Below are 138,914 nucleotides of genomic sequence, written 5' to 3'. Positions count from 1 at the left end.
GCCCCTCACAGTCTGCATGACTAGCGAAGGCCAACCCTGGGTGTCGTCCGTGGTACACAAGACCCGAATGCAGATCGCCCAGGATCCCTCCCTGAACTATGAGTACACGCCAGTGACGGGCATGAAATCATTCATCCAGGCCTCCCTGAACCTCCTCTTTGGAAAGAACAGCCAAGTCATTGTGGAGAACAGGGTGAGAAGCAGGGCCCTTCCCTTACCCACGGAGACACAAGGAAGAGAAATCGGGGATTGGGGATTGTACAATCGTAAACCTGAAAGAAATCTTGGAGGGCCCCTTTGAGGCTCAGAGAGTCCCAAGCTTGGTCACTGGAGGGCAGAGACAGGATCAGGACCCAAAGCCAGGGCTCTCCCCACCAGCCCACATGCTGATGGGCAAGCTCTTCAGGAAGGGGATGATCTGAATCTGAAGTTGTGAAGGTATCACCATCACTCTTTTTTTTTAATGGTTTTATGTTTTTTAATGGTTGAAAATCAAAAGAGGGATAACATTTTGGGACACATGAAAACTATATGAAATTCAAATTTCAGTGTCCAGAAAATGTTGTTGGAACACAGCCACGATATTTGTTTGTCTTGTCGAGAGCTGCCTTCTGCTCTAAAGGCAGAGTTGAGTAGTTATGTGGCCTGAGAGCCTAAAATATTGACTACTTGGCCCTTTGTAGACAAAGGCTGCCCATGCCTGGTATGGACGTGAGCACCATGAGGGTGGAGGGTGCTCTTTTTGCTCCCAAGGCATCCCAAATGCATAGTATGTGCCTGGTTGAATCAGTCAATGGAAGTGTATGTGTTGGAGCACATTGCCTTGACCTTCTAGAGAAAGTGATCCTCCTTCCCCAAATTTGTCTGGGAAACATCAGTGCCCGCAGGTGCTACTTTTGCTTATTTTTTTGCTGGCAGGCAGGGGGTGTGCACACTGTGGGTGACAGCGGTGCTTTCCAGCTTGGGGCCCAGTTCCTCAAAACTTGGCGTCAGGATTCTCCAATAGTTTACATCATTTCTTCTCAAAAAGGTGAGTGTTAGGCACATCAGGGCGACAGCAGACCCCTGTCCCCTGTTCCCGACTCCCACCCCATTTGCAACCTTCACTGTTGTCCTCCGCACTCTCTGTCATGAAAGAAATGGTGGACAAGCCAAGGTATGCTTGTCCTTTTCCTGTCATTGTCCTATCTTCAGCCACTGACCACCCCCCAGCCCTAGGCTCATTCTCTGGTGAGTCTGCCTCCATCTCTCTACTTGCCATATACTAGCTGGTGGGGGCTGTTTTCCCACAGAACCGCATGGACCCATCTTCCAGGACATGGGCTTTACCGTTTATGAACACACCTTCTGGGACTCCATGCAGCTGTGCTTGGACCCCAACATGCTCCTCAATGTGGTGGAGGTAGAGGTGCCCCGCTCAGAAACTCCTCCCCAGAACCAATTTACAATTTTCCCTTCCTCCCCTCCCCACCCCATTCATCCAAGGCCTTTTCTAGGCTTGGATTTGTAGCCCTTTAGTAGGAACCAACATGGAGGACCACGCCTCCTCCCAATGTCCCGGTGCCACGACCTACGTGGTAGGGGAAGCGCCTGACCAGACAGTCTCTACCTGCAGCAGGCCCCGCACGGCTCTATCTTTGTGATTGGGAACATTGGCAACTGCACGCTAACACAGAGTCACTGGACACAGTTGATGATCCTGATGAAGGTGAGCCCGCCCTTCTGCTTGGCTCTCCACCCTCTCACCACCTCCCGTGCCTCCACCAGTCCCTTCCTTTTGTCACTCTCCTTTCTTCTACAGAGCAAGCAGATATTTCCATTTTTTGACATTCCCTATCAAGGTTTATCCACCGGTGACCTGGAAGAAGATGCTGGATTCTTACAACACTTTGTGTCTCAAGGCTTTGAGTTCTTCTGCAGCCAGTCTCTGTCCAAGAATTTTGGCATTTATGGTACAACATGGGCAGAAGAGAAAGGAGGGCATGGTGGTGCCCCACCTGGGCACAAGTGACGTGTTTGACATCTCCTACCCTCTGGAGAGAACCAGGGCCTCCAGAGAGGGCACCATAGGCAGAAGGGAAGGGCACTGAGCTACGAGTCAGATTCTGTGGTACCATCTCTGCTCAGCTGCTAAAACTGACTGCAGTTAAATGATCTCACCCCCCTTAGGATTCTGTTTCTTCAACTGTAAGATGAGGGGATGGGACTTTGTGATCTTTCAAGCCCCTTCCACCTTTAAGGCTCTTACTTGTGGCTACTTTTTTCTACAAGAGGAGCCTGTGGCAACTTCCTGGGGCCTGGATGCCAGCTTGGCTGGACTGGGTGGAGGGCCCTGAAGTCCAGCCGTCTCCTCTGCAAGGCTGGAGGCAGAGACTGAGGGCATGGCCCGGGAATGGTGGGGGAGGCTGAGATAGGCTGTCTGTCTCAATGCTGCAGATGAAGGAGTGGGGATCCTCGTGGTGGTGGCACTCAACAACCAGCTCCTGCTGCACGTCCTCTCCCAGCTGATGAACTTTGCGCAGGCCCTGTGGCTAAACCCTCCTACCACGGGTGCTCGCATTATCACCTCTGTCCTCTGTAACCCTGCTATGCAGGCAGAATGGTAAGGGGGAGGTAGGGGGCAGGCTGGGTGGGCAGAGCCTCTGGATACTCGCTGACCCACAGGGTGCAGTGGCTGCTTCTCTTCCTGCCCATGTTGCCTCTTTGCTCTTTACTGAGGAGCCACTGTGTACCAGTGGCAGTGGCTATGCCAAGCGTTGCCCAGCCTTGGGTGGGGGGGGCGGTGGTAATAGGATGCTCTTTTTGGACACAGGTCAAATTATTATTGAATCGTTTGAACGTTTCCAGATTGCAGGAGGGTATGAGGAAGCACCAAGGGCCTGCTGCTCTGGCAAAGTCTGCCTGAGAGTCTATTTTGCTTGCTTACTTTAATACGGGCTGAAACCCCCTCCCACTTATAATCATCCCAGGTGGATGCCTGGCTCCATCACTTTTGAAAGGAGAAGAGGAGAAAGGGAGGAGGTTGAGGGCTCGGGGAGACCTTATACTCTTAATTTCTTGCTGTCCTTCCCTTGGCAGGAAACAGAGTCTGGAAGGGGTTGTAGAGAACATCATGATGACCAAGGAAAAGGTGAAGGAGAAGCTCCGGCTCCTGGGAACCCCAGGCTCCTGGGATCACATTACTGAGCAGAAGGGGTCCCATAGCTACCTTGGACTCAACTGTAAGTGTCTAGGAAGAGACAGCTTCCCCCTTTCTGACCCTGCATTTGGGCTTGTATTTGAGCATAAGCTTCATGGACTAGGTGACCAATCCCTAGCTTCACCCCAGGTTTTGATTCTTTCCTGAGGAAAGTAGAACTGCTTTAAAGAATCTTCTGGATCCCCAGAAATGCTGACACTCCCTAGCCTCCATCATTCACCCTGGGTCAGAGGGGAGCTAGAGGTGGCTACCCCAGGATCTGAGACCCTATTGTTCTCACCAGCCCAACAGGTGGAATACCTGGTCAGGAAAAAGCATATCTATATCCCCAAGAATGGTCGGATCAACTTCACCTGTATCAATTCCTACAACATAGATTACATCACTAAGAGCATCAATGAGGCTGTCCTCTTTGCAAAGGACTCAGAGGAATAGCTTCTGAAAGTAAATGACTCCTGATTGAAATAAAAGCTTTAGTCTTTACAAAACTCCTGTGCTGATTTCTCACTGCTACAATTCATTTATCTGCAAAGCACTCCCTCTCTCTCTCTCCATCTATTTATGAAGCATTGGTCTGGCCTCAGCAAAGAGGGGGGAAAAACCCAGAGAAGAAGGGAATATTTCTGTTCATTGATCATCTCATATTTGTTGAGCACCTATCATATTAAGGCCCTGATCTGGTGTCTTAGTCCATTTGGGCTCCTATAACAAAATATTAGAGACTGGGTGGCTTATGAACAACAGAAATTCATTAAGATTCTTGGAGTTCTGGAAGCTGGGAAGTCCAAGATCAAGTCACCAACAGATTCAGTGCCTAGTGAAAGCCCACCTCCTAGTTCATAAACTGCATCTCGGCTGTAACCTCACATGGTGGAAGGAGTGAGGAATCTCTGGGGAATCTTTTAAAAGGGCACTAATCCCATCCATGAGGGCTCCACCTTCATGACCTAATGACATGCCAATACCATCACATTGGGGATTAGGTTCCAACATATGTATTTTGAGGGACACAAACATTCAAACCATAGCATCTGGGCATCAAAAGGTATACAAAAACCAGGCACAGTCCAGTTCTTTTTCTCAGGAAGTTTACAGTCTAGTTGGAAGATGAGCCTTAATCACATGAAACAGAAGTGACTATAGGGTGTCTGTTAATACATGGGACTCTGCAAACTCCCAAGATACTGAAAGGTATAAGAAGACACTGTTGCTGCTCTTATGATGCCCTCCACACCAGCTGGGGAAGTACAACTCACATGGTAAAAATGGAGTTAATCATAAAAGGTGACATGCAATAAATGCTAAGTAAGTTTCAGAAAAAGGTTAACACAGCAGGACTTAGTTGCCCAAACTCCATACCTTCCAAGGGGCTTCAGGACTGACCCTTGGCCAGTTCCTGGGAAATGAAATCTGAGCCCTTGGAGTTCCCTGCCTGATGAGAGTGGTTTTGTATGATGAAGCCCTTGAGTCACGCTGTGTCAGTTTGATGTCCGGGAGCTGGAGACTGAGTAGTTAGGGTCAGTTATGCAGGCACTACATGCCCAGGTGATTGACCCCCAATAAAAACTTTGGATATCAAAGTCTTGGTGTGCCTCCCTGGCAACACCTCACACATGTTGCCCCACATTGGTGCTGAGAATGTCTGCGCAATTGGAATGGGACAACTGGACTGGAAACTGGAAGCTTGTGCTTGGTATCTCCTGGACTGTACCTTATCTGCCTTTTTTCTTCACTGATTTCAGTCTGTATCCTTTCACTGTAATAAACTGTAACCGTGAATGTAACAGTTTTACTGAGTCCTGTGAGTCTTTCTAACGAATCATTGAACTTTGGAGACTCCTAAAACACGCATTAAATTAGGTGCAGAAGTGTGTTTAGCCCAAGGATTTAAGCAAGTCCACACTCATCTTCCTTGCTTTCCCTGAAGATTGTTCTTACAGGAAGTGCAGACAGGTGAGTAGCCTCATGGGGTTGGGCTTAAGATCTCCAAACCTGTCTGTCAAGGCTGGTGGGCTCCTTCCTGGAAAAGAAATAGCACCTTTACCATAAACTGTAATTCTTATGAGATGAAGCAGAGATTCTGTCTACAGCTCTCATAATTGAGGAGGATTGCAAGTAAGTTCATGGCGCAAGTGGGGCCATCTCCTTTGGTTTCCTGATGCTTAGAGATGAATTTATCTTGAGTTCCCGTGTTTATCCACAGATGAAGATTCTTCTTTCAGGTCTTCTGAAGATTCGCTTGTCCCCAGATTCTAAGGGCTTCTAGCCTCAATGTCAGAAGATCTCTAGAGGAACCCTCAGTGCCTTGGGGTAGCATTTTTAACCATTCTCAAAGCATGAAGATAGAATTTATTCATCCAGTTTCTCCCAACCTCCTGAGCCTAATAAAATAATTCTAGTGACTTTTAGCTTATGTAGATAAGAAAGCTTTGAACAAACGAAGCTTGGAACTGCCCATGAACTCTCCTAATAGCTTACATGAGATATGGGGATTTTGGTATCCCCAGCCCAGAAACCTGGCAGGATTTGGGAAGAGAATACCTTTTCACACTTCGTTCCTAGTTGGCTTCAGGTGTGCACTTTAAATCTCTCATATTCATTTAAGACTTCCTTGAAACTAGTTTCTGCCTTGATCACCTCTTTTTTTAATAGAAATAAATTTCATTTTTAATTTTCCAAAGTAAAAGAAGCTGTTGACAAGACTTAGTTGATACCTAGTTACCTCATACAGCTTTTTTTTTCTTGAAAATACTAAAATACACTTGCATTGTATTCTTTAGAAATTAGACTAGAAGATACTTGCATTTAACAAGTTCTGTGAAAAACATTCTATCACATTCATGTTTTTCATGATACTGGAAATACTGAGTGATATATGAGGGTGAGTCAAAAATTATCCTCACTGTGGCTGTAGAATTTATTTTAATTAACTTTTAGAAAATACATCATTTTTTGACATAATCTCCTTGCTTTTCAATACACTTTGTCCCAAGCAATATACTCTGTCAGCAAGCTTTCATATTCCCTCATTAAAAAACGTTTTAGGGAGGAAGAATCAAGATGGCGGAGTAGGAGGACGTGCACTCACTCCTTCTTGCAAGAGCACCGGAATCACAACTACTTTCTGAACAACCATCCACAGAAAGACACTGGAACTCACGAAAAAAAACCACCCCACATCCAGAGACAAAGGAGAAGCTGCAATGAGACGGTAGGAGGGGTGCAATCGCATTAAAATCAAATCCCATAAATGCTGGGTGGGTGACTCACAAGCTGGAGAACAGTTATATTGCAGAAATCCTGAGGGTTCTGAGCCCCACGTCAGGCTTCCTAACCTGGGGGTCCAGCAACAGGAGGAGGAATCTCCAGAGAATCAGACTTTGAAAGCCATAGGGATTTGATTGCAGGACCTCCACAGGACTGGAGGAAACAGAGACGCCACTCTTGGAGGGCACACAAAACAGTGTGCTCACCAGGACCCAGGGGGAAGGAGCAGTGACCCCATAGGAGACTGAACCAGACCTACCTGCTGGTGTTGGAGGGTTGCCTGCAGAGGTGGGGGGCAGCTGTGGCTCACTGAGGAGACAGGGGCACTGGCAGCAGGGGTTCTGAGGAGTGTTTATTGGTGTGAGCCCTTCCAGAATCCACCATTAGCTCCACCAAAGAGCCTGTAAGCTCCAGTGCTGGGTCACCTAATGCCAAACAACCACCAGGGTGGGAACACAGCCCCACCCATTGGCAGACAAGTAGATTAAAGTGACACTGAGCTCCACCCACCAAATCAGATTAAAGTTTTACTGAGTTCCACCCACCCAGCCCAACCCACCATCAGTCCCTCCCATCAGGAAGCACCCACGAGCCTCCTAGACAGCTTCCTCCACAAGAGGGCAGACAGCAGAATCAAGCAGTATCAGCAGTATTTCAACTTGTGAAACTGAAAATCACAGCCACAGAAAGACAGAGAAAATGAAAAGGCAAAAGACTTTGTACCAGATGAAGGGACAAGATAAAACACCAGAAAAACAACAAAATGAAGAGGAGATAGGCACCCTTCCAGAAAAAGAATTCAGAATAATGATGGTGAAGATGATCCAGGACTTTGAAAAAAGATAGGATGCAAAGACCGAAAAGTTGCAAGAAAAGTTTACCAAAGACCTAGAAGAATTAAAGAACAAACAGAGATATGCAACACAATTCCTGAAATGAAAAATACACTAGAAGGAACCAATAGCAGATTAACTGAGGCAGAAGGATGAATAAGTGACCTGGAAGACAGAATGGTGATCATCACAGATGCAGAAAAGAATAAAGAAAAAAGAATGAAAAGAACTGAAGACAGCCTAAGAGACCTCTGGGACAATGTTAAACGCACCAACATTCGCATTATAGGAGTCCCAGAAGGAGAAGAGAGAGAGAAAGGACCTGAGAAAATATTGAAAGAGATTATAGTTGAAAACTTCCCTAACATGGGAAAGGAGATAGCTACCCAAGTGCAGGAAGCGCAGAGAGTCCCAGGCAGGATAAACCTGAGGAGAAACACACCAAGACACATAGTAGTCAAACTGACAAAAATTAAAGACAGAGAAAAGTTATTAAAAGCAACAAGGGGAAAAATGGCAAATAACATACAAGCGAACTCCCATCAGGTTAACAGCTGATTTCTCAGCAGAAACTCTACAAGCCAGAAGGGAGTGGCACAAAATATTTAAAGTGATGACAGGGAAGAACCTACAACCTAGAATACTCTACCCAGCAAGGATCTCATTCAAATTCGATGGCAAAATCAAAAGCTTTACAGACAAGCAACAGCTAATAGAATTCAGCACCACCAAACCAGCCTCACAACAAATGCTAAAGGAACTTCTCTAAGCAGGAAACATAAGAGAAGAAAAGGACCTACAGAAACAAAAACAAAACAATTAAGAAAATGGTAACAGGAACATACATCTCAATAATTACCTTGAATGTAAATGGACTCAATGCACCAACCAAAAGACACAGACTGGCTGAATGGATAAAAAACAAGACCCATATATATGCTGTCTACAAGAGACCCACTTCAGACCTAGAGACACATACAGACTGAAAGTGAGGGGATGGAAAAAGATATTCCATGCAAATGGAAATCAAAAAACTTTTTAGGCTGAGCTGTGAGCTATGAAGGCACTGCTGTCTTCACTTCAACAGAAGTGAATCTTCGTCCTCATAGGGCTGCTTTCAGAGGACCAAACAGGTAAAAGTCCAATGGAGCAAGATCAGGACTCTAGGGACGATGCTTTAACACCTCAAAATGAAGTTTTTGCAGAGCGTTGACCATGTGGGCAGAAGTGTGTGGACATGCACACCTAGACCACAAAAAACGAAGCACTGCACCCTGCTCTTCTTTCATGCAAATCACAAGTGGGGCATCTATTTTTGCTCACACCTCAGTTACAAATGAACTGATGTAACACGTTCACACCTGCACAGCAGTGACTGGGGGAACAGTAGCCTTGAATGGAAAGCACTGATAAGACAGTGTGGTCAACAGAAGTTTCAATATAACTCGTCTGAATGGCAAATAAAGCATATGAAACGCTGTTCAACATCAGTAGTCAGAAAGGAAATACATAGTATAAGACGGACCATACTAAGTGTTGGTGAGGATGTAGAGGAACTGAAACTCTCATACACTGCAGATGGAAACATAATTATTATATCGTTCAGCTATTCCTTTGCTAGGTATTTACCCAAGAGCAAAGAAATACATGTCTCCACAGAATCTTGTACATGAATGCTCATAGCAGTTTTACTGTAATAGCTAATAACTAGAAACAACCTAGATGTTCATAAACAGGTGAATGGATTTGAATGGGTTAACAAATTGTGGTATATTTATACCACGGAGCACTACTCAACACTAAAAATGAAAGAACTACAGACATACATGACATGAATGAATCTCAAAATAATTATGCTGGGTAAAAGAAGCTAGACAAAACAGTACATACTCTGTGCTTCCATTTCTTTACTATCCTAGAAAATGGAAACTAATCTATAGCGACAAAAAGATCAGTGGTTGCTTGAGAGGGAGGGATTACCAAGGGTCGCAAGGAAACTTTTGGAGGTGGTAAATATGTTCACCATCTTGAAGGCAGTGATGATTTCACAGGTGAATACAGATGTCAAAGCTTATCAAATTGCACATTTTAATTAGTTAATTAATTAATCAATTTGGCTGCATTGGGTCTTCATTGCTGCACTTGGGCTTTCTCTAGTTGTGGTGAGTGGGGGCTACTCTTCATTGCGGTGCATGGGCTTCTCACTGCCATGGCTTCTCTTGTTGTAGAGCACGGGCTCTAGGCACGAGTACGGGCTTCAGTAATTGCAGCACGTGGGCTCAGTAGCTGTGGCTACGCTGCATGTGGGATCTTCCCGGACCAGGGGTCGAATCTGTGTCCCCTGCATTGGCAGGCAGATTCTTAACCACTGTGCCACCAGGGAAGTCCCAAATTGCATATTTGTAAAATGTGCAGTTTCTTGTTACGTCAATTATACCTCAATTAAAAAAAATACATGAAAGGAGTGATAAAGAGTGAAAAACTCATGGGAGCCAGTAAATTAGAGGTCTTGAAATCAGAAAAGTGTAGAGATGATGGTCTGCAGGCAGGAAGTATGAAGTCAGTATTTCAGTCATGGTACATTTTCTGATGATACAATGATTTGGGTGGGCCCATGTGAGTGGGTGGCTGGGTGAAATGAGGCTACTGGTGTACAGGAGGACCATCGGCTCATTTCTTGAGCAGAAGTCTTGCTTTATGTTCTGAAAGAAGGAAGTTTTTCTTGCTACCCTGCCTAAATAGATTACTCTTTGATCCAGCAATTCCATTTCTCAGAGTTTATTTTAAGGGAATAAAGAAATGCCCAAGAATGTGTATGTCAATATGTTTATTATCAAAGTTTTATATGATCAAAAATTGATATCTGACTAAATGTGAAACGAGAGGATTGGTTAAATAAATTGTATATATGCTTCTGAATACTGTATCCTCGTTAAGAATGAGAAGATAAATGCCATTTTAGTGACCGGTAAAGTGAGGCAGAAGCATACAGTAAGGTTAAGTACGTGGACCCTGCCACTTCTTACATGTGTGGCCTTTGGCGAGTCACTTAACTTTTCTAGGACTGAGCTTCCTGTGAGATGGGTTATCAGTCAGCAGCTGCCTCATTGAGCTTTAATGAGGATTAAATGAATTAATATGCGTAAAACACTTTAGAATAGGGCTTGGTACACGGTGAGCACCATATTAAGAGTTAGCTATTATTATAATACTCATGATGCCTTAAGTGAAAATTAGGCTACAAAACAGAATGTACCATAGAGCTCCATTTTTGCAGGCACATTATATTAAAAATTAATATATATTTATATTCAGAAAAGTCTAGAAGGATATGCTTCCAAGACATCTCTGGGTGATGCAATGATGAACAACATTCCTTTTTTTTTTTTTTTGTAGATTGTAACTTTTGTTACTTTCCTATAAAAACTACTTTTATTGGAAGAATATGTATTCAGTGATTCTCAGTGATTGGATTTGCATAGCTTTTGGAGAAATAAACTTTAAAACAAAAATACTGAAATAAATTGTTAACTTTTATTTTAAAAGTTTTATGAACAGAGATTTTATAGATTTATCTAATGAAAATTTGTGAACATCTTAAGAGTCCAACAGTAAGGGTATAGTGAAGCAATCATGTCAGTTTAGTGGAATATTATGCTCCCTTAAAATGATCACTATTAATAGCAGGTAATATACTCATGCCATCAGGGAAATACTTATATAATAAGTGATCAAAGAAGAATACAAAATGCTAGGACTTCCCTGGTGGCGCAGTGGTTAAGAATCCGCCCTGCCATTACAGGGGACACGGTTCAATCCCCGGTCCAGGAAGATCCCACATGCCCGTGGAGCAACTAAGCCCATGCGCCACAACTACTGAGCCCGCGCTCTAGAGCTCACGAGCTACAACTATTGGGCCCACACGCCGCAACTACTGAAGCCCGCGGGCCTAGAGCCCGTGCTCCACAACAAGAGAAGCCCCCCGCAATGACAAGCCCCCGCACCAGAATGAAGAGCAGCCCCCGCGCACCGCAGCTAGAGAAAGCCAGCACAGAAATGAAGACCCAACACAGCCAATTAAAAAAAAAAATCCATGCATGTAAGCCAGGGATAATATGAAAAACTGAAAACAGTGATTTGTTGGAATGGTAGATGGTGGGTAATTTTTCCATTTCGATTTCTTCATCCAGAGGTGGGATGGAATACCTTTTCCCTTCTTGTTCCTAGGAGCCTGTCTTCCTTTGCAACGCAGCCTAAGACACTGGAGGCGTGGAGATCTCGGGTGAGTAAATTGTCAGTAAACACGTCCGGCTCTTCCAAGGAGTCCGGACTGTGACAGTGACCATTTCCATCATAGCTAATGGTTGTGGAACGCTACCTGGAGAGGAACAATTCTAAGCGGTTTACGGCCATCTTCTCATTTAATCCTCGTGACAATTCAGGCAGGTAGATTCCTGTTATGACTATTGTTATTGTTATTGTCAGCTTCGTTTACATCTCGGTGAGCATCAGTAACTTGCCCAGCCCAGGTCACAACGCTGATGAGGGCTGCAGGGGCCCATGCGCTTGGTGCCTTGACCCCTGCTCCAGCTGCTGTCTTCCCCCATGCAGGCTCCTCCCACCAGCCCTTCCTTCTCGCCCCCCAAGGGCTCTGGTCCCCAACCTCCAGGAGGTAGTAAATACCCAGAGCAGGAGGCCCAGAGGGAGGCTGCTCCGGCCGAGAGGAGCCTCCAGGGTCCGCGCGCCCGGAGCCAACGGTACAGCCTGCGCCTTGCGGAGAATCGAGAGCTGCAGGACTGCGGCTCCTCGGAGCAGACAGTCCTCGGAGCAGAGGGGAAAGCTTGCTCACGGTGGGGCTGATGCGAACAAAGAGACGAAGGAGCGGGTAGGAGGGAGGGACCGGTCCACAGGATTTCTTAGGACGGGAAAGCCCAGCGCGAGGACGCGGGCACCACTAGCCGCTCAAGAGCAGTCGCTGCCGGCGAGGCTGCAGGGAGGCCGGGTTCCAGACACTGCGGCCCCGGGCACCGCTGACGCCGCCGGGGACCTGGCTGTCCCAGGATTCTTCAAATATCAGATGTGTGCGTGATGGGGAGAAGCGCGCCGGGGAGGAAGTATTCCAAAATGCGGTCATCTCCGCCCGGTCCCCGAGCTGCCGTCTGGGATCTTGGCCTTCAAGGGAATCCGCCTCTGTCGGTGCCCGGCGACTCCAAGGTTATCCCCGCCTGGGCAAGCTGGGATTCCAGAGGGTTCCAGAGGGTTCCGGGGACGGGTGTCTCCGTGTTTCTACTCAAGCTTGCGGGCGCCGAGGCCAGCAGTTGGTAAATGCGCGCGCTGAGCTTTCCCGGCATTTTCAAAACTGCCTTCTTCCTTTTTCCATCGGTTGTGGGCCCGCAGCAAGACCTAGCAGTAAAAGAAAACCCGTGGGGTTGTTCCCGATTTTCACTGGTCGACAAGCGGCTGTGGACGCACCAGGAGAAGCCTGAGCCCTGGGCACATCTTCCAGGAAATCCCCTGCTCCGCAGGCAGAAGTGGCCCTAGGCGCGGCTCCAAATCCCGGGGCGCGCGCGCGTGTGGTGTGTGTTGGGGGGCCCAGGGTGGGGAGGACGCCCATATTGGGTCCAGGAAAGTCGAGGAAGGGGTTTTATGGTGGGGCAAGGGCGCAGCCTACCCGACGGAGCTGACCTAGGAGACCTGGGCGATACCCGGGGCCGAGCATCCGACGGCGGGCTGTGGGGTTACCGGGCCAACCACCAGCCAGTGGATAGAGGGGAGCCTAGGGGTGGGAGAAGGGCATTCTCTACCTAGGAATCGGCCTGGGACCCTGGACTAAGGCTGGGGCTCCCGTCCCTGGACAAGGCCTGGAGGGCTGACCCGCGGTGGGATGCGCGGTAGGGGCGGTGGTGGAGGATGGCCTCGGACGGAGCTGCACCTGACCGCCCCCAGCAGGCCTTCGTCTTGCCTCTCGATTCCCCTCCTCCCTGGGCTCTAGGGTCTTCCCGCGGAAGCCAAATTCGTGTGCTCGCCTACTCCCCTCTGTGGACGTGTAACAGGGACCCGCATCCCACTCGGTGATTTGGGATCTAAGCGCCATTCTGTCACTTGCTCACCACACTCTAGCCACGCCGGTCTTCTTCCAGTTCCTCTGACACAAAAATGTTTTCATGTCTCAGGGCCTTTGCACAGTCTCTCCTGCCAGTAATGCTGTCTCTGCTTTTTGCAAGGTCAGTTCTTTCTCATCGTGTGGGTCCCAGCTCTCAGCTTAAATGTCGTCCCCCTCACCAAAGGCTTTTATGTAATCATCCTACAAAGTAAGTTCACCCCTCCCCCCAATATATTTTATTTCCTTTCCTGCTTGTTTCCTTTATACGTCTTGCCACACTTTGTATGTATTTTGCTTTATTCTCTGACTTTGCCAATGTAATGTAAAAAAGCACAAGGAACATGTTTGTCTGGTCAAGCCTGTGACTGGCACAGAATAATATCACAAATATTAGTGATAGCATTTTTATTAACTAATTGCCTCCTTTCCGCATAGAACATTAGAACCAGAATATGTCTCCTGGGATAGGGCAGTTCTGCAGAAATCTGTGCTATATGCAGCAGTCCCAATCTGTCAAGGTGGAGGGTTGGCACCTAAATGTGATCTTCGTTCCCTGAATCCAACCTCAGAGACAAAGTCAGCTACCTCTTCGGGGCAGGATTACCAGGCCCTCACACTGGGATTCATGGTACTGATGAAAAAGATGTGTATGGCAATCAAGAAGAACTTGAGCTATGAGACAGAGAATAGAAGGTTAGAACTGGGGGGAGAATGGTTGTTGAAATTGGTACCAGGGTAAAGATGAAAAGAGTTCTGGAGTTTGGTTGCACAAGAATGTGAATGTCCTGCTACGGGACCGTACAGCTTAAAACATGTACATTTTATACTTTATAGCACAGGGAACTCTTCTCAATACCCTGTAACAACCTATATGGGAAAAGAATCTAAAAACGAGTAGAAATATGTGTATGCATAACTGATTCACTTTCCTGTACAGCAGAAACTAACACATTTGTAAATCAACTATCCTCCAATAAAAATTTTTTAAAAACATGTAAATTTTATAACGTGTGTTTTATCACTACTGAAAAAAAAGTTACTGGACAACAACACATCCTCCATGAGAACTTTTAGGGGGTCTACCCTGTCGGACCCTGAGCTGCTAACTTCCCTTCCTACCAGGAAGTACAGAAGCTCAATTACAGAATTTGGGTTTAGGACCAGTCTTATCAATGGTATGTTGGTGTTGGAGGGGTCATTGATGCGGTGCTGGGGACGGAATTAGCATCAAGCTAAGGGATGTTGGTAGGTTTTGGTGGAGTGGAGGTTGGAATGGGGTAGGCAGGGGCCACAAAAGAGAGGGTGTAAGGCCGGCCTGCGGGAATGTTCTGCTTTGCCTCTGCTTCCCTGCCCCCCGCCACCCCCCCCCCCACAAGAGTCTCACAGGCGCAGTGGGAAGGAAACTCATTCCACTCTAAGTGGGACTCTGCAAGGTTCACCCACATGGACTCTCTCCCATTTCCTGACATTTGAGACAGTAGGTGGTGCTGTTTAATAAACTTGGGAACCAGGAAAAAAAACGAACCCTGAATTTTACACTTGAGAAGTGGGGCAGCTCTAGCCTGGTAACTCTCTCCTTCCATCTGCCAGTGCAGAGGAGGGTGGGGGAAATGGAAATCTTCTTCCTTTTCAACTTCTAAAGAACTCCTCAGCTAGGGAGGCCCCAGGGAGGAGGCCAGCTGGGATCTGCTCTCAGGTGTACTTCCCACATGTGCTGGCATCCCAGATGTGTTTGGAATGTGGTTCAGGTGAAGTCCTGGGTGGTGGCCACCTGCAGCTCGTCTGGGAGGGGTAAGGAAATTCAGAGGCGTTCTCACACACCCCTCCATCAGTCAGGCTGACTCAACCCCTACCCAGCTTGGGGGTGGCCTCGATCGATGGCTTTGCCTACGCCCTCTGATCCTAGGAGACCCCCTTTTCGTAGGAAGCTCAAACTGCTCTGAGGATTCTGCAACGCCACGGTAAAACAGAGCAAACACTTGAAAGCCATCTCCTTAAATGTATTTTTAAATGTGGGGCTTTGGTCCGGTGAGTGCAGGTTCCGGGAAGCATGCGTGGGCACTTGGTGGTGAACTGCGGTGCTTTCCCCCTGGGTCAGGGCATTGGATGAGGTAGGAGGTCTCCTTCTGTCCTGGGAATCCGGATCCATTGTTTCCCTGGGCTTTGTCCCCAACAATGACAGGATTCTGGGGAATGAAAACAACACTGGTTTGACAGCTTCAGCAAGTTTTAAAAAGCCACAGGACAGAGCCCTGCGTGCCTTTGGGGCTCCACGGGCTATCAGCTCACTCTTAGCACACTTTCACGCCCCCTACCCTCATTTTCCCTCTGCCTCGCCTTTCCCATGCTGTTCTAATTTACGTTCTTTAACTTCATTATGTGGTTTCGCAAGCAGCCTTACATCCTTTTTGAAACAGGGCAGGGTACAAATAAATAGAAAGAAAAACACATCTCTAAAAGGTTAGATGTTCTGATTTTGGCTGAACCTTGTGCTAATATAAGAAAATGACTCCATCCCTTCGTCACCATAACATCCAGAATCTTCTCTGATTGACAGCAGAGAGAGGATCTCCTTATGAAAAAAGGTGATAGAACTGCCCAGCCTTGACTTTGGCCCCTGGCTTTCCCGAGGCCTCCCCCTGGCATCTTTCTAGGGTGGCTGTTGTTACCACCAAGCTTTAGGGTAGGGTGGGGGCTGGGGATGCTGTGTCCCTTTAACCATTTTGCTGTTGTGGACTCATGACCTTTCCCTTAGAAGTCCCTGCAGAGCTTCTAAAGCTCTAAACCCAGAAGGTCAGGACATTTGAAATGACTTCTTAAAAAACTATGAGATAAGCAAAATGGAAGCAGAAAATTACATGAAACTACGTCATCCAAGTGATGGCTACAGATTTTTGTTTCATTTTCCATTAGAGGGGCCCCTCTCCCCTAACCTCTAGCGTGCCTCTAGTAGTGCTACCATCTTAGGAGGTGCACACACACACCTCTTCCAAGTCTAGAGCTAAGGGAGCAAGGCCTAGACAGAAAGAGGGAATGTCCTTGTCTGCAAACCCTCTCCTGTTTCTATTTTCTATCTGAGCATCTGCTTCTCTCTCTCTTTTTTTTTAATAAATGTATTTATTTATTTATTGGCTGCTTTGGGTCTTTGTTGCTGCAAACGGGCTTTCTCTAGTTGTGGCGAGTGGGGACTACTTTTTGTTGTGGTGGGCAGTCTTCTCATTGTAGTGGCTTCTCTTCTTGGGGAGCATGGGCTCTAGGCTCGTGGGCTTCAGTGGTTGAGGTGCACGGGCTTAGTTGCTCCGTGGCATGTGGGACCTTCCTGGACCAGGTATGGAACCTGTGTCCCCTGCATTGGCAGGTGGATTCTTAACCAACTGTACCACAAGGGAAGTCCCAGGAAAGTTTTCTTAAACAGGACACAAAAGCACTAACCATAAAAGATTGATAACTCAGATTTCATTAAATGTAAGAATTTCTTTTCACCCAAAAACACCACTAAGAGAGTGAAGAGGCAAGCCACAGAGGGGTAGAGAATATTTGCATGAGTTTTTTTGGACAAAGGTATAATACATACACATATATTATACGTATCTTATGAATCAACAAGACAGACAACTGAAAAGAAAAATGGACAAGAGAAATGAATAGGCATATCACAAAAGGGCAAATCCAAATGGCCCCCCTTTGTCATCAGGGAAATACAAATTAAAGGCACTTCACAGCCACCAGAAGGACTAAATACGAAAGGTTGACAATACCAAGGTTGACAAAGATGTGGAGAAACTGGGTCTCTCAGACACTGTGGATGGAAGTATAAGCTGGTGTCAAGGCTTTGAAAAATGACTTGGAGCTCTCTCTTAGCGCTAAACATATAGCCACCCTGGGACCCAGTGATTCCACTCTTAGGTGTGTGTGTACCCTTATGCGTAGGTACCAAAAGACATGAGAATGTGCAGCAAATTTATTCCCAATAGGCCCCAGTTTCCAGTGGCTGCCGCACCTGGTGGCTTAAAGCAACAGTAATTTATTCTCTTGCTGTCAGTTCTGGAGGCCAGAAGTTCAACTGTAGAATGAAAAATAAACTGTGGTAGAGTCACACCATGGAATACTACAAAACAATCAAGATGAACTCATGACCGCTACGTGAACACCATTGGTGAATTTCCTAAACATAATACTGAGTGAAAGAAGCCAGACCCTGGGGTCTGGACCCTGGCAGTCCAGTGGTTAGGACTCCACGCTTCCCCTGCAGGGCACACGGGTTTGATCCCTGGTCAGGGAACTAAGATCCCGCATGTTGTGCAGCATGGACGAGGGAGAAAAAAAATAAAGGTCAGACCCCAAATAAATATGTAATGTATGATTCATTTACATAATGTTTTTAAAAATAGCAAGACATCTGTGGGGATAAAAGTCAGGGTAGTGGTTACCTTGGAAAAGAGGGGGCCTAGTGACTGGAGGTGAACCAAAGGGAAACTTCTGCAGGTGCTGACTCTGTTCTATTTCTTGATCTGGTTGGCGAAATTTCACCAGGCTGGAAACTTCTGTGCACTTTTCTGCATATAATGTTTACAGTATATTTTCCTTTCCTCTTCTTTCCTTGACTATAGCCATGCTGTAATGCTATAATAAAGTTTGTTTTAAAAAACCTGTTCCTATGTGAAACATTTTTCTTCCATTTGCATCTTTTTTTTTTTTTCCTTTCTTTTTTTGGCCTTAGTTCCCCAACCAGGGATCGAACCCATCCCCCCTTGCAGTGGAAGCACGGAGTCCTAACCATTGGATCACCAGGGAAGTCCCTCTTCTATCTTTTGAATACACTAGATTTCAATACATTTGTTTATTAAAATTGTGGATGATGACAGTGTTTTCTTTCTCTTTATGGGTTTAGGTGGTACCCTCTCTCAGGAATGTTTGTTTAAAGGACATATATATATATTTTTGGTCCAAAACATTTTGAAGAAAACTTGAATTGGAGGACCCATTCCTGCCACAGAAAGGGCTCTTTTGCAATTCATTTCCCCAGCTGTTCTATAAGACTTTAGTGTCACTGTTCTTCCTTCCTGAAAGCAACCCCCAAACTTGGAGTGTGGATGGTTGGGATGGGGGTGGGGAATGTTACTCCCGGGTGAATGATTCAGACTTAGGAGTGGTGTTATTCATCTTAGGATGGGTAAGGGATAGGATTTCCCAAAGATGCTCAGAGAGTCATAAGAGGTACGATGGGGGCAGGTAGGAAGAGGGCACTTAAGGAGAGAAGCTGGTTGAAACCTGGTGCTGTCCTCAGAGGGAAGCCCTGGGTAAAGGGCTTTATTCTGGTGCTTGGACCTCACAAAGCATCAAGCGCTGGGCTTAGCTGTAAGCTTCCAGGTCTGTATGATAATTCCTTAGGGGGTCAAAAGTCCACGAAGCCATCAGCCTTGTGCCATGTGTTGTGGCATCAAAAGGGAAGAGGAGTGAAGGGATGATGGGGCTGCTCACATCCTCCTCTTAGCCGGCTCTCCTGTGGTGGGGCCCCAGTGGTCCAGGGGGCCCGGTGGTTGAGGAAGTGGAGGCTCATGGCTTTTCTGAGAGATGCCAGAAAGAGAACAAGACCCTGAGGGGCAGCTTCCAATGGGAGAATTCAAGGAGGAGAAAATACTCAAAACTTCTTTCCCCCATGTGCCGTGAATTTGATTCTCAAAAGGTGGAAAATGGCTCCTTTCTATCATGGACGTGTATTTTTTTTTAATTAGTTTATTTTTATTTGGTTGCACTGGGTCTTAGTTACAGCTTGCCAGCTCCTTAGTTGTGGCATGTGGACTCCTTAATTGTGGCATGCGAACTCTTGCAGCATGCCTGTGGGATCTAGTTCCCTGACCAGGGATTGAACCTGGGCCCCCTGCATTGGGAGCATGGAGTCTTAACCACTGTGCCACCAGGGAAGTCCTGAACATGTATTTTTTTTATACTCAGAAAGTGTAAGGACTTCCTAGGTGGTGCAGTGGTTAAGAATCCATCTGCCAATACAGGGGACACGAGTTCGAGCCCTGCTCTGGGAAGATTCCACATGCTGCGGAGTAACTAAGCCATGCGCCACAACTATTGAACCTGTGCTCTAGAGCCCATGAGCCACAATTATTGAGTACATGTGCCACAACTATTGAAGCCCACGCATCTAAAGCCCATGCTCCGCAACAAGAGAAGCCACTACAATGAGGAGCCCACACACCACAATGAAGAGTAGTCCCCGCTCACATCAACTAGAGAAAGCCCGTGTGCAGCAACGAAGACCCAACAGAGCCAATAAATAAAATAAATTAATTAAAAAAAAGAAGAAAAAGAAAGTGTAAACCTTTTATTTTAAAAAGATAGTTATAGGACTTCCTAGGTGGCGCAGTGGGTAAGAATCCGCCTGCCAATGCAAGGGACACAGGTTCGATCCCTGCCCTAGGAAGATACCACATACCACAGAGCAACTAAGTGCCTGTGCCACAACTATTGAGCCTGTGCTCTAGAGCCCGTGAGCCACAAATACTGAGCCCGTGTGCCTCAACTACTGAAGCCTATGCGCCTAGAGCCCGTGCTCGGCAACAAGAGAGGCCACCACAATGAGGAGCCCATGCACTGCAACAAAGAGCAACCCCCACTTGCCGCAACTAGAGAAAGCCCGTGTGCAGCAACAAAGACCCAACACAACCAATAAAATAAATAAATAAATAAATTTATTTAAAAAAAAAAGATAGTTATATAGGGCAGTGCGGGAGGTGGCAGTAACAGGGATTAAATGGACTAATGCGAAAGTTCAAGAGTGCTTTACATCTCTCCTACTTAACTTGTGCTGCTTTCTGTTGGCAAGGAATTGGGAGATGGTTAAGGCAAAGGCGAGGATCACATTTTTCCTTCCTCTGAGATGCTGGAAAGTGAGGAAAACCAGTGCTGACTCCAAGTACAAGAAATAAGCCAGGGGGACTTCCCTGGCAGACCAGCGGTTAAGACTCCGCACTTCCACTGCACCGGGCATGGGTTCGATCCCCGGTGGAGGATCTCACATGTGACCTCCCCTGCCGCCCCGCCCGCCGCCCCCCTCCCCCTGAAAGCTAGGAGAAGGCAGCAGTTCTTTTTTTCCTTTTTCTTTTTTTCTTTTTTTTAGATTTCTTTTAAGAACTTTGAGATATAATTGACATACAATAAACTGCATATATTTAAAGTGTACAATTTGATATTTTTTCCTTATTAGTAATGTATATATGGCAATCCCAATCTCCCAATTCATCCCCCAACAGCCCCCAACCCCCCCCACCCCCTGCCAATCCCTGCTTTCCCCCTTCGGTGTCCGTATGTTTTGTTCTCTATGTCTGTGAAGGGCAGCAGTTGTGAATGTGAGCGGCAGGAGCGAAAGCTTTGAGCAGGAGCTGGGAAGGTGAGGGCTGCACATTCCCTACAGCCTTTCAGTTGTGGGACTTGGGGGCCTTCTCTGAAGGCCCCTGACAGGTTGGAAAGGCCATACGTTTGCGTTCAGCCATGAGGCAAGCTTCCTTAAACAAAGTAATACCATCAACAGGATTGCAGGGAGATAGCTGAGCCATTTTCTTGTTGAGAAGAGACCCTCCTCTGTCTGCTAGGCTATGGTGTCAGCCTCCTCACTGGCCCGGGGGGAGCCTGAGGGCTGTTTAGGCAGCGCCCCAGTGAATGAGTCACGTGTGTAGACAACTGTCGCCACACCCCAGAGACTGGGGCGAAGAAGGACAGGTGGCCCTAACAGCCCCTTTCTGGTCCTCCCACCGGCCCCTCTGGAGTCGCCAGGATGACTTCTGAGATGGTGGTCCTGCAGCTGGGGGATGCTAAGGGGCCGTGGGGAGGCTGCAGTTAGCAGGGTGGTGACGTCTCCTCCACAGGCCCTGCCTCCTGCCTAGCCTGGCTCTACCGCATGTCTTAGAGAGGAAGCCTCCCCAGATGAGCCTAAGAGCAGATCTGTGCGGGAGACCCCACCTCAAAGCCCGGCGCCGCCCCGGAGAGGCGGGGGGGCCCAGGCGCTCTCCGCTCTGCTGCTTTGGGAGCAGGCCAGGAGGCAGACCCGTCCAGTTGAACCTGCCAGGCACCTTGTTGGCTGAAACTCCTTCCTCTCCCAGTCACAGCCCGAGGCGGGGCAGGGTGAGCAGGTGAGAGGGAAGAGCCTTCATCCCTCCCACCGTGGGAGGTGTTTACAAACACTCCTGGAATTCAGGGAGCCGGCCAGGGGTCAGTGGGCCCAGGTGGATTCAGGGGCCCGGGCCCAGTGCCAGCCTGTTGGGCCCGTGCCCCCTCTACATGGACTGTGGGTCTACAAAGCTGGAAGAAGATCGCCTCTTAGACCCTGGGTGGTCAGTAGGTGGGCCTTGAGAGACAACGTGCTCGGGCTGGCGGTGGGGGGAGAAAGCCATCCCGAGGTGTGTGGGGGGCAGTCCGCCAGCTCTCAAGCATGCCCTGTGCTGGACCTGCTGGCATCTCTCTACTGACACGTTTCCAATTCCTGCCTCCAGTGAGCCCCTCTCCCCTGAGTTAACCCCTGCCCGTGTGCAGTGTCCAGAGAGAAAGATCTGGGTGGGGATTTCTCTGGGTTGGTGAGGCTGCCCTGTTCTCCCCCAACCTCCCACTTCTGCTTTAACCACAGAGTCTATTTGTGTCAGACAGAAACCCAAACACATGAGGTCACCAGGAGCTCCTGGTTTCTCCTCCCCTCCCCCACCCCTCCCACTCTGTCCTCGAATCCTTTCCACGAGTGGAAGGGATGCTCTGTGTTATACTCAGCCTGTGGGGCTGTCCTGCTGGGTTTCATTCCCGACTCTCTCCTGTGGAGGCTGCACTAATCATGTGAGTGTGGGGGAGGAGGGGAGGTCAAAGATGAGAAACTTTACTTCCAGGGTCAGTTTTGATGCCAAATCTCTGACTTTGTCCGGCTGGGATGCAGTGGAGCAGAAATTAAGAGGGGAGTATGGAACAGGCTTATTTATTGTAGTATCAGCTTAGAATAGTCACGATGGGTCAGGGGTGGGGAGGAACAGGCTGGAGGCAGACAGTCCCCAGGTGAAAATGAAAGCGGGTATCTGGCTTGTGACCTGCCGTGCTATTGGCTGCTGCGCTGTTTCTGCTCATACCTGCCTTACAACCTAATCACACCACTGCTCAAAGTCCTCTGGAGGCCGGCTCACCTGGTCTAGCATTCTCTATACACTCCTCAGCCTGGTGTCCATGGTCTGCGTGGTCTGGGCCGGCCTACCTGGGCTGTCCTATCTCCACCACCCACCCCCAACGCCCTCTTGAAGTTTCCCGTAGTCCAGCCCCAGTCGGGTGGTCTGGCTCCCACACTTGTGCTTTGGCTGGTCTGTTCTCTCCTGAAAGGCTCTTCCTCCACACCCCCTTGTCTGCCTTTCAGATCTGGCCTATCCTTTAGGGCCCAGCTCAGTGCCACTTCCATCATAAAAATCCACCTGCTTAAGATGTTAGCTATTATATGGAGAATGGATAGACAACAAGGTCCTACTGTAGAGCACAGAGAACTATATACAATATCCTATGATAAACCACAATGGAAAAGAGTGCTAAAAGATAGTGTATATATATACATATAATATACATATACAAATAACTGAATCACTTTGCTGTACAGCAGTTATGAACACAACATTGTAAAACAACTATGCCTCAGTTTAAAAAATGAAAAAATAAAATCCACCAGCTTAGAGAAATCGCTCTCTCCTCAAAACACCCAAAGCATTTTATAGATACAGGACTCCCTTTACAGCATTTGTCAGGGTGTGCCTTGGGACTGGGTCTCATTCAAAGGGCTTTGTGCCCTGGTTCTTAGCACTTAGCGCATGCGGGGCACCAAGTAAGTTCTCAATACATCTTTACAGTGATGCATAGAGCACAGGCTGAATGAGGTTAACAGATCATCAAACAGGGGAAGTGGCACCAAAACAACACAGTTCTGCTGGGCCTTTCCTGGCACTTACATCTCTGATACCTCCTTTCCTTTCCCCTTCTGATCACGGTTAAACATTTCAGCGTGATAAATAGGCCTTTCCCACACTGCAGCCACCTCCGGTTGTAAACCTGAGGCATAATGTTTTTCTTCTAATTTCTTATATGGTAAAAGGAAACGCTATGTACTCAGGGTTGGCTGGGATAACCTGTCGATTCTTTGATTTCATGGCACTTCCTGAGTACTACTGGGTGCCCAGATTTCTGCTGCGGGCTGCGGAGAAGATGAGTCATCACCTGGTCCTGCCGTGAAGAGGGCAACCGGAAGCCAAACCTTGGAGAAATCTGAGTGAAGCCTTGCGGTGGACAGGATGTGGGTTGGCAGAGAGGTGGGCAGGGCAGCCACGGGCCAGCCAAGTGAGTAAATGCCTGAGGTGGGGAGATTACCTGGGCTCCAGTTTGTTCAGGAGATAGAGGAGAGTGAGTCAGGGTGGGGCCCAGGCAGGAATGCCTTGGAATCCCGGTGAAGTCTGAAGTTAACGCATGGCTGGGGGTGGCAACACTGTAGGATTCCGAGCAGCCAACATGCAGTGTGGCTTGGAGGGAGGGGGAGCCTACAGATCAGGTGGGAAACGAACAGCCATCCAAGATTGCGGTTCTGGGGATCTGGAAGAAGCAAGGGACGCAGCAGAAACACGGGATAGGAGTCAGGACACCTGGCTTCTAGTCCCGCCTCTGTTGTAGGGCCTTGAACGAATCACTCTTCTGCTTCTCCAGGCCTTGCCTTAACTCTAAACCTAAAAACCTTCAAAGTGACCTTTGCAATCTGATGATCAGTAGATAGTTGAGTCTTTAAAGTAAGATGTTGGGAATGAAGGGAATCGGCCAATCTAATGGAAACTGGGAACAAGGCAGTGTCTGACTGGGAGCCCAGAGATAAAGAGCGAGGAGAGACTGCGGCAGTCCAGCCGAGGAGAAATGGGGAACTGCGGGGGGCGTGGGGGGGGCCTCTGCTCCCGGGTCCGTTTGGCAATCCCATTTTCAGTTCCTCCTTGCGTCCCCTTCCCTGACGTAGCCTCCTGGCCTCACCTTATTTGGTGAGGGCGGGGCAAAGCGGAACACTCCCACGCCACCTGGGGCCCCCTTCCTTTACCTCCCCCTTTTCAGGGCCTCAAAATATCCTCCTTGCTCGACACCCACCTGGCACCTTCCGCGAACCCACTTTCCTCCAGAGTAACGCGCCCAGCGGCCAAAGTAGGAAGAGCAGCGAATCTGGGATGGCGTTCAGTATCCCCTTCACAGCTATCGTCTATGAAGACCTCATCCCGTGCCAGGAAACATTATTTTTTTACGGCAATTCTATGGGGTGATTGTTACCTCATTTTACAGATAAAGAAACTGAGACCCAAAGATATTAAGTAATCCGTGCAAAGCCACACACCTGCCAGTTGGCAAGGCCTGACTCCCGCAGTCGCTGCTCTGGCCAGATCCGGTTGGACCGGGTGACCTTTGGCAGTTGGGGACCGTTGCCCTCACCTACCACCACCTTTCAGACCGGAATTCTCCAAGCCCCGCCCCCGTCGCGCCAGCCCCGCCCTCGGCGCGCGGGAGCCCCGCTCGGCCGCTGCGGAGGCGGGCCCTGCACCCGCAGGTGGGGTGGGGGCGGGGCGGGGCCGCGAGGGCGTGGCACCGAGGGGGCGGGGCCGGAAGCCTTAAACAGGCCGGGGGCGGAGCGGCGGTTGGTAGAGGCCGCAGGTCGCGGCGATCTCCTGCTCGCTTTCACTCGGACCGCGACTCCGCCGCCATGTCCCTGGCGGCCTCGGCGGGCAGGGGCCCGGGGGCCGTGTGGTCCCCGACACACGTGCAGGTGACGGTGCTGCAGGCGCGGGGCCTGCGGGCCAAGGGCCCCGGGGGCAGGAGCGACGCGTACGCGGTGATCCAGGTGGGCAAGGAGAAGTACGCCACCTCCGTGTCGGAGCGCAGCCTGGGCGCGCCCGTGTGGCGGGAGGAGGCCACCTTCGAGCTGCCGCCGCTGCTGCCGGCCGAGGCCGCGCCCGCCGCCACCCTGCAGCTCACCGTGCTGCACCGCGCGCTGCTCGGCCTCGACAAGTTCCTGGGCCGCGCCGAGGTGGATCTGCGGGAGCTGCACCGCGACCAGGGCCGCAAGAAGACCCAGTGAGTGCGGGCCGGGGGCGAGGACGCGTGGCCTGGGCGCCCAGACCCTTTTAGAGTGTGTGTCCCCTACCCCCCCAGGGGACGGACGGAGCGAGGCCTTTCGAGAGGGATCCCCTCGGCCTGTCCTAGTATGCTCACCTAGCTTCACCTACTTGGGCTCTCCCCAGGGTGTGGGGTCGGGTACCTGGGGCGTTTTCGAATCTGCAGGACGGCGCTCGGCGTCTGGCACTTAGTAATCACTTAATACATTTTTGATGCATTGAAACTACATGTGGGCGGGCGAATTGCTTATTAGTTGAGTGGCGTGGGTATTTGATATACGCCTTAGCTTCCGTGGAGAGCCTCCTGGGTGTTTCATTGTACTGGATGCTGAGCTGAGAATGGCCGGGCCGGGGCGCAGGGAGGACTAGCTGGAGCAGTGAAACCCACGGACACGAAGCCCTAGAGGCGCGTCCGTTGGCGGAGCCGGGGAGTTGTGGGGGCTGGGGAACCGGGAATGCGGGCAGCCGGGTGAGAGCTACCCCCCCACCCCCACCTCGCCACCGCCTCAGCGGCTGGTCGAGAGAATTTGCCCCTCCCTCCTCTCCTCTCCTCCCCCGAGAACGCTAGAACAGTTTGGTCTTAACTTTCTGACCCAAAGATACTAACCGTGTTTGCCCTGGGCCCCAAATTAGTAAGGATTTCCCAGTGATGGCTGGAAAATACCAGGCCTGCCCTCGGCCGAGCTGAACTGAAAAGTAGGCATTGTTTCTCCCTGGAGTTTGTCGAGTTCTCTCTGGTCCTACTCCGGGGGGGGCGGGGGGGTGGGGTGGGGAGAGGACTGCTCACCTGTAGCTCCCCCATCAAGACTTCTGTGTTAGTATATCACAGTCCTGCAGGGAAAGCAGGGCAAAACCCTGTGCACCGATTCGCAGGTGTTTGGAGTGGAACATTTGATTATAGTCATCTAGTATGTGGAAAGCTAGTCTCACTGAGCTTAATTGGTAACTTTGCTGGACCTTAAATATGCAAGGCAGTCAGTCATGTTATCACCTAACTCCTGTGGTTTGTGAAGCACTCTGATTCACGTTGTGTGTTTTAGATATAAATGGTATTTCAACTTTCCCTTGTGAAGGAGACAGGAAGAGCCAGAGGATTTGAAGTTACCAGACTCCCTTCTCGGTAGGGTGCTTGCAGATGTAATATCTGCTTCCCTTATCTGGCCAAAAATGAACAGGCATTTCTGAGCTCAAATCTGATAAAAAGAGAGATCCTTGAGGTGGGGATGGATGGGGTATCTTTGTGGCATCAACTTACAAGCCATAAGGTGAGCAGCAGCGCCTTCGCTGAGCAGGGCCTGAAGCGAAGCTAATTTTCTGTTTGATTAAGTGACGTTTGGGGCCTTGGGTTGGCTCCCTTTCCGGCTTCAACTAGGCACTGTTGGCCATCCTTTGTCTAGTCCCATCCCATGTTCTGTGGATGTTATCGTCTGTCTCTGCCATCTGTTTCTTCTGTGAACGTTTTATTCCCTTGGAAGACAGATCACATCTCCCCGCCAGAGATGGGGATTCCAGATTCCTGGGTCTGGTGCCCAGTCTCGCCCTGACTCATTGTTGGGCTTCAGGCTGCTCGGTCTCTAAACACCCAGGTTTCCCTGTGTGTAAATGGAGCTTGTGGCCTGTCTGAATTGATGTTTCTGGATTAGTGGAGCCCTGTGTACAGAAGGTTCTGTTACTGCTTTGGGAGGAATGAGAACCTCCTCAAGTTCCCTATTTCAGGAAGGGTTCAGTCTCTGTGTCTTCATTTTTCTCATCTGATGTAATTCTAAACCTAGATGCTTACTCGTGTCTCTGTTACATGGGCTTGTGACCACTTAGTCACAGTATTAACTTATAGGAAAATGGTGCTTAGTTGATGGATTTTTAATAACTGCAAAGGAAGCCGTCTTTGCTCCGCTAGCAGTAGGTGAAGTTGCAAGCTTTCCACCTGTCACTTCCTGGGACTTTCCAAGGTGCTGGGGGAACCCAGTTACACTAAGCCTGTCTGATGTCCTGGTACATCACTTGGATGCTCAAGAAAGCTGCAATGTGAAGCATGAGCTGTACGCTGAGAGGTGGAAGTTTAACACAAAGATGCTGGTTGGGCTGGGAAGATCATTTGAACTAGTTATTAATGGTTTGACTCCACCTTAGACATTGAAACCAAAACAAAACCAAAACAAAAGCTCAAATCTTGGTTTACAGTTGTGTATGCATGTATTCATCTCTACAGAGAACAGTTGCTCCTCTAGAGTATGACTTTTCCCTCATGGGTCCAGAAGCTGACACTCAAGGCATTAAGAGCTAACTGTGCTGATATTTTGATTTGTTCTCTTAATAAGCCCCCACGTATCATATATTTGGAGTCCAGAGAATATGCTTTTTGTAACGACTCAGATGTTGCAGACCTCAAGTTTAGTGTGATGATGCAGTATCTTTAAAACACTGAACAGAGGCTGACATATAGATAGGATCCATGTAATAGGGAAGAATGTTGGCCCCCTTTAGTTAAGAAGAAATTGAAATGAATTAATTTTGCCCTTAGACAACCGTCCCTCGTACCTGAGGGTGATTGGTTCCAGAACCACCCGCTCCCTCCCACCCCGGGATGCCAAAATCTGTGGATGCTGAAGTCCTTTATATAAAATGGCTGAATATTTGCATGTAACCTCTGCACATCCTCCTGTATACTTTAAATCATCTCTAGATTAATTATAATACCTAATACGATGTAAATGCTGGGTAAATAGTTGTAAACACAGTGTAAATGCTATATAAATAGTTGCCAGTGCATGAGTCCAAGTTTTGCTTTTTGGAACTTTCTGGAATTTTAATTTTTTTCCAAATATTTTCGATCCGAGTTTGGTTGAATCTGGGGATGCGGAACCTGTGGTTATGGGGGGGCCGGCTCATGCAGGCTTATCTGGGGTCTCAGCTGGGCCCTGGTTAAATGGGAATCAGTTACGTCCGGTGATCACAAAACAGACATGAGTCTGAGAGGCAGGATCAGGTGACCCGCATGTGGGATTCTCTGCTGTCTGGTCTTGAGTAGTTTGGGGTCTTACATGGAAAAAAAAAAAGTGAAAAAAACCCCACAAAACCCTAACACCTTTTTAGGATACTAAGAGCAGTAAGAATGGAGTCAATAATCTCTTAAAGACATTGAAATAAATACTCAGGCTGGTGCCTGGAAGGCCACTGTGTAACTAAATAGGATGAAACTTGATATTGTGATACCCTTCCAGATATGAAGAGAGCCTGAGTGATAGAGGGTCATTTTCTCATATTTCTTAAAGATTCAAGAGAGAATTTGGTTGCATGTGAAAAGATCTGGATACTGATAAAGGTTAAACATTTTGAAGAACTGTAAGTGTAGTAAGATGGTGTAATAAATTCTCAAAGGAAATTCAGGTGATTAAGAAGACGGGCTAGACAGTTGTTTTTCTGGGAGAGTTGGAGGCAGAGAAGTGACAGAAGAGCACAGAGATCTCGAATTCACAAATTTGAGCCATCAGTGTTTGTGTTTATATGGGTTTCCTAAGCACGTTTCAGCTTTTTGTAACAGACTGGAACATTCGAGCAATGCTGTTACTGGTTAAGTTTTTCTTGGGATTCCCCCTAAAGATGACATTGGGCCTTACTGGAAACCCTCCCACCTCTGACCCAGCAGAGTCCCCTCCCCTCAGTGTAGGAAACTGATAGCTGGCATCCAGGAGAGGATCTGCGGGTTCTGGGACAAATAATGCCAATCTGCTTTCCGCGGGGGTGGGGCGGTGACTAAGGAGGAAGGAGGGTGCTTCAGAGTCAGGCTTCCCGTGATGTGAAAGATGCTCCCTCCTGCTTTTCTTGATATGATTTGATGATGGTTTCATTTATAAGCCATTCAGTGAGCATGGGGGAAGTTCTAACTGCCTTTTCTTACCTCTTGTTGTTAAAGTTCATCCATACTTTTAGTAATTATTTTTTTCATGCCGACTGTGTGCGAGGCACCGGGTACACAGTGTAAACAACGATGAACTGGGAGGGGAGGTAGCCAGTAAACACGGGAACACATGCATGGACAATCCTGTGTTGTGATGACTGCGGTGGAGGAAGAGAACAGGGCGTCATAAGAGAAAAGAGCAGGAAACTGCAGATAGCCTCTCTGGGGCAGAGACCTGAAGGATAAAGAGGATTTTCCCAGTGAAAAGTAGAGGAAGGGAGAGCAGCCTGTGCAAAGGCCCCGAGGCAGGAACACCTGGGAAGCCGGAGAGGTTGCGTAGAATGAGGCTGAAGAGGAAGGCAGGGCTTCACTGAAGAGCAGTGGAAGCCACTGAGTGTTGAAAGCAGAGGGGTGATGCGATCCCGTTTGTGAAAGATCACTGTGGCTGTTGGGTGGAGAACAGATTTGGAGCAGGCGAAATGGGAGGCTGTGCTGGGAGTCTAGGTGACCGATTATGGTGCTTGGACTAGAGTGACTGGCGTGGTCATGGACAGAGGTGGGTGGATTTCAGAAATATTTCCGAGGTTCAGTTGGCCTGACTGGTGATGGATTGAATGTGGGTGGGGGTGAGTGAGAGGAAGCAATAAGAATGGACAGATAAAATAAGGAGAACTTGCTGCTGAAAATGAACCAGGAAGCGATGGCTGCTTTCTTTCCTAGCAGCCATCACTGTGATACAAGAGTGAGGTCATCATTACAGAGACAACACGGGCAGTGATACCTGGGCGTCGAGTGAGTGAGCAGGAAACACCTCTGAAACCAGGGTGTGTATCTGTGTGCCTCCAAGTGTTTATAGTTTTAGCACAGGCCAAGTCTTTGTTTTGTAATAGCGTAACCGCCGTGACCTCACTGCTTGCTCCAGCATGGCTGGTGGAGTCACTGCTGCAAGGAATGCAGGACTAAGAAAAGGAAAAATAATACGCAACACAAGAGAAAATAAACCTGTACATGAAAAATACAATTCTGGAGGCAAGTCGGTCAACAATGTAGAGGTTTTTCACATCAGGGAAGGTGAGCGTACAAAAGAGCCTTGTTTTGCTTAACTTCCTTTTGGTTACAAAGACTTCTGTTGTATTTCCACAACCGCCAGCAGAGGAAGGTTTTTTATAAATAGTATCTCTGTCGTTTTAATTGTAGTTATTAACTAAAAAATGTTATGATTACGTTGAAAACGATACACGTGCTTATTAAAATGTCTCCAACTCCAACTCTATTGGCTGACATCCCTCTTCCTCCCCCTGGACAGGAATCTTAGGTATCCATTTAGCTGCTTCAACTTTAATTGCCATACATGCTGGAAAACTGTGCTTCTTACCCTATACTTTTGGAGGGACGCTCGCTCTGGCTTAGCTCCAGAGGATTAAGATGCCCTCACCCAAAAGGAAGGAGCGATTGTAGGGCACTTCAGGCCTTATCTCCATCACAGAGCCACGCCCTGGGTCCTTCTGGGCCTGGTGTGAATCTCTAAACCTCCTGGGCCTGGTCGGACCAACCAGGGATTGAACCCGTGCCACCCCCACCCCCACCCCCCACCCCCGCCCCGTATTGGAAGCTCAAAGTCTAAACCACTGGATGGCCGGGGAAGTCCCCCCTCAGGGCCTTTGAATTCCAACAAAACTAACACCTAGACCCTTGTCTCAGCCTTTGAAGAAAACCAACATCCCAACATCGATTGTGTGGATAAAACTTGGTGAGGTATTGTGCTCGCCCGAAGGTGTCTTAGGTCAGATCTCATGCTGCCGCTGGCCCGGGAGGCGACCAGGCCAGTTCGCCTGCTTTCCCTGTGGCCAGGGACCACTTCTGTCTAGTTGTTTGCTGTGTGACCCAGTCCAGGTGCGCAGACATCTCTGAGTGGGCGAGTGGCTGTGGTCCCTGTAGACACAGGGCAGGCGGTCGTTTGCCCTTGTGGGTGTGGAGAAGTGTTTAATCTGACATTTAGCCAGTGGATTAAAGACTCGGGGTGGCCTCGACGTGAGCTTGGGGTCCGGCCTGCTTTTCAGCGCCCCCTGCTCAGCACCAGAGAAGCAGGTCACCTGCAGCTCGGGGCGGGGGCGGGGGTGGGGGGGGGCTTGAAGTGCCTTTGGCGAAGGAGCCGCTTTCAGCCACTAGTGAGACGAGAAATTCCTTTCCTTCAGGGAGAGGTCTGTAGATTATCTGTTAAAGAAAAATCAAGGGGTTTCGTCTCCAGGGTGTCCCTGAGGGACACATTTAGGAATGTGCCCGTGGGGAGAAAAAAGGCAGCTGTAATTAAGTGTCTTTTCCAGGATGCTGGCCTCTGAGTGGAGCAGAGGGAAGGCATTTATAGGAAATCCCAGAAAAACCTGTTTCTAGAGGTATGACCACTACACACTTCCCTTTTAAAATTCTCATTTATTGAAAAGGACAGGGCTAACCTAGGGAGGACAGCCACGGCTTCCAGAAAGCCTGGGCTGAAAAGGCCTCTTGTGATCCTGAAAAATCGGTGTCCTGTGTGAGGGACACAGCGGCAGGTGGCCCCGAGCTGTTTCTCCAAGGGTGACACCGCCTACAGCACCAGTCCTGTGGGGTTTCCTTCTACACTAATGGGACTTTTCATTTTTACTGGTCATCCGTTGCTAGAACAGGATTTTGAAATGCTCTTGGTATGGGGTTTTTTTTCCTCCTTCTTGTGACTTACCTTGATTACCAGATAAATCAGATGCTCCACTTCCCTGCTGGGAGCTCCCACAAGAAATAACACTACTTCTGCCTGTGGGGTAGAGAGTGGACTGAATGTTCTTTGTTGTCTATCAAGCTGAAGTTTGTTTTCTTTTTTCCTGGCCAAGAGGTGGTGAACCAAACTGTCATTTTCTTTCTCCGTCCTTAACGTCTCTTTGGTCTCTTTGCATGAGTCACAAAGGACCCCTGGAGACTGTTCTTTGGTAGACCATGTGGAATACATCAGTGGCACTTACTTTTGGGCAAGAGGTGAGATACCTGATCTGTGTTAGAATATTAACATTTGTGTCTTTTTGAGATATGGTCGAGTAAAAAATTGGTAAGTAGATGACGGCAGGATGATGTAAGTAGACCTACATATCTATAAATGTTAATTTTTCTAATTGTTAAAGAATCTTAAAATACTGATGCCTGGTTTTTCCTTTAGTCTTTACCTACAAGGAATTTAGTATTGCTTTCAGCTTAGAAAATATGCCTTGATCCTTATACTTCAGTCAGTTATGCCATCTTGGCATGTGTCTGAAATAGTTTGGGGACCCTCTGTTTCTTGTCTCTCTCACCTACGTAGAACCCCTGCAGAGTTCTGAGGATCATTAAATCTCAAAATAAGTTACAGAAATTATACACCATCACGGTATTTTAAAAAACATATATATTTTTTGGGACTTCCCTGGTGGCGCAGTAGTTAAGAATCCGCCTGCCAGTGCAGGGGACACGGGTTTGATCCCTGGTCCGGGAAGATCCCACATGCCTTGGAGCAACGAAGCCTGGGCGCCACAACTACTGAGCCTGTGCTCTGGAGCCCGTAGAGCCACAACTGCTGAAGCCTGCGCACCTAGAGCCTGTGCTCCACAACAAGAGAAGCCACTGCAATGAGAAGCCCGTGCACCGCGACAAAGAGTAGCCCCTGCTAGCCGCAACTAGAGAAAACCTGTGTGCAGCAACGAAAACTCAATGCAGACAAAAATAAAAAACAAAATAAAATAAGAAAATAAATCCTTTTAAAAAAATCGTGTATATGTTTTAATGTTGGAAATTGTGTTGCACAAACTGATTTTATAATTGAGTCTTTTCCACTCCCTTCAAATGCAAATCATTGTTATTTGTGTTCAGTGGCTTAAATTTGGATCCCTATGGATACAATCAATCTGAACTGTTGGTATCTTAAATTCCCTTTTGAGAACCCTGTGCATGGGTGAACGATGGTATAAATGCACTTCACAGAATATCATACAGCCATTAAAAATGGTGGGTATTGGACTTCCCTGGTGGCACAGTGGTTAAGAATCCGCCTGCCAATGCAGGGGTCACAGGTTCCATCCCTGGCCTGGGAAGATCCCACATGCCTTGGAGCAACTAAGCCCACAACTTCTGAGTGCGTGCTGCAGTTACTGAAGCCCACGCACCTAGAGCCTGTGCTCCGCAACAAGAGAAGCCCGTGCACTGCAACAAAGAGTAGCCCCTGCTTGTGGTAACTAGAGAAAGACTGCACATAGCAACAAAGACCGAATGCAGCCATAAAAATAAATAAATAAGTTTAAAAAAAAATAGTGGGTATGGAGACTACAAGATAATTATATTTAACACACTACGAATAGAATTGCATGGGCACTCTGGTTACTACCAAGTCATAATCATAGATAGCTAACACTTACTAAGTGTTTATTAAGTGCCAGGCACTGTTCTAAGCTCTTTACATATATTAAGCCATTTAATTTGCATAACATCTTTTGAGGTAGGTGCTTTTAACCCTGTTTCAGAGGAGCCAAAGTCACAGAGAAGCTAAGTAACTTGTCTGAAGTCTCTCAGCTAGTAATCGTTAAAATATGCAGGAAAAAGACTTCAAGAAAATACATCAAAAGGGAATGGTTGAATTGGGATGAGAGTCAGTTTTTTAAAAAATATTTTTAAAACTTTTCTATAACCTGTTTTAATTACTTTCTAAGGGAATTTCTGTAGAGCAAATAGTATACGGAGATCAAAAGCATTTTCTTCCTGCTTTTAATGTGATCTCTCCTTGTCATTTACCAGCTTGTCAATCTATGTCCTTTACCAACTTTTTAGAATTGAATTTGGTGACTGCAGTTAGCTTTTCAGTGCTGCCAGAATGGCTGTTTTAGGGATTAGGGTAGAAGGGAGACATTTGCCACCCTCATCCTTGACCACCAAGTAGCTGACGGTGGGCAGAGGGGAAGGTCCTCAGGCAGCAAGGCTGGCTGGTCCTCGCTGGTCGGTGATTCTGCATTCGGAGATAGGTAATGAGGACCAGCTACCTTGGTCAATGACAAAACCTGTTAAACTACTTAGCTTCTGTAGGGTGCACACCACAAACGTTTTATAGGTCATAAACATCTCTGTCCCTGTTTGCTGTGCATTGCTTCTAGGCTACCAAGAGAAGAGTCTGGACATTTTACCCGTGTGGAATCACTGCTTTCCAGAAACCCTTTTAGATGTCCTCCTCTGCTAATCCGACATGATTTTCAGCCTTGTTTTTATTCCCTGGGGAAGACAGTGAATGAACTGTTTTTTAAAATTTCTCCGTCTAAGAAAGATTGAACGCGTTCGCCATCTCAAACACTAGACTCAGGTGCTGTTCTGTTCTTCCTGCTTCTTTCCTCACCTGAGGCCATAATCCCCTATGTCACGGAGTTTACTTACCATGGGGATGATTCACGTTACAAGTCATGGTTGAGATTTTGCATAGGAAGGGAGGTAGACAGTCCACCATTGACCCTGGAGCCCACATCGGACTCATAGACAAGGATCCCTTGAAATTAATGCTAACACGTTAAAATGAAGTGACTTGTGGAGCTGGTGGTCTTCTTTTGCCTTGCCTTTCCTGGACTCTCCTGTGTCTAATGAGAGGGTGCAGTCTTAATTCATTTTGCTGAGTCCCTAAGTAGGTGGTTCTCATAGCCCCTTGGGATTTCAATTAGCTGAGAACCTTCTTTGTGTATGACAGTCCTTATTTGTGATGAAATTGTGTAATTTAGCAGGAGTTTCTTTTCATGTCTAATTATTTTCTTAGGCTTCATAGTCAGAAAGAAAAGGCAGCAGTTGTTTCAGTGTAACAAATACTTTGTGATGTTTGGTGCACCGGCTCTCTGTGGCACTGGCCGGTAAACTCTTCAGGGCAGAATCTGACCTCTTCGTTTTATGTTTCCAGTGCCGGCCCTGCAAAAACATATGAACCGAATCTTTGAAGCCATCATTTCTCTGTCTGTATCTTGAAACTTTGAAGCCATCATTTTTCCTGTCTGTGTCTACCCTTTGGAATGTTTTAAAGGAAAAACATGTTTGCTTCAGCTGCAGATGGATTCTTTTTGAGGCGTACCAGTCAGTCCTTTACAACTGTAATCCTGCATGTCTGCAGGGATGCGCAGTGAGAACTTTCATTTCCCGAGAGCAGGAACCACACTGCCCAAGCTTTGCCACATTCCGGCGGAAGGCCCCCTGGGATCAGCTTTCCTTGTACTGAGAAACCTACGTTCTGAGGCAAACCAGCCCTGAGAATTGGGCATGGTTGGGTGGTTTTAGCTGTTCTCAGAGTGAGTGTTTAAAAGCCCAGGAGATTTGACAGTGTGATCTAGACACTAGTTCCCCAGCCAGGCCACTCAGGAGGCAGACCCCGTGTCCTGTATCCTGTGTGTTATCCTTCCCGTACCCACTTCATTCTTTTTTACATTCCCTTGCTGCTCTTAGCAAGACATCTTTTTGAAAGTGTAGAAGACTTAAATGAACTTTTCTATATTTTCAGCTGTTGCCTTGTCTTGTGTTTGACCAAGAAAACCCCAAACCAAAAAACTCCCAAACAGCAGGGCAGCCTGTTTGCATGATACGCATTTTCGCTTTCATGTTTATTTCCAAGACCCTCACTTGACTGAGGGGCATGGAGATTAAAATTTTCATTTTGTACCATTCTGTATGATTTGCATGTGTACCCCATGCCTGTTATTACTTTAAAATACAGTTTATATACATTTCCTGTCACTTTCTGTGTATTCAGAGATCCTTTTAATTTTGGAGGAACTAAGTTTCAATTATAAGGAAAAATGACTGTTTGCTTATAGAAGGGATCCTTTTTGTTTTTCATTTTTTTGATAGGTTGCAGGATTTTTTTTTTAGCATATGGGCCTAAAAATAAACTTTTTACATTGGTATTATGGCTGTCCGTACTCTGCCCTTTGTACTGGGAAAACCCCCGCCTTGATTTCTGAGATAATGCCAGCTTCTGGGCCTCCGTGAAGGGTGGTGCTGGGACACACCCACCCTGCTGTCACATGCTGTGTGGCCATGCTGGGACCTGATTATTTATGAACTACTTCTGTGAGGTGCTGGAACTAAGTGCACTGAAAATCGAACAGACAGAAACGCTGAAAAATTGAACCCATGCTTAAATGTTGGAACCCACAAGTATGTCCTGCCTTGGAATTTCTTAGGGTGAGACATCTATGCATCGTGGCTTTCATGAACTGTCAAACTATGCTTGTGTCAAAGATCCCTTGCTTAAGCTGTGTGAATTTAATGAGCAGGCTAATACTGCTAGAAGAATGCCTGTCTTCCTTCCCAGCTTTAATAAATCCAGCACAGACTCACAGGGGCTGCTTACCTGCCTGTGATTCAGTCTGCTTTTCACATCCTTAAATAGCCTTGTGGCGGTTCTTGGCTACCTGGTCTTTGATTTTAGGTTTGCTTGCGAAAATAAGCAACAGGAGCAGCTGAAGTGCCTGTTCACACCTCCTAATGGTGTCAGAAGTCTCCAAAACAAATCCCACTCTAGTGCCCAGGGACTCAATCTGTGCATCAGGTGAAAACAGGCCCTCAGGGAGGATCCTAGAGTTGGTTGCAGCTTCGTTCAAAATAGACTTTGGTGCTGATACTTTGGGGAAGGTGGCCTCATCCCGGGAACTGGCAAGTGGTATTCTTTGAAGATCGGGAGCCTTTTCCTCCCCTGGGTGGGTGAACAAAGAGGCTGTGTGGAAGAGCTGAGAGAAGGCCCCGGGGTGGAGAGGTGAGGCTCTCTGCTTGTGGCCGGTGTGGTCATCTGAGCCTCCACATTCAGCACTCTGCAACTTCCCCTTTTCAGGTGCCTACCCTTCCTATTTACAAAAGCTAACCACCCCTCATCACCAAGGCTACCGTTTAGCACATGACTGTCAGAAGAGAAAGATACAAATAATCCTCTCAATATCCAGATGACTAATATGCAAACTGTTCCTGGCCAGGCGGTGGAAAATGTATTGGAAAGACAGTAGGCTGGCGAGGCGAGGCTGTCTGTAAAGACCTTGCGTCTTCCCCCTCCTCCAGGGGTGGACTGTAGTTTTATTTTATTTTATTTTGGCCACACTGTGCAGCCTGTGGGGTCTTAGCCCCCTAGCCAGGGATCGAACCCACGCCTCCTGCTGAGGGGGCATAGGGTCTTAACCACTGGACTGCCAGGGAAGTCCCCAGGACTGTAGTTTTAAAAATCATGAAAGGTTTCTCCTAAAGATCCAAAATCGTAGCTCACGTCATTTTCCCAGGTCTTGGTTGTATTTTGTTAATCCAGTATGAGTCCTTTTCGATGATGTTATATACTTTATGTGCAGCCTTATGATTTATAGCTGATACCAGCTATGGGGGCTCTCCCCCTTCTCTTCTTTCATCTTAGGACATTTAAGTTGGAAGCGTAAGCCTTCCTCAAAAAGAATTTAAATTTCAGCCCTCTTTTCTGTGTGTTGTAAAAGATGGCCCAGTGAAGATGAGTTTGGAGAGAGTGGTAAGCTGGACTCCTGGTGTAAGAGAAAGGAGCTTTGGGGAAATTACAGAGCTGGTTCAGAGCCCTGGCTGTGCCTCTTAGCAGTTGCAAGGCCTTGTACCAGGTACCAAACTTGTGAGCCTTGATTCCCTTATCTGTAAAGTGGGTATACTATCCACTTCATGTCATTCTCGTAAGACTTAAAGGAGGACGTTTCTAAGTGTGTTTCTGCTTCCCTCTGCCCCTTTAAGTGTAAAATAAGCTAAGATAGTGGGGGCAGTGATCTGCCCTGTGAACAAGACAGGCTGAGGTGAAAGAGGAAATTGTGTTATTTGGGCAAAACCATCATTTCCTTAAAGTCCACAGCCCTCTGCTGTTAAATAGGTCACCAAAAAGAGCATCAGACTGTGGTGTGTGAGGGTGACTTCGGGGCAGCTGTGGGTCGGTCCTGCATTTGGAGTTGTGTGTTCTGTGGAGGGCCTGCCACTCACCGGGCTCACATTCTTGCAGTTCACCTGATGGAAAATGCCAGGGCAGGTTTCTTCTCTCTGAAGTTTGTCTTTCCGTGGAGTCGGGCTGATATAATATCATTTGCCGTATCGTGAAGTAGTTTGCAAATGACCAAGCGAAATACTTGAATCATGCTTGAAATATCCTTTTTCTCATTATTGAGCTGGTGTTGAGTGCCTCCTCTCAGTTTCTGTAACAAAGGTGACCATTTTAACTATTTGTAAGTGTACAGCTCCATGGCATTAAGCACTTTCACATTGCTATGCAACCATTACCACCATCTAGCTTCAAAACTTTTGTTTTCCCAACTGACACCCTGTGCCCCTTAAACACTAACTCCCAGTTCACCCCACCCCAGCCCCTGGCAGCCACCCTTCTCCTTTCTGTCTCTGAATTTGACTCCTCTGGGGGCCTCACATGCATGGAATACAATATTTGTCACTTTGCGACTGGCTTATTTCACTCTTTTTTAAACTTTTCTTTAATAAATACTTTTGTGCTCTGTCTTAAAGTTTCCACTACTCCCTGGCAGGGACTGTTCTGTAAACTCTTGCTTTTCTCTGAGATTCTCTTGTAAATTTGCACTCTGCCTTCGTAACTGTTTGTGTGTGATCTTTGCATTTTTACCCCGTTGAAGGAAAAAACCAGTCATAGGAAATGGTTTGATGGAATGTCTATTTTATTCTTAGACATAGCTCGATTTTAGGTGACTATGTACTCAGTACAGAATCAGATCCTGCCTAGTGGATGTCTTCTCAGAAATAAAACTACAAGTTCCGCCCTCCCCCACCACACCCCCCCACTCCCCAAAGAAGAGAACACAGGGTTTGTCTGCGAGGCTGCTAGTAGCAGAGAGGAGAGGTGGTTGCCGAGTCCAGGCTCACTCTGCTCGCCGCATGACAGGCAAGGAATATGACTTTGTTCAGAAAGCCAGCAGACGGAGAAGATGACCGACTAATGTCGCAAAGTAACCATCTTATCAGGGTTTGGATGCCAGTTTCTTTTACAGCACTGAGACAGGAGGAGGTGAGGAAGTAAAGTAAAAAGGACACACATTTTGCAAATGTCCTCTGAATGGCCAGCCTCGGGGAGGGGATGTGTTAATTTCTTCTTTCTCGCAGCCATCCACAGGTGGACACGTCCAGATGTTTCCCTGAACAAAGGCACTTGGGTTTAACGTTTGGGCAGAGGGGCACGGTTCCCTGAGGCAGGCCATTGTGTATAGACAGTATCCTTTAAGTGAACAAAAGCAGTGGGAAGCAAAGGTTAAAGTAAAAGGAACAGATCCTGCATGTAGGCAGATTTGGCTCTCCCCTGTTACAAGGCCAGGTAAGGGGACTGTGACCATCATTTCAGGCTCTTCACTTCAAAGGTAACCTCTCAGCCTTTCTCCTTGTAGGTGGTATACCTTGAAATCCAAACCGGGAAAGAAGAATAAAGAGCGGGGAGAAATTGAAGTTGACATCCAGTTTATGAGAAACAACATGACCGCCAGCATGTTTGACCTTTCCATGAAGGACAAGTCTCGGAATCCACTTGGGAAACTGAAGGACAAGATCAAGGGGAAGAACAAGGATGGCGCGTCAGATACCGTGTCAGCCATCGTCCCCAGCGTGACACCCTCGGCTGACAGCGATGATGAGTCTCCTGCGAAAGACAAGAAGAAGAAGTCGAAGATCAAGACCTTGTTTTCCAAGTCCAATCTGCAGAGAACTCCGCTTTCCCAGTCCATGTCCGTCCTGCCGACCTCAAAGTCAGATAAAGTGCTGCTTCGTCCTGGAGACTTTCCGTCCCGGTGGGAGGACGAGGACGAGTCCTCCTCTGCCTCGGACGGTGAGTTTCCTCCTCCTCACCTGGCCCCTCTCCCTCAGCTTAGCCTACTTTGCTTTGGGAGAGAAGAAACAAATCTTAGAAGAAAGATTTTAATTCAGCTCCTCAGTTATTAAAGTGACGGTGCTGCTGGTTATGAAGGTGGTGGTGATGGTGATGGATAGTCTTGGTTAGGAAGCCGTCTCTGTTTCTGAGCCTCTGGTTTCTAGGGATGTGTGAATTCCTTCTGCATAATGTGTGGCTCTATAACTGATGTGCATTAGTACAAGCTTTGGGGGCTAACAGAATGAATGCACGTAGGGTTTTGGTTTTTTTTTTTTTTTAATTTAAGGATAAAACCATGGAAACTTATAGTAATTCTGATATTTCATTAATTCATTGGGTGTTTATATTGAGCTTCCATGGAAGACATTCCTAATGAAAGCCAAAGAATCCAGTTCCCTTAACTCTGAATTAACTGGGTATTTTGAAATTCAGTTTCAATGACCAGATCCCCACTGTTGGCCAGATTCTGCACCTCTACCAGGAGCGCTGCCCTCTTCCTTGCTTCCACGCAGGGTTTCTTGACCTCAGCACCACTGACAGTTTGGGCAGATAATTCTCAGTCATGGGAGCCTCCCTGTACTCTGTAGGGTCTACAGCAGCATCCTGGCTTCCACCCGCCGGATGCCGGTAGCACAGCCCCCCGAGCTGTGACAACCGCAAGTGTACTCAGAGATGCAGGGACAAAAGCCCCCCCTTCCCGCCCGCCCCGCTGGCTGCCAACCGGTCCCTCCGCGCCTCACGCCCTTGGTTCTTGTTTCTTCTCCCCGCAGTCTTGTCTCACAAGACCATGGCAAGTGCGGATCCTAAGCAGCCGAACCAGATAAATGCCAGCCTCCCCAAGAAGGAAGGACTCTCCTTCCTGGGCGGCCTTCGGTCTAAGAATGACGTCCTTTCCCGCTCAAACGTCTGTATCAACGGGAACCACGTCTACGTGGAGCAGCCGGAAGCCAAGGGCGAGACCAAGGACAGCTCCCCGTCCTCCTCCCCATCCCCCCAGGGCCTCAGGAAGAAGCGTTTGTTCTCATCTACAGAAAACCTGGCCTCTCAGCCTTGGAAGGAGCCTGGGGAAGGAGGTGTCGTGCCTCCCGAGTCTTCCACGAAGGACTCCCTCAAGGCCATGTCTCTGCTGTCCTACCGGCTGCAGGTCAGCGGGGACCTTCGGGAGAACACAGCTCCGACGACCTTGGAGGCTGCAAAGGAAGCTAAAGAGAGCAAGAAACAGGAGAACAAGAAGTCCTCTCTGCTCTCGCTGGTGACGGGGAAGAAGGACACTGCTAAGGGCAGTGAAGGCGAAAGCCCGCCGGCCGCCCCCGCGAAGGAGAGAGAAGGCACCCCTGCTGCAGTCAAAGCCAGGGGGGACCAGCCGGGGCCAGTGGACGACCCTGTGAAGAGGTTGGACAAAGAGACTGCAGCCATTGTCTCTGGACGGGGCAGAGCCCCGAACCCCTTTGAAAACGCTCAGATCGCAGAACCAGAAGCTGCCCCAGAGCCTGAGGCTACACCTGCACCACCTGTTCCTTCACCCAGGGCTCCCCAGACCAGAGCCGTGAAACCCCGGTGAGTCTCTGCCCGTCCTGGGGGCCTAGCAGCCAGGCCTACGTTAGAACAGACCTTGCTTGCTGGTTCGTGGTGGTCGCTGTAGAAATTGTTCTTAGCCAGCCCCTCCTGCCGGCCTGGCCCACCTGCACAGACTGCAGTGATGCGTCTCAGCCCGGGGCCACTGCCAGCAGGCGTGGTCTGCCTGCTGTCCGGCATTTTCCCTGTAAGCATCTTGCCCCAGACATCTTTGCCGCAAGCATTTTCTCTGCACACATCTTTGCTTCTGGCAAAAGCACATAGAACTGGTCTGTTCATCTCAGTGAGATAAGTGGAGCACAGTGGAATGCCCTGGTTTTGTAGCAGATTCCAAGTGTCGCGGTATGGGAATAACACCAGGTTTTGGTGGTGGTGTGTGCAGAACCAGGGTTTAGTGAGTCCTTCCCGCATATTCCCTTTGAGGCAGATGTAATCTGTCCTGCACTTTGGCGTGGGTTTGCTGGCACAGGAGACCCTTGGTCCACTGCCAAGTGTGCCTGGAAGGGTTCTGTGTGTGTGTGTTTCCTCTGCACCTTGTCGCCAGAGCCGGGGTTCTGCTTCTCAGCATGACTGACATTCACAGTCACAGTATTCCTGTGGGCTGGGGTGGGAGAGACTTTTTTTTGAGATTCTGCCTACTTTGATTCTCTCTCTCTCTCTCTCTCTCTCTCTCTCTCTCTCTCTCTCTCTCACACACACACACACACACACACACACACACACACACACAGTTCCTCTTCAAAATCTGCCTCTTGCCTTGTGGTGCGCCTTAACGGCTTTGCACTTTTTAGGTGCTTTTTGTTTATCACCAAAAGAGACTGCAGGCTGTTGCTTTACTTGGATCTTTACCTGTTTCTATTGCAACAGACCTTTCTGTGGCAGATGTGCTTGGTGATAAAAATGTGCCTTTTGTGGGTTAAGTATTGGTGTTCCTTCTTTAACGTCTCAAGGTACTGCCCCCAATATGAAAAAAAAAGTTCTCGCCTTTGGAAAGACTGTATTTTTACATGTCTTTTGTCTCTCACGTTGCATCTGCAACTGACCTGCAGATTTTATTTTGTCCTTTTTGCAGACCGGAAGTGTCTCCGGAGGCTCAGCCCGCACCCAGGCCCCCTCCTTCCACTGACTCTCCTCTCTCTCTCTCTGCCCTCCCTTCCAGTTCTGTCCAGAAACCTGTCCCTTCTCAACTGGGGCGTGATTCAGAGACACAGTCCTCTGAGTCTCCTTCTGGCTCCTACTCTTTCTCTTCTCCCATAGTGGCCCCCATTTCCACATCTACTCCCATCGAGCACTGGCCTTCCGCAGACATGGGCGAGGTCAGTTCTGAAGAACCGCCTCCCCTCTTTGAACCAGAGCTGGAAAAGGAGAGTTTGACCCAAGTGCCCAGTACTGTTCCTTGTGCCGTGGGCTCGCTTTCCAAGCAGGCACCCATTCCAGCAGGGAAAGGGACAGAAGACCCTCCAGTGGGGAAGACCAGCGCTGCTGACGCAGGACAGTCTCTCCGGATGCAGCCTGAAGCCGGGCAAGAAGAAGAAGAGCGTCTGGGGTCTCCCCAGCAAAAACCACAAGGTGACATCCCTTCATCTGATGAGGCTCAAGAAGTAACATCCGCCCTGGCGCTCAGAAGAGGCGGGATGGGTAGCCCCGCTGGGAAGCCCCCACGTGGTGGGGACGCAGGTGGGGGTGGCGGGATGAGTCCTGCAGTTAAGGAAGTGGCGCCCCCTCTTCAGCTGGGGGAGTCGGTGCCCCCACTCAACTCTGTGACACAGAGACAGGAAGAGATGGGTCTGGATGCCCGTGAGGGCGGAAAGCACATCAAGGAGAAGGTGTCATTTTTGGAGCAGCTCTCTATGGAGGAGGCGGAGGAGGAGGCCCCTGCACTGGTCCATGGGGACAGAGGTGACCCCCGGGAGCCGACGCGACAAGGGGCCACCCCTGGAAACGTGTGGGACACGGGAGACTCCCGGGAGGGGGCAACAGTGGCTGGACCCCCACCCGCTGCCCTGGCGACTCGCCCTCCCCACCTGTCCTCCAAGGCGAGCTTCTCAGGGTGCCCTGTGCGTGCGGCCAGCTCCGGGAGAGACGGTCCCCTCTTCAGGAGTCAGGGAGACGATACCCGGATGGCACAGAACCAGAGCAAAGCCAGTGACCACGAGGGTCTGCTGTCTGACCCCCTGCGCAGCCTGCAGTCCACCTGTGAGGCGAAGCCGCCAGCCGTGGCCTATCTGGACTTGAGCCTGCCTTCCATCCCCGAAGTGGCGTCGGATGATGAGAGAGGAGATCAACTTGAAGACGACAGAAGGGCGGCCGAGGTGGCAGCTCTGGGAGGAGGGGCTTCTTCCCCGAGCACGTGGCCCTCCCGTGCTGAGCTCAGCGGGGAGGCCAGCGGGTCAGCAGGGGGCCCGCATGACCCCAGGCCAGGAGCACCTGGAGCACCCACCCCAGCTTCTGCAGAGCAGGCCACGGCCTCAGCTGTTCAGGAACCCCAGCCGCCGGGCCCCGGTGATGGCGGGGAGGCAAAACCAGTGGAAGATGGGAGGCTGGGTCAGCCTCCAGCCCCTGCCCTGGACTCCCCTGTGTCCAGCCCCCCCTTTTCTGAGCCCTTTCCTGCCACACGCTCTCTTCCTAGCTCTGTGCACTCTGACACCCACCACACCAGTACAGCAGAATCTCAAAAAAAAGCCACAGCCGAGGGCTCCGCGGGTAAAGTGGAAAATGCTGGCAAGAGGAAGCCGCTGCTTCAGGCCTGGGTCTCACCCTCAGAGACACAGCCAGTCTCGGCTCCGCCAAGCGCTGCAGGCAGCTCGGCCAAGCACAGGTGAGAGCCGGGGGAAGTCTGTCCTCTTGAGTGTAAGCCATGCCCCCTTTGCTCCTGTCTCCAGGCGCTAGGACTTGCTCACCGCACTGCTGTTCGGGTGGTGCATCCGTCAGTGTTGCCAGAAGGGCCCCTTTTGGAAGGGCTGTGACCTGGGCCGCGAGCAGTGCAAGGCACCCCTGCGTCTGTAGCCAGAACTCTGTAGCAAGAACTTAGTAGCAGCTGTCCTCAAAGACAGATTAGGGATTGTTCTGCACAATCTGATTTGGAGGTCTCCTTGCAGACAAGCTCTGGGAGCTGTATTTTATTTCATAGTCTCAGAAACCAGCTGAGATTGAGCAGAAGAACCCTGCAGTGCGGACAGCTTACTTTCAGCATCGCCCGATGGGAAGCTGGCCTGTTTGTTCTGAGCCCTTTCCTTCCTGTTGAGGAGCAGAGGGCTCTGCGGGGACTCCCACCGTGGAGTCCTAGGCTGCAGTTGCCCCTGAGAACAGGAGGCCATCTCTCACGTTCTCCTGGTGCTGGTAACGAGGCCAAGGGTCCACCTGCCTTATTGGCATGTGTGTGACTGCCTTGCGCAGACTGCTTTCCTTTCCGAAGGAACACTGGCGTGGTGTGGGACCAGAGGTGTGAGCGCGCCTGTCCCCAGGCTCGCCCGCCACCTCTGTCCCTGGCTGCCACCTCTGAGAGAGGTGGTCCCTCGGTTCTGCCAGTTCTGCTGTTACATAAACGCCTAAGGGTCCTTTCCCCCTTCTCTTTAGGCTTCATCCCGTGAAGCCGATGAACACAACAGCCACCAAGGTCACCAACTCCAGCTCGGGAACTGCCACCATCATCAGTGAGAACTTCATCAACGAAGCCATGATGAAGGTATGTCTTCTCTAGAAGTAGGCAGGTTAGTGAGGGATCTAGGAAACCCGCTGTCAAAGTCACCATGACATACACCTCCCAAGGCAGCAGGTAACACCGGGGGTGACTTAACCACACGTCTGTCTTTGGAGGATCTTTGGAAGCCCCTAGACTTTCCCTGGGATTCTTACTTTTCCCCTCGTGGTTATTTGGCTATCATTGAATGTTGTCGTGTCTCAAGCAGCATGATTAATACCAGTGCTTTTTTCTAATAAGAAGAAAATGTGATCAGCCCTCTGTTCCGTGCAAATTGGATGTTCTCATTTTTCCCGTGTGTCCTTTATCTTTTGGCAAGAATGTAAAATTCTTGCATTTGTAATCAGTGCATAGATGGACTTTTTGGTAACTTTATTCTGAAGTCATTTCAAACTCTAAAAAAATTGCAGGAATAGCATGAAGACCTCCTGTATACTTTTCATCCCAGTTCCACCAACTGTTGACATTTGCTCTATCCTCCTCACCCTCTCCCTCTTCGTTCTCTGTGTATCTACACAAATATTTTTTCTGAATCATTTGAGAGTAAGTTGCAAACGTCGTGCTCCTTTCACCCCTAAATACTTAGGTGTGTGATTCCTAAGGATAAGGGCATTTATCAAAATGAAGAAAATTATCATGGATGTCATACTGCTTTCTCATCTGTGGTCCGTGTTTCAGCTTCACCCAGTAGTGCCCTTGCTTGTCTGTTTTCCAGTCCAGGGTCACCCAGTGTGTTGTCTCGGGTCGAGAGTGGCTTTTATTCTGGAATAATTCCTCAGGCTTTTTTGTCTTTCAAGACACTGACCTTTTTTAAGAGTTTAGATCAGTTGTGTGGTAGAAAGTTGCTCAGTGTGAGTTTGTCTGATGCCTCCTTGTGGTTTGGTGGAGGTTGGGCGTTCTCAGCAGGAATTAACTTTAGAAATAATGTGCCCTTCCCAGTGCATTGTGTAAAGAGCCCGTGACACCAGCCTGTCCTGTTAGTGGAGTGTTAACTCTCTGTTAGCTTAGGAGGTGTTTGCTAGGTTCTCCAGTGCAAAGTTGCTATTTTTTCCCTTTACAGTTAGTAAGAAATCGGTGGGGAATTCGTTTCAGACCACGTACACCTCCTGCTCCTTGTCAACCTTCCATTCATAGGCCTCGGTGTCCACTGAGGCACGTGGTGGTAGCAAAATGATGGTTCTCTGTACTCCATCACCTGCAGGGAAATAATCTGCAATCCTCTTTTCCACTTAGTATCATATCATAAACACTTCCACGTGTTGCTACTTAATTATTCTTTGAAACGGTTATGCGGTCTTTACTTACCCGCTCCCCAGTTACTGGGTATTTAGCTTGTTTTCTGTTTTTCAGTATGAATAACACTGTAGTCAATAATTTCTGGCATAGGACTTTTTGGTTCTTGTAGATGATTTTGTTAAGCTGAATTTCCGGGAAGACTATTGCTCAGTGAGAGGATCTCTGCTCTTTAAATAGCTTGAGTGGCCAACACTTAAAAACGTAGCTCCTCCCCGCAGAACCAACCCCCCAGATGATCTCTGTTGGAGAGTGTCCTCATCCTGCCCTCTCTGGTTCTAAAATCAGAGGGATTCAGAGCCCTGCCTTGTTGCGGACCTCTGGTCTTTGACTCACCATGACACGGACGGAGGAGTATGATCTCTACTACGTGACAGGGGACCGGTAATGAGCAGAGATGTGTTGTGTCTCAGACATGGAGAGGAATTTCCTAACCGACTGCTGGGGACCGCATCTGGGAGACATGAACTTCATTTCTGTTTTACCGCAGGCGTCTAGAAGTTTCACTCAATCATAGATTTAATGGAACCAGGAACTTAAGGAGTCAAATAGGTTTTGTTTGTTTGTTTGTTTTTCTTTTGGGGGGGGCACACTGTGAGGCATGTGGGATCTTAATTCTCCGACCAGGGATCGAACCCGTGCGCCCTCCGCTGGAAGCGCGGATTCTAACCACTGGACCTCCAGGGAAGTCCCAGTTTTTGTGTTTTAAAAATAAAACTTTTGCTCATGTCTCCTTCACTTTTGCAAGCATTTTGTAAGTGCCGGGCAGTGGCTGATGGCTCTGGCTCCGTTGCACCTTTGCCTCCAGGAGCTGGGCTGAAGGTCCCCTGAAAGCCAGAGATCTGAGTTTCGGGTCAAGAGGCTGAGTAGTAATAGTGAACTGTTGCTGAAAACAAGGTGGCATCTTCTGGCCATCTTGCCTTCTCTTCCCCGTAGTCCGTGCTGACCGGGCATCACTTATAAACATCATTCTCAAAATGACCAGCTGTAGCCAGAACTGCATGGCTGCAGTGTTTTAGCCCAAAGCCTAAAGATGGACTGTATCTTCACCAGCTCAGCTTGGCCCGGCGTCTGTGGCTGTGTAGAGGAGGCAGCACTTGTCTTCCCGGAGTTAACGATACTTACGAGGAAATTGGGCAAAAGAACAGCATGAAAGGGACGATAATGAAAACTAGAGTCATTTAATGGCCCCCCCATCCCCTCTTCCTTTTACTGTGGAATGCAGCTCGGCTCCAAAGAGTAACAAACACCTAGCCTTCAGGAAGTGAGCAAGACCCTTGGTTCCCATTCTGTTTACTTTTTGAAGCTCATTTAGTCAGGGGCTTATCTCCGGACCCTGACTGAGTGTAACCTGCCTTAAAACAAAGGCAACGGCTGCTTGTTTTGCTCATGATTTGTAAGCCCTGCTGCTGCCCCCCCGCCGCCTGGCTGCAATGAAGCTGTTGGTCTGGACCATACCTAGTAACTACTCTGAGTAAATATGTAAAGATTCCTGGAGACGGCTATTGGCCGACCATAGAACAGACGCTTGGTACTAAGGTATAAACAGTACTTATAAAAATAACTACTCTTTGGAATGTTGCAAAGTGAGAGAGAGGTTAGGGAAAGAAATTGCATAGCTAAAGTTATGAAAAGCTAGCTGAATCATTACTATAATGGTTTTTTTTTTGGTTATTGTTTTAGGACTACCATCTTTTCTAGGTGATTAATAACTAGGAATGTATTATTTATTCAGGTGGCTTCCACACTTCCATTTAAAAATAATACAGTCAACTAGATCCAAAAATCATCTGTCACATTATATGGGAAAAGTTGGGTACAAATTTGAATATACGTCATTATTGGTACAACTATGGGGGGAAAATCCAATGTAAAAATCCTGGAAGGAAATCTGTGACAATGGGCACCATTGTTTCTTGGATTAATGGGTGTTTTCTCTGCACCTCTTCCTCTCCGTGGCCATTGCTCACTTTCTATAATTGCTGGATTACTTTTTAATTTTTTTGTCATCATGTAAATCGGAACTTCTAATGATTTCAAAGTCCTATGTCATTTCCTCTTTAGATCCCAGAATCCAAATCAAAAAGCTGTTTGACAGTTTGTAAGAAGTACCAGAAGTGTGCATGCCTTTTTAGTTCTGTGCATTTGTCTTAAGGAAATGTTTAGGGATGTGACCAAAGATTTATGTTCTTATGTTCATTCATTTATTTTTAAAAATTTTTTAATTTATTTATGGCTGCATTGGCTCTTTGTTGCTGCTTGCAGGCTCACTCTAGTTGTGGCAAGCGGGGGCTACTCTTTGTTGTGGTGCGCAGGCTTCTCAGTGCAGTGGCTTCTCTTGTTGCGGAGCACAAGCCCTAGGCACAAGGGCTTCAGTAGTTGTGGCGCATGGGCTTAGTTGTTCCACGGCATGTGGGATCTTCCCGGACCAGAGGTCGAACCCGTGTCTCCTGCATTGACAAGCAGATTCCTAACCACTGCGCCACCAGGGAGGCCCCATGCATTTAAATAAATGTTATTATATAATTGTGAAAATTGAAACCAACCTAAATATCCAGCAACAGAGTGGTGGTTAAACTATAATACAATTTAAAACATCCATTTAAAAAGCAGTTTTTCTAAAATTTAATGATGGGAAAATGCTCACAAAATAATAATTTTCAAAAAACTATAAAGCTTGATTCCGTATGATGCTAAAGTTGTAGAAACATATCATAAAGAAAACCCAGGAAGGGAATTCTCTGGCAGTCTGGTGGTTAGGACTTGGCACTTTCATTGCCAGGGACCTGGGTTTGATCCCTGGTCAGGGAACTAAGATCCCATAAGCTACGCAGCATGGCAAAACGAACAAGCAAACAAAAACAAACAAACAAAGCCAACCAAACAAAAGAAAAACAACAACAAAAATATCCACAAAAAGACACAAAACAAAACAAAAAAACAGGAAGAATAACAAAGAAAGAGACCCAAATGTTAGCTGTTGGTGTTATGGGTAATACTTTTTTCCCTCTTCTAGATTTGAGATTGTCTGTGATAAGTAAATATTCCTTTTATAATTCAAAACAAAATCCCATTATTTGAGGGGGGAGTTAATTTTAATTCATCTCCAGGGTCTAATTCAGAGGTTACCCCATCTTTGAAGCTTGTCCCGATCACCTGTGTAGCAGTGGTCTCTCGTTTGTCCAGCACCTGGAGCAGGTCATAGCACTCTGGACCGCAGCACTCAGGTGAAGCCCCAGACACTGTGGGAACCTGGCCCCGCCTCTCCAGGTGTCCGCCACTGCTTCTTTCTGTCTCCAAACTCTCTTGCAGAACATCTCATGTAATCGATATTTTTGAATAAATCTTTCTGTGCCAGAGGTATGATCTAAAACCCCTTGAGGATGTATTCTTGGCTATTGTTTACAAAGACTACTTTTCTTTTTTTTTGATAGCATATGTAAACAGACATGCAACTTTGAAAAAAAATTGTGGTAAAATAAATGTAACATAGAATTTATGCTCTCAACCATTTTTAAGTGTTCATTCTGGCACTGTTAAGTACATTCACCTTGTTGCTCAGCCAATCTCCAGAGTCTTTCCCAGACATGCAACATTTTGGTTGAGGTTTGTTTGGAAAGTCACAAATAGGATGATGGAGGTCCGAAGTGGGGATCCTGTGAATGTCTGCCTTCAACAGGTTTAAAAAAAAAAAATTAAAACTGAGAAGCAGTTTTTTGACACGTAGGTCCATCGTCTCACCCCTTTCTGTGCCGCCTGTGTGAGGTTAAAACCTGCTCTGTGTTTGGAAGTGTCAGGCATGTTTCTCAGCTAGTGTGGCCGTCACCGTGCTGTTTTTTGCAGACAGGACAAGAGGGACAGGATTTCTCTCGGAATTCTGGTTGGCGTGCAGGCAGCTTGCCTCGCTGGACTGAACAGGGCCTTCTCTCGTGATGTGTCAGGGCTGACCCTACTCTCCACGTAGCTGCTTCTTGGATCAGATGGTTCTGAGCCTTCCTAGTGAAACCATTAGACCCTCACGGCAATGATTACCTCAGAGAGTTCTGCAGGCAAAACTGTCTTGAGGCTGCCCCCCGACCTCGTCTCTGTAAAGTTATGAATCCGAGCCACAGGTTTCGGGAAAAGCTAGTTTGGGGTAAAGCTAGTTTGGGGTTTTTTCCCCCCTCTCATTGGAGATTTCGTACAACACGTTACTTTATATAATCCTTATCTTGTGTTTCCTGGCGGTTGGGGCCTGGGCAGTTTGCAGTCAGACGCCAGTCATCCCAGACTGTAAATTCAACTCCTCGGGGCCCCTGCGCTGGTCAGGACGGGGGCTGCTCAGCCCAGCAGAGGCCACTGTCACTGTACCCAGAGGGGGCGCTAGCAGTGGCTGTGATGGTGGCCCTTGGCTTTGACTCTGCATAGTTTTTTCGAGAATGAGGTGACTTAAAGTGGGGTCCCCGAGGGCCAGCGCATCTCCCTGATCACCAGATCTCCTGAGTGTAGCCAAAGCAGCAGCAGACCATCTGGGATAAATGGGCACGTGTTGTTTTGGGAGGAGACTGTCGCCTCCTGCACTGTCTGCCACGAGGGTTTCTTCACAGGTCACCTTAGCTTGGGGCTCAGCTCCGCTTGGGTGTCTGGTTGTGCCAGCCCCGGGGTTCACAGACCACCAGTCATTGCATCTCTAAAGCCCAAGCCCGGAGTCTAGTCCAGGGGTCTGCAGCCTGTGAGCCTGGTATGGTTTTCACATTTTTAATAGGTCATAAAACAAAAAACCAAACCAAACAACAAAGACAAACCGAGGCCACCTGTGGCCCACACGGTCTGAAATACCAGCTCTCTGGCCCTTTTACAGAAAAGTTCGTCCGTCATCAGTTTTCTACCGAAATCAAAAACGAATTCCCAGGAGACTCAGATCACAGACTCAATCACTGCAAGCTACCTCTTTTGTGTGGCGATTTCTTTTAGATGTTGACTTCTTGGCTGACTTTATCACTTTTCTCCCCCCTTTCTCCCTTCTCCAAAGAAATACAAGCCCTCGGACCCCGAGTTCGCCTACGCGCAGCTGACCCATGGCGAGCTGATCCAGCTGGTCCTCAAACAGAAGGAAATGATAAGCAAGAAGGAGTGTCAGGTGCGCCAGCTGGAAGACTACATCGACAACCTGCTGGTCAGGGTCATGGAGGAGACCCCCAGCATCCTCCGGGTTCCCTCTCAGGTCGGCAAGAAGGCAGGGAGGATGTGAATCGCCAGCCTCCAGCACTGAGACTCTTTTATGAATTTGCTTCCACCTGTTCCCGAGGACTCGGGGTGCCTGAGAGCCGGCGCCCAGGCTCCGAATCGCCATCTCCCTCGCCTGTTATCTGGCAGGAGTCCACCCCACCCACGGGAGCCAGGTTAATTATTACAATGAATCTTTTACTGTACATTCCCAGGGTTTTATTTTTAAATGCCACTGTGCCTTTAACCATGTTGTAAATATTTTATTCCCTGACCGGTCATAAGATCTGATCCTGGCCTAGAGGTTCAGATGGCGCTGGGCATATTAATGTATCTTTAACAATGGGGTTTTCTTTCTTTGATACTGAGATTTTAAAGTATGTCTCCCCCAGTCATTAAAGCTTGGGGTGAGGTGACAAGGACCAGGCCATTGGTGCTGTGTTGCACATACTTTCTTGGCTTTTGAGTAGCTCAGGTGTGGCCTGTGGCTGCAGACGCTAAGTTTTGACACCGTGGAAACCTCCGTGGCTCCTCGGACTTGGTCTTTTGTTTTGACTGGAGCAGAGGCGTTTAGGGTGCGCCTCTGAGTATGCCTTTGAGATTTGGAACAAGCTGCCTTTTCCAAACATCAGCCTCCACTACTCTGTAGCCTGAAAACGTGCTCGTGACCCATCGAGAGGGCCTGTCTGTGGAGGTATGCCAAGTAGCCCAGGGGAATTAGAGTCCCTTTGCACTTGGGAGGAGTTGGTCAAAGTCCCGTCTTTCGTGATCGCAGGGTCCCTGCTGGCTGGAGCCGCTGAGTCAGTGCCTTGATTAGGGATCGGAGGACCCAAGCACTTGCTAAAACGGTCTCCCCAGCTACGGAGCGACCGCAGCGGGATCCGTTGGCCTTTGCCCCGTGCCTTCGCCCGGCTCCTTGGTTCCCCGGCAGCTCTTCCTGGCGTTTCCCTCCCCCACCCCCTGTTATAAAATTGTGACAGGGGAGATGATACCTATTTTTAGATGGCTGTATTTTTAAAACCAGATCAACATACTTTTTTTTTTTCTTAAACTAGGACACTCGCCCCCTTCTTAACTAACAGCACCAGTTCAGAGTCTTCAGGTAATTTCATTGTTGGTAACCTGATACTGGAATTAGAATCTTTTCTGTATTACTCATTTCTTTTCTCCCAGCTGTGACAGAATCTCATCAAATCCCAGCATCTCCCCTGGGGGAAGAAGGTCATGGGCCAGGGGGCTAGAGATGAGAGCGGTTGTTAAATGGAACTTTCTCCTGTGCTCGTTCTTGTTCCACTGAAGTTCAGAGGCAAGGTGATTGGCAGCCGGATCCCTTTTCAGGGTCACGTTTGCTGCCACACTAGTTAATATTGGAGCACTTTAATCTGAAGGATGATACTGTAACTTGATGTAGCTAATTCACTTTTAATTATCCATAATGGTTTTATTTAATACCCTCCTACAGTCCTGGGGACCACGGTAAACTTCCCAGACGACTTGTATTTTTGTAGGGCCACGACACTTATTTACATCCCTATAAAGAGAACTGGATATTCACTTGAACTCTGCAAATGTACGTGTATATATTTGTTCTGCAGTGTTTTTTACTTGACGTCAGTGTACTTTGACTGTGATAACCCACGTGCCCTGGGTGGCGGGGGCGCTGAGTGGTTTCTTCTGGGAAGAGCTGCTGTGGAGACCCGCATTCTTCCCGAGAGCTGGTTATTGTGGAAAGACCTGCTGCTAGAACCTCCGGGATGGGACCCGGTCTCTGAGAGGGATGTCTGAGTGGAGGAGCGAATTCCTCTGCACTGAGATGCCACTTGAGAACTCTGGAGAATGAAGGACAATCTACTTCGATGGTGTCTGGTTTCTACCACTGTTGGAAAAGAAATTCCACGGGTAGCATTCCTGCACCTCTCAAGGTCACCAGTTAACACCTGTCCTTGAGGACTCTACTGTGAGGGAGAACTCAGCTAGGAAAGCTGGAGCCTGCTCTGAGCTGTTCGCAGGGGCAGGTGGACTGGAGGGCTGGAGCTCCTGCAGCCAGCGTGGGTCTGAGGGCTTACACCCAGCTGTCTGTACCAGGAGAGCCTAAATTAGCCTCGAGCTGCTGAAAATGCTTACTGAATGGACGGGCCCTGGGAGGAGGCTGTGCTCTGCTGAAGCAAGAGCAGTTCTTTCTTGGCCTTGCCTGGCTGCCCCCCACATTCAGTACTTCAGGGAAGCAACTGATGAAATACCAAACACCTCGTGATGAACTTCAGTTGGAGGTCAGCATCTGGAAAAAAAATGTCAGTCCTTTGCCAGGTTGTTTCATATCATCTCAGTCCTTGGACTTTGACAGATGTCCTGCCCACCCCTTTTGTTTCCTGTGTGTCGGCCTCCCCAGGTAGCAGAATGGAGGAGCAGGAAAGTCTGCCCTTTGCCACATGAACAGCCGTTGATCCTGAGTGGAGGGTGTGTGTGTGGTCAGTGGGATATGTGTGTGGTTTCCAGCTGTGCTAACAGTGGGGGCCCAGAAAGGTATGGAGGGAAGGGGGGTCCATGACACTCAGCCACCTGCCTGATTGGAGGCCCGAGGCAACTTGATGTGAAATTAGGCACATCTTCCCTTCCTGCCCCTCTTCTCTTTTAGAACTACTCACTAATGGTCCCTCAAGGCTGAGGGGTCTGTTGCCTTAGGAGGGCGGCGAGCTTAACCCCCAGTGTCCACACCAGCCTCAACCCTGTGGTTTCTCAGTATCTATTTTCTGAGCTACTAACTTGACCTCTTCGTCCCTCTGATTGAAAGCTCACCCAGCATCTTTGGATTATAGAATTCTTACTTCCTGCTTTGTTACTTTGGGAATTTTGAATTTCTTTGCTTGTGTTTTTAAGAAGTAACCTAAAATTTCCTACAACACTAAATAAAATGCTACTACCTTTCAGAGATTTGTGTCTGTGGCTTCGTATGGGTGCAATAAGAATTTCTTCTGTCTTCCTGGAAAACTTCTTTTGCGGGGGTGACCAGTGTTTCTCACCCCATGAGGGTCTCTCACCTGGATTCCTGCTACCGTCACACTGTCTGGTGCCCAGGGGTCCCAATGCCCCTTCTCCTGTGGAGGATGGGATATCTCTGACCCCTTCCCTATGACACACCCCATATTTTGGCCTGGAAGGCACTGGTGTTTCCGAGATGAACATCATTTGAATTCCCCGTGCCTGGTGCTATGAGCTGCCACTCTTTCCTTGGCAGTGGTCGCCTTCAGCTGAGCATATGAACGAGGCCACTTTCTTGATTCCCTTCCCCCATGCCACCCCCCCACCCCCACCCTACAGATTTTGCAGAGAGTGAAATCTTGACTTTTGGAGCCCGATCTGAATTCATGCTGGGTTCAGGACTGCCCAGATCAGTACCAGATCTAGGAGCTGGGGCCCCGATTCCATCAACTTAGTTCATTCATTTCTGAGTAGAGGGAATTATGGCTGTAAAGGACTCTGCTCCTGAGCTCATTCTACCAATCTCTCACCCTGTCCTAATGAGGCGGGAGGTCTGCCTGCCTCAGCCAAGGGTCCCAACCTCTCAAAAGCGGGGAGATGCTCTTTCTTAGAGATGAAAGTCACATTGTAGAGGGACAGAGGCAGGCAGCGCCTGTGAAGGTCCTGGGGGTGGGGTGGGGGGAGTCACCCGAAGGCCTCCCTGGTTTGGGTGGGGGGCCCTGGTTATCCAACCAGGTGTGGATGGTGGGGCCACCACATAAAGTGATGCAAAACCACAGCCTTCCAGATGTGCTTCAAACAAACAAGCCCTCTGGAAGGAGAGTCTCCAAGGAAGGAGTGTTTACACAAATGACCCCCAGCTCTCCCCCACATTCATTTCCCTTGCCTTTGGAGGGGGCACCTTGCCTACCTCCCCATGGGAAACGTCACAGTACAGTTACCACTGTGACCACAGCCAAAGCGTCTGCAGCACGGGCTCCCCTGTTTAGATCCCGTGCCCTGGGATTCTCTCAGGGTGGGGGGGGGGGTCACCTTTTGGGTTCTGCAGTCTTCCCCTCCTGGGAAGGCGGGAGTGATCACTTCGCATTCAAGTTGAAAGCTGGCTTAGCTGAACTCTGTGGGGCCAGCAGGTCCCAAAACCACAAAATCTCCTCGAGGGAGGATGTCCTCAGCCTTTTGACGTTCAATTCTTTTACACACCTGTATCCCGGGCCCTGGAAATGGTCACCCTGGTGACACTGACAGGCCCTCAGAGCTGAGAGAAAGCTGGTTCGTCCTTGCATAGGAAGGGCCCACTTTAAGCTGAAACTTGACCGCAAAGGGAAGGCCTATTTATTGAATTCCTGCTTCTTTTTTTTTCACTGAGCACTGCTGAGTACTATTTGCAATTCTCATCGAGGTGGATAATATCTCCATTATGCAGATGAGGAAACGGAGACCTTCAGAGGCATCAGAACTTGAGTTTGTGTGGGGTCCCACAGCGGGTAGTTACGAAGGGATTTGAACTCCTCACCTGTCTGACCTGGGGTTCGAGAACAGCACCTTACTCTTGTTTATGTGGCTCTCCAGCCAGAGAGGAATTTTCCTATTTTTAAAAAAATGTGAGATGAATAAGTCTAGACATAGAATGGTCTGAATGGTGACCACAGTCAACACCACCACACTGAACACTGGAGATTTTTACATTTTTTAACAATTAAAAACAAATCAAAATAACAATATTTCATGACACACGGAAATTACATGAAATTCACATTCAGTGTCCACACCGTTTTATTGGGATACAGCTGAGCTGATTTAGGTAATTGGCTACAGCTGTTGCAACAGCAGACTTGCGTGGTTAAAACAAAGACTTTCGCATCCACCAAACCTAAATATTGGGTTGGCCAAGTTCATTTGGGTTTTTCCATAAGCTCATATGGAAAAAACCTGAATGAACTTTCTGGCTGACCCAGTATTTGCTCTCCAGCCCTTTACAGAAAGAGTTTGTCGACCCCCAGTCTAGGATCACTTTGGGGGCCAAGGAGATAATATTCCGAGTGACCTGGAGTCCTGGAGGAGGGGACCAGACGGGGAAATGGAGCCCACATGACCCAACCCCCTCACGACAAGGCCCAGTTCCCACTGAGGTGACTGTGTGCGTGCTCTAGGCCTGTGACTTCCTTCTCAGAGTTAACAGGTGCCTCTGTCCCTGGGAGGTCAGCAAAGCAAACACAGTGATCCTCAGTGCAGGGACGGGAAAGTGTTGGGGTCACAGAATAAACCACGGGAAAGGGAAAGGGAATATGAGCTAGAGCAGGGACTTGGCACCAGGGTCTAGGAAGTCCTGGCTGTGCCTTGTACCGAGGCCGTGTCACCTGTGGGTGTCGGAAAACTAGTGTCCGCCAAAGACCTGAGGTGGGAACTTCCCTGGTGGTGCAGTGGTTAAGAATCTTCCTGCCAATGCAGAGGACGCAGGTTTGAGCCCTGGTCCGGGAAGATCCCACATGCCGTGGAGCAACTAGGCCTGTGCGCCACAACTACTGAGGCAGCACTTTAGAGCCTATGGGCCACAACTACTGAGCCCGTGTGCCACAGCTACTGAAGCCCACACACCTAGAAGCCCGTGCTCCACAACAAGAGAAGCCACCACAATGAAAAGTCCTCGCATTGCAGTGAAGAGTAGCCCCCGCTTTCTGCAACTAGAGAAAGCCCACATGCAGCAATGAAGACCCAACACACCCAATAAATAAATAAATAAATAAATAAATTAATTAAAAAAAAAGAACTGAGGTGACAGGGACCCAGTCAGAAAGGCTCCAAGGCCCAATGTGATAAAAAGAGAGGGTCCTCCCGGCCCAGAGTGAAACAGGGTTGGAGTCACTTGATCTGGAAGGAGCCCAGGGCTGAGGCCCTGAGAGCAGCCCAATCCGCTCTCCCCCTCCCCTGCCCCGGTCCCCGGATACTTGCTCCAGATTCGAAATGATCCTGCTTCTGAGGAATCCCGTCTATGTGTTGCTTCTGACAGGCCCACCCAGGACAGGTGTCCACAGGAGCCTAACAGCCTTTCCGGAGTGTAGGAGGTGCTCCCGGGGCAGAGGGAGAAGAAAGCCAGGGCAGTCCCAGGGAGACTTGTAACAAAGCCAGACAGGTAGACCACTAACGAAGACGCACATGTAACTGAGGGACGACTGGCGGGGGGCTTCCTTCAGGCCACCTGTGCCCTCCTCTCTGGTCTCCTCTCTAGAAAGAAATCTAGCCTTAAGGTCAGTATTTCACATCTGGACCACATCCTTTCCAATGGCCTCCCTCCCCTCCCCACCCCACTCCAGTGGCTTTCTGCTCTAATTCAGCCAATCCTGGGCATTCAGCATCCCAAAAGCCTATGTGCCAGGCATCCTATGGACTCCAGCCTTACAGACAAGAAACGTGGCTCCAGCTTCACAGGCTCGGGGACGAGTTGGGGAGAGAGGTTGGAGGAATATTTCTTAAACACATCATCACTATGATTGAATGACGGTAACTCTCAATAGAGTTCGTAGCAGCAGAAATGGCGCCGAGGCTGATGTATCCTGATTTCCCAGAGGAAGGCAAATACGTTTCCTAAATAAATAGATTTCTCCCTGAGAATGTGAACCCCAGACTCTGCATGTCTTAGTGGAGCGCGCCATCTTCTGGCCTGAGCCCTGCCCACCTCTCTGCCCTTCTGTGTGTGAGGGCGCGGCTTTCCTATACTATCACACACTTGTGGTTGGCAGAGAATCACCCCTTCACCCCTAGAGTTTCTGGTTGGAGGATCGTAAAACCGCGCTTCCTCTTTACTGTGAGCAGTGTTGGGGAAAGCAGAATTTCAGGGCTCTGTCATGGGTAGATGACTCTGTAGCAGTAAAATCCCACTTTAAAAAAATGCAGTTTGGTTCAAGATCTGCACAAAATTGGGGATGAAGGGAGTCTGATGCTGTTCTGTATGGTGATGTAAAGAACTCCTCCCACATAGATACATGTGTATGTATAACTGAACCACTTTGCTGTAGACCTGAAACTAACACAACACTGTTAATCATCTATACTCCAATATAAAATGAAAAGTTAAACACACACACACAAAATGCCTACTCCCAATGCCAAGTTTGCTGCTTTTAGGGACCTGTTTCCCTTCCCCAGTAACAATGTCAACTGCACTGTCTGAAACTAACAGATGTCTCTGAGAGCTGTTGTGTGCACACGTGAGCACACAAGTGTGTCCCCAGTATTGATCTGCTGGACAACCAGAAATAAATCCTCAATCATACCTCACAGCAGTGGGGAATTCTAAAAAAGAGGGAACTTGGGGTGCCAAAGCCCACCCAAGCCCTAGTGGGGTGTGGGGCTAGAGTGAGGAATTTGCACACCAGGAATGGACTGTTGGAGATTATTGCATCCCTTGGTTGGAGGACGGGGTGGACCCTCCAGTGGGACCAAGTCCTGTGGCAGTGGATGGTGCTTTTCTAGAAGGAGAATAGTTCTCTTGCTCTGAGAAAGCAGTCTCTGGGGGGAGGGATGGGACCCTTAGACGTGGCTATCAAGGAGAGAGACTGAGTATGGGAAAGAAGGCCCTGACAACTTTTGAAGGTGTTTTTGTTTGGTTTGGCTGGTTTTTAATGCTTTCCTCTTGACCTAAAAAGTTCCCATTTCACAAATATGTTTTCATTTATATTATAATCACATTCAGTTCTTCAACCCTTCAGTAAAGCCTATTAACCATCTCATGTGATTCTGGTGTGGAAAATGAAAAAGTGGAAGTCTAGCTGCTCTGTGTTCACTAGTCAGCTAATACCTGGAATCCTGCCAGCTCACTGAGGTCCAGGGTGCCGGCCATTCTGTTGTGCATTAGGAAGGGAGGGGAGGCTTTGGAGTAACTGTGAGCAGCAGAGAAGGACTTGTGAGACAGAATGGACAATTCTTGAAAAGCACAGCACCCCCTTCCCAATTTATACTAGAGGAAAGTGACGTTTGAAGCAGAGAAGGCTGATGATTGGGTTACAGACGAAATGCAATTTTTTCTTTTTTTGGTCAGAGATGCTCTTGTTCTGCACTGTGGTCCAGGGAACTCACAGTCTCTTAAGGCACAGAGTCCTCTGTACCTGACCGCTGATTGTAGCTCTTTCAAAAGAACCTATAGTCCTGCCTGATCAGAACCCTTTATTTTTGAGGCTCAAATCCTCTGAGGACTCACTAGTACATACATGGTCATTGTGTCACCTTGTCTCTTCATACTAATAAGCCCTTATTTTCTTTTAAAAACTCTTCAGTTCTAGGATGCATAATTTATTGGTCTTCTGAAGAAGACAGCTGTGGGGCTTCCCTGGTGGTGCAGTGGTTAAGAACCTGCCTGCCAATGCAGGGGACATGGGTTTGAGCCCTGGGCCAGGAGGATCCCACATGCCGTGAAGCAATTCAACCCGTGTGCCACAAATACTGAGCCTACTCTCCAGAGCCCTCGAGCCACAGCTACTGAGCCCACATGCAACAACTAATGAAGCCCGCGTGCCTAGAGCCCGTGCTCTGCAACAAGAGAAGCCATTGCAATGAGAAACCCGTGCACTGCAACAAAGAGTAGCCCCTGGTCACCACAACTAGAGAAAGCCCATGAGCAGCAATGAAGACCCAGTGCAGCCCCATCCTCCCCAGATTTTTTTTCTTATTTTTCAGACACAACTGATTCTAAAACTTTCAAGTGTTAAAATATTTATTTATTTATTTATTTATTTATTTATTTATTTATTATGCCATACTGAAGACTCTAAGTTCCCTGACCAGGGATTGAACCTGGGCCCTCAGCAGTGAAAGCACTGAGTCCTAACCACTGGACCACCAGGGAATTCCCAAAAAACTTTATTCTTGATTAGTGCAATTAGGATTTACTTAGAAAACACACTCTTTGGTGACATTTAATTTATATTCAAACATGACATACAGAATCTCTCATTTGTAAGCTTGGTTTCTGTAACAGCATTGCTAGAGGCACACTTCTGCTCAAGATTCTTTGATCTATCCTATACTATGCTAGGAACTTTGGAGCTAGAATCTTGGACAATCCTAAAGCTCAAGGTTTTAAAAATATCTGAATCTGCTTGAACCCTTCAGATTGCCAAGGGCCTCATATTCTTTTTTTTTTTTAAGCTCTTTATTGGAATATAATTGCTTTACATTCTTGTACCAGCTTTTGAGGTACACCAAAGTGAATCAGCTATATTTATACATATATTCCCATATCCCCACCCACCCATGACTCCCTCCCACCCTCCCTGTCCTGGCCCTCTAAAGCATCACCCATCATCGAGCTGATCTCCCTTCGTTATACAGCAACTTCCTAATAGCTATCTATTTTACAGTTGGTAGTATATATATGTCTATGCTACTCTCTCACTTTGTCCCAGCTTCCCCTTCCCTGCCCCTTCCCCCCCAACTCTGTGTCTTCTGGTCCATTCTCTGCATCTGCATCCTTATTCTTGCCCTGTCACTGGGTTCATCAGTACCTTTTTTTTTTAAGATTCCGTATATATGAGTTAGCATACGGTATTTGTTTTTCTCTTTCTGGCTTACTTCACTCTGTATGACAGTCTCTAGGTCTATCCACCTCATTATATATAGCTCCATTTTGTTCCTTTTTATGGCTGAGTAATATTCCACTGTATATATGTGCCACATCTTCTTTATCCATTCATCTGTTGATGGGCATTTAGGTTGCTTCCACGTCCTGGCTATTGTAAATGGGCCTCATATTCTTTCTCTTCAAGTCCCGTAGACATTCCTTGCCTAGCCTCTGAAAGCCTCCAAGGTAGCCACTCTGGATTTGAATTCAACTCCCTCATTCTACAAGGGAGAAAAATAGACCGCCAAGAGAGGAAACAACTTGCTCCAGAGGAAGCTGCTCTGGAAAGAACACGATTTCCTGCTCTCTTGATACACTACTCTCCCTTTTAGACACAAATTTTGTACTATGGCCAAAATCAACATTCGTCACCCAAGAGAAATGGAGAATCTGAGATTCCCCTAGCGCTTTAGAGAGAAGAGTTTTTTGTGGATGGCAACAATTTCTTGTCTGTTATGCGTGACCATGCACGTAGAAAGCTTACTCAAACGCAACCCCTAGTCTGGCCCACCAAATATCTACAAATTGCGGGGAACCCGAAGACACAGTCCAGGCCAGGAACCTCCTCTCCTAGATCACGTTTCTACCCGAGTCTGCAGAGGAACGGACCGGAAGCGGCCCGCGGCCGCGGCGGAACTACCTATGGTACAACCGTCACGCTGGCCGGAAGAGAAAGGTGCAGCCCTTACAAGGCCCCGCTCCTACTTCCTGTTTCTGCACAGTTGCTGTTGTTGACGTTAGGGGCGGGTGTGGAAAACTTCCTCGGCTCTGGAAGGGTTGTGAGATGCCGGGCGGAGGCCGCTGTCCCGGTTGCGGCTCCAGTGAGCTCGTGGAAGACTCGCACTATTCGCAGAGCCAGCTGGTGTGCTCCGACTGCGGCTGTGTGGTCACCGAGGGAGTCCTTACGACCACCTTCACTGACGAGGGCAACCTCCGAGGTATCTGTGCGGGCTTTTTCAGGGCCGTGGATACAGCCTGGGGCGGTGGAGGGATTGACGTCAGATTCTTCTTATCTTCTGCCCTCTCCCTGTCACGTACACGCTTAAATATGCGAGAAAACAACCTAAAGTGAACGAGCGAGCTGCAGAAGGGCCAGGACTGTCATTCATCTGTGTTTTTCTAGCATCATATCTGGTATATGTAGTAGGTATTAACAAATGTTGAATAAATGAAACAGAGAAACAAAGATCCGCTCCGTTTACCTAGTCTGGGCATGGTGGAAGGATTATATTGATAGATCAATTCTTTATGAATACAGAAAATACTATTATCCCGAAGTAGTTTTGAGCACTAATTGGCAAAAGCATCTCTCTCTCTCTCTTTTTTTTTTTTTTTTTTTTTTTTTTTTGGCTTTTGCATTCTAAGTCCCTGACTACTGCAGCCCTCAAAATCTGCAGGCAGGAGAATTTCCTGAATTGGTTGTACAGGAGGGATGGCTTGAAATTTGGAACACTTGGAGCTGCTTTATTGCAGTCCTAATCTCCTTCAGTCTCTGTGTATTTGGTACTGCTTGTGGTCATAGAAAACCAGATGGACCTTTAACTTGCAACGATGGGCACTTTCTGTGACTCAAGGAGCGGGTGCCTGATGATTTGGATTCTGCTCCCGGGTTTTGTGTGGTGGGAGGGCAGGGGTCTGGTGAATAGAGGCTAAACAAGCTATTTGTTGTCCATTATCTTACAGAAGTAACATATTCCCGGAGCACAGGGAAAAACGAACAAGTTAGTCGCAGCCAACAACGAGGTGAGAATCAACCTTTTATGACACAGTGGCTTTAAAGAAAATTTTCCTGATGGTCCAGCCCATCTGCTTGTCTTTCCTGTTTTCAGCATTACTGTGTAAGGTCAAGAAGAAGAGAATGGTAATGAGAAATAAAGGATGGAGATGGTTCTAAAACAGGTTGCAATTAGGTGGAAGGTTTAGGTTTGCTTAGGGATATGTTTGAGGTAGACTCAAGGAGCCTAGATCAAGCTTTGGCTTGGCGACAAATCAAACTAGCCTCCAAAAGGTGGGGCACTGAAGAGTAACTTCTTTCCACAAATGTCTTTGTGCCTTTTGAATGACCTCACCAAGTGTCACTCTTGTCATTGTAGAAAGGTCTGTTATTTGTGCATCTGGTATCTGAGGCGCGTTTAACAGAAATTGCTGGTAGCTGCATGGTGGCTTCTTTGACCCCTCTATGTATAGTATGTCATCTGCTGTGACAGTTTTACTTCTTCCTTTTCAATTTAGATCCCTTTTATTTCTGATTGCTATGGCTATGACTTCCAAAACTGTTGAATAAAAGTGACGAGAGTGGGCATCCTTGTCTTGTTCCTGATCTTAGAGGAAATACTTTCAGTTTTTCACCATTGAGTATGATGTTAGCTGTGGGTTTGTCTGTATGGCCTTTATTATGTTGAGGTATGTTCCCTCCCTGCCCACTTTCTGGAGAGTTTTTTTCATAAATGGATGTTGAATTTTATCAAAAGCTTTTTCTGCATCTATTGAAATGATCATATGGTTTTTTGTTTGTTTGTTTTTTAACTTTATTTATTTATTTATTGGCTGTGTTGGGCCTTCATTGCTGCACACAGGCTTTCTCTAGTTGTGGCGAGCGGGGGCTACTCTTCGTTGTGGTGCGTGGGCTCCTCATTGCCATGGCTTCTCTTGTTGCAGAGCACGGGCTCTAGGTGCATGGGCTTCAGTAGTTGCAGCACATGGGCTCTAAAGCACAGGTTCAGTAGTTGTGGCGCACAGGCTTAGTTGCTCCACGGCATGTGGAGCAGGGCTCGAACCCGTGTCCCCTGCATTGGCAGGCAGATTCTTAACCACTGCGCCACCTAGGAAGCCCCGATCGTATGATTTTTATTCTTCAATTTGGTGATGTGGCATATCACACTGATTGGTTTGCTGATATTGAAAAATCCTTGCATCCCTGGGATAAGTCCCACTTGATCATGGTGTATGATCCTTTAACAGGTTGTTGGGACCCCTCTAACTCCTGCTGTGGGTTTCTTAGGTCTCTGCCGAGTGAGAGACCTCTGTCGCGTTCTGCAGCTGCCACCAGCATTTGAGGACACGGCAGTTGCGTACTACCAGCAAGCATACCAGCACTCCGGCATCCGAGCTGCCAGGCTGCAGAAGAAGGAGGTGTTGGTCGGGTGCTGTGTCTTAATCACCTGCCGGCAGCGTAACTGGCCCCTGACCATGGGGACCATCTGCACCCTGCTGTACGCAGATCTGGATGTGTTTTCTGGCACCTACATGCAGATGGTGAAGCTCCTGGGGCTGGATGTGCCGTCTCTGTGCTTGGTGGACCTGGTGAAGACCTACTGTAGCAGGTACCTGCCTAGTGGGAGACACGGGGGTGGGATGGGTTTAGACCTGAATCCTTTTACCTCTGGCTCTCTGTTTTTGTCCAAAGCCCATTCTGTAAGGATGTGGGGGCAGAATCTCTTCTCCCTCTCCTGTGCTTAGCGCTAGTCAGGTTAATCCCTTTTTACATTCCTAGAATGTTATAATTTTCAAATCCCTTTGCCCTTACAGCAACCTAATGATGTAGGAAGGTAGGTATTGGCCTTGGCATGGGGCTCCTGGGTTCTGCCACTCATGTCATGTGTGGCCTGCTTGGCTAAATGCAGCAACCCTGCCTTAACAGGATCGTGTGTGAAAGGATATTAGTAAGTGACAGAGCTGGAGTTAGAAGCTAATTTTTTTTTTTTTTTGGAATAAGTAGCTGTGTTCCTTTTTCTCTGACAAATATGGTAGAAAGCAGAGGCTGTCAGTGTCAATCTCGGGTTTGAAGCTTGGTTACTTCCAAGCTGGATGACTATGGGCAAGTTTTTGGACTCTGAATGCACGTAACAGGGTGTTGAGTGGATTAAAGGAGAACATTTGTAAAGCACTCAGAAGGATGGCTGACGGGGTGGGGGAGGGGGGTTGCCGACAGATGTAAGCTCTCTTCTGCACTCTCCTACCCTTCACCTCTTCAGCAGGAGACTCACCCTCTCTCCTCTCGGTACCTGGATAAACTTGCTGTCCAGCAAGCTTGAGTGGCCCCGGGTGGAGTGCATAGCTTGCCCATCTTCCGCACTTTGGAAGAGTGGTCCCTCAGAGGTATTGAGGCCAGACCCTCATTTTGGTTATTCCAGCTTCAAACTCTTCGAAGCCTCCCCGTCCGTGCCGGCCAAGTACGTGGAAGACAAGGATAAGATGCTGTCGCGGACGCTGCAGTTGGTGGAGCTGGCAGATGAGACGTGGCTGGTGACCGGGCGGCACCCCTTGCCTGTCATCACCGCTGCCACCTTCCTGGCTTGGCAGTCACTGCGACCTTCCGATCGGCTGCCCTGTTCCCTAGCCCGATTCTGTAAATTGGCGAATGTGGACCTGCCCTACCCTGCTTCCTCCCGCCTGCAGGAGCTGCTGGCTGTGCTGCTGCGGATGGCCGAGCAGCTGGCCTGGCTGCAGGTGCTGAAGCTCGACAAACGGTCTGTGGTCAAGCACATCGGCGACCTTCTCCAGCACCGCCACACGTTGGTCCGCAAGGCCTTTCGAGATGGAACGGCAGAGATGGACACCCAGGAGAAGGAGCTGCAGGGGCAGGAGCAGGGGCAGGGGCAGGGGCAGGGACCCAGCGAAGAGGACGTGGGGAGTAGCCCCTCAGATTTGCCTGCAGGGAAGCGGCCTGCGAGCCCTGCCCTCCTCCTCCCACCCTGCATGTTGAAGCCCCCAAAGCGGGTCTGCCCCACCCCGCCTGTCTCCACGGTCACCGGAGATGAGAACATTTCTGATAGTGAGATCGAGCAGTATTTGCGTACCCCTCAGGAAGTTAGGGACTTCCAGAGAGCCCAGGCCGCTGGTCAGGCTGCCATGAACGTTCCTAACCCTCCCTGATGCACAGCCAGGGTCAGGGGTGCTTCCCCCCAGCTGATGGCGGCTTGCTAGCAGGCCTGACATAGCCAGAGAAATCAGTGTATACAAGTCCTTAGGTATTTCCGTTCTCATGTGAGGGACCCAAGAGGGGCTCTGCACTTACTGGACCCTAGGTCCCTGAGTTGAAGTCAGAAGGAACACAGGGATGCTGGGGTGGAGAGAGTCCCATCCCTCAGTCCTAGACAGCGGTTGCACATACGCCTGTGGGCTGGCTTTCTCTTGGACTGCTGGGAAAGTGTCCCAGTCTCTCCTGCTCCGGAATCAGATTGGATGCCCCGCAGCAGCAGGGCTGGCAGGGCCTCCTTGCTGGTATGGAGCAGTGGTCATTCCCAGTGGTATCAGCCCCCGGAGGACAGAACTGGGCAGCCCTCGGCCTGCATCCATTCACATGCCTCGGTGGGTTCCTGTGTACGGGGTCAGAGATCCTTTCCCTCATAACAGAAGGACCGTGGGTGGAGTAAGGTCATAGCTCAAAGGGCTTTGCAAAATTTTAATATATTAAAACAAGAGGCATCTGCTAGAAAACATTCTATTGTATAAAACCCGAGCTTTTAAAAACATGTTTTCTTTGGCACTTTTCATCCCCTCCCTCCCCTTTCCCCAGCGTATTGCAAAAAGCTCTCCAGTGCTAAGGCATTGGCAGGGTATGTAAACAGCAGCCAGCATACGTGGAAGAATAATACGAAGCTTTTTTTTTTTTTTTGCTTTTTTTTTTTTTCTGTCTAATACTGTGTGCAGCAAGCATAAATAACAGGGCCCATCCTGAGGCGTGCGGGTTTTCTCCCTTCTCCTCTGTCTTCTCTCGCCTTGGCGATCAGGCCGTGGTGACGTGGAGACTGGGCCGGCTTTCCCTGTTGCTTTTCATGAGGCCCGAGGTTCCCTCCACTTGCATTGCCTGTAACCAAAGGCTGGTGGTTGCTTTTTAGGTTGGGAAAAATACGTGTGCTGGGGTTTACAAGTAGTGAAGGTGCAGGCCCCAGGTGAGCTGCAGGGGCCCCACCCACTGCCTCGGGGCCTTGGCAGGGGCTTCAGTGAGGCGAGAAGCTGGTGTGATGTTTTGGAGGTTTCTTCCTAATATGGAGCTAGAGATCAACTCATTGGAAGGGTTCTCCCATAGGGCCTTATGGAGGGAGGGAGTGCTCCTCCTCAGTCCCTGGGAGGTGGGAGGCTGAGGCTGGGGCCCTGTCATCCAGCAGTAAGTGCTTCTGCAGCATCCCCTGCAGCCTGGCGGTGGCGCCCCTCTTCAGAGCGTTTTTTGTTTCTGTTTTTAATGGGACTAGGTTTAAGGCAGGACTAGCTTCAGCCCCAGATCTAGGCACCAGCTCTCTCTGCTTCCCTCACATCATCGCCAGGCACCTGGCAGGCAGTATCTTAGATGTGGGGCCTGGGCTTCATCCTGAAGTGCCCCCTCGAGCCCCGCTGTGTGGTGTGTGTCCCAGTCCTGTGGGAATGGCCTCCAGCCCTACTCGTGCACCCTTCCACCTCCCCCCCTTCCAGAGAGCTAGTCCCTCCCTGCAGCTGCCTTTTCGCACTGCTCCACCGTCTCCTCTTGCATAGTTAATCCGAAAAACAGCACCTTGTTTCCTCCCATGGGTCCTGGTCACCTGACTGGTCTGCTAGGCTGGCTCCCTGGTTAGCCAGAAACTGGGTGAGGGAGAGGCCCTAGCACCTGGGCACAGACGGGTGATTTCATAGAAGGGCAGTGAGGAGAGAACACCTTACTCAGCCTTCGGTCACCTGTGTGTTCCCGATAGGGCTGATGGCTGCCAGCGGGAGGTGCGGGGAGTACCTTAGGAGGAGCCCGCCTGAGCTATGCCTGCCACTCTTGGTCACTCTACAGACCGACAGGACCTTTCCCCCAAGCCTGGACGGCAGGTGCTGCCGAAACCAGCCTGCGCCGGGCCGGAAACGTATCCTGCCTGCGGTTCAGGGATTGTCTGTCGCTACCCCAGAGGGACGGCCCTCTTCGCAGTGACAGGCCTGTGCCCGTCCCTTCCCCGGCCTCCAGGTCTAAAGCTGGCGAGCCCGGGTGCAGCGAGGCACCGCTACCTCCAGCCTGGGGGCGTACCGATCGACGTCTCTGAGGGCCCCCGAGAAGCGGGGTCACGAGCCCGCGCGCCCAGCCCGCCCCGATGCGGCGCCCGCCCCCGCCCTAGACGGTGGTCTCGCTCTTCCAGAGCCCGGTCTTCATGCAGCCGCCGCCGCCGCCGGCCGCCTCCGCGCCGCTCAAGGTGACGTCGTCGTACTTGCCGCCCTTGGGGGCGCCGTTCAGGCTGGCCGTGTTGAGCGGGTAGGAGCGGCGCTTGCTCTCCTTCTCCAGCGCGCCGGCCCCGCCGCCCCGGAGGTTGTCGCGGCTGGCGCTGCGGCGCTGGCCCGGCCGGCCGGCCTCGGGGGGCGGCGCGGCGCTCGTGTCGCTGCCCTCCGACGGCGTGAGCGCGGGCTCGCCCTCCGGCCGGGGGCCGGCGCCCGGGCTGTCGCGGCTGCTGCCCAGGTAGCTGTCGGACGGGCTGTGGTGCGGGCTGCCGCTCTCGCTGGACGGCAGCTCGGCCGCCCCGGCCGCGCCCCCGCGCAGCGCCCGGAGCCGGTTCTTGCCGCCGGCCTCCCCCGCGCGGTGCCCCTTGGCCCGGCTCTTGTGGCCCCGGCGGCCGTGGGGCAGGTTGTTGGGGTGGCGCGGGCCGGGCGCCGCCCGGGGGCCCGGGGGCTCGGGCTCCCCCGCCTCGCACGCCTGGCTCTGCGCCAGCTGCAGGTTGGTGAGCTTGCAGGTTGGCCCCGGGGGCGGCGCGTGGCCGCTGCTGCCGCTCGGGGACGACTTGAGGGACGGGGGCCCCTCTCCGAACACCGGGGACCCGTCCTCGGGGGCGGCGGGCGCGGCCCGCGGGGAGGCGCGGGGGGCCGAGGCGGGGGGCCGGCAGGCGCGCCAGGAGGCCCTGACGTCCCTGCGCCGGGCACAGTGGTGGGTGAAGACGAAGAGGCCCAGGGCGGAGGCCGCCGCCCCGTACAGACAGCCGCACACCACCCGCGGCAGCCAGCGCTGGGACACGGTCAGCGCCCCGCAGGCCCACATGGCCAGGTAGAGGAAATGCGTGGTCACCAGCGCCCCCAGCTGCACCCCCGGAGAATAGAGGCCGTCGCCATCCTCCAGCGGCCCGGGCGTCACCCCCCCTGAGCTCCCCGCGGCCAGAAGGGAACCCGAGTCACTCAGGAGGGGGCCGCTGCTCCTGAGCCTGGTGGAGCCCCTCAGCTCCTCCGCTGGCTCCAGGGAGACCCTGCCGGCGCCCCCCTTTGGGCTCTGCGCCAGCGGACCCCGTAAGCGCAGCCCCGCGCACAGGAAGTAGATCCAGGTGATGAGCAGAATCAGGGCCACCGGGATGTAGAAGGCTCCTAGGCTTGGGCGCCACACCAGCCAGCAGCTGAGGGGAGACGCGGGCGGCCGTGTGAGGTGGGGCCCGGAGGCTGGGCGGGTGGGTGGGGAGCGCGGCGGCTCGGTCCGCATGCGGGGGGTGGGGCCGGGAGACGGGCTGGGCGGGTGGGCGCGGCCCCGGCGGGGGAGTAGGAGGTTTGGGGCAGGCGGGCAGCGCGCTCACTAGGGGCTGTGGTCCCGGTAGTTGTGGATGTTGACAGCGGCTGTGATGCCGCAGATGATGAGTGGGATCCCTCCTGCGATCAGATAGAACCTGGAGAGGAACGGGTTTGGGGGTCAGAGAGATGGGGAACAAGGAGAGGACCAGGCGCTCGGAACCCTTCCCTCGGGGTCTCTGTCTCAGCCTCTTTCCCCTAGAAATTATGTCAGAGTTTCTTGCAGGGGATGCAAGGCCCCTCCAGGGCAGGTCAGTAGGGCAGGTCAGTAGGTCCCTAGGGAACCTAGGGAAGACGGTTCTAAGGGACTGTGGCCAGAATTGTTTTCTGTCTCCCTAAGCAGTACGGAAGTCAGGGGTGCCACTCGGTTTCCCAGGATCCCTGCCCAATGCCCTTCGAAGTCACTTCCTCCCCGGCCTTGTCATGCCTGAAAACCCCGAGGATGCACCCCCTCCATGGCGTTGGGCAACCTGGTGCCACCTAGGGCCTGGTCTCTTCTGCCTTTTGTTTTTTTCTTTTTGGCCGTGGCCATGTAGCACGGCTTGTGGGATGTTAGTTCCCCAACCAGGGATTTAACCTGGGCCACCACAGTGAACGTGTCAAGCTCTAACCACTGGACCATCAGGGAACACCCCACCTCCTCTGTCTCTGGAGCGTGATCTCCAAGACCTTGGACCACCCGCCTGCACCCACCTCGGGAGAACAGGTTTTGGTGTCCTCCACCCACACCCGAGCCCTTCCCCACCGCAAAGCTGACGGCCAGAAGCACATACCGGAGCATGGGTCGGGGGGCAGGCGGGGCAGCGTCCCCTTCTTGTGGCGGGGGTGCCCTCCAGGTGAGCTCCTTGTGGAGGACGCGGGCCTTCACCCCCATCCAGAGCAGTGTGGACAGTGAGGAGTAGTGCAGCGTGATGCCCACCTGCAGGGTTAAGGCGCTGAGGCTGGGGGACCGGTCACCCCAGAGCCTCAGCCCGAAGTGTCCTCCCACGCCTTCCACATGTGCAGCCCTCAGCTCCACCCAGACCCTCCCCAGGGTTCCGTCCCTGCCGTTACCCTCTCTACTCCCAAGCCAGGGACTCTCCGTGGCCCTGTCGTAGCTGCCTGGCTCGTCCCCGACCTCTCTTCCACTGCAGGTCCCCACTCTCCACTCTGCCCTGTCCCCTGTTGCTCTGCTTCTTACCAGCCGCTACTCCCATGCCCACCTGTCCCGCGGGGATGGACACAGAACAGTGGCGCTGGAGCCCATTACCATGATCCCCCCCCCCCGTCTTCCCGTGTGCCTCCCTCCTCTAGCCTAGGCTGCCGCCACCCATCTTGGAGCCCCTCACCCCCACCCCAGCCCTTCTGCTCACCGCCTGGCAGACCATCTGGTAGTTGGTGAGTGTGATGCCTCCCGCGAAGACGGCAGAGGTCATGGCCATGTGGAAGCACAGGTTCAGCAGCATATGCCAGCCCTTCCGGGACACGTGGATGGAGCTGCCGCAGAAACAGTCCTTAATGAATGGGCCACCCCACCCGAGGTCGGCCCATGGGGTCTCGAGGCCATTGGGAGGGTCAAAGAGGAGAAGGCAGGTATCTGTGTGCACACAGGCGTGTGAATGGGATAGACACCTTAACCCCCAGATGTGTTTTCCAACCGCAGAGGCTTCAAAGAAAATGCGAGGCAAGAGCCTGGGAAAGGAACACCCACTGTCACCTTGCCAGAACGTAGTGACACCCAGGGCCTTCCCAGCACGCCCTCCCCACCTGCAGGAGCTCTCACCTGTGGTTGAGGATGTAGGTGATGATGGTGGAGAAGAGGCAGAGCAGCAGCAGGGCCGTGCAGGGGTACACGACAGGGTGCAGCCCTGCCCCTGAGCCCCCCACCTCCCTGGGGAAGGCGCTCATCTCCTGGAAAGAGTAGGGGAGAGGAAGTGAGTAATAGAAAGCCGGGAGTTTGGAGGCCACCTTGTGGCGTCCTGGCCGGTCCCCCAGGCCAGTTTTCCTCTTCCCAAGCCCAGTCAGCTTTGGGTCCCAGCTTTGGCCCTTAGTCCATCCTAGTTGCAAAGATGTAAGCACCACGACATCCACTCTTAGAAAGTAGGTCTAGGTGGCGTTAATGGTCTGCCTTTCTGGGAACGTTTCAGGTTCCCAGCCTAGAGATCAGAGAGGAGGAAAGAGGGGGCAGGCTCTGTCTATGATGCAGCTGTACACTTGCTCAGGGTCTGGGAAAGTGGGCTGTGAAGTGTGGTGGGGGCGGGGGGCGGGGAGGGTGACCAGGAAGGAGAAACAGTCCCAGGTTTTTTTTTTTCACACATTAACACTCTGGGTGTTAGAGCGTGCAGGACGTGGACACTAGGCTGGTGGCTCCCGAGGCAGAACCTCCCTGTCTGTCTTTTATTTTTTTTTCCCCTGGGGCTGCTTTTCTGGGGATGACCTGATAGAGGGCCTGACGACATGCCTGGCTTCTGAAACACGAAGAGGTGTGGGGGAGGCCAGAGGGACATTTCCCTGTGACTCCTGGCCGTCATGAGGTCCCATAAGGCCACTGTCCTTTCGGTATTTCTCGGTGGCCCCTGGTGATCCGCGTGCCCCCGGCCCCAACCGGCACCCATTCCCCGTTCCCCTGCCCTCCACCGCCAGCGCCCGCCCGCTGCCCTCACCATGAGCACGGCCACGTTGCCCAGGTGCTGGCACTGCAGGGAGCTGACGTTGGGCTGGCTGGAGTGGAGCTGGCAGCCCTCGGAGCTCCAGCCCCCGGGCCCCCCTGGCCCCTCCTGGTTCCACCAAGCTGCCACAGGCTCGGCCCCCTCAGCCCAGTGCCGCAGCGAAACGGCCACCGGCTCGGTCAGGTTTCCCACGCCGCAGCCACCTACGGGGGAGGGGTCCACTCAGGCCCGGCGGGGTGCGCGCGGGGCCTGGGGGGTAGAGTTAGATGCCAGGTGTGGGCCTGTCCCCCCAGGGCCTCAGCCTAACTGGGGAGACACAAGGATGGGTCAAAATAAAAGCACCGGGAGGTGGCCCACCTAAGTGCCAAATGGGTCGTGGCCACGTGCCCAGGAAGGGAGGACCCCGGGGTCGGGGACAAGAAGGTGGAAGGTGACACGGAGGGAGCGAAAGCCTGGGTGAAGGGAGGATTCAGGAGGGCACCTGAGGGGGAAGCTGGCACCAGGTGACGAAGGGGGACGGAGGGACGCCCGGGTGGGTGGAGGGTTTGTGCTTATATCCCTTTGGAAATGTGACAAATCTGGGATGTGAAACCCAGAGTCTCCTGAGCCTTTTCTCCACCAGTCCCTTCCTTTATGGGACGTCCCTGTTCCACATCCCCCTTAAAAGGTACGGGGCTACCGTCCCCTGCCACGTCTACCAGGGCCTCAGGGGTGCGGGTGAGGGAAGAGCAGGACGGGGTGGGGGGCGCAGGGCGGGCAGTGGGAGGGGTCCCTGGTGGGGGGGCGGGGTGGGGTGCAGGCCCTTACTGGTCCCCGCGAAGATGACGGGGGTGGCCACGCCACGCCTCTTGCCAGGCCCAGCGGCTCCGGGGCGGGAGGTGTTGCCGTGGCTGCGGAAGAGGCGGCCGTTTCGGAAGACGAGCAGCTGCAGGGTGCAGTCTGGGGGGACCGGGGGAGCCAGGGCAGCGGGGAGGGATGAGAACAGACTGGGCGGCAGCTGGATGGAGGCCAGGGCCACGCTGTTCTGGGGGTGACACAGGAGTTCCTCAGAAACACCCGGGGTCCCCAGGGCTCTGCTGTCCTCCAGCCCCTCCTCCTGCCTCCCCTCTCCCCGTGTCTGAGTCTAGCGTCCCCTCACACCACCCACCCGACCAGACACCTGCACCCATCCTCTCAACATCCTTCCTCCTCCGGTGCCCACCTTGATGTGGAAGGACGACAGAGAAACGTTGGGCCTCCCGGTGGTACAGCGGAAGCGGAGCTGCTGGTCAGCCAGGGGTTCCGGCTCTGGAGAGGGGTTCTGGCCGGGACCCAAGGGCCGGGTGCCTGGCCCACCCACCTCCCTCCTCTGGAAGGCTGTGCAGGTCAGGCCCACGTAGCTGTGCGGCTTGATGAGGTAGGCTTCCAAGGCCACGTTCCTCGAGTTCTAGGGACGGGGACCTCGTCACCCCTCTCCTGGCCTTCGCCTGCCCGAGGTGGCAGACCTGCTCAGGCCGACCCCCCGTCCTTGCCCATCACTCAGGGCCTGGCAGCCTTATGTCTGCTGTGTACTCTCCCCAACCCCTGCTCCTCCGCCCTCCTCCCACTCACTCACACCCCACCTTGGAGCTGGCTCAGCTCTTGACACGTCCTAGTCCTGCTGCCCCAGTGAAGCCAGAGAGCAGGGTCCTGGTCCCCGCTCCCCGTATCTCCCCCGGCACCCAGCGCAGTCCCACACAGGGGCGATGCTGTGTGCTGCTTGTTAACTGGTTTGCCACCCACCACTGGAAACTCCCCCTCTTCTCAGGGAACAGAAGTCTCCGTCACCCCCCACTCCCTCCCAGTGCCACAGACTGGCTACCAGGCCTTCCTCCTGGTCCTTCCCCTCCTCCCCCCTCTGCCCCCACGTGTTTCCATTGGGCTAGCCCTTCAACTTGGTTCCCCGCACGAAGTCCTGTGTAACTTCTCTGATGTCACTGGCCTCCCCCCCCCCGCCCTGCCCCTGACAAGTTGGAATGTGATGCCACGTGACCAGGACCCTCGTCAAGTTCAGGGACCTGTTCGGTGTTCTGGCTAACTGGGCGCACGGCTGGTGCACACTTGGAGGACTTGCTCCTGGATGACGAGGGCTGGCCCCTGTGACCTCTAAGGTCCCTCACTGTCTCTCCCTGGTCGGGGCGTCTTCCCAGCTGGCCCACGGTACCACAGAGATGTGCTGGGCGTGGGGGCTCAGGGCGGCGCCCCCAACGCGCTCCAGGGCGCCCACGATGCCGCTGCAGGCCTTGTCCTCGCGCTGGGCCAGCCATAGCAGGTGCTCGTCCACCAGCATCAGGTTGCTGGCCATGTCCACCATCACCTCCACCAGCTGCAGGGGTGGGTGGGAGTCACTGAGGGCAGGAGAGGGGCTGGGGACTCCAGGGGCTGGGGTGCAAGAGGCTTGAGCAGGTGGGGGGCGGGTGATTTCCAGGGGTCCCAGGGGCCCGACTGAATCTCACCTCTTTGATCTGGTCAACGTAACCCAGAAACTTCTGGATCATCTGAGCCACGTAGACGACGTCCATCATGTCGGAGAAGCTGGTGGCCTCGGCTGTGTATACGCGCAGCTGGTGGGCCAGGGTCAGCGCGTTGGAGGCGTTGATGGGCATCTGGGGAGGTGGGGAGGAAAGGGCACTGTCTAATCTGGCTCCTTCTCCTCCAAAATGGCCCAGAGGCCCCCTCTCCTGCGCCGATGCCCAGGGCGACGGGGCCTGGGGAGCGGGGTCTAGCCCACAGCTGGCTCTGATCCAGACGGGAGGTGAAGGTAAGTCGTGAGCCCTTCCCGACTCAGGGCGGCCCACTGCTTGTGCCACTGCCTGAGGACCACGGGATGACCTCACTCTGTCCTTGTCTTCCCCTTAAGGCTGCCCTTGCCATATCGGGGGACAAAGTTGCTGGGGGTGGCCCACATATCCCAACTATGGCCTTGGGGGGTCTGAATCCCCCGGAAGAGGAAAGGCTAGAGGAGAAGAGCATGAGACACGGTGCCGGCCCCGTGCCCCTCACCGCGCATCCCAAGGAGGCAGCCCAGCCTCGAGGGCGGGCTCCTGGGCCCCGCGGGACCAGCAGGCTTCCCCCCTTCCCCTTCCCTGAGCCCTCGCCGCTCCCCTCTCCCGGCCTCACCAGCACGAAGGTGTAGAGCACCCGGGTGATGTCATTGGTGTACAGACAGGGGGAGTAGTCCCCCGGCTCCCAGCGGCCAGCTCGGTCACACCGGCGGGAGGCTCGGGTGCCGGGGGCACCCCCGCTCAGGGGCACCGAGGTGAAGGGGTACTGCAGGCAGGACTGGTAGGCTGTGATGCCAGCCAGAGTTCGAGGCCACCTGGGGGCAGAGGTGGGAAGTTGCTGATGAGCCAGGCTCCTCCTCCTTCCCTGAGAACTGTGAGGTCACACCCCGTGGGAGCTGGGGGAAGGGTCCAGAAGAGGGTGTTTGGACTGGACGTCAAGGGCTTCCCAAGCTCCACCTTCCTTCTAAAGCTGTGTTTGTTGGGACAGTGCTGACACGGGTGCTGGGGGGCTGGACTTGTAGTCCTGAGTTCAAGTCACTTATGCTTTCTGGGCCTTAGTCTTCTCAGCTGTACAATGGGGAGAATAACTCCTCCCCTGCCTAAGTCAGAGGCCACTGGGATATTAAAATGTGACATACATAGTGGGAGAGCTTTGTCGACTATGCATGGAAGGAAGGAAAAACAGAAACAAAAAAACCCCTTTTTGTTCTGCACAGCACATCTCAGAGGATGACTGTACACGAGAGGCTACGGGCTCTCTAAATACACCAGCGGGACTTGGAGCCGAATGACAAAAGGAAGTGTTTTCTCCACCTTATGGCAGGTGGGGAGCCTGGGCACCTGCGATCTCAGTGGCAGGAGCGGGGGTGGGGGCAGGGGTCTCGAACCTGAAGTCCCCTCGGTTGTTGGCGACGCGCTCAGCGGGGCAGTAGGAGGCCGAGGTCTCCAGCACTACGATCTCCACCTTCCTGCTGGCGTTTCCCTGGACCGTGGACACGGAGCACTCCCATTCGCCTGAGGCCCACACGCCGATGTGAGACAGGGTCAGCTCACTGCGGGCGGGCGGGCAGGCGAGGGCTGGCTGGAGATGCTCCCGGCGGCCACGCCACCCTCCCCCAGCACCCCGGTGCCGCCCTGGGGTGCAGGGCACCAGCTTCAGGCTCTTTGCTTGTCTTTTTTATTTCGAGCCACGTGGGATCTGAGTTCCCTGACCAGGGATCAAACCTGGGCCCCCGGCCGTGGAAGCACAGAGTCCTAACCACTGGACCAGCAGGGAAGTCCCCAGGCCCTTTTCTTTCACTGAGCCAGGGATACACGTACATGCTCCTTTAACTCTGGCCTTACGATAGTGTTTTTTTCTGAGCTTCAATCTCCCCATCTTTATCATAGAGATACTAATACCTCTCTTGCAAGTCCATTAGAGAGATCAAGTCCTATAATACAGGTGAGAGACACTGTATCAGTGTAAAGGCACTGAAGACATGTCAGATGTAATCGTTTTTTTCTATCCGGCATTCACTTTGCATCCCTTATCCAGACCATTTCTGACTTAGTTCTGGATCCACAGAAACATGCCCACACGTATTCCCAGGATCAGGCCAGCTCCTCTGGGGGGATGGCTGAGGGTACTGTGGCCACCCCTGCCCGCACCGTGGGCCGAGAAGGGGCCGCAGGGCCTGTACCTGGTGATGAAGGTGCAGTCGTGGATGAGGCTGTCGCCCAGAAGGATGCCCTCCTGCTCGTCACCCTCCACCGGGGTCCGGTTGTGGTACCAGCGGATGCGGGTGTCGTTGCCCAGGTAGCTGGCCGAGCACTGGAAGGGCAGCCGGTCGCCCTGGAAGACCACTTGGCGGAGGGATGGGATGAGGTGGTGTGTGTGCAGCTCCAGGGCCCCCTCTGCGGGAGGGGACGCCGGCAGTGAGGTTGAGTGATGGGTGAGGGTCCAGTGGGGGGCAGGGCCAGGCCCCGCTGTCTGGTCTGGGGTCTGCTCCAGCTAGGAAGGAGAAGGGGGCTGGAGAATCTCCGGAGATAAGAGCACAGGAGAGGAGCAGGCGGGTTTTGAACGAATAAAAGTGCTCCTTTCCACAGCACACTTGTCACCCCAAGAGGTGGGACCAGATGAAAACATAAACAAAGCAGAGGCCCCAGAGCAAGTTTAGAAAAGCGGATGGAGGACCCGACCCCAGTGGCATCTGAGGGAGAAGATACCCTGGAGACCAAGCCCACTGCACAGGGAGCCTTGAGCCAGAGAGGGCCCTTCAGGAGGGAGCCTGGGGCTGAGGCCTGAGGGTGCGGGTTTGCTCACCGCAGCGCAGCTGGGCCTCCTGGAGGCCACCCAGGGCCTGGGCGTGCAGGGCGCTGGGGTAGGCACAGAGCGTGCGCTCCGACAGCTGCACGGAGCGATTCCGGGCCCAGGACAGCAGCCAGCGCAGGCGACAGTCACAGGTCAGGAACTCGGTGCCGAAGTCCCTGCAAGGGGGCAGAGGGACCGCAAGGTAGAGCAGAGGGAGCATGGGCTCCCAGGTGGGGATGGAGCCCCAGGGAGGGACGGAGGCTGGAGAGGGCCGGGAGGGCACACTTGTGCACGTGTGCCCTGCTGCCACCACCGCCGCCACAGCAAGCATGGGGGGAGCGTGTGGTGGGGCTTCGGCCATTGTCTGTCCTGCCTCCTCAGAAGGCTGGCCACGTGGTCACCGTGTTTGTGGGTCCCCCTCCTGGGCAGAGGAAGGAAGCAGGGGCCCGAGTGCTCTGGCTGGGGAAGGATACTCACACAACCTTGAGGGCTGGCAGCTCATCAAAGACCCCAGGCTGCAGACTGGAGAAGATGTTTCCAGATATGTTTCTGCAGGGAAAGGGGAGATGCGATCTTCGGCTCTCCCTGGGCCACAGGAGGGGGAGGTGAGTGATGACAATGCGGGCCCCCCACCCCGCCCCTCACTCACAGCCGGAGAAGCCTGGGGAGGCCTTGGAAGGTCTCAGAGGTGAGACAGCCAATCCGGTTGTTGGAGAGATCTCTGGAGAGACACACACAACCTCAGCAAGCCGGCCATGCGGTAGCACACGGATCCGCTTGTGAGGGACACACGCGTGTGGCTGGGGCTTGTGTGGGCAGTGGAGAGAAGGGAGATGGGGTTGGGGTGTGAACTGTCTGTCCCCAGCCTGCCTGTGTGGGGAGGAGGGGCCGTGAGGGCGGGCAAGTGGAAAGGTGGGATTCGAGGGGGCTCCTCCAGGGGTGGGGGGAGGCTGGGACCTTGGGCTGAGGACAAGCCACTCACAAGCGCTTCAGCTCCCCCAGACCCAGGAAGGCGCCCGGCTGCACGGTGCTGATGATGTTGTTCCTCAGGTCCCTGTGGGAGGCAAGAGGGGCCTCGGTCTCCCTCCCAAGCCCTGCTCTGCTCCGCGCAGGCTGGGAGGCGGGATGAAGGATGCGGGATGAAGGACGCGGGCCCTCAGATGGGTACCCCTCAGCCTCCCTGGCTCCCAGGCCAAACATCAGGGAGGATGCAGACACGGAGAGAGGGGTGGGAAGGGCCTCGGATGAGGAGGCGGACGTGGCGGAAACCGGAGAGGAGCCAGCAGAGAGCCGCCCTGAGCTGCTCAGTCTCTCAGGGCTGCTGTAGAACCATTTGGGAATGGGCGTTATCGTCCTTTGTCAACTTCCACACCAAGGTAAGGCCATCTTGAGCCTGGCTGCGAGGAGGTACGTTAGCGCCATCCTGCAGACGCTCCGCCTGGCAGGTGCGGCAAGGTCCCGGGCTGGCTGGTGACCTGGAGGATGCTGCCCCGGGGGTCCATCACCCAGCCCCGCCCCTCAGCCCTCAGGTGAGGAAGCTGAGGCTGAGGGCATCACCTGCCACCTTCCCCCCAGGTCTCCTCGGAGCCCACAGTGCGGAGAGAAGGTGGCAGGGGAAGTGCCACCTCGGGCTGGGCTCCCGTGGGTCACAGACTGGCCGGAAGATGGGGGCCCCAGGCTCCACAGGCCCAAGGGTCACCCGCCAGGGGGAGCGAATGCAGGTGAGTCGTCAGAGTAGCTTCTGTCCCAAAGTCTGTGGCTCAAACTCAACTGCATGGCCAGAGGGTCACCTGCCCTCCCCTTTGTCACATCTTCCCAGGGGTGGCAGGGGCAAGACGGAAGGGACAGTCCCTGCCCGCTGGGGACTGGCCAGTACCCACCTGGCCCCAGATCCCCCTCAGACCCTGCAGCCCTCTGGGACCTCTGAGGCCGAAAGTGAGGGCCGGCCCCCTGGCCTGCCCCATACCCCGTCCCCTGCGGGGCAGAGCCACGGGGAGAGGGGCCAGGCTGACTGGCCACTCGCCCACCTACCCAAGGGCCACCTGGGTCTTGCCTGAGCCACACCAGAGCAGGCTCGCAGCCCACGGAGACCTTGCCAGGAGGTCTTGCTGTCCACCTGGGGTGGGGGGGGGGGGCAGCTGCGGGCTCCGGGCTTGCTCCCTGCGTTCCAACATCCTCTCCAACATCCTCTCGGGCCCACCCAAGCACCCGGGAGACTATGAGGCAGAGGGTGAGGGTGGGGGTGGGTCCTGGAATAACCAGCTTACGTTGGCTGGTGGGGTCAGCCTGTTCTGCAAGGCCCTGCCACCCCCCAGCCCAGACGGAGGCCGGGGCTCTCAGCTCTGCAGGGCAAAGCCTCAGGGGCAGCTCTGGATTACGGGTGGGAGGGGGTGAACTGAGCCAGCTCCCTGCTGGGGGGAGAGGAAATGGATGTCCAGGGTGCGGAGGTGCCCTCCCACCAGGGGGCCTGTTTTCACACTGACAGTCCCAGCTGGGGACAAAAACATCTAGAGAGAAACAGAGAGACCAGAGAGACAGAGACAGAGAGACAGAGACAGACAGAGAGAAATGAAACAAATCCCCTGCCCAGCCCTGCCCAGCCCTGCCCCTGGCCCAGGGTCCTCACACCTCAGTGCCCTCTCATACCAAGGACTTGGCCTCCATAACCTTGGGGCGCCTTGAGAAAGAAGAGGAAGCCACCAGAAGGACCACTTCCTAGAGGGATGACTTCTACCCTCCGTGTGCAGGCAGGGAATGTGCAGGCAGGGAACGTGTGAGAACCTAGAAGGCTCCTGCAGGGTGGAGGCTGGAGGTGGTGGGGAGAGCGCCCGCCCAGGCTTGCCCCTCCTGCCCGTCCTCCCTCCCCCCTCCCTGCCGCCCAGGCCCCCGCCCGCACAGCCTGTGCCCCCTGGCCCCTCTTGGGGTCTGGCCATTCTCAGGGCTCTGCCTCCCACCCTGTGCGGGGGACGGACAGAGGGAAACACATTCCTCATTGTGTCACTTCCCTTCATGGGCTGCCAAGGGGCCCAGGCCACAGCCCCCCGCCCCTTCCCTCCCTGCTCCCTGTGTTTATTCCCATTTCCTCCCCGGCTCCCCTCGAGAATCCCCCACCCGCCTGCCCCACTGATGCTCTACAGATGGGAGCAAGGCAGCAGCTCGGGCCCAGCCCCTTCCTGCCCTGCGCTTCCTGCAGCCCAGGCCGGCCGGGGCCTCCTGAGAGGGGAGCTTCCAGGAGTGTCAGAGTCCCGACCCCTGTCTCACCCCTGCACAGTGGCTTCCGGGGTGACCAAGGCAGCCCTCGGACGGAGTGCCCTCAGAGTTGGCCTGCTGGCCCGGACCAACCCATCCTGGGTCCTCTCCGGAGGGGCTCAGGCCAGGGGTGGCTCCTGGCTGAGCCGATAGCTGGATGGGATCTCTGGCCCCTGGGCGGCTGAGGCCTCCTGGTCCCTAAGGTGGGGGACGCAGCTCTGGGGCTGTACCCTCCCTAGCGGTAGGAGGAAGGGCTACCATAGAACTTGGATGTTTCTGTGGACCTGAGAGGCCCCTCTGCACCTTTCCTGCTTAGCACATCCTTTTGAATATGTGATGGGCGCGATGGAGTCCGGCCCCAGAAGAAGGCACTACTTGCCAACATTGTGCATCTGATTTCAGGGGCTTGTGGAACCCCGCTACAAACCCCTGCTCTGGACTTTCTCATTGGATCCCTTCATTTCTTAGGTGAGGTCACAAAGACGGACAGATGCGTCTGTGATGTGGAATCTCCTGCCCACCTCTGCTTCCACAGAGCCCTGGTCTTGGAACCTGGAGAAAATGTAGCTTATGTGTGGAACCTCCCTCCCTACACCCCCTCACCCAGTCCAGACCAGGCTCCTGGATCCAGATACACCCCTCTCCCTGTATCTTGCCCACATGGAGGAGAAGGACCCCCTATGGCAGAAGCTGGGGGGCGGGAGATCCCTGGGAGCAAATCTTACTCTATGCCCTTCTTGGGAAAACAGCAGCACAGGAAGCTGAGTGTGTAACACTGAGCGTGCGGGCACAAGCCATAAGAGAGCACATTGCTATGTCAGACTTGAAAATTTAAAACTTTTGCTCTTGAAAGGATACCACCAAGAAAGTGAAAGACAGCCCTTGGGATGAGAGAAGATATTTGCAAATCATATACATGATAAGGGGCTTCTATCCAGAATATATAAAGAACTCCTACAACTCAATCATAAAAAGACAAATAGCCCAGCTGAAAAAAATGGGCATGGGACTTGAACAGACGGTTCTTCAAAGAGGATATGCAAGTGACCAATTAATGCACGAAGAGGTGCTCAACTCCATTAGGGAAATACAAATCAAACCCATGATAAGAGACCACTTCACGTCCACTAAGATGGCTCTAATTTAAAAACCAGAGATTGGAATCCTTATATTATTGATGGGAGTGTCAAATAGCACAGCCACTTGGGAAAACAGCTCAGCAGTTAAAGTTACCATACGACCCAGCAATTCCACTCCCCGGTACAAATCCAAGAGAAGTGAACATACACGCACACAAGAACACACCCAGGAATAGTCACAGCAGCATTATTCATAAGTCCCAAAGTAGAAACACCCCAAATGTCCATCCACTAATGAATGAAGAAACAAAATATGGTATCTTCATACCATGGAATATTATTTGCCCTTAAAAAAAGAATGACGTGCTGACACACGCTATAATACGGGTGAACCTTGAAAACACTATGCTTCCTGAAAGAATCCAGTTATAAAAGATTACATAGTGTGTGATTCCTATTTACATGAAATGTCCAGAAGAGGCAAGTCTATAGAGACAGAAAGTAGATGAGCGGTTGCTTAGGGCTGGGAAAGAGGGGGTGGAGGAACGGAGAGTGATTGCTAATGATTCAAGGTTTTTGTGGGATGATGAAAAGGTTCTAAAATTAGATTATGATGAGGAGGGCACAACTGTGAACATACTCAAAACCATTGGATCCTACGCTTTAAACGGGTGAACTTTATGGTAAGTAAATGACATCTCACTGAGGCTATTGGGAGTGAGTGTGTGAGTTTGTATGACAGTGTGTGAGCTTGTGTGTGTGTGTGTATGTGTGTGCGCACACGTGCCCGTGTACCCTCGCTTGGACAGGGTGGGGCATCACGAAGTTGGCTGTCTCTGGCCCCCACAGACCTCCCTGCTTGTGGCTTTGAAAACCAAATTATAGGTTTGGAGGCCACAGAGCAGCTCCCCTGGGCCCTCCCTCCAGGACTTTCAGGGTTCCTTAGAAAGTGGGGGTCTGGCTAAGGAGTGGGCAGAACGCCCCCGCAGGTACAGAGGCTGTCTGGGGGGAGGGGAGAGGGAGAGGTTCTGGGGGCCAGCAGGAAACCCCAGATGGTCCTCGGCTCCCTCCCACCCCCACGTGCCGGGGGGGCCCCCTCTCGTGTCTGATCTCATCCTATAGGTATTTATGGAGCACACAGCCTGTGCCAGGCATTGGGCCTACATCGGCGAGCAGGAGGGCTGTCCCCGGACCCATCGGCCTCCCTTCCCCGGCCCTCGGCTTCGCTAGAGCCCAGGGCAGCCTCTGCGCCGCATTCCTCTCCGGCGCGAGGGGGGAGAGGGGAGGAGGGCGGGAGCCCGGCCGCCTTACCCTCGGCCCCGCCCACAGATTAATGGAAACCACCTGGCGGGGGAGCGGCACGCCACCCCCACCCCCACCCCCACCCCCCCATCGTTCCCGTGAGCATCTGCGTCTAATGAGTGCCCCAGCATCGCTGCATACCAGCCCCCGGGGCTCATTAATCTCATTAGGCAATGACAAATCATCCTGGGGCTGTCCAGGCTCCTGCCCCGGGCCCTCTGCTCCAGGCGTGCACAGGCCTCTGGGGCGTGTGTCCACACAGATCCGCACGCAGGCCTGCACGGCCAGTCCCGGGCTCCCTCGGCCTCTCCTGGGGGCTGCCTGCCCTGCGGCCGGCTCGGTCCCCGGTCTGGGGGCTTTCTCACTGGGGCCGGGGCACCCCGGAGGCCGGGAAAGTCTTCTGGTGGCCGGCTCCCTGCTGACCCAGCGGGGAGGATCTGGGCAGAGGTGCGAGGGACCTGAGAAGCGATCCATCCATCCGCGAGTCCTTTCCGCACCTGCACTTCACCTACACAACCGCCTGCCTGGGCTGGGGGCTCTGGACGAATGTAAGCGATCGAGGGTGGCCGGTGTGACTTCTTGCCTCTTGGAACTCTTCCGAGAAGCAGGGGACAGCCGGTTACCGAGAGCCCGAGTTGTCCCCTGCTCTCTCCCTGGTTGAACTCATCTACCCCCATGACCACCTGTCAGGGGGGCTGTGCCTTGCCCCTTGTTTGGGTGAGAAACCTGAGGCTTGGACAGGCACCCAGAAGCTAAATAATGGAGGTGGACTTCAATCCCAGTCTCTTTTCACTCCAGGGTGAAGCCCTGTGTCCTTTTGTCACCTGCTCCCCTGAGGAGGGCTCAGAGACAGGGCCTCACGCACGTCTGGGCCCTTCTGCACACTCCTGGGATGGCCTTGAACTCTGTTGGACTGTTTCAGATTCTCCTGTCCAGCCTGCCTGGCGGATAAAGGTGTGTCCCCCGCCCTCCCTATCCCACCCCAGTCCGGAGCACGAGTCCTCCCATAGGATCATCTCAGGCACCTTCCCACTCAGCAACCCCTGTGTCCCCTTCCCGGCCTCAGGGCCCTGCCCTACAAAACAGGGGATTCCCCCACTTACACCCCACCCGTTCGCAGAGGCCAGAGGGGTGCTCAGCTCGGGCCGGCAATGCCGGCACTTTCAGGAGCAGCCCGGACCTACGCAGTTATCAGGCAGGCCGGTAACTCCCACGGGACTTGCTGCGCAGACTGTGGGATGTGAAGCTGCCGTGGGCTCAGCCGCTCCAGCCTGGACGGCCGAGTCCAAAAGGACAGAGAGATCAGTGTTTCCTGGCACCAACTCTACGCCAGGCCACGGCGTCTCATTTGCGATGAATAGGCCCACAGTGTGGGGGTCATCTGGTCTGCTGGTTCCCAACCCCGATGAGTATGAGAATCGCCTGCATACCTTAGAAACAATTCCCAGGCCCCTCTGACCTGAGGAATTAGCATCTTCAGGCCCAGGCCCAGGACCTTTCCCCACCTCTGGGGTGGTGGGTAGTGATTGTAACAATTAGTTTATGTGTCAGACTATAGCACCCGGTGACTTAATCAATCAGTAATCTAGGTGCCGCTGTGGAGGTATGTGGTAGATGTGGTTAACATCTACAATCAGCTGACTTTAAGTAAAGGAGATGACCTTTGCTAACATGGGTGGGCCTCATCCAATCAGTTGAAGGCCCTGAGAGCAAAAACGGAGGTTTCCCAGAGAAGTTCTGAGTTAGGACTGCAGCATCAATAACTGCCTGCCTTTCCAGCCTGCTGGCCGGTCCTACAGATTTTGGATTTGCCAGCCCCTACAATCACATGAGCCATTTTCTTAAAATAAGTTTCTTTATAAAGAAATAATGTCTTGGAATTCCCTGGCGGTCTGGTGGTTAGGATTCGGCGCTTTCACTGCTGTGGGCCTGGGTTCCGTCCCTGGCTGGGGAACTAAGATCCCACAAGCTGCGTGATGTGGCCAAAAAAATAATGATAATAATAAAGAAAGAATTTCTTTGCTTATTTATATAAGGACACTCACACATACATCTCCTGTTGGTTCTGTCTCTCTGGAGAAGCCTGACTGATACGTGGTGACCAGCCAGGCTGGAGACCCTGGGCTCCTCTAGCCCCTGCACTGCCTCTCCATCCCAGGAAAGTGTGGGCACCTGCTGAACCCAGCACCTCCTCTGTCCAGAGGCCTCCCCTCTTCTGAAAGCCCGGCTGCATCACTGGGCTTTTTGCTCTTTTCCTTCTCCTGTAGCACTGTGGGTATCACACACACCCAAGGGTCATAGAGTTTTAAATCCAGAATGCACTTTACAAACTACCCCGTTCCCCCACATTTTTTTGTGGTCTTAGTTCCCTGACCAGGGATTGAACCCATGCCGCCTGCAATGGAAGCGTGGAGTCCTAACCACGGGACCACCAGGGACTCTCCCCCTCCCCCCGACTTTTAGCAGATGAGGAGACTGAGGCCCCAAAGGGAGGCCTGCCACTGACCCCACCTCCCGCCACTCCCCAGTGACAGTGCCCTTCTGTGCCTCCAGCTCAGAAAGACTGGACCCCCGTGCCTTCCCACCTGCCGCTGCCTCTGCCTCCAGACAGCCACCTGCCTGCCAGCTTCCTCCCTCCCCAGGGCTCGGGCTGCATCACCTCCCGTGAGGCCTGACCCTCACTGCATAAAACAGCACCCCCCACCCCAGTGCCCTCTGGCCCCCTTCCCCTGCTGCTTTGTGTTTCCCTGCAGCATTTGTGGTCTCCTGACCTATTATACATTTCTTTGCTATTTTCTGGGTCCCGTCCGTGGTGGGCAAATTCCCTGGAGCAGGCACCTGGCCTACCGTGTTCACGCCTGATGCCTAGCACGTAGCTTGGCACGCACAGGGGGCTCAGGAAACATCTCTAGAGCGAACGACTAGACGATTCCTAGCAGGGCAGGGGCTCTAACTCAGGACCTAGAATTCTCACCCTAGTGCCCTTTCTCATCACGTGACTCAGCATTTAGTCCATCAGTCGTGACTCCCCTCCCACTCTGCTTGCCTCCCGTGATTTGAATGCACCTACAGCACAGTGACCCGGGTCCCCGTGCTGCGGGGAGGGGTCCGGTTGGGTAGGTTTGTGTGGTGGGGAAGGAGAGGGCCATCTTCCCATCTTCATCAGAAAACCTACCCTCCTGAGGGACTTCCCTGGTGGCACGGTGGGTAAGACTCCATGCTCCCAATGCAGGGGGCCCGGGTTCGAGCCCTGGTCGGGGAACTAGATCCCGCGTGCATGCTACAACTAAGAAGCCCACCTGCCGCAAGTAAGACCCAGTGCAACCAAATAAATAAAGAGAAAGAAAATCTACTCTTATGAAATTGAAGGACGACCCAGGAGACCCAGCAAGCGGGCAGACCCAGCGGGTTTTGGCGGAGGAGGAGAGAGGGTAAAGATGAGAAGATGTCCCAGAGGCCTCAGGAGTCTCCAGGCAGCTTTAGCTCATGCTAAGAAGGGAGACAGACACTGGGCGGTGACTGGCCCTGGTTGGCCAGGGCAAAGGACTGTGGGCAGCTGTGGTTAGTTTTTCTTCAAAAGATCCCAGGAGGGAGCGTCTGGTTTCTGGCGATTCAGTCCTCTAAGACCAAGCCTGCGCTGAGCGTAGGAATCACTGCTCCTAAATGCTTAGCTGCTTGTGGGAGAGAAAAATCTTTCCCTATTTGTTGGTACCTAACGAGTCTTTTAAATAGCAGTTTGGTGGCAGCCCTTCCTCCCTGTTGGAGCAGACGGTCAGTGGGACCTGATCACGGCTGTGTGCGTACCCCACGGCCAGCATCTCGGGACCCCTCCCACCCCCCCCCCATGCCCTGATTCCACAGAACATGCTCCGCCTTTCCACGCTAAATGTGGGTGTGCCCTTTTCCACCCCTACTAACCCAGCCGGGCCACCAAGCTTTCCCCGCAGCCCTTGGGGGGCTGGGAGACAGGCTTGCCCTTCCCTGGTGAAGTGCGTACAATAGAGACGACCTCATAAGATTGCTGTCCTGGTTAAAGATCTACACTGCATGTAATGTAGACACTGCATCTCTATTACCCTTGAACTTTTCAGCTTTCGCGGATCCCTCCTTTGGACTTTATGGAAACCCCAACCTACTTCAGTCTGTGGTCTCACTAGACTGTAATCTCTTTTGCTCTTTGAGAGCAGGCTTCCGCCTTACTCTTTAGCATCCTCCATTGCTCTGATCCAAGATTTTTAGGCAAAATGGTCCTAGAAGGGGCAAGGCCCTGCTGGAGGCCTTGGGAATGCCCAGCATGTGGGAGCAGAGCTAGGAGACAGGGGCTTGGCGGTGGGCGTAGATGGCAAGGATCCGGCTGCAAGAGACACAGGAGGTCCAGGTGTCCCCTGGAGGAGACAGGACCCAAGGCTGCTGTACAGGCTGTGAATCGGGAGCTGCCAACTGAACGGGGCATTGAGAGAGGGGTCGATTCAACCCCCTCCTTTGGCACGGACGTGCCCGTGACCAAGGCAGGTCCCCAACTCTGCGAAAGAGCTCCTCTCGGGCCAGCAGGGCCCTCGCCGTCCGAGGCCCGCCTGGCCCCGCAGGGCAGCCGAGGATGCCTCTGCTGCTGCAGCTGTACGCCAGGGCGGCGGGGGTGGAGGGAGGGGGAGAACCGGCTGTGATCCGCTGTCCCCACCCTTAGCCCAGGGCTCTGGCCCCTTGGAGCTTTGTTTGTTGATTGTGTTTTGGGAAGGAGGAAGGAGGCCTCAGTCACACTAAATCCTCCCTCCGCCTTTTACGCCGGGCCCCCAGCTGGGAGCGGGAGGTGGTTTCTGGCCAGTTAAAGGGCTCAGGCCTCGTAGCTAATTGCTCATTAAAGAGCGTTAATGAGCTTCCCACAGCCCCATCCCTGCCTGGACCAGCGCGATGTCCCCACTTCCCTCTGCTGTCACCGGTGAGGGAGCCGGTCTCTCTCTGACCAGCCCCACAGCCCTCCACTAGGTGGTCAAGTTCAACTCTGGGCTCCGCTCGGCCAGCAGGTTCAGGGTCGCGGAGCCCTGCAGCAGCCAGTATTCCTCACCCTCCCTGGCCCAACCTCTTGCCCGTGACCTCTGACCCAACCTGCCCGAGCACTTACAGTTTCTCCAGCAGGGGCAGTCCCACGAAGGAGCCGTTCCGGAGCGCTGTGATCTTGTTGTTGCTCAAGAGCCTAAAGGAACAGGGAGAACACAGATGGGAGAATGTTGTCTTCTAAGTGGCGCCCCCTGAAGTTGTGCAAGGATCTCCAGGAGACCACGGGGAGGAGCCAGCGAACGGTTTGGGCAGACTGGTCAGCCCACTGAGCCCCTGGTCAGACATGTTACCTGCCCTGGGTCCCCCCCCCCCACCGCCTGGATCTGACTTAGGCTCCGTGTGCAGGTGTGATGCCCTGTTTCCACCTGGCAATCACTGAGCGGAGCCCACAGTGCCCCCTTCCTGCCTCCCATAGCTCTCTCTTGCTTAAGCTGTCAGCCCAGTATCCTGACGACAGTGCTGGGGAGGACGGTCTGAATTGGGTCAGGGCTCTGGCAGGTAGAACAGGAAGCCCAGCAGGTATGGGGGCAGGTGGGAGGCACTGCCCTTCTTCAGGGTCACCATCACTCTTGGAGCTGAGGACCTCACCAGAAGAGGACCCCTCTGCGCCCTCAAAGGCCCCCAACTCAGAAGGATGGAGTGCGGGTGTATCCCCAAACCTGTCTGCAGCCTTGACGGGAAATTGATGGAGTCCTGGGCCCTGGGGGAGCCCAGGCTGGAGCCTCTGCCTCCGCCCACTCAGAGGCTTGTTTATTTATTCATTTGTGTTTGGGAGGTGCAGAAAGGGACCTCAAGCTCCTGACTGAACCCACTCTGCCCACCCACTCAGCTTTTCTCTGCCAGGCTCCCCGCTGGGAGGAGAGAGTTCCAGACCAGCCAAAGGGCTCATCCCTTGAGTTAATTGCTTATTAAAAAGCTTTAATGAGCCTCTCAGCCTGAGCTCTTGCCTGCCCTGCACTCAGGCAAAGGGTTTCCCGTCTTTGCTCTGAGTGGTGGCGAGCGGACCTGGGAAGGCTAGAGGTGCAGGCCTCGGGCCTCCTCTCCAGCGGGCAGCCTCTGGGCTGGACAGTAAGGCTGGAGCAGGGGGCAGGGACAGGGCACGGCAGGGGCTGTCAGAGCGCTGCCCAAAGCTTACTGGAAGTGGGTGGGTGCAGACTGGCAGCGAGAGGACCCCAGACATCCATGCTACTCCAAGTTCAAGAGGCACGTGGAAAATAGACCATGGCCGGGATGCAGGCAAGGGTGAAAGGGGGCTTTGTGGGTTAGTGGGAAGAGGTGGACTCCTCATCGCCTTCCTCCGTTCTCCCCTCTCCAGAGAGGCCCCTCCTCCCCTTCTGGTCCCTGCCTCACTGTCCCTCCAGTGGTGACATTTCCCAGCAAGTTCTCAAGGGTGACTTGTGTGGAGGGTTTTGGGTGCGGGGAGGTAGTGCTGGGTTTCCAAAGTGCTACACACACACACACACTACCTGGATATTTCAAAAAGCACATCACATATGAATAATTAGAACTTTCTCGAACCCCGTCATTCTCACATTATGGGTTAGAATGGTTTTATTTCACGTTACCTATGGTGGCCAGTCATAAATAATCTTGTCAGTTCTCAGGGCCTCGAATGGCCTCATTCAGGCCCTGGTGGGGCTGGGGTGGCCCCTGGCTGCTGACAGGCTCTTGATGGTGTGAGTTTTATTTTTTATTTATTTATTTATTTATTTATTTATTTATTTAGGAACTTTTATTGAGATACAGTTAACATACAATAAACTGTATATATTTAGAGTGTACTATTTGGTATCCCAATCTCCCAATTCATTCCCCCCGCTACACTCCCCACTTTCCCCACTTGGTGTCCATATGTTTGTTCTCTACATCTGTGTCTCCATTTCTGCCTTGCAAACCGGTTGATATGTACCATTTTTCTATATTCCACATATATGTGTTAATATACGATATTTGTTTTTCTCTTTCTGACTCACTTCACTATGTATGACAGTCTCTAGGTCCATCCATGTCTCTACAAATGTCCCAGTTTCATTGCTTTTTACAGCTGAGTAATATTCCATTGTATATATGTACCACATCTTTTTTATCCATTCATCTGTTGATGGACATTTAGGTTGCTTCCGTGTCCTGGCTATTGTAAATAGTGCTGCAATGAACATTGGAGTGCATGTGTCTTTTTTTTTTTTAACATCTAAAGAGTTCAGACACCCCATTTTTAATAGAGAGACCCAGGGTCTGCCAGAGGATGACCTTGTAGTAGTTCTGACTCCACTGGTTTTTTTTTTTTTGGGGGGGGGTACACCAAGTTCAATCATCTGCTTTTATACACATATTGCCATATTCCCTCCCTTCCTTGACTCCCTCCCCTCGAGTCCCCCACCCTCCCTGCCCCAGTCCTCTAAGGCTTCTTCCATCCTCGAGTTGGACTCCCTTTGTTATACAACAACTTCCCACTGACTATCTGTTTTACAGTTGGTAGTATATATATGTCTGTGCTACTCTCTCACTTCATCTCAGCTTCCCCTTCACCCCCTGCCCCCTCCCATACCTCGAGTTCTCCAGTCCATTCTCTGTATCTGCGTCCTTGTTCTTGTCACTGAGTTCATCAGTACCATTTTTAGATTCCGTATATGTGAGTTAGTATACAATATTTGTCCTTCTCTTTCTGACATACTTCACTCTGTATGACAGATTATAGTTCTATCCACCTCATTACATATAGCTCCATCTCATCCCTTTTTATAGCTGAGTAATATTCTTTTTGAATGATGGTGTTCTCTGGGTATATGCCCAGCAGTGGGGTTGCTGGGCCATATGGTAACTCTATTTTTAGTTTTGCAAGGAAACTCCATACTGTTCTCCACAGTGGCTGTATCAATTTACATTCCTGATGGTGTGAGTTTTAAATCCAAGCTCGCCCCACCTCATCTGCGACTCATTCCCTCATACGCCCTCAGAGCCTGAGGTTCAGAGGTTGCATTAAATGTCAGAGAAGGTGAGAGGACCCCTCAGAATCCTTAGTGATGTTGGGAAGGGGTCCTAAAATGTCAGGAAGAAGGGTGAGAAAGGGCATCTGTTTCAGCACCACCCCCCAGCCCCCAAGGGTCTCTCCAAGGGATTGCCCTTCCCTGGGTCTTGGGGAGGGAGAAGATGGAGATGCTGATGGGGGCTGGGCACGGGGGAGAGGTGCGGGTATGGAAGGATGGAGGAACAGGGGAACCAGGTTATCACAGCCCCGTGCATGAAGGGGGAAGCCTGAGAAGGCTGCCAGACTTGAGTGGAGTATGGACCTGTTAAAGGGAGGGGAAAAGTATCTTATTTCCTGCAAATATGTCTGAGGGTCCCAGTTTGAGAAACATTGACTTTAGAAATGAAAATTTTACACTATGAAAATACCTTCTAATAAAAAAATTATCTCAAAATTTTCGTCAAAAATTTTTTTGTTTAAAGATCATTGAATTGAAAACAGAAAGTTAAACAAATTCTCCAACTCCCAAATCCCCGATATTAAAACCCCTGGGATCCGAACTGGAGAACCCGATATGGACAAGTCTAGAGGTAGTGATGGGGGGTAGGTACCCCACATCCTCCAGACTCTTTGGCCTTTAACCTTTGAACACTTTTCACATCCCCCAAATTGAACCCAGAACTGGCCAACAGAAGTACAATGCCAGCTGCATATGTAATTTAGAATGTTCTAGTAGCCACATTTTTTAAGTTAAAAATTAAATTAATTGTAATACTTTTTCTCCCCAATGCATCCAAAATGTTATCATTTCAACATGTAATAAATATATTATTATATATAATTAAAATATAAATTATATAAATAACAAATATTATTAGAGATATTTTCCCTTTTTTTTTGTACTAAGTCTTGGAACCTGGTGTAGATTCTCCTCTTACATCACAACTTAATTCAGACCAGCCACATCGCAAGTACTCAGGAGCCACAGGGGCTGGTGGCTTTAACCCTTATCCCTGACCTAGTCTCCCTGTAGCAAGCACCTCCTCCGGAGGAAGTCTGGGCTGCCGGGGAGATACGGAGGCTGCCAGGGTGGTGGGTGCGCGCCTGTGTGTGGCCTGGGAGCAGAGCTAAGGATGGAGACCAGCCTCTGGCTCAGAACAGATCATCTCCTCGTTCCCACCCCAGGGCCTGTGCTCTTTGAGGGCTGGGGAGCAGAGGGCACAGCGGGGCGGCGGTGGGCTTGGCTGCAGCCCACGCTGCCGGCTCAGTGCAAACGCCGGCCCGGAAAGTCTCGAAGTGAGATTTTTTTTTTCTTGTGTTCAAGAACATGTTCCTGGTACCTCACCCTCTAAGCCACTCACTAAAGGCAGGGCACCAAGCAAACAGCGCTGTACCCTTCTCCTCCAAGCGACCCCTTCTTGCCACATCTCCGTTTCTTGGACAGACTTCAGCAGGTGTCAGTATAGCTCATTCCTCAAATACCCAGAATTGGATCTTCTGGTCTTAACAATCTAGATTGGGCTGAGGAGATTCTACTTTAGTCCCAGATTGTCTGGCCTCCATTGTGCTTGTAGGTTCAGTTCTCTGGAGGTGCCCCCTGGGGGTATGGTCAGGGCGGGGACGGCAGGGATTTGGAGAGGGTTTGGGGCAGGTAGGACAGTTACAGGGCTGCTAATGGGGCGGATGAAACGCGCATATACATGCAGGCATGCGCGCGCACACACACACACACACACGCGCGCGCACACACACACGGCCTCTTCGAATCGGAAGAAAAATGTTCCCACCACACTAGGCTCTCATGGGAGGAAAACAGGCAGGGTGGCCCCACGCTTCCGTCCAGAGTCTCAGACACAACGCCAGTCTCTACCCCCTCCTAATTCCCGTCCCGCCAGCCCACCTGGACAGCCTCAGCAGCTTCCCCTGGCACCAGCACAGGGTGCCCACCAGGTGGACTTCATCCCAACCAGCGTCCAGCCTCTGAGACCCCAGGATCGCCCAGCCCAGCATCCCCAGCTTCTTCCTCCCTCCCTCCCTCCCCCGTCTACCACCCAACATCACATTTTCACAAGAAGGGGGGCCACTCCCTGGAGGCCCCTGTTCTCTACCCCAGAATCTGAAATCCGGCCAAGGAGAGGGGGCACACTGAGTCCATTCCAGAACTCTCTCCCGGCTCGGGTCCTATTTTAGGGAAGAGAAGCAGAGTTACCGCTAATGAGGCTAGAGGCCACGGGAGCGAGTGGCTGGCGTCTGCAGAGGCCCTGTGGCCTCTGGGCAGCCACAAGAACTCGCCAGATCCCAGCCCGACATCAAAGATGACCCTGTAGGGGTCCCGTGGGTACCACCCCGTGGGTACCACTCTGTGGGGCGTGGGGCCAGCACATGCCTGAACCAAAGGGTTCTCACACATGCAGGAAGAGTCATACATGTCACCCTCCCGACCCCCACCCCACCCCAGCACACAGATGCAAGGACCACAGGCCTGCACACTGGGGTCCTGTGCTTTCCAGGAATTCTGAGCCTGGAATTTAGGCCATTGCCAAGGCCCTCTGAGCTGGGAGGGCCCCGTCTCCAACACCTGCTGCAGGCACCTTGGCAGTGTCTTCAGGAGACCATCAGTGGGGGGAGGAGGTGGTCCGCTCATTGACACCAAAAGGGCCTCAGGCCCAGACCAGCTGCACCATCAAGGTGAAACTGCTCTCCCAGCCCCACCTACAGGCACAGTACCCGGGGCCTTGGAGTATCTCCAGGGCCCACAAAGGAATCTGAAACCTAAAAAAAAATCTCTACTGAAATATAAATGCCAGAAATGTAAATTAGTGAATGCTTAACTACAGAACTACCAAATGTCATATTATGCCAATTAGCAATAACTGCTCTGTTTCATGAAGGATGTATGTGCAATTCAGCGTGACTGATATGACAATGGGGCCTCCAAACGTGAGACTGCCTCTGGTCCATGGGCCCTGCTTTGACACACACCTCAGGCTAAAGGCTGCCTTTCATGTCCACTGAGCCTGACTGCAGGGGACATAAATGCTAGAGAGGACAGACAGCACTCCCACACCTCCTGCCATCCTTCCCTTGACCGGAGGCCTGTCAATGAGCCTCCTACTAGTTAGGAGGGCACCCAGGTGGGGCATCTTTTCCCCAGACTTTAGATGGCTGTGTCCTGAGACAGCCTCTGACTTCAGCCTTGAAGCTGAGCTGTCCAGGCAGGGCCTGAGGTCAAGATCAAGAGGGAAAACTGTCTTGAAATGGCTCCCACACACAGGCCTTCCTGCGGTCCTCTTCGCTAACCTACCCTCTCTGCAAGGTCATGGCATCCTTGGTTTCTAGGCAGAAACCAAGAAATCAGGGCTGGGATGGAGAGGACTAACCTACAGGTTTTCATGGTGGGTGGTCAGTGTGCCTTGATAGGGATTTGGGGGCCCCCATCACTGGAATTGAGTCTGCTTTAATCATTCACCCCGGGCATCCACTCATTCATTCTTCAGTCCTACATGAACACCTACTGCATGCTCAGCCCTGTGGAACACACCAGTACTACAAACACGAATGAGACCTGGTGTCTACCTGTCTTCCACTCACGCAAGCGGGAGGAAGATGTGTCAGACAGGGTGGACTCTTTGTGTCCTTGTATCCACCGGGTTTGAGGAAGCTGAGAAGTTACTCCCAATCCACCTTAAACACTTCCTGCACGCATGCCTAAAATCTCACCACCGGGGAGTCAAGCTTTTAGGCGAAGAAAGCGGGTTTCTTTTAAAATATAAATAAACCTGAAAGGACCCATCTGTTATCAGTCTTTTATACCTAAGTATAAATTAGAGGTTTTCCTTGGGAGCTCGGAGGCCCTGCTCCTGTCCTGCTTTGTGAGCCTGTATCCAGCCTTCATGGTGAGACTGCAAGGCCCCTGAGGGCAGAGACCAGCTCTCTCTCTGCCTGGCACCGGCTGGACACACAGCAGGCACTGGAGGAATGGCTGGATGGGTGTCTGGAGCACAGAGATCCAAAGAAGGTGGGGGTGGTCCACAAACCCTGGTCTTCCCAAGTCAGGAGGCAGTTTCCTCCTGCCTCCATTTCCCCACCAAACCCCCTGTGCAGTGATTTTGTACAGTGGTCCCCTGAGTACACATGTATCCTTGGGGGTGGGTGCCCCTTTCCCAGGCTCACTATCCACGTGGAGGAAGCGGATTGGTTATCTCCCTGCCCTGGGCCCAGGGAGGACGGCTCTGATTGGTCAGTGTGGGAAGGGGCTGACCCGGAGCAGAAGCCCGGGAGTCTGGCTGGGAGCGTGTGACCTTGGGCAGGTCAGCCCTTCTCTGGGGGTTTTCTTAGTAAAAGAAGAGTCTGGACTGAAGACTCCCACTCCATACGTTTAACGTCTTTTCCTATCCTGGATGCTGAGTCTCCTGAAGTCTGGAGTTTCTGCTCCAACACACAGTTCCCAGCAGGCAAAGCGCCCTGGGGGATGGGGGGCGCGGAGAGAGGAGAGGAGAGGGAGGAGGGGGCTCTCCGACCTTTCCAGCTGGGAGATGTCTGGCCCCTCAAGTTCAGGCTGGAACTCCCTCCTGGGCCGCTCTCTTCAGCCGGTTCCCTGCTCCTCCGTGACAGATTGGTCCCCTGCCCCTCACCTGGCCCCATCCATCTCACACACCCTGGGCTACCCCAGCCCGCCTCTCCCCACTCCCAGGGCTGGGGAAGCTGGGTCCTGGGAGGCTGCCCGCGTTAGCTACACTCCAGAGTGTCTCTGCTCCCCCACCCCCACCCCCCGCTCCTAAAAGCAAAGGAATGTTCTGGAGTTTGGGAAGGATGGGGGCCCCCGGAGGAGGGAGGAAGGGGAGGAGGCAGCTTTGTCCTGTCAGTGTCTGAGCTCTAAATAGAACAGAGCGGCTGGGCTGGGGGAATGAAAATAAACAGCCCCTCTGAACAGCCCCTTCCTAGCAGTTACCGGATTTTCCTTCTGGTTCCTCAGCCCAGGGCCATTTCCCTCCTCTTCCCTCCCCTGCTCTCTGTCTGGTCCCAGGGAGGCCAAGGCTCTACCTCAGGGTGATGGGGGAGTGTGGGGTCCTGGTCCAGGCTGTGTGGCATTGGGGAATGCGCCTCCCCTCTCTGGGCTTTGGTGAGGAGAGCTCTCTGAATGGAAGGACAGACATCAGCTCAGAGGTGGCTGGAACTTTTCCTCCTTTAGGAAAGAGTTCTTATCCCAATGACTCCCATGTGGCATAAACTTAGGAACCCTCGTTCCCTTTAAAAACATGACCCCAAATTTAAGGGTCAGTTTATGGTGAGGTTCAAATTACACTGGTTTGCCTATGCCTTTGGGGGAAATTCTCAGAATCACCAGGACTAGGGATTGCATTCCCCAATCCCAAACCAGAGGGGTGATCTGTAGTTGGTGGCAGGAAGGGACTTCCTTGGGGGTCAGGAGTGGCTGGGTTCTTGCCTGGGTTCTGAATAATTCAGACCAAACAGCCCATTCTAGGTCCTGGTCCCAGTGGGTGGGTGGGTGGGTGCTGAATTATAGGTCTAGTCTTTTTGGTGCAAAAAGGACTCAACCAGTGAAGCACGGAGGGGTCTGCTCTCTGCCTGGTGCTCTTCTGAGATGGGACCCTGGGCCCTCACAAGCGGGTGACCTAAGGGCAGGGTTCCTAAAACCTCCAGAAAGGGGCTGATGAATCCTGGAACCTGGGCTGGCAGCCTCCAGCTCCTCAAGGAGGTAGTTGGAGAGACTTGTGGGCCCCTCACTTCTGACGGGGTGGGAGGGGTCCGGGAGCCCACGTGAGGGCGCTGCAGCTGAGACCCCGCACCGATGGGAGGGTAAAAGAGAGAGTGTTGGAGTCTCCAGCCTCTTCCCTCCTTCCCTTCTTTTTCCTCGCTCCCTCCCCCTCCCCCTCCTCTCCCGCACAAAAGCTCTCTGTACACAGCCACTTCCTCTGGCTGCTGTCTCTGAGCCCAGACCTTATGAGAACCATATGGGGGAAAAGAGGGTGGAAGCGAAGGGGGTGGGGAGGCCACGCGGGCCCGCCCCTCCAGCCAACATCTCTCTCCTCCCCTCGGGCTCTGTGCAGGCGGTTGGCACACTTTGCCCCAAACTCCCCCTAACTGGACCCCGCTGGCTGGGGTGAGGGGCACTGATGGGCGGGCCCAGTCCAGAGCTGGAGGTCCGGAGGGAGGTCTGTGCTTGAGAACGGCTTCCCTGAGGCTGGGCTAAGCATGGGGCCTGGGAAGGGGCCTCCCCTCCCCCCATGATGCTCCGGAAGGCCACCAAACTTTCAGCAAAGGGCCCCGGCCACCGCTAGGCACATCTGTGTGGCAAATGCCCCTTCTTCCCTAGGGGGGCAGCCTATGTGGTGGACAACACCCCCACATGGGAGGCTCAGGGGATGAGGGTTTGTTGGCTCTGGGAGAATCTGGGAGAATCTGGAGCTACTGACCATCCCATGCCCACCCACCTCACCACCCAGCCTTGGAATGTTCCCAGGTCAAAAGGGCCTGGGTCCTGCTGGGAAGGAACCAGAGATTTTTTTAAAGCAGACTTTGTGTCCATTGGGTCCCAAGTCCAGCCAGGTGAACAGTGAGTCTCTCACCTGAGAGGAAAACTAAGCAAATCCAACCGGGTTGGGCGTCAGCTAAGCGGTGTGACTCTTGGCCAGATGTGGCCCTCTCCCCACCTGGCCTCGGTCTGCTCAGCTGTCAGATGTCTATGCAGGGGCTGGACCTGCTGGTCTCTAGGGCCCCTTTCGGCCCAGGGACCCAGGAATTTATGACACAGCCTGGTATCCTCTGAGAGCCTGCTCCCATGTCCTGGGAGGTCCTCATAGATTTCCCTCTAGTGTTATCTATTATCAGGCCTTTCCTGGAATGCCTTAGCATCCCCTCTCTCCCTCACTCTAACTCCCAGAGCCCAGAACTAGAGGGCAGGCCCGTCAGCTGCTGCCCAGGGGTGGATGAGGGGCTTACAGTGGTCTGTGTCTCCCTCCCTCCACCCAGGTTCTCCCTGTGATAACTGCCCCCCCCTGCACCATGGGGAGGCCCATAAAGGCTCCTGCTTTAGACAGGACGTGCCCACAGCTGCCCCATGGACTGGGCCACGGGAATAGGGGGTGGGGTGGGGCAGATGGATCAGGAAGGAAGCCAAGAGTCCTGCTTTCCTGGAAAACTGTGGATGAAAATCCATTAGAGTTAAAAAAAAAAAAAAAACCCAAGGGTGGGGAGATGGGGCCTGCAGTCTACAAAAACAGAAGGCAGAAGTGGAGATAAGAGGGTGGAGGTGGTGAACAGGCTGTTCACAGGATGGCCCTGGAACAGCTTGGAAGCTTTCTAAGCAGAGACAGAGGCTTCCTGCAGACAGGCACCTTATCTAGCAATTTCTCTGCCTGAACAGTTGGCCAGGCTTCCCAAGGTGGAGACCTGAGTCTCCCCCTGCCCACCCCCGCCAGGACCCACGTTGGCAGGATGGTGTGTGGAGGGGACTGGGAACTGGTGGCCCATTCGGGAGGAAAACGGGAGGCGGAGGAGGGGAAAGCAGTAGTGCAGACGATGGGCCCAAGTCCTATTTCTTTGCGCGGGGCGGGGGGGTGAAAGGGGAAATTGGGGGGAAAAAATGAACGAGGAAGGAGGAGGAGTTTGGGAGGGCGTAAAGGTTTTCATGCTCTTAGCCTCTCTTTGCTGCCAGGCTGGAGCGGTGGAAGCCCCTTCTCAGCTTTTCTTTTCCTTCTTCCTTCGAGATGCTTGCTGGGTAGGGATGGGTTTGCTGGAGGGACTGAGTCCCCAGAAGAGAACCCCTGCCCAGCTTCTGCTGAAGAAGAACGTGCGCTCTTTTTCCTTCAGAAGCCAGCGTGGGGGAGGGGGTGCACTCAGGATCAGGGTTAGGTGGAGCCTCTGCGGAGAGCCTAAGGTGTATGTCCACGGCTGGTTTTAGTCACACCCCTGGCTGATGGGACAGAGGGCTCCCAGGGACTGCTCTGGCCTGCCCTGCCCAGTCCGCTGTCCCTGCAGAGATGTCTAGCCAGGCTAGGGGGTGGGGGGGGGGGGGCGCTGTTTGTTTGGGAGGTATCTTAAGCTAGGTAGGTCCATGGCCTGGGACAAAAGGAGGGCCCTTCCTCTGCGGATGGTTTGGGATGGGAAGGTGACCTAGCAGTCCTGCTGCTGCCACCCTGTCCCCAGTATATTCTCTCCCTGTCCCCGCTCTCTCCTTGGGGTGGCGTCAGTGGGAATTAGCCATGGCTGCAGAACGTTAATTACCAAATCATTCTAAGATGTGCTGCAAAACCACCTATTAAATGTTCCCCCCCTAAGATTCCCTAATTCCCAACACATGCATGTGAGCACGGCCGCAAGAGCCAGGGCACACACACCCCTCTCGGAACTGAATTATCTTGCCCCAGCGGGGACCCACACAGACACCCGCCCAACCACTCCACAATGCAAGCGTTTTTCTCCTCCAGAACTGAGTGGGCTGGGGAATGCCCAGGCCTGTCCGGACACTTCCGCACCAGTGGACGCTCAGAGGGACCTGAATCCGCCGCTGCAGCTGCCTTCCCAGGCCACGGCCGCATCCCTGATCAGCTGGGACGTGGGAGAGAGCCGAGACGGGGCTTCCACCCCGCTAAAGCGCACACAGGCACACACCCACCCCAGCTGGGGAAGATGCAGGCCAGGCGGCCAACGTCAGAGGCTGACCGGTCGTGTCCTGTCAGGAAGCGGGCTGCCTCTGAACTCACCCAACCAGAGGCGTTACTGTATTGTTCTGGACACAATCGGATAGACTGTGAGCCAGCTCCAACTCCGGGCAAGGGGCGGTGGGGAAACGGTCGCCACTGGGGTCAGGAGGACAGGGAAGGGGAAGCGGCTCGGAGGCTGGATCCAGGACAGGAAAGGAACCGGCCGCCGCCAGGGCGCGACCCTCCACTCCACGGCGTGCGTGGAGCTCCGGGCACGTGGTCTGCGCAGGAAATCGCCGCGGTGGGGAGGGGTCGCTAATTCTCCTGCGGTTGCGGGGACTTCGGACCCCTATCGAGCAGGCTTGGGATCGGTTTGCGGCGCAACGGGACGCTCTGGTTGTCAGCAAAGTGAGGGCTTCATAAGGCCCTGGCCAAGGAGGGAAACGGGATGACGGGAGGAGGCTGGGAGGCAGCCTCCTTCCTCTCAGCCAGGTTTCTCTCTCCGCAATCTTTGCGCGCAGAAGTCAGCTGAGAAACAGCCAAAATTTGTCTTATATCCGAGGAGGGGAGGAAGAGGGAGGGATGCAGGACTCAGAGCAGAGCTCGCTTCACTAGATGCGCGCGGTGGGAGAGGGGCCCTAGAGGAATCGGGACGCCGGGGTCTCATTCACACCGAAGCGCCTGCACCCCAAAGACAGACTTTTTTGAGCCCATCCTTCCGCCTGCACTAGGGAGAGGGGCTGCAAGCGGGGCTGGCAGGTTCCGGGGTCGGATGGGGCGCCCCCAATTGGAGGAGCCGGGCCCGAGGGGTGAACCCGGGAGACGCCTCCGGTGCAGCCAGGGACGCGTCCGCGGTGGCAACGACCACAGCCACCTACTGGGCCGCGGGCGTCGATCTGCCTTGAGCCTTCCCCCATCCCACGCACCGCAGGTCCCCGAAGTCTGCAACCGCAGCCCCGGCTAGACACTCAAGGGGCGCGGGCGTCCCGCCAGCGCGCATTCCCCGTCACCTGTGCAGGTGAGTGGGCGCCCGCGGTGCCTCTTTGGGGGGCGCACCCGCCCCCCAGTACTCCTTCCTCCGGCCACACCCCTGGAGCCCTACTCTTTCCCCTACTTCTCCCAAGCTTCCCTTCTCGGCTTCTGGACTCAGGCCTGTCCTAGAGTCTCTGAAGTGGCGGCATGGTCTCTGTGCCCTCTTTCGCACCCCTCCCGTCTGGTCTCCTTTCGCCCCTCGTCGGGGCTCGGGCCGGGCCGGCCGAGTAGGGTACTCACAGGGTAACGGTGCTGTTAGGCAGAAGGCCGGGCTCGGGAGGCTCCGGGAGGTCCCCGCCGCCGCACACCACCCTCCTGCGCGCCGGGCTGGGGGCGCCGCCGCTTAGCCCCTTGGGCCGCTCCCCCGAGCACTTGCAGCTGCGGATGGGGACCGGGCAGCCGGGCGCGCCCCGGGCCTCAGGCGCCAAGAGCAGGAGCCACGGCAGCAGCGGCAGCAGCAGGCGCGCGGGCGCCCCCCGCATCCTGCGTCCCGCGGCGCCCATCAGCCCATCGCCCCGCGGGGACCGACAGCGCTGGGGCCCGTCTGCGCGCCGGCCGGAGGGATCCGGGCGTGCGGGAGGCGTGCTCAGCGGGGGCCCGGGGCGCTCGAGGGCGGGGCGGGGGGCCCTGGGCGGAGGCAAGCCCCGGGGTCCCCGCCGCCGCGCCCCGGGGGCATGTCCGGCGAGCGCCCCGGCGGGGAGGACGCGGGCGCGGCTGTCAGCGCAGCGCGGCCGGCCCCCAGCGGCGCGGCCCGGCTCTCTGCGCGGTGCCCCCGGGCCGGTTGAGGCCGGGCCCCGCCGCGTCGCCTGCTCGCTCTGCGCGGGGCTGGGACCTAGCGGATCGCGCCGGGCTCCTGCCGCCGCCGCCGCTCCGTGCCATGGATGGAGGCAGCTCGGCTCGGCGCCGCTCGCGCCGCCGCCAGCCCCCGCCCGCCCTCCCGAGAGGGCGCCCTCCCCTCGCCAGCTCGTCCGTCCGCGAGGCCCTAGCGCCTCCCGATGCTCGGCCAGGCCGCCTGCCCTCCTCGGAGCCGGAGTGGGCCAGCCAGCTGGAGGCCCCGCGAGTCCCCTGCACCCGCCCCGAACCTAGACTTCTCCCTCCCGCCGCTCTCCCTCGAGCCGGGGATCTTCCTCTCCACAACCCGTCTCCGACCTCAGAGCCAAGCGCCATGGCTTTTCACAACACCCTTCCTCACTCATGCCCGTCCGGCCTGCACCCTGATGCTTCTGGGCTTGTCACTGACCTGCGGGCTTGGTCAGGGACGTCCGTGTTTTGGGATGAACGTTGTTTACTGCTCTGGGGTTGCTGAGGCTCCCTCCCCTTGACCCCTGGCCTGATGGGCCAGTCTGGAAGCCGGCGCTGACTCCCACAGCCCTGGTCCAGCCAGTGCAGGATACAAGCCTGAGACTAAGGAGGCTCAGACCCTGCGAGTGACCTCACCCAGCGGGGGCTGCATGTCATTCGGCCCAGGAGGGGTCAAAGGCCGAGGCAGGCCAGATCTGGCTGTGTACCTTTTCCACATCCCTGTGTGTGTGTGTGTGTGTGTGTGTGTGTGTGTGTGTGTTTGAGGGTCGGTGTGTGGAGAGAGCATGGCCCTGAGTCAGGCGGGCCGTTCTGGGCAGCTCTGACTAAGGACACAGCCCCTAACATCCTGGGGCCTGCCCCCTAGTTTGTGAATGCAAGCTGTAGGCTGAGAAAGTGAGTGCACAGGAGGTGGGGGGAGGGAGGGCACTCGGATGGGGATGAAAACTGCCTCGGGCCTTAGATGGGCTGTCATGCCAGCTGGGAACCAGGCTGGGGACAGAGGGAAAAGTGAAGTGTGGCCCAGTGTGTCTGCTTCCTCAGTTTCCCCACGAGGGTGCCTTTTCTGCCACTTAATAGCACCTTTGCTGTGGAGATGCAGGCTGCAGGGGTTGGGGGATCCCTGGGTAGGGCTCGTGTTCCCCATCCTTCACTGGGCCACCAAAGGGGTCGCTCTGGTGACTGCCACCTTCTTTCTGTGCCTTTGGCCCTGCTGGTGTGTGTTGCACCTTTTCCGGCACGGCAGCCTTTCAGCCGGGTCCCTCACCTCCCCCACCCCTTTACTGGGAATGACTTCTTTCCCTTGCGTGGGCGGCAGACGCTGAGCCCAGACACTGGCTTCTTCTGGCTCCACAAGTCTCTCCCAGTTGCAGGCTCTGGTTCCTCCACTTCCAAAGATAAATAAATAGTGATTGCAAATGGAGGAAGGGAGAAGGGGACCAGCCTCCCCCAGCAGGAGCCCGCGCAGGGCGGGCAGGGGCTGGCCTGCATTCCTAGGAAGGGTCGTCACAGAGCCAAGGCCCACAGGCGGGTCTGCCACCAACCGTCCTGGTCACAGGCCAGGGAACTTCTCAGAGAGAAGAGCAGAGGAGGCCTCAGGCCTGGGTCACACAGCTTCCCTGTCATTTCTTTTTTGCTAAACGAAGACACTCTGAGTCTGGAAAGGAATTCCACGGAAACACCCGCTCCCTGAGGCTGAAATGAGGCCAAATGACATTTAACGAGGCGACACTTCCCCACAGGTGGGAATGGGGTGTGTGGTAGAGACGTTCACAAAACGCTGTCCTGTCCTGCTGGTCATCACTTTTGGTCTCTATATCCACCCAGGAAGGTGCGCAGAGCATGGGTGACTTCCCCATTTTACAAACCCGGATGAAGAAACCAAGTCTCTGAGAGATAAAGAGCCAGGGCTGAGAACTCACCCTCTGGTTCCTTTTTAAATACTCTTTTCTCTGAGCCATTTTTTCCCAGAAAAATCCTTCCTGGTTATCTGTTCTCAGAGATGCAGGGTGGAATGAATGTTTTCCAACGTGTTTTGAAGTTTGCGATACGAGGATGACTCAGGCTTAGTTCCCACCCTCAGGACATCTGGTTAGGAAGCTTGACCCTGGAATGAGGTACCATGATATAGGGATGAGGCTGAATTAATCCTGCCTGAAGCAAGGGAGGTGGCTTACCAGAAGTTTTAGTCCAAATCTAGGGCAGAAGTGTAAGCCACCTGACTCTACTAGACCGTGATTTTCCCCTTAAGGGTCTGGGGCTCACGTCTGCTATGCCTTCTCTAAAGAAGTTAGCCTTTGCCGGGTGCTAGCTGCCAGCCAGTCAGCCTCTGTCTCGCCTCCAGCCTCAATGCTGACCCATTCCTTTTTGTCAAGGAGTGGGTGGGGTCTCTCACCCCACAATTGACCAGATCCTCCATTGGGGGCAGCTGAGAGTGGAAGATGGGGTCACAGTCGGTGTCCCCTGCCTCCCACCCCACAGCAGAGCAGAGCTAGCACAGGACAGACTGCACATCAGGACAGCTAGCATCTACTGAGAGCTTGTTGCATGCTGGGCACTTGTGACTACATTTTACAAGAATTAGCTCATTTTGTCCTCACAACAGGGTGAGCATGGCTGTTTTAACAGACAAGAGGGGAAGAGGCACCTTAAGAGTAACTTGCTCAAGGATACAGAGCTCAGAAGTGATGGAACTGGGATTTGAACCAGGCACTCTGGACTCCAGAGTCCGGTTTTAACTGCCATGCTCTGTAATTTTAAGGTTGGGGGGGAATAATCACTCCAAGATATTCCCTCACTTCCCCTTGAGGTTTTCTCATTTTGATTCCCTGACCCTCTCTGAGCTGAACCTTTACAGACATCCACCTCCAAACCATAGGTGGTGGTAGAACCGGGACCCCCAGCCGTAATTCTTCTAGCAGAGCCAAGGAAGACAGAGGTTTTCCAAAGGAGTTCCACTACTTGGTGAGAAGAAAACAGTCTCTCTCTAAAGATGATGAGAAACTATAAACACATATAGCCTCAGAGCCAGCAGTAGCTAACACCTCCCAGCTCCAGGCCCTGGTCCCTTCTCCCAGCTGTCAGGGGCCCCACCCTGGTTGTTCACCTTTTAATTGTTAGGTTTCCCAGCTCCTCTGTGCCTTCTCATCTTTCAGAGGCAGGATCTTAGCACAGACGCAGGATAACCGTGGGTGAGATCAGGGCCCATAATTGGGTCGGTAACGCAAACGTGACTTTTCTCCAGGGCTCCGTTAGTTGAGAAAGACATGGAGGCACAGAGCCTGTGAACCCCATGCCCTTCTCTCACCTCCCCCTACCCCCCATAGCTCTCCCCCGGGCAGTCCTCTGAGCTCTCTGTCCTCTTTTCCTTGTCCAGAACCTCCCTGTGGGGACTCTGCTAAGCTGCCTGTCCTGTTGGAACAGTCTCACGGAGCATTCATGGCAGAGAAATGGTCATGCCTCCACCAGAAGGAATGAATGGGAATTGTGGGAAGCTACCCAGATAAATATTAGGACCTGCAAGGGCTTCCCTTTGAAGATCAGACTCCACTGCATGAGAGGTACCTGTGTATATGTTAGACACTCGCATAAGAGGGGGTCATAATCTCTGTCTCTGTGAAAATCCGACTCACCTTTTAAGTGAAATCTACTCACATTCTCCCAGATGATGGATAACCTCCTGCACTATGAGCACTGTACCTAACAGCGTGAGATTCTGAAGATGGAGTCAAATCCTGGGATCTCCATTTTATCGATTGTGTGACTTTGGGCAACTCAATTTACCTAGGCCTCAGTGTTCTCATCTGTGAAATGGGGGTAAAAAAGAATATTTACTTCAGAGGATTATGATGATGATGTCAGTTATATGTCAGTGGTACAGGTGTGGTATCCGATAAAAATGTATTTGGTCTTTGTTCCTGACCCCAGCTCCTAAAACCCGTGGCATTTCCTGAGTGACAGGAGTATCTTCCACTCTTCATCTGGAGCCTCTCTGGGCGCACCTGAGTTTATGCTAATGAGAGTGGTACTCTTAGTCTCAGGATGGGGGCTGGTCACCAGAAAGTCCTGGTGATTCCAGGGTTGGCAGTCTCAGCCCCACACACTGACCTCTGGGAACAGGATGGGGGCCTGGAGATTGAGCTTTATAAAAATACTTTTTTTTTTTGGCCACGCTGAGCATGTGGGATCTTAGTGCCCCCACCAGGGATCGAACCTGTGCCCCCTGCATTGAGAGCACAGGGTCTTAACCACTGGACTGCCAGGGAAGTCCCTGAGCTTTATAAAAACTCTTTTTTTAAAAAATTAGTTAATTTATTTACTTCTTTATTTATTGGCTGCATTGGGTCTTCGTTGCTGCGCGCAAGCTTTCTGTAGTTTTGGAGAGCGGGGGCTATTCTTCATTGCAGTGCATGGGCTTCTTGTTGCTGTGGCTTCTCTTATTGCAGAGCATGGGCTTTAGGCACGTGGGCTCCACTGGTTGTGGCATGTGGGATCAATAGTTGTAGCTCACGGGCTCTAGAGTGCAGGCTCAGTAGTTGTGGCACACGGGCTTAGTTGCTCCACAGCACGTGGGATCTTCCCAGACCAGGGCTTGAACCCTTGTGCCCTGCATTGGCAGGTGGATTCTTAACCACTGTGCCACCAGGGAAGCCCTATAAAAACTCTTGAACACTGAGATTCAGAGAGCTTCTGGGTTGGTGAACAGTCACGGTGCTGGGAGGGTGGCACACCCAGGATGGGCAGGGAAGCTCCAGGCCCCTCTCCCCATACCCTGCCCTACACACTGCTTCCATTGGCTGTTCCCGAGTAGTATCCTTTATAATAAACCAGCAAATGTGAGTGAAGTGTTTTCCTGAGTTCTGTGAGCTGTTCTAGCAAATTGTCAAACTTGAAGAGGAGATCTTGGAAATCTCTGATTTACAGTCAGTTGGTCAGAAGGACGGGTGACCTAGGCTTTGCAAATGGCATCTGAAATAGAGGCAGTCTTGTGGGGCTGAGCCCTTAGCTTCTGTGGTCTGTGCTGAGTAGTCAATGTCAAAATTGAATTAAATTATAGGACATTCAATAGATATTAGAGAATCAGAGAGTTGATTGGAGTCAGAAAGCACCCCAGCCTGACATATTCACATACTCAGGACGTGTTAGTAGGGCCTGCTGCTGTTTTTCTTATTGGTACCTGCTTAGTTTTGCCCTGTGTTATAGTTCACTATTTACATATTTGACTCTTCCACCAAAATGGAAGGTCCCAGAAGAGGCTATTAATTTTCTTATTTCTGTGATTTCCAGCCTGTTTTAGTGCCCAACAAATAGAAGAGACATTTAATTAACTTGTTCAACAAGGTGTTCCTGAGATCTTAGTTATTTAAACATTTACTGGGCATCTACTATGTGCCAGATATTGTTTCAGGCACTGAGGATACAGCAGTCAGTGCATCGAAGATAAAGTCTGTGGTCCCATGGAGCAAATGTCATAGCAGAGGGAACCAGATAGTATGTAAATAAACCAATGAATATGTATAACCTAGTGGGTGGGGATAAGACCAAGGAAGCAAAATTAAACAGGGTAAGGGAACAAAGAATATTTCGGGAATGGAGACAATCTAAGTGACCATCAACAGATGAATGGATAAAGACGTGTCTGTACACACACACACACACACACACACACACACACACTGGGATACTATTCAACCATAAAAAAGAATGAAGTTTTGCCATTTGCAACAACATGGATAGACTTGGAGGGTAGTACGCTAAGTGAAATAAGTCAGTTAGAGAAAGACAAATACTGTGTGGTTTCATTTATATGTGGAATCTAAAAAATACAACCTAGTGAATATAACAAAAAAAAGACTCAGACTCACAGATATAGAGAACAAACTAGTGGTTACCAGTGGGGAGACGGCGGAGGGGAAATACAGAAGGAGGAGATTAAGGGGTACAAACTGTTATGAGTAAAAGGAACTACAAGGATATATTGTACAACACAGGGAATCTAGCCAACATTTTATAATAACTACAAATGGAGTATAATCTATAAAAATTGTGAATCACTATGTTGTACACTTGCAGCATATAATATTGTACATCAATTATACTTCAGTAAAAAACAAAACAAGGGAGAGGGAGGGTGGGAAGGGGGCTCAAGAGGGAGGGGACATGGGGGTATATGTATAAATACAGCTGATTCACTTTGTTGTACAACAGAAACTGGCATAACAGTGTAAGGCAATTATACTGCAATAAAGATCTGAAGAAAACAAAACAGAGAGTGATGGGGAAGACCTCTCTGACAAGGTGATCTTGGAGCAGAATGCTGAAGGAAGGAAGGAAGGAAAGGCCCATGGATTTGGGGGAAAGAGAATTCCATGTAGAGGCCACGGCAAGCAGCAGCACCGTGGGAGAGCCCCAGCTGTGATCGATCAAGGTCGAGTTGGGGACCTGCGTGGCTATAGCGCAGGGGGAGCAGGGAGAGAAAGAGGGCGTTGGTCACGGTACCCTTGACCTCATGTGTAGATCTCGTAGGGTATTGAAGAACACGGGAAGGATGTGGATTTTATTCTGAATGCAAAGAGACGCCTATAGGGTTTGAAAAGAGAAGTGATCTGATCTGAATTGCACTTTTACTTCTCCCTGCCTCCTATGTGGAGGTTGACTCTGGTGGGAGGAGCACAGGGAGTGGGAGACCAGCTCAGAGGCCGGTGCGACAGTCCAGTGGACAGGGACGTGGTGAAGGAGGTGGAGGGGAGGCTGGATCCCGGATGAGGGCAGAACGTGAATCCATCCGGATCCCTGACACAGAGAGTGGGGTGAGACAAGTTTGTCCAGAATGCCCCCTAGGCGTCTGGCTTAGGCTGTGAGAACGGAATTCCCACTTGGGAAGCTGGAGAAGACTCAGGAAGGGTCAGGTTTGGGGAGAGAAGCTAGACTTTGGCCCATTGCTGTGCTCGGAGCTGGGGGGTCCAGCTTGCCATCCTCATGGAGTTGATAGTCCAGTAGGAGAGGCCACGATGAGACAAAGAAGGACACAAACGAGCCTATCATGACACAGTGATGAGTGCTGTGAAGGGAAGGGGGCTGTTAGGGAGAATACTGGGGGCAGAGAGCCCTTAGCTTCCGCTGGGGATCAGGACAGGCCTCTGAGGAGGTAATGGCTCAGCTGCCTGGAGGACAGTCAGGCCTCAGCCAGGCCAGGAGGGAGGACAGGATCCCCGAGGGCAGGGAGGAGCCTGGTGCCTTGGGCCCAGGACAGACTCCTGTCACTGGAGGGAGAAGGGGGAGGCTGGGGGGGGGGGTGAGGGCGGCCTCCTGCTCTCGCCTCTCCCTGGCCAGCCCCTGAGGCCCCACTGTGAGCTGCCGGGCTCCCCAGAGCTCAGAAGGGCTGCATCTCTCTTGCCTGGGGTCTCCCAGGTGGATCAGGGCCCGGGAGGCCTCTCGTCAGGTCGCTGAGGGAGGGCCTTCTCTGGTGGGCTAGGGCAGCCGTGCCCATCACGGCCTAGCTCTGCATCTGGTTCCGGGGCTCCTCGGGGTCTGTGACCTGTCCTTCTAGGACCGCCCACCCCCACTAAGGGGCTGCTCCATCCGGAGCTTTTCTCCCCGGAGGCAGCAGAGACGATGGGACCCAGGTGTAGGCTGGCACCCCTCTCCCTGAGCCCCAGCAGGGTCAGAGGATTCAGGGCCTGGAGGGAGGAGAAGCAGCTCTGGCCAAGAGAACAGTGTGTGTTGAGTGTGTGTGAGTATGTGAGTGTGTGTGAGTGTGTGAGTGTATGTGAGTGTGTGAGTATGTGAGTGTGTGTGAGTGTATGTGTGTGTGTCTGTGAGAGAATATGAGTGTGTGAGTATGTGTGTGTGAGTGTGTGTGAGTGTGTGTGAGTGTGTGAGTGTATGTGAGTGTGTGTGTTTGTGAGTGTGTATGTATGTGAGTGTGTGAGTATGTGAGTGTGTGTGAGTGTATGTGTGTGTGTCTGTGAGAGAATATGAGTGTGTGAGTATGTGTGTGTGAGTGTGCGTATGTGAGTGTGAGAATATGTGTGTGTGTGTATGTGTGTGAGAGCCTGAGAGAATATGTGAGTGTGTGAGTGTGTGTGTGAGTGTGTGTGTGAGAGTGCGTGTATGAGTGTTTGTGAGTCTGTGAGAGAATATGTGTGTGTGAGAGTGTGTGAGTGTGTGTGAGTGTGTGTGAGTATGTGAGTGTGAGAATATGTGAGTGTGTGAGTGTGTGTGTGTGAGAGTGCGTGTGGCTGGGGGCAGGCTGGGCTGGGGAGGCGGTGGAGAGGAGAGCAGGTGGCAGGAGGCCAGCATTTTCCGCAGGTGTGTGGGCGCGTGGCTTCAAGGTTGTACAAGTGAAAATATGGAGAACAGGGGACCATTTCTTGAGGCACGAGGCACTGAACACTTCGTGTGCAGGATTTCCTTCAACCCTCACACTGCCCCATGTGTCTGGGCGTGATTCTCTCTCACCTGTGAGGACATTGGCACTCAGGTTAAGTAACATGTGTGCCTGTGTGTGTGTGGGGGGGGGGGAGGGCTCGCTGGCCTCCCTCCTTCCTGTGCGGTGACAGCGGGCCCTCCGTGGAGCAGCCCGGCTGGGGCCCGGCTCTCCGGACGCCCCCCCCCGCCCCGGTCCCGCACCCTGTGTGCTGTGCTGGGTGAGCTGGGCACGTGTCAGTCTTCGGGCTCCCCGCCCCAGGGCGGAGGCTTGCACATCTGCACCCATCGCATCCCAGGGAGGCTGAAGCGGTGCTGAAGAGAAGAGAAGGGGAGCGGAAAGCTGGTGGAGGAGGTGGCGGGCGTTGCTCTGGGCGGGTGGAGAGGTAGAGGACGACCTGGACAAGCCTGGAGTGTTCGGGGTCACCCCGGGGCCGCTGGGCCGGGTGGGGCAGGGAGCGCGAGGTCGAGGCAAACCTCAAACATTTGTGTAGAGCTGAGCCTGCTTCCAGCCCTCACCACCATTTACAAAAATGATTTTTACCAAAGACACCACGCATATGGTGAAAAATGACATAGCACGGAAGAGCTTAGAATGAAAAGCAACGGCCTCTTTCCAGTCCCGCTGCCAGAAGCGGCTGTCACCCGGCCCTGCCTGTACTTCTCTGCTCTTTGTAGGAGCAGCCGGGGGAGGGGGCCTCGGACCTGGGCGAGCATCCCTGCCTGACCGTGGGCTTGCAGATCCGGCTTTCGGGAGCTTCCCCTCCCGGTGGCTGTCCTTCGGTTCCCATGCTTGATTCTCTGGGTCACTGTTGCCGTCTCCCAAAACCACTGCCCCCCTCCCACGGGTCACTCTCCGCCACGCGCAGCGCGTGGGACGCCTCTCCAGTCACGGGGGAGCCTCAGAGAAACACCATTACTCACACACAGGCTGGCAGACTGGCTTTCTACTTTGCTGGAAAAGTCAGTGTTTGCGTGGAACCCGGATTCCCTGCGGCAGCTGTCTGTCCTCTTGTTGCCTGGCTGGCCCGTGGCGGGGCGGGGGGCGATTCTGGAGCTGGCCCTTCTGTGTTTATCTTGCCACCTCCCTCTGCTTCTTTCCCCCTCTCTGTGCTTTTCCTCCTCCTTCCCTCTCCTGTCTTCTTTGAGCAGCCAATCTCTCTTTCTCTCTGGAAGGTCAAGGTCAGATTTCTGTGCGGGGAGGTGGGCTCAATTCCCTAAGACCTGTCAGGCTGCCTTGGGGCCCTGGAAGGCCCATGGGGGTGGAGGGGAGGAACTCAGTAGTGAGGCCCACACTCTGGGACTCCTGTCCTGGGGCCGCACTCGGAGAGCGAGGGTGTGTGGCTGGAGCCTCGACGCCCAGGGTGTGTGAGCCGGTGTCTAGTTTTGGTTTCGCTCTGGGCTGATTTTGCTGTTTCTGTGCCCCAGTCGCCATCTGGGTCTTTGGTTTCAAGCTAGGGTGACCGGAAGGGGAGGCTTGGGTGTCTGCGCTCTGCCAGCCTGGGAAGGGGAAGCTGGCCCTTCCACCGCCCCCGTGCAGCCTCCTTGTGTCAGCTGGACTTGGTGAGAGAAAACCCACAAGGGAGCTTGTCGGGCGCTCCAAGCTTTAATTGCCTCTTGAAGGGTCCCCTTCCTCCCTGGCCTCAGAGGCTCATGTTTCATTTCTGAAGGAAGGCGGCAGTTTTCCTGACAGTCCTTATCTGCTCTGTCCATCAGAGCACCGCCCTGTGGCTCTGTGGAGATTCCAACAGACTGCAAAGCCTGGTCCAGCTCTGGTCCCCAGCGCTTCTGAGCACTTACTCTGTCTCAGGTCCTGTGCACGGCCCATGACGTGCTTTACCACATTTAAACGTCACAAGGACACCATGAGGCCTTATTTACAGATGAGGGAACCAAGGCATCGGGGGGTCAGTCTTCGACCCAAGGGAATTTGGCCGGCGAGGAGCAGATTTGGGATTCAGACCTGGAGAGATGGGTGTCAGATCTTGGAGCGAGCCTCGTGGTCACGTGTGTGCGTGCGTGTGTGCTCGTGTGCCAACAGCTCCCCGCCCCCAGCGTGGTCCTTCTGCACCTACTCCCGCAGCTCCTCTCCCTGGGAGTATGTTCCCAAACTCACTGCATAAAACCCTTTTCATGCCTGGGTTCCTTGCAGTGGACACAGTAAGAGCCCTGTTCCCATTCCCCACCCCCTGCCCGAGGGAGGCTCTGGGCCTCAGCTCTGAGCGCCAAATGACACAGTGGCTGCCAAAGTGGGCCTGGACCTCACAGGTGAGCGGAGCAGGCCGGGGACAGCCCACGCCTCAGCCCGGGGCGCATGCTCAGTGCGGGAGATGGGCCCGCCACCCATCCCACAGGCGCACACAGACGCTGTGAGGCCGGGGGAGAGGAAGAAGGTGGCTGTCCCGTGGACCTTCTGGTCCCAAACCTGGACCCGGGGGGACTGGGAAGCGGGCCATACCTGGGCCGAAGCCTCTTCCCACCACAGGGGCTGCCCCCACCATCAGCACAGGCCCCAAAGTCCCGGCACCCGCAGCAGTAAGCTCACCCCCTCCCGATGACAAAGCAGTAAAGCAAAGGCACTTAGAGCCCTCCGTTTCAGGGTCCTTCCTGTCACCAGGGGTTTGTGGGGGGAGGGAGATGGGGGATCAGAGGGAAAGATAGATGTAGGACGCAGGGAGGAAAAAACAGAGAGAGTGAGCTGGCTGGGCTCACCCTGAGGCCCCCTAATGGAGGGACACTCCCTCTTTCTCCAGGGGAGGAGATGCCCCCTTGGAAACCAGCAGCAGGAGGCAGGAGCCTGCGCCAAGGTAGATCAGGCTGGCTGGGGCGCCAGACCCCAAACAGCTGCTGTCTGGGCACAACGGTGTCCGTGGGAGCCCTGGGGAATCGGCAGCAGCCCCCGTGCCTGTGGCCCAGCTGGCCACCCCCTCCCCAGAGCCCGACGGCCCAGCTGAGGAGGGCCCTTGGCAGGGGCTGCCTCTGCAGATCTGGCTTTATCTTCCGCACACATTGAAACCATCAGGCCTGGCCCTCCGAGCAGCGTGCTAGCCCCGTCGGCGAGAGACACTGAGCTTTCATCCAAACCAGACCTTCCCTCCCCCAAGGTCCCCACTCGGGGCGGGGGTGGGGGGGGGGGGGAGGAAACAGGGCAGAGAGCACAGCCCTTGAGCCAGTTGCAGAACTTTTTAAATGTGGGTCCCCGCTTTTGCTCTTCTCTCTGAAATGTTCACGAGGCCACCTTCCACTCTGGGCCCCCCTCGCTCCACCCTCATCCTCCAAAGGGCATTTTAGTTGGTGCTGCAGAAATAGGGGGTTGGGGGACCCCAAAGCCTGGAGCTGCTTCATCAAAGCAGCGAGGGCCCCTCTGTACCTCCAGTTCTGGAGACGCCAAAGCAAAGGCAAACCCTGAGCGTCTCTTGCTCACGGCCAATAAAAACCTTGCCTCGGTGCCGGCTTCCTCTGCTGAAATCAGATATCCCAGCAATAAACAAGTAAGTAAGAGCTGCCAAAAGGCAGGGGAAAGCTCTTACTTTCTTCTTCTGATTAGTTTTTCTTCCTTTAAAAAAAAAAAAAAAGTTCTCTCCTATAACAGGATGCCTGCCCCAGACACCTGAGTGCAGAACTGCGCCCTCTCCCGCCCTGCACCCCAACTTCAGAACCCTTACCCTGGGCCCCTGCAGGCGAGGGCGGGGCCTGGAACACTCAAAGACGGCTTTGCTCAAAGGCAGGTCAAAGGGGGTTGGGGGAACAGGCTTTGCAGCCTGGGGAGCTGGCTGCCCGCTTACAGGGATCGCTGGGTTCCCAGCCTTTGGCTGCCGGTGGCAGTCAAAAACATGAAGTGGCGTTAGGACGAACTGGGACCACATTTTCCTAAGGTGACCTTTCGGACGTCCCCTCAGTGCACTGCGGGGTGTGAGAAGCCCAGTACCGCGGGGTCTTGTGTGGCGTGCGGCGTTGAGAGAGCCAGGCGAGGTGGGTTGGGAGGCATTAGAGGACTTGGGGTTCTGCTTCCTCACCAGCTCTCTCCTGGGCTCCCCCTCCTGTCCCTGTCTGTCCCAGGGCGAGGTGTCCTCCACAGGTGGCCTGCTGTGAGGAGGGCCCTCTGCTAAGAGCCGACATCTATCTCCCCACCCCACCCCCAAATAGATTTTTAAGTGACTTTGCTGTCAGAGATGCTATTCTGTTTGTTTTTCCTTCTGACACTATCTCTCTGGAGAGTTTCTGGTCAAGAGAATTATGTCGAGGCTGCAGATTGCGAGAGAATTGCGCCTAATGGGGAACAGACAGACAAGACACCTTTCATGTCCAGCCAAGATTCCCCCCCCCCGCCCCCTTTCTCTCTCTCTCTCCCAACGTCTCATCTTCCCTCTTTGGCTTCAAAGTTGGCCCTCGTTTGCGCTCGTTTCTTCGGTACAGCTGGTGAATAAGGTCACACATTGATTTTATTTGGGAGATTGGCAGCTGGGTCGAGCTTAGCTCTGGAGCTGGGGAGCAGCGTGGCCCCGCTGCCGCACGGCGGTGGGGGGGCACCAGCAGGAGCGAGGCCAGCCAGCTCGCGGATGGAATCTTCGAGAAGGCCATCGGCACTGCAAGGGTGGCTTCTGCTTCTCTGTGGTCTCAAAGCTCAGGAGCTGGAGCTTGTGTTCGCTTTAAATACAAGAAAGGTGCTGAAAGTACCCCCCCCCACCTCTGTCCCCACCATGTGCCACGTCAGCTCACTGTGCTGAAATTGACAGGAAAAAAAGTGTCAGCTCTGAGGTCCCTTGGGACCTTGAAGTGCTTCTAGGAGAGGGACTCTGCCTTGTGAATAGCTACTCAGCCACACGCAGGCCAAGTATCTACAAACTGGGTGCAAGCTGGGTGCAGCTGGGTGTGGCTGAGGCAAAGTGGGTGGGAAAAAAAAAAAGACCCTCTCTTTACCTAAAACGTGCTTCTTGAGGGGAGGGCAGATGAGTCAAACGTCTCGTCTCGTGGATGGTTGGATTCTTTCACCCTTAGTCATGAGGCTGATGTAATAGCATTCGACTGATTTCATGGTAAAGACAGCCGTGATTCCCAGAGCAAGTCAGTTCAATTACACCGCTGCATATCCACCCTCATCGAAGCCCTCCAGGAACCGGGGGGTGAGGCCTTTCTCCTCCAGCGCTTTGGTGGGAAGCCCAGAACCACTTCTTGTCTGAAGGACAAGGATGTCTTGGATTTTCAGAATGTGCTGTTCGACCTCTTTCCTCCCGGCCCAGCCTTGGGGGACAGAACTCACCGCCCGTCTAGCCCCGGGGGCAGGAGGGCACAGTCCAGCGCTCTGAACCCTGCAGCCTGCAGCACAGTTTGCATCTCTGTGGGGGAAACAGGGTAAAAGAAGGCAAAGGCAGATTCCACTCAGGCTGGGTTTAATTCTCTCCTCCCTTCTCATCCTCTCTGTTTGTAGTTTCTAAGTTTGTTCTGCATTAAGATGTGTCAGTTCTCAACAATGACTGCAGCCTGGAAAACAATTTCTATCATGGTAAGAAGGGTCTCTTAATTAAATGAAGCATGTAGGGAGCTCCCTGGCGGTCCAGTGGTGGCCTTGGGTTGGATCCCTGGTTGGGGAACGAAGATCCTGCAAGCCGTGAGGCGCTGTCAAAAAAAAAAAAGAAAAAAAAAAAAGCCCCTCAAACTAAATGAAGCTTATATATCTAAGAATATGCCACTTACTAACGATTAAACCCTGCGACAACAGAAGAGCCCAGTGTGGTGTGGTGACCAACCTCTGGACCAGGAATCAAACGTCTTGAGTTTATTTCTTATCCTGCCACCAACCCACTCTGACCTTAGGCAAGGAGCACATTGAGGGACTTCCTAGGTAGTGCACAGGGTAAGAATCCGCCTGCCGATGCAGGGGACATGGGTTCGATCCCTGCTCCAGGAAGATCCCACATGCTGTGGAGCAACTAAGCTCGTGTGCCACAACTACTAAGCCTGTGCTCTAGAGCCCATGAGCCACAACTATTGAGCCCATGTGCTGCAACTACTGAAGCCCGAGTGCCTAGAGCCCATGCTCCACCACAAGAGAAGCCACTGCAATGAGAAGCCCGCGCACCACAATGAAGAGTAGCCCCTGCTCGTCGCAACTAGAGAAAGCCCATGTGCAGCAACAAAGACCTAATGCAGCCAATAAATAAATAAATAATTAAAATAAAAAAAAATAAAAGAAGCGCATTGAACCTTCTCTGGGCCTCAGTGCCCTGTCTGCGAAGGGATGCCACCCAATGGCCTGAATCACCCTACCAGCTGCCGTGAGGGCAAAATGAAAGGATGTGGGGGATGGTGCTTTGTGTGCCATGCATGATTTAAAAAGTGGGGAGAGGAGTACAATTTGAATACTAGGAGGCTGCTTTGTTAAGAGATGCTGTGAATCTGCGAGTAACTTGCAGAGGACAGTCTTGAGGTTTTACCGGGAGCTCCTTGAGTGTCCGAACCTGCTGGTCTGGCACCAGGCAGACCAGGGCCCAGAAGGCTGACAGCATTGTCACAGACAGGCTGCCAGGGTGGGTCTGGTCCAGGGCAGCGTGCTGTTGTCACTCAGGAAACCTGCTACGGATACTGTCATGGCTTTGGTGCAAATCTGTGAGTACGCATGCCCGGCCCGCATAACAAAAGACAAAGTCACAACTTTGCTCAGTTTTCTCTCCGCTAAAGGACTCGGCCTGTGGTGGGCACGCCTGGACAGACATACTTTGGTTTCCTGTTCTGATCTGGGTTTGAGGCAGCCTCTCTGGGCGCCCCTCCTTCGTTGTTCCTGACGTCTAGGCACAAGCCAGAGGGCGCTCTTACTCAGACTGTTTCTCTCCCAAAGGTTCCACCGCCACCCTTAGGACCCTTGTCCATGTTAGAAAAGAAATGAGGTATCTGGAAGAACCTGTGACTTTGCAAGAATCAGCCATATCACTTGGGAAAACGATGTCTTCTCTGGTTTCTGTTTCTGCCTTATGAAGGGGTAGGGCAGCAGCATCTGACTGTAGAACCTGGAGGGCAGCCTGGAGGAGGCGCCAGATGCTGTGAGCACAGTGGGTGGGGCGCACTCCTGGGTTCAGGGGCCCCCTACCCTGTACCCTCTCCCGGCCAAATTTAAAAAGAAAGTAAGGGGTGAGATTCTGGGTGAGAGCCTTTTCCAGGGTAATTTGCTGACAGCGGAGCCCAAAGCTTGCCTCTCAGGTTAGCCAATGTCGCCGCCTAGAGGCAGTTTTAAGAGTTTCCTACAGCAAGAGGCAACCTGTCTTTATTTTTGTAATTCCTGAAATGCCAACATTTCACTTTCTTTCCCCTAGAAGTTCAGAATCCCTCTTTCATCCGCAATGTGGCTTTGGCTGCACCTGTGACCCATGGGAAGCCCACCTCCAAAGCTGTGTGATGCCAGTGACAGGCACAGCGGCTTCCCGACGGGTCCAATGCCCCCTCCTGTTATACTCACTCACTACACCAGGGGCAGAAAATAAATCTTTTAATTGCTTTGTAATTGGCACAGATGGCATAATTGAAACTCACATTTTTATTTAATGGACTCTGAAATACCACACTGTAGCTCTGACGGAAACAGTACAGGAACCCTCATGGTTTAAGTTTTACAAAATTACATTCGGCAGCAGCATCATGGAAATTGTTTCATAAAATTAAAGACCAGGGCTTGAATAAATAAAGAAAAAAAACACCTAGGAAACAAACAACGACCCAGACTACAGTTGGCTGTCTGATTAGCTGAGAATTGTGCCTTCTGGGTTTTGAAGAGCTAGCTACTCTTTTTTAACAATCAAGAGATGCAAAATTCTGAGTTGCAAAATTCTGGCTTATAAATATGGTCGGGAGAGAAGGCTATACATGTGCCTAAACAGTGCTCCCAGGAACAGGAACCTCAACGCCAGGCCTTTTTGAGACTGTGAACCTGAACTGGCTTTGAGGGACTCTTTCATTTCTGGGGAGCTATGAGACGCACCGGTCTTGGATAAGATGTCGCAGGAATGGGGACTGTGGTGGCTGAGAGATCCTATCATTCAATTCTCATCAGCGTAGGGCTCGGGGGGGAAAACTCAAAGTCCTGTCTCTGGAGGAGGAGGTTAGAAAGGCCCGAGGCCCGCTTCCATTAGCTGCCCTGCAATCTTCGGGTTGACACCACATGGTGGCCGGTGATGCAAGTCTCACCAGCCACACTGCGGGTTTGGAGAATTAACTCGAGTCGGGTCCTAAGTTACCTGTCCTGCCATTCTGGAGTGGAGACCAGACCATTATTGGGTGGGGTGGACACTGGGGGCGGAAACCATGCTGCTCCAGAGCGGCAGGGAAGGCTGCTCAGTTTGTACGGAGTTGGTAACGGGGGATTTTCTATTCAAGTGGATGACAAGTGGGAATCCCTCCGACTTTGGCGATTACAGGCATCAGATGGCAAGTTTTAACCTGGGAAAGGCATTCGTGGGTTGGTTGGTGCTCTTGGGTGATGGGCAAGCCTGAGCTCAACTCCTGGTAGCGCCTTGGTATCTGTTCTGCAGAAACATCTGGATTCCTCAAATCCAATCCAAAGCCACGGCTTGAGGCGAGCCTCCCATGTCAGATATTAAGTCAGATGGTTTCCATCGACGCATATAAACGCCGGTGTGCTCTCTCCTGGTCCCCAGGAGGGCGTGGTTGTGTTGTGGCATGGGGGACGTGGAAGTGAAAGTCCAGGTGAGTGCACAGTCTTCCTGGACTCGGCCCTCAGGCTGGGCCACTGCTCAGTGCGTCTGGGCCACCTCCGGTGCCGGGGCCTTCAGCTCAGCTGCGGGCGTGTCCGGTGCAGCTTTCTTGGAGTAATCTCGCTCTCCAAAAATGGTGCTTCCTATTCGGACATTCGTAGATCCCACTTCAATCTGTGCCAAAGAAGGACCGAGGGCTGAGTGTAAAATAATGAAACGCATGCTGAAGCCGCGCCTCACTCGAGGGGCAAATGGACAACGACGGCAGCTAAAGAGGACTGTGGGGCAGGGCTCACCAGGGGTGCTTAAGAAATAAGTAAGGATTTCTCTGGCTTTCACAGAGACTGGGGAAGACGACTGGCACTTAGTGGGCTGGGGATGGGGGGACAGGGATGGCAGGCGTGTGGGACACAGCAGCACAACGGAGAGCTGTCCTCCAGCCCACGCACCCCTCTCGTGGGCCGTGGTCGCGGAGATGAGAAGCCCTCCTTGGAAGGTGTCTGAGCGTAGGATCTAATTCCATTTTACTTACAAACACAAAGTATTTTTGCATTGCTTTAATTAATATATTCTGCTTCCATGAGTGCAACTACTGTATATCCAGGGGAATGCTGATAGCATGATTTCTGGCACTTTATCAAGTTATTCACTGCCCCAGAAGATCTTATGTGAGCTGCTTATACAGCACACCTATCAGTACAGACTCAGAGCCGCTGCCCTTGTGGTGAGTCTACACGTACGCGGAGGCAGCAGACTCCTTCGTCATGACTTACTGTGGCGTAACCACCCCCAAGCACGAACGCAGTGAAATGCCTTTTAAAAAGTTGTAGTTCAATTTCTTCCTATTTTCCTTTAGATTCCACTGAGGGACTTAAACTGAGTATTAAGAAAACTATGTCTCAGGCTATAATTTCTATACACTTCATTTCAAAAAAGAAGGGGCTGGGGATGTTAGCATAGGTGAGAACCACAGCTACCGAGCGCCCTAACCCTACGATGGGGCATTTTCTCCAGCGAAAACAGATTCTTGCTGTGGCCCCTTGGACCTGAGCTCGAGGCACTGAGGGCGCCGGGAGGACACTCACCGCGTGCTGGAAGTCCACAGACATGCCCATGCTCAGCTCCACCCGCTCGGCAGGGACACTCAGCTTTCTGCACAGCTCCTCCCGGAGGGACAGCAACACCTGACAGGGAGACACGCGGGACGCCCGTTTACCCCGCCTTCTCCGAGGATGCCTGAAATGGGCTGAATGTCAACATCTCTGACAGAGATTATTTCTTTTGTTCCTCATGGTTTTAAGGCCTGTCAAAATTGCCAGAAGTTACTGAAAGGGTTTTCAGCAAATTCGTCTACTTTCAAGAAAACTGTCAGTCACTGGGGAAGAAGTCAGAGCTCATTTTCTCTAAAGGTTGTGTGTTAGGCAGTTTCAAACGGAGCCGGGAAGGGTCCGCGGGGGTTCGGGGACCTGTTCTGTGTTCCGTATGAGGAGAGTTCAAGAAGAGGGTGATGATGTAACACGACAGGCAACGTCCGGGATGTCTGAGGCGTTGACGGCAGCAGGCAGCCCTGCAATAGCATCTCACTGGACGCTCGCTCAGCATGAGAGCAGCGCCCCATCCCGGGCCCTGGGTACCTGGAAGTCCGGGTTTGGTCCTTGACTAAGATCATGCCCAAAGCTCCCGATGGTCATCAGCCCCACGAACTCCAGGCTGGGGCAGCTGGCGCTGATGTGCTCCACCACGGCCACCATCTCTGCGGGGGGCAGGCCATGTTTGCCTTCACAAAACAAAACAGAAAACACTTACACCAAGATGTTCTAAGAAGCCAGAGGAAAACTTCCCTTCTCATCCCTTCCTTATGACAGAGGAGGTGACTCTCAGACAAGAGGACCTCCTAGAAGAACTTGTCCTCAAGACCAAAAGAGTGGCTGTATACTGAGGTCTCTGTGTGTGCTGAGGTCCCCTTCTGACCAGGTCCCCTTCTGACCCGGTTCTGAGTTTCTCAAGTGAAGAGCTATAAACTGGATTCTCTTTATTCTGTCTCAGCATCTGAGAACAGCTAGAGTAGAAGGAAAAGAAAAAAACACTGCTCTTCTTCAGACGCCAAGACTCACGTCGCCAAAATGACACAGTAACCTGAGAACTGTTTTTCCAAATCTGATATTTCTGCAGTTTCATTATTAGTAGAATTGTAAAAAAAATAAAAAATGAAGTATATTATTACACAGTTTTGACTATAACTTGCAAAACTTAACTGAGCGTGCTAATTAACAGCCAGAGGAGGAACCTGTAGCACATGCTGACCTGCTGTGCAGTTACAGCGCTGGATGCTGTCCTTCCCTCATCTAAGGGACAGAGATGCTACCAACCCTCCAGTCTTTAATGAGGGCAAGTGAGAGCCACGGACCAAGACATGATGTAACAGACTTGACCTGGAGTCAATGTCAGACTTGCCGGTACTGATAATGTAATGTAGAATCCGGGTGCACGTACATATAAGGATAACAGTGAACATTTAGTGAACACTTCTGTGCCAGGCACGTGTGCCCAAATCCTCTGAGCTCTTCATTTAACGCAGTAATGCTATGAAGTAAGTACTCTTACTCTCTCCACTCTAATGAGGAGGAGGCTGAGGCCCTGGGAGGCCAAGTACCTTTCCCAAGGTCACACAACCAGGACATGTGGAACAGGGATGTGGATGCAGGCAGCCTGACTCCGGGCCCTACGCTTGCTCCTTGAGCCTAAGCTTTGTAAGCAAATGACTTACACTTAAGTGTAAACACTTCTTAACAAACAGCTAACAAGTGAGATGGACAGGGTTCTACACCAACAGCTTTACGTCCATTTCCACATTCAAGCCTCACGACACCCTCGGAAGTACTGCTCTGCTCTCACTGCCAGATAAGGAAAGTGAAGTACAGAGAGGGTAGGTACATTACTCAAGGTTACAACGCTGGAAAGCGGTGGAGCTCAAACCCCAGGTCTGTCTGATTTCAGAGCCCAAGCTCTGTTTACTATGTTACATTGTTAACTCAAGCCATTCACTGACTGGTGTTCACAGTGATTTTTCTTTGATTTCTCCTAACGTGACAGTAAATAATTTTTTTAGGTCCTTAGAAGTATTATACACGTAAATTCACAATCTCTTTCAGGAGGGATGGTGACCTCTGAGAATTTTCAGGATCAAAGTCTCAATCCCCTTCTCAATTCCCCTTGCCCGCCACCTCAAAGATTAAGACATAACAAACCATGATGTGTTAAAGAATTACACATGGACTAGTTTGGATGTCACTGTACCAACTGAGACCCTACATACGACAGCTTAATTAAAGGCCTGTGATTTCCTTCTGCCACCTTATCTACCAGATGCTCAGGCCTGCCATCCTTCCTGAGCTCCAGCCATCCTAAGGGAAGAAACGTCTGCAATCCAGGAGAGTAAGTCTGGTCACTTACTCTCCTCTCCACTGGTGTTAATCTGGACCATAACCTTTAACCTTTCAGGAGAACCTTTTTTCTGCCATGCACTGTTCACTTTGTCTGCCAGCTTCACAGAATCCACTGTTTCCAGCATGGAGAGATTGGGGACAGCTGTAACAAGAAAGAGGCAAGGTCATTCTTCACTCACCTGACCGCAGCAAGCAACACACCACAAAGCTTTTCTTGGCAGATGGGAAACTAATTTCCCAGGAAAGGAAAAGGACAGTTAAGTCTCAGTTCTGCTAAGATGTATATGACAGTTTACTAAGTTCGGATGTCAGCCTGTTGCTGTCTCATCGGGAAGGGAGGCGACGACATGCCGCTATCAGGACGCATATGTATCCATCCATAACCTTCAAGAGGCCAATAATTTATAAATTAGCAGTTTGGGAATAACATATACACACTACTACATATAAAACAGATAACCAACGAGGACCTACTGTGCAGCACAGGAATTCTACTCAATATCTGTAATAATCTATAAGGGAAAACAATCTGAAAAAGAATAAATATAGACATAGATATAGATATAAAAAACTGCATCACTTTGCTGTACACCTGAAACTAACACAACACTGAAACTCAACTATACTTCAGTTAAAAGAAAATAAAGATTAAAAAAATAATAGAGTTAAAAAAAAAGACGCTGATCATTGTAGAGATTCTGAATAGCAGGCTTGATCTGATTAAATCTCAATTTCAACTGAGAGAAACAGGCCAAGATGACAGTAGGGAAAGGATAAACTGTGAAAGATAAAGTGCTCCCCAGGGCCTGATGTCTCCATGTCTTTAAACTTCCTGGGATGGGGATGCTCTTAGTATTCAACAAGGACATCGGAATGACTGACCACTGAAGTCATCAAAGCCACCACCTTCTTTCCCAAAGACGCATATAGTCTTGCCTCACATAAAAAAACAACAAAACAGAAGCATCAGCAGCTGGCTTTTATTAAACACTGAAATCCTCCAGGTAATATGCTAATCACTTCACATGCATTCTTTTTTAAAGAACTGAAGTACAGTTGATTTACAATATTGTGTTAGTTTCAGGTGTCCAGCAAAGTGATCCTGTTATATATATTCTGATTCTCTTCTCATATAGGTTATTACAGGGTATTGAATATAGTTCCCTGTGCTATGCAGTAGGACCTTCCTGTTTATCTACTTCACACACAGTGGTGTGTATCTGTTAATGCCACACTCCTAACATCCCTCCCCCCACCCCTTTCCCCTTTGGTAACCACAAGTTTGTCTTCTGTCTGATTCTGTTTTGTAAATAAGTTCATTTTGTATCTCTGTTTTTAGATTCCACGTATAAGTGATACCATATATTCGTCTTTCTTTGTCTGACTTACTTCACTTAGGATGATAATCTCTAGGTCCATCCATGTTGCTGCAAATGGCAGAATTTCACTTCCTTTTTATGGCTGAGTAATATTCCATTGTGTGTGTGTGTGTGTGTGTGTGTGTGTGTGTGTGTGTGTGTGTGTGTGTATCACATCTTCTTTATCCATTCATCTGTCGATGAACACTTAGGTTGCTTCCATGTTTTGGCTATTGTGAACAGTGCTGCTATGAATATTGGGATGCATGTATCTTTTCGAATTGGAGTTTTTGTCTCTTCCAGATATATGCCCAGGAGTGGGAATGCTGGATCATGTGGTAGTTCTATTTTTAGTTTAAGGAACCTCCGTACTGTTCTCCATAGTGGCTGTACCAATTTATATTCCCACCAATGGTGTAGGAGGGTGCCCTTTTCTCCACACCCTTTTCAGCATTTATTATTTGTAGACTTTTTGATAATGGCCAGTCTGAATACGTCAAGACTATGATTGCAAGTGCATACATTTGCAAGGGCAAACATATGTCAAAACTTATCAAATTAAATAGGTGCAACTTAGTGGATGTCAATTATACTCCAATAAGGCTGTTTTAAAAAAATAAATACAGGTTACTTTTTGATACCTTGAGAAAAATAAGTATTCAGTTACTCAGGAAGCTCTCTGTCACTGTCATGTGGTTAAGTCTCTCTATTGTTAATTCTTAATTTTACTTTATTTACTGTATTTCACTGTACACTGTATTTTATTATAACATATTTTACTTGTAGTATGTTGTATTTATATTGTTGTATATTACTGCATTTTATTTACTGTAGCCTTTTATTTAAAGGGAAAAAGACAAAAGTGTCTCCTTTGCCAGCCGGAAGATTTTACGGGCTTCAATTCCTTCTAAGTTATTTCAGATACCACCAAAAAATACCTAATGTGCGGTAGGGTAAGTTTCCAAGTATATACTACCCAGTCACTTGTGAGTTCATTCTGCTCTTGTCATGATGTTTTCCCTTATATCAAGAACTAAGATTTCTTTCCCAAGAGAAACTCCAAAGCACAAACGGTGAGTTGGGAATACTCTAACATTTTCTCTCTTCCACAGAAGGTACTGTAAGTGATACAATGATGAAAAGTTTGTGTCTCCACATTTGGGGTTTTATCTTACCCATCAATTTGTTGACATTTTGTTTCTGTAGATGGCCAATGAAGTGCCATTTGATCTCAGGACACGAGGACAGAATCTAAAGAGAAAGAGGTGACCATGTTACTCAGACTGTGTGCAGGCCTTGTCTGCTCACATACCTTGCATGTCCCCTTCTGACCTTTCCTGCCTATGCAATAAACCACTACTGCCGTCTTCAGTCAGGTTCCTTCGGATACTTAAGAGAAAAACTGAAGGTTTCTGTTCTGTTTCTTTTCCTTGTCCCCATCATCTGTCTCCTTCTTTCAGATATTGCCCGTTAAGAATGAACTGATTCAAGCTTTCAAATCTCAAAGGGATCCAAGATAACAGCAGGCTCCTAAAATCACCATTTTTAAAAAGCCACAAAGGAGAACACTATGGTCTTAAGAAAGAAAGACAATCTAGATGAGAAATATTTGCGGCTCAAGTGAATGCAGACAGCTCTACTGCCAGCCTGACCTCCTGCTCTAAAACTCAACCGCCAATGTGGGTCTAATTTTCCACTGAAGAGCCGAGACTTAGATACAAACTAAAGAATTCAGCTGCCACTTACTTTAGGATCTGATGCTTTTTCAAGCAGTTCCTGAACCTACAGGGTGAAAACAGAACAAGTCAGAAGCCTGGCATACAGGACTCTTCCGAGGGCAGTTTGGAAAAGGGCTCTTACGTAGTTCTCCCCGAAAGTGCGCTGCCCGTGACGGTACGCCTCGATCACCATGTCTGCAGGTTTGGTTTTGCTGACTGCTACTAGCCGGGGCTGGATGGCTGGGAGCTCCTGCCAAGAGGAAAAGAGCCCGATGAGTCAATGTTTGGGAATGTTATCCCAATAAGCCCTGTAGGACGGGGTCCCCAACCCCTGGGCTCAGCCTGTTAGGAAGCGGGTTGCACAGCAGGAGGTGAGCAGCGGGCCAGCGAGCGCAGCTTCATCGGCCGCCTCCCGCTGCTCCCTGGATGATGCCTGAACCATCCCCTTCATCACGCGTATTACCCCCCGAACCACCGCCCCCCGCCCCCCATCTGTGGAAAAACTGTCTTCCACGAAACCGGTCCCTGGTGCCAAAAAGGTTGGGGACCACTGCTGTAGGACATCCTGTAGACTAGGTCGGCAGAGATCTTTAACTTGGCATGTGGTATGATCCATCTTTTCAATACTGCAGGGAGATCAGTATCAAATAATGTTGATACTTTTGTGTCAACATAATGTTGATCTTTTGTACACATGGCATCTAAATCTAATATGTTAGCTACCTTAATATCTAGCAGAAGACGCTTCTCTCTCAGGAGGGCTGGGCAGGTAAGTCAAAATAGTATTTCCTTAATGTGTGGTCTCTGAGCAACGGCACCAGCATCATCTGGGCCTCCCTCCAGACCCACTGCATCTGAATCTCAGAATCTGAGAATCTCCTTTAAAACAAACTCTCCAGGTGAATCTCTCTTGCATGTCAAGGTTGGTGGTTTAAGAATCACTTTGTTAAGAGAAGGCATCCTTCTCTGACTAGCAGGGAGGCCACTTCTGGCTTCTGAAACCTCAAGGTCAACAGTTTTGGAAACTCATCCGGGTCCTGGTATAATTATCAATACTGCCCACAGGCACTGTCAAAAGCGTTCTGCTTAGGGCAACTCTGTTCAATTTAATCAAGAACCAGTGGCAGAACTGGGGCAAGGACACAGAGGTCTCTGGACTCAGGATTAGGCTTACCTGATCGCCCTCTCATGGCCGTTATCTAAAGAGCAGGGCTTGCCTGGATTCTGCTGCAACCAAATCCACACAGAGGATACCTGCACGTATCCTCCTACGGCTCAGTTTTCATGTACCCCATCATCCTCTAGAATTTTTACAGAATCACAGGGTTCTCAAAGGGCCTGAAAAGTTAGATCAATGAGCAAAGAGTTTTCCCTTCTTTCTGAGGGCTGCATTACCAACTTTTTATGAGACCATGTCATAACTCCTAGGATTACGCTGATGAATTGAGAAAAAAGTTTCTAGAGAAAAAAGTGGAACAAGCGGCCCATCTGCCTGAGAGTTATGCTGGGAGAACCCCCTGGCGTGATATTTATTAGGGGAATCTAGAGCTTTTTCTTGGAGAATCACAAAATATTAAAGCCAGAAGGGAACTCAGAGCTTTCCACTGCCTGCACAGATGAGGAACCCGAGGGCCCACTAAGTGGCTTGTTCAAGATAACATCTAGTTAACAGCCAAGGATAGGCTATACTAATACAGGTCTTCTGTCTCCAGGCTAGCATTCTGAGCTCTGACATCATAAAGGCTTGATTAGAGAAAACTTTGACTTTTCTATGCAAGTCTGTCTCACTCCACACCATTCAGCTTAAACGTGCACTGAGAAGGGCAGATATTGACCTTTGGTTTAGTTAAATTCCAACGGGAGACGAAAAAAGAAATCTCCCTGTTAGGATTGGATGTCAGTTCCCTCCTGCCCCAAACGGGCAAGCGCAGCTCTGGTGCCTCCAAAGTCGGGCCAATCCACCCTGTCCTGCGCCTGCAGGAGAGGGGTGGGGTGGGACACTGACGTTTACTGAGCATCTACTAGCGGAGACGTGCCGCACACGTGATCTCCGGCAGAGCTGGCCTCCTCTGGCTGCTCTCGTAGTGGACGTCTTCTCTTGCAGCCTCTGGGCACAGGCCCGGCCCCTCTCCCGTCCGCCAAGACTGCTGACCCCTAACACGAGGCGGGATGGGCCATGGTCGCGCTGCCTGGAGACCGGTCATTTGCCCAAGGTAGCGATACCTTCTGCTCCCACCAAACCAACCTCCAGAAAAACTGACAGAAGCTGAGGAATCCCTTCGCTAGCCTTCCGGGGGCTCTGCAACCCGCGCCAATGCCAAGGCGGCGGGCAGATCCCGCCCCTGCGGGGGACCCCTCTGCGTCACCGTGACGACCCATTCCCCACGCAGGTGTCCCCCCGCCTCCTCAACGCGGCCGCCCACCGTCCCCACGCGGTCCCCTTCCTCACCCGCGGTCGCCGCGCCACCGCCTGCTGCACGCGCTCGTTCACCGCCCTCAGGGCAAGCCCGACCCCCAGCTCCGCCGACATACTGCCAGCTCTCCACATCCCCCAGGGACTAACGTCGAGCCCCGGACCCCGGCACCCCGGACAGAGACCCCTTCCGGTCCCGCCCAGCTCACGTTCTCCCTGCGCCCAATCGCTGCTCACCACCGAGTCATCTCAGCCAATCGTCAGCACGGGGCGGGAGGGGGGTTGGTGTGGCGGAAGGCCCCGCCCCTCGGCGGCGCCATCTTGGGGAGGTCGCGGCGGAAGCCCGGCGGGGTGCGGGGTTGTGGAGGCCCCGCGGGCGTCTTTCCCGGGCCGCGGGGCCGACCTTCCGCGTCCGCCGGTTCCCTGCCGCCCGCGCCGTCTCCGCCGCCCCCGCGGAACCTAAGGGACGGAGAAAACGTGGCCTGTTCCCGAGGTCCTCTTCCCGGGGTCCTGTCCCCGCGGATCAGGAGGAGAAGCTGCTGGGGCGGGAGACATAACTTTCATCTAAGGTGATTCTCGGGAGGAACCGTTAAGAAATATAAAAGAAGACTGTTTCCAGAGAAGAACGTGGCAGGATTCAAATGTGCGGTTGTTTTCCTCTGGTCATTCTTTAGCCCAGTGCAACCAACATATGTAATTTAAAGTTTTCTAATAGGCACATGAAAAGTAAAAAAAAAAAAAAAGAAAAGAAAAAGCATATATTTTATATAGCCCAATATATGCAAAGTAAGGTTTCAGTATGTAACCGATAGAAAAACTTAGTGAGATATTTGACTTCTTATTGTTATCGATCGATACTTAATTTACAAAACCGGGTGTGTAGTTTGGACTACAAGCCTCAACCGGGACTGTCCACACCGCAGTCCCCCGGGGGCGGGTGCCGCCTTCTGGGAGGAGAGCACAGCCCGCTTTAGACGGTCCAGCCTGGGCTATGCACCCATTCAGCCCAGTTCTTGAGTCCTGTGTGTCCAGCTCTGGGCCATGTGAAGGTCACAAACAGGCTAAGGAGCCAGACGATACAAAGGTTAACACAGTAAAATACTGTTTAATAGTCGGATGGTGAAACGGTAGGTGCTTGTGGGCAGGTAGAAGGAGATGGCGTTTGTTAAGGAAAATACTCTTGGCTGCGCTGCTGTACTGTTGAAAGATTCGCAAACATTAATTCAGCTTCACGAATGAGATGCTATATTACATTGGAAAAGGGGCTAAAGTTCGCTCTCCACTTTGTCCTGCGGTGGGTGACTGGGTTTACTTCGAGTCTTCTGGCAAGAAAGGGCAGCATTTGTACTTGCTTCTCTCACCGTCTTCTCAGACCCCGGGAACTGAGATAGAATTTCACGTCTGCTTGGGAAAATCACTTTGAGCAGAACCTAGGGTCCTTGCCATCAAGGACTTCTTTTGGGGAAGTTTCCATTTACCAGTTACACAAAACAAGGTTATCTGTAAACTAAGGTTGCAGTAATTGTGTATAAGTAAAATGTCTCTGGGCTTGATAATTTCTACTCCTGCCAAAGTGATAACAGTTTGAAAAACGACTAGAATAGCCCTTCGTGGTGTGAATATACTAATAGATGCTTGTTGTAGAGGTGCAAAGTTGGAAGGCTCTAGCCAGAAGTCAGTGGCGGGAAGAACAAAGGGATTACGGTGATGGGGATGGTGGTGAAGGGTTTTACAGAGAAAGGATTGGGTGAGCATGAGGTACTTAAACTGATATGCTATTTTGAAAACATTTCAAAAACCGTAAACAGTTAAAACTCCTAAGGGATGTACAATCCAGGTGATAGGTCACTATGGCAATAAGCAGAAGGTCAGGTCTTTTCTTTGAATTAGGAGGTCAGTTTCCCCACCCCATGGTGTATGTGAGTGTGGCTCCCCCAAGAGTATCAGAAGAGTGATTTAAACTTTGGAGTTAATAAGGATAGTGGTGGCAAGATTGGGTGGTGGTGGCAGAGGACACAAGTAGAATCTTGGTTTCATCACTAAACTGTGATCTTGAATAAGTAACTGAACTTAGTTTTTCATTTATAGAGTGGGGTCAGTAGCTCCTTCAGAGTTGCAGTAAAGGTCAATCAAGGTAACATGTGACACACTTAGCAGAGTGCTCCCCAAAGCAAGTGCCCAGTGAGCGCTAGTCTTCCCCCATCCCCCACTTACCCATCAGCCAACATTTATGGAGACCTTTTCTCTGTAAAGGCACGAGGGGGAGACCAAGATGTAGGACAGGGTTTATCGTGGATTCATTTCTAAGATATTTTTCATCTCTCACGTTCTATGACCTTATAAAAACAGAAGTAAAGGCAAAAAGATCATGGGGACTCAGTCTCATTATCGTTTCACATTTTCCAGTTTCTTTCCTTTTTTTTTTAATGTCTTATCTGTGGTTTTGAATGAATTTTATTTCACTTTTTCCTCATTTTCTTTTTTAGTTTCTTCTCTTCCTCTTCCTGGGACATCAAGCATCTAATTTAACTTTTCATCCTTCCCTACTACTTAATCTTTGAAAAATTCAAGTTTAAAATCACCTCATCACCAGTAATTTTTTAAAAATTTTATATATATATTTATTTATTGGCTGCATTCGGTCTTCATTACTGCGCACAGGCCCTCTCTAGTTGTGGTGCACGGGCTTCTCAGTGCGATGGCTTCTCTGGTTTTGGAGCATGGGCTCTAGGTGCTCGGGCTTCAGTAGTTGTGGTTCAAGGGCTCAATAGTTACGGCTTGCAGGCTCTAGAGCACAGACTCAGTAGTTGTGGCACACAGGCTTCCTTGCTCTGCAGCATGATGTGGGATCTTCCCTGACCAGGGCTCGAACCCTTGTCCCCTGCATTGGTAGGTGGATTCTTAACCACTGCACCACCAGGGAAGCCTCAGCTTTTTTGTTTTAATTGAAGTATAGTTGATGGACAATATTATATAAGTTACAGGTGTACAGTGTAGTGATTCAGTTTTTAAAGGTTGTGCTTCATTTATAGTTATTTTAAAATATTGGCTGTATTCCCTGTTGTACAATGATGCAACTTTTATAAATGTGAAGTTGCTAAACTCCCCTTCTGCCTTTTCTGGGGTCAACCATGAGCTTTAGTTTTTAACTATGTTTTTTTTCTTTTGGTTTTAACATTTTGTTTTCTTTCTAGCCTCTTTTTTTTTTGTCTTTAATTTTTGGCTGCATTGGGTCTTCATTGCTGTGCGCTGGCTTTCTCTAGTTGTGGTGAGCAGGGGCTACTCTTCGTGGTGGTGCGCGGGCTTCTTACTGCAGTGGCTTCTCTTGCTGCGGAGCACAGGCTCTAGGCACATGGGCTCAGTAGTTGTGGCCCACGGGCTTAGCTGCTCCATGGCATGTGGGATCTTCCCAGACCAGTGATTGAATCTGTGTCCCCTGCATTGGCAGGCAGATTCTTAACCACTGCGCCACCAGAGAAGTCCTTCAGCCTCTTCAAGTCTTATTTATTTTTTTAAATTGGAGCCCAGAACCGGGCAATTCCTTTCAACAGGGCCAAACCAGCTAATTTTCTACCTATCTGTAATCTTATTCCATGTTATCACATCTGTTTGATATCCCACTTAGTTACCTGTGTGATTTCTAGCCTGTTTTTCTAGATGACTGAAAATAAATTCTTTTTGAACACTTACACACAGTGCTAACCTTCACATGCGTTATTTCATTTCATCCACTCAACCTATTTTATAGATGAAGAAACTGAGGCTCAGAGAGGTTAAAGCATTTATTTAAGACCATACATCTAAGTGGTAGAGCAGGGATGTGAATCTTTTTTTTTTAATTAATTTAAATATTTATTTATTTTTTAAATAAATAAATGGGATCTTCCTGGAGCAGGGACTGAACTCGTGTCCCCTGCATTGGCAGGCGGATTCTCAACCACTGCACCACTAGGGAAGCCGAGGGATGTGAATCTTGGCAGTCCAACTGTAGGAACTACATTCTTAACTTACCCGTTCAATTGTAAATTCACAGCATTGGTGCTGGGCGCTCACACCCAACAGAGAAGGTTTGGGAGCATCATTAAAAAACCCAAGAAAACATGTGCTAGGGCTGCCAGATTTAGCAGATAAATGAAAATCTGCCTGTAACTTCATAGCAGGCCCTCGTATCTGTGGTTCTGCACCTGCGGGTTCAACCAACCGCAGGTTGAGTGGTCCTGTAGTATGTGTTTATTGAAAAAAATCCAAGTAAAAGTGGACCTGTGTTGTTCAAGGGTCACCTGTTCAGAATACTCAGTTAAATGTGAATTTCATATAAACAACAAATATTTTCTGAGTATAAGGATGTCTCGTACAATATTTGGGACATACTTATTTTAAAAATTATTCGTTGTTTTTATGAAAATCAGATTTAACTGGGCATCCTGTATATTACTTGGCTGGGCAGCTTTCCCAAGTAGAAACTGGGACTTTCTCACCAAATTGATATCAAAGTGAATTTGGGGTCAATTTAAAGCATCTCTGCTCTTTTTGGAGCAGAACTGCAGCAGTGTGTGGAGTATTTTATGAAAAAATCTCTGTAGCACCTACCAAGAATTCTGCCATTTTCACAAATTAGCTGTTTATTGTTTCTGCATTGATAATGGGAATAGATATTAATCTGAATATATTTTGGGGGTTTGACTTAACTCACTAGGCAGAAATGTTTTCTCTCTTTACATCACCTAGCCTAATATTAGCTATTGCTAAATTTCACTGCAGTAAAAAAAAATAAATACACAGACTCATTTTATTTAGCAAGACTGAAAATAAAACTGAGACATAAAATCACACCTTTAGAGCTGTCCAAAACAGTTCCTCCATCTATCAACCCAAGGCAATTAATCCAGTATTATCATTTGTAGAGTGATTAATATAAGAAGAATCATTTCTCAGTTACAAAGGGGGTCATTCAGCCCTCTGGGCTCTTTGCAAGTATAATTAGTTTTGACTATTCAATCACCAGCCTGCACAAAAGCAGAAATTGAGAGGAATGGAAATACAAACACAAAATGATTGGCTATTACCTCTTTTAAAAGGAAACAACAGAAATAGTGGCTAGAACCCTACTGAATAGAACTAAAGAAGCAGTGGTTGAGTTCATAGACAGAGTAGCCACTAGCCAGGCTACAACTTATCCTCAAACTTACATAGGTTAAGGCAGTAAATATGACAATCTTACTTTCACTGTTTACTCTCTATAAATGGTGAAGTTTTCTGTACTGAAAAATACATAGACCCACAGAAACTGCACCAGATCATTTATAAAACATCTACTTTTTTTGGATCAATATATAGTTGGCCCTTTGTATCTGTGGACGTGGAACCCATGGATACAGTGGGTGGCTGTACTACACCATCTTATATAAGGTACTTAAGCATCCATGGATTTTGGTATCCGCGGGGTTCCTGAAACCAGTGCCCTGCGGATACTGTATTGCTAAAATTCTTTCAGTGATTTTTGTTTTCCTCCCTCAACTTAATATGATCACCGATCCCTCCGAATTTAGTCACATAAAAATTAACAAACTGTGCCCTCTTTTCAGATATCCTGTCCTGATATTTAAAGTGATTAAAAACAGTACTGAATATGGACCACTTCTGCAAAGTTTAATGAGTGAGAAACATTCAACCAAGGTGATTTTTCCTTGGAAAATCCTACAAAAACTGAATTTTATAAACAGTTCCTTATTTTGACAGAGGTTCCATTTATCAATAGCAGCCTTGACTTTACTGCTTACAAAATGGCAGGCTGTCACATTTTACGTGTTCAGAATTCAAATGTTTTCAGATCAGGTTTTCTAGTAAGTGTTACAGAAACGGAGTCACACAGACAGACTGGCTAGTTGTCCCAAGTTAAGGAAACAGCTCATTTCCATGATGTTCCCATTCAGGCAGGTACAGACAACACTGGAGTTAAACGAATGGATACTACAACAGTTATATTTTTTGCTTAAAGACGTGACGTTGACATTGATGGGGGGAGGTGCAGCAGGACTTCACCGAGGCTCTTTTGTGATCTAGTGCAAGGGCCAAACCATCACAGGATGCTAGTATTAGAGAGACATTCTGGTTAAGAGCCTGAGCAAGCTTGCTATTCGGAGAGGCTGAGATGTCCTCGCTGCGTATTCCACTGGAGAGAAGTAGTGTTTTCTGATGCTTAAGCAGCCAGTCTCAGAGCAGAGAAGCAGACAAATATGTAAATCAGGGATGCTGGATGTGACATGGTGCTCCTAACAAGTGATTAATGGCATTGAAATGGGGGAAGGGTGAACCTATCCTAATGAGGGATACCTTACGTTGGTCTTAGGAGACTAACCGCCTTCTGCAAAGCCTTCTGAGCACATTAAAATCCATCACTCCCAGGAACACTTCGCTGCCTGAACAAAGTTTGAGAATTCTAAGTCCCAGAAATTAGCACAGAGAAGGGCAATGTTTAAATTAAGAGGAGTTGACCCTTTGTGTCTTCCTAGGCTGTCTGAATGCTCCCCCAACTCCCGACAAGCCTGGTGCTACCTAGGAGCAAGGCAGCCTGACTTTTGGGGCAATTTGCTACATCAGAAGTCTGGGCACGGGATCAAACATGAGATGGACATCTGTGCCAGAAAGTATCACTTGTAGTTTCACCGAGAAAAGAGGGGTACAGTGGGAGTTCTTCTGGTGGTGGTGGTGGGGGACAGCCAATAGCAACTCCGCGGCCAGGGCTGGTCATGGACAATACCAACAGGCTTGCATGCTCGCCCCAGACAGCCGCCCTCCACGTAGCCACCTGGTAGGCAACCCCACCCCCAACTCCAACTTCAGGATATAGGAAAACATTTTTTTCATGTTTGCACCCTCCCATCCAAATCTCCCAATTAGTAATGATAAAACATTTGAGTGGATTCTGACGCAGCCCTTCCGACCCAGGGACTCGGGCATGAACTCACACCCACACGGCTGTCTCTGGAGATTTAACACTTGGTGTGACCCCTGGAGCCCTGGATTTAAAGACACAGGCCGCTCAGAGAACGGGCTCCCTTTCATCATGACATCAGATGAACCCCAGCACAAGTCACAGGCACTGAGACTGGGAAATCTTTCGGAGAAACCTTCTTCCTCCCCCAGAGGAGCTCTTCAACGTAGAATCCCCACAACAATAAAAAGACACTTGATCTCAAGGAACACACACAGTTTGCCAAGCAGGTACCACAGTGGCTACAGATATCATGGTCCTACTTCAGCAGCTTTTAAGACACTTGAGTTCTTTGTTCTTGTCTTCTTGATGCTGAGTGGAACCAACGAACAGGTTACGAGGGAAAAAAAAAACCCCAAATCACAGAATAGGTGAAAAGTTTGAAAAAGAATTGTGTGGTGGTGGCCAAACCCTGACTCTGGAAATGCAGTCAGAAGCCACCATGCTTTTAGCCCTGGGGCAAGGAGGGTGATGTGTAGAAAAGCTTGCAAAACCTAGCACCAGATCTTCCTTACCAGGGCTTGAGGCAGCACGCCTCAGTACTAACTTATATACGCACGGCCAGAAATGCCAGGAAACCATCACTCTCAGCAGGTGTTTCTCCACAGCTCTGCCGGCAAACTTATAAGCACGCATTTGCTTGGTAGCTGGGCCTCACCCATGGGCATCTCCCACCTTGGAGGACGAGAACACTGCACTGCCTTTTCTGACATGAGGGCAGCCAGGTCACCTGGAGATGACACCCTGCACTTCTCCCACTCCTTATTGATAGCATCCCTAATTAAGCCAGCTTCAAAAGAGTGAAAATCAGTACCTGGTTTCCAAATCTAAACAGAAATCACATAACCTACTTACCTGAATAAAACCCCAATTCATCAGTCCCTGCCTCCCTTCCCAGGAAGGGGAATAGGTTGAAGTCCGTTTCTTCTTTTTTCACCACAGTACGTGGAAAGAGTCAAAGAAGGTAGTATGGAAGGGAAGGGCACCCCGGTTCATCATTAAAAAATAAAGATCTCTTTGAGTGTCATTTGTGGTTGTGGACAGAAACATTCAGTTCTCCTCCGCATCTGCTTCTGCGGGCTCTTCTTCTAAGCCAAAGCTCAGCTTGTCAGCCAGCCCCTCAAACTGCTTGCCCAGGCTGCCCGCAGAGTCCACGAACATGTTTGGGATGTCTTTGCCAAAGTAAATCTTGCTGTTGGAAGCAATGGCCTTGTACTTCATCAGCTGCAGATATTCAGGGGTCAGCTTCAGCTGGAAGAAAAAAAAAAAAAGGAAGAAGACTTCGATGGGGCCAGATTAGGGAACAGTTTGGGTGGCATTCCTTTACTTTTCACAAGGAGACAGTCTCCGTGAAAACTGTGCCCTCCCTCTCCTCTTCCTGGTCTCACTGTTACATTAGTAACTTCGAAACCACTTCTCTGGGAGAGAGTAATCTCAGGTCCTCAAGGTGAGAATTACAAGAGTTTTAGGCGTTTCTGTGTTTAATAGCAAAATTAAAGTTCTATCAGGGTCCAGCTAAGGGAAAGGGAAGGCCCTGGCCCACACAGCACAGGAGTCCTCACTCATGAGGGGCTGGGGGGCCAGGGGTGGCAGGGTACGGGCAGTTGTCTTGCAACTCTGGCAATTCTCAAGCAGTGTAATACACCCTCTCTTTGCCAGGTGGTGCTGGGCCTTTACCTTATTTGCTTCGGCTATTTTCATGGCAGTGTAGCACTCAGCATCCGCCTTGGCCTTCTCTCGGGCCAGAAATGCAGCATCTTAAGGAAAGAAGGCAGGGAATTGAAACGCAGAGGCTATCAGAAGGCTGGTCCCCGCAACTCTTCCCGACTGCCTCCATGACCCTGGGCAGACTGCTCTGGTTTCTCTGTGCTTTGATTTTCTCATTTACAAAACTGGGGAAAAGGCATCTTCTTCCTGTTTCACAAGTTGTGGTGCTCTGACAGCATCTCCCAGTGGTGGGGACTAGCTATGAGCGAGTCTGTTGCTGTGCCCGATGGTGTCTTCTCTGACAGCATCATGGAGAAAGGCACTGCGGCCCAGAGACACGTCTTCTTTCTACCCGCTTACTCCTTTTGTGGCCTGGGAGGAGAGGGGTGGGATCCCGCCTCAACCTCCAGTCTCTGAACTCTCCACCCCAGCCCTCTCCCCTGGTGCTACACAGCAAACGCCAGAGAGGCCTGAAGAAGGCTCTGGATATGGCCCGAAGTGGACCCGCCCTCAAACCAACCACCATAAACAAAACAGTACAGCTCCTCTCCAACTTCATTTCCTTTATATTTCCATCAGTCATTTCAGAAAGGCTCTAATTAGCAGTGGTTAAGCTGGCACAACTCTAAGGGAATTACAAGCCATGATCCTAACACCTGTTTGGACTAAGATTAATTTGAACTTCTACTATGGGGACTTCCCTGGTGGCGCAGTGGTTAAGAATCTGCCTGCCAGTGCAGGGGACATGGGTTTGATCCCTGGTCTGGGAAGATCCCACGTGCTGCAGAGCAACTAAGCCCGTGTGCCACAACAACTGAGCCTGTGCTCTAGATGCTGTGTGCCGCAACTACTGAGCCCATGTGCCACAACTACTGAAGCCTGTGTGCCCAGAGCCCATGCTCCGCAACAAGAGAAGCCCCTGCTCTCCACAACTAGAGAAAGCCCTCGTGTAGCAACAAAGACCCAAACGCAGCCAAAAAATATAAATAAATAAAAAATAAACTTCTACTATGCAAGCAGTCCTCTTCCCTAAGCTGCTGAGAACAGCTTTCGGTCAAGCTGATGCAGAATTTTTGATAATTACTCCCTGGCCCTGGGAATGAGGCCCGTGTTGCACTAGCAACACCTGTAGCAAAAGCCCGGCAAGCAAGGTGGGTTCTCACTGCACAGCCTCAGCAGGGCCCTGGGTGGCGGGAGCCTGCAGGTCGGCTGGGGCACCTGGTGACCTGTGTTTATAAGAAATAAAAACGTGCTGTTTGGCTAAGGGCTCCCCATGAGGAGCCACTTGCCGAACTGTAAAATCCTGACTGGTTCCTCCACAGGCCCCTGCAACGCCCACCAGGCCCATCACGAGTCTAACTGGACACAGCACTGTGGAGCCTGAAGCTGGGCCCCGAGGGCCTGTTTTTGGCCTAGAATTTGCTTGATATAAAAGCACCACACAGAGGAGAAGGTGGGAGGTAGGAATGAGGTGAGGGCTGAGGGCAGGGGACTGAGGGTGAGTGATATTCAGAAAATCTGGCAAAGAAAAACACCTCTCTCCAGCTCATGCTGTTGGCGTGGAAAGGTGTCTTCTTCACACCCGGCTTAACACCCACAGGGACCCCGAGAGGCCAAGCTGTGGTGTTCACGGGCCTCCGGGGAGGGGCGGCTGAGGCAGGGGGCAGTGGGCTGCTGTTCTGCCCCAGCTTCCTGGTTTACTTCCAGGGCCAGACTGTGAGCCCAGGACAGCAGGGACCACGTGATTTCCCTTTCTCTTAAGCCTGGCAGAAGAGTCCTCATGGCACCCAAGTAAAATCTGATGAATGACTGAGTCTCTCTGAAGTGGAAAATTAATGCCAGTC

The 138,914-nt window shown here is 51.6% G+C and overlaps 6 protein-coding genes and 1 non-coding gene across 14 annotated transcripts in view; 3 read left to right on the top strand and 4 right to left on the bottom strand.

The window, feature by feature from the left end:
• Positions 1–3,680, top strand: part of GOT1L1 (glutamic-oxaloacetic transaminase 1 like 1) — a 4,561-nt gene extending 881 nt beyond the window's left edge. The window contains exons 2-9 of the mRNA XM_057697631.1: positions 12–193; positions 919–1,030; positions 1,293–1,402; positions 1,616–1,708; positions 1,802–1,952; positions 2,437–2,602; positions 3,079–3,221; positions 3,483–3,680. Coding sequence (XP_057553614.1) covers positions 12–193; positions 919–1,030; positions 1,293–1,402; positions 1,616–1,708; positions 1,802–1,952; positions 2,437–2,602; positions 3,079–3,221; positions 3,483–3,634 — 1,109 coding nt within the window. The 3' untranslated portion in view covers positions 3,635–3,680. The remainder of the gene's footprint in view (positions 1–11; positions 194–918; positions 1,031–1,292; positions 1,403–1,615; positions 1,709–1,801; positions 1,953–2,436; positions 2,603–3,078; positions 3,222–3,482) is intronic.
• Positions 3,681–25,053: 21,373 nt separating this feature from the next.
• On the top strand, positions 25,054–53,670 carry RAB11FIP1 (RAB11 family interacting protein 1). 2 transcript variants are annotated; one of them, XM_057696809.1, is made up of 6 exons: positions 25,054–25,519; positions 39,862–40,295; positions 41,108–41,894; positions 42,985–44,730; positions 45,489–45,597; positions 51,917–53,670. In XM_057696809.1, exons 1-6 carry the CDS (start codon positions 25,149–25,151, stop codon positions 52,133–52,135), a joined length of 3,666 nt encoding a protein of 1,221 aa, XP_057552792.1. In that variant the 5' UTR covers positions 25,054–25,148; the 3' UTR covers positions 52,136–53,670. The 2 variants fall into 2 exon arrangements, with proteins under 2 accessions (XP_057552792.1, XP_057552793.1); XM_057696810.1 differs by lacking the exon at positions 42,985–44,730 and having other exon boundaries at positions 25,059–25,519.
• Positions 53,671–60,855: 7,185 nt separating this feature from the next.
• Positions 60,856–60,928, bottom strand: TRNAE-UUC (transfer RNA glutamic acid (anticodon UUC)). Its single transcript has one exon. It is a non-coding gene; the product is annotated as a tRNA-Glu (tRNA).
• Positions 60,929–62,379: 1,451 nt separating this feature from the next.
• On the top strand, positions 62,380–66,664 carry BRF2 (BRF2 RNA polymerase III transcription initiation factor subunit). The gene is made up of 4 exons (XM_057697217.1): positions 62,380–62,640; positions 63,386–63,445; positions 64,704–65,025; positions 65,836–66,664. The coding sequence occupies exons 1-4, from the start codon at positions 62,487–62,489 to the stop codon at positions 66,575–66,577; spliced, it is 1,278 nt and encodes a 425-aa protein (XP_057553200.1). The 5' UTR covers positions 62,380–62,486; the 3' UTR covers positions 66,578–66,664.
• Positions 66,665–67,089: 425 nt separating this feature from the next.
• On the bottom strand, positions 67,090–102,391 carry ADGRA2 (adhesion G protein-coupled receptor A2). Its single transcript, XM_057697216.1, has 19 exons — positions 101,748–102,391; positions 88,906–88,977; positions 79,139–79,210; positions 78,806–78,877; positions 78,634–78,705; positions 78,169–78,332; positions 77,546–77,759; positions 76,751–76,915; positions 75,979–76,177; positions 75,315–75,464; positions 75,023–75,184; positions 74,042–74,266; positions 73,648–73,864; positions 72,835–73,043; positions 71,955–72,082; positions 71,545–71,668; positions 70,966–71,111; positions 70,201–70,290; positions 67,090–70,026 (listed from the first exon to the last, which is right to left on the bottom strand). Exons 1-19 carry the CDS (start codon positions 102,008–102,010, stop codon positions 68,769–68,771), a joined length of 4,002 nt encoding a protein of 1,333 aa, XP_057553199.1. The 5' UTR covers positions 102,011–102,391; the 3' UTR covers positions 67,090–68,768.
• A 15,811-nt stretch (positions 102,392–118,202) lies between these two features.
• On the bottom strand, positions 118,203–128,559 carry PLPBP (pyridoxal phosphate binding protein). Of its 4 annotated transcripts, none has more exons than XM_057697857.1 (9): positions 128,406–128,555; positions 126,099–126,206; positions 125,985–126,020; positions 125,414–125,489; positions 122,888–123,022; positions 121,565–121,570; positions 121,069–121,235; positions 120,520–120,618; positions 118,203–119,608 (listed from the first exon to the last, which is right to left on the bottom strand). In XM_057697857.1, exons 1-9 carry the CDS (start codon positions 128,502–128,504, stop codon positions 119,474–119,476), a joined length of 861 nt encoding a protein of 286 aa, XP_057553840.1. In that variant the 5' UTR covers positions 128,505–128,555; the 3' UTR covers positions 118,203–119,473. The 4 variants fall into 4 exon arrangements, with proteins under 4 accessions (XP_057553840.1, XP_057553838.1, XP_057553839.1 ...); XM_057697855.1 differs by lacking the exon at positions 121,565–121,570 and adding an exon at positions 127,131–127,257 and having other exon boundaries at positions 121,069–121,211; positions 128,406–128,539; XM_057697856.1 differs by lacking the exon at positions 121,565–121,570 and having other exon boundaries at positions 121,069–121,211; positions 128,406–128,559.
• Positions 128,560–133,144: 4,585 nt separating this feature from the next.
• ERLIN2 (ER lipid raft associated 2) overlaps positions 133,145–138,914 on the bottom strand; it is an 18,023-nt gene continuing 12,253 nt past the window's right edge. For 3 of the 4 annotated variants that reach the window (XM_057697208.1, XM_057697210.1, XM_057697211.1), the window contains exons 11-12: positions 137,041–137,120; positions 133,145–136,614 (exon numbers count right to left, since the gene is read on the bottom strand). In XM_057697208.1, the coding sequence (XP_057553191.1) occupies positions 136,414–136,614; positions 137,041–137,120 (281 nt within the window). In that variant the 3' untranslated portion in view covers positions 133,145–136,413. The remainder of the gene's footprint in view (positions 136,615–137,040; positions 137,121–138,914) is intronic. The other variant, XR_009047742.1, reaches the window with a different exon arrangement.

The sequence above is a fragment of the Hippopotamus amphibius genome, chromosome 10 (genome assembly GCF_030028045.1).
Source record: "Hippopotamus amphibius kiboko isolate mHipAmp2 chromosome 10, mHipAmp2.hap2, whole genome shotgun sequence".
Taxonomy (NCBI): domain Eukaryota; kingdom Metazoa; phylum Chordata; class Mammalia; order Artiodactyla; family Hippopotamidae; genus Hippopotamus; species Hippopotamus amphibius.
Note: the sequence above shows the minus strand (reverse complement) of the source record. Positions and strands in the feature narration are given on the sequence as shown.

Coding starts and splice junctions, on each gene's coding strand:
- RAB11FIP1 (XM_057696809.1), top strand. CDS start 25,149: ATGTCCCTGGCGGCCTCGGCGGGCAGGGGCCCGGGGGCCGTGTGGTCC. Junction 25,520..39,861: donor CAGGGCCGCAAGAAGACCCA/GTGAGTGCGGGC, acceptor TTCTCCTTGTAG/GTGGTATACCTTGAAATCCA. Junction 44,731..45,488: donor GGCAGCTCGGCCAAGCACAG/GTGAGAGCCGGG, acceptor CCTTCTCTTTAG/GCTTCATCCCGTGAAGCCGA.
- ADGRA2 (XM_057697216.1), bottom strand. CDS start 102,010: ATGGGCGCCGCGGGACGCAGGATGCGGGGGGCGCCCGCGCGCCTGCTG. Junction 77,760..78,168: donor GGAGGCCCAGCTGCGCTGCG/GTGAGCAAACCC, acceptor CCCCTCCCGCAG/AGGGGGCCCTGGAGCTGCAC. Junction 74,267..75,022: donor ACGCCCAGCACATCTCTGTG/GTACCGTGGGCC, acceptor CCCCGTCCCTAG/AACTCGAGGAACGTGGCCTT.
- PLPBP (XM_057697857.1), bottom strand. CDS start 128,504: ATGTGGAGAGCTGGCAGTATGTCGGCGGAGCTGGGGGTCGGGCTTGCC. Junction 126,207..128,405: donor CGGTGGCGCGGCGACCGCGG/GTGAGGAAGGGG, acceptor TCCTCTTGGCAG/GAGCTCCCAGCCATCCAGCC. Junction 119,609..120,519: donor CTGTGGACTTCCAGCACGCG/GTGAGTGTCCTC, acceptor TCTTTGGCACAG/ATTGAAGTGGGATCTACGAA.
- BRF2 (XM_057697217.1), top strand. CDS start 62,487: ATGCCGGGCGGAGGCCGCTGTCCCGGTTGCGGCTCCAGTGAGCTCGTG. Junction 62,641..63,385: donor TGACGAGGGCAACCTCCGAG/GTATCTGTGCGG, acceptor ATTATCTTACAG/AAGTAACATATTCCCGGAGC. Junction 65,026..65,835: donor GTGAAGACCTACTGTAGCAG/GTACCTGCCTAG, acceptor TGGTTATTCCAG/CTTCAAACTCTTCGAAGCCT.